Genomic DNA, 121,896 nt, shown 5'->3' with positions numbered 1-121,896 from the left:
AGTTAGTATTTTTACATCAAATTAGAAATAAATTCTACTGTGATGACCTGAAAACAATCAGCTCATCATCAGTATAGAATAAATTTCAGATTATGTATATACTGGATATGATACAGTTTGCAAGCCAAGGGCTTGTGGTTTTTACTATCAAGATGTATTTTAGAATGTTGTTGTTTAGTCATTAAGTCGTGTCTGTTTTGCGACTCCGTGGTATGTAGCCCACCAGGCTCCTCTGCCTATGGAATTCTCCAGGCAAGAATACTGGAGTGGGTTGCCATTTCCTCCTCCAGGGGATCTTTCTGACCCAGGGATTGAACCTGGGTCTCCCTCAGCTCCTGCACTGCAGGCAGATTCTTTACCACTGCACCACCTGGGAAGCTCAGGTTGGCTTTTACTGTGGATTCTAAATGAAAAGCTCTTCTCTTCCAGATGCCTAAAATTTCGCCAAGTGGGTTGCCTCTCACCCAGACAGATTGCTCCGTATTTCACACATGTCCTCAGGAAAAGACGCCTTCTCAGTGTTCTGAATGTTCCATAAATGTTCCCTGCCAGGTAACACAGGAAGGGCACAATGTACTGGACACTTGGGAGGAGCCTCTCAAAGCTGGCAGAGCTCCGCCAGACCAGACACCTGGGTGGCACCGCAACTCCTCCCAGGTCTCCCTGAAGCCTCTGGGACTCTCCCTCCCTTGGTCTCCCTCCAGCCCCCCTCTCTGCGGGCTGCTCAGCCCAGACTACTCCTTCCCCTGCTTCCAGCTGGTCCTCCTCCCTGCAGCCAGAGGGGGAATATGAAGGCCCCTGGAACATTATCCAGCATGAATGCTTAGGGCTCCCAGTCGTGTTAGCACACAAGGTTACCCTGAGCCTGGTGGTTAAGCCCTTGGTGATTTAACCCTGCACTGCTCAACTCTGGGTGTGCACTGAGCACCTGGGGCTGCCCTGAGGTGCAGGGCAGGCTCTGGGCATCAGGTGACTCGAACATGGAGCCAGGGCAAAGGAGCCCCTCACTCCAGCCCCCTGCTTCCATGCTCCAGGTATAACCCTCCACACCTCAGGATCCAGGAGGGCCACAGGTCCCTGGGTGTGGAGCCGGGTACATGTCTCTGCTAGCCAGGCACACGCCACTCCCTCCCTGCTCATCTCTCTGAACATGTGAACAGGTGGACAAGCGCACAGGCGCGCCTTCCTCTCTGGAAAAGGCCAAGTCTTTTGGATGCCCGAGCCCCGTGCTGCTTCACAGAATATACCAGCTCTGCTACACAGTGCTGGACAGGGGGCCGTTTCCTTTACAAACTTCTTGGGCACATTCAATGTCTCTGAAGTGAGATTTCATCATGTCATCATAACAGTTAATTTAAGTTGAACCAGATGTAAACTTCAGGTATTTTTGACATATAAAAACTGCAATTTCATGTGGTTTGACCTAACGCATTGCAAAAGATGACAGAAGATACTCAAAATTAAAAAAACAAACAAAACACAAACTTTGAGCAGATTTAATTTCCCTGAGGCCATATTATAAACAAACAGTGTCCATCAGACTGGTGGTGGTTTTCAAACTTCACTGTGCAAACAAAGCAGCTGGGTGTCTTGTGCAAATGACTCCCGCAGGCGTGGGGTGGGCCAGCGTCTGCATGTCCGAAGAGCTCCTGGGACAGGAAGTGGCTGGTCCCTGGCCCACACTTCGAGTAGCAACATGTTAGACTATCTAATATAAACATCTGAAAAAATCACGCGAACAAAACACTGTAATTTGTAGTAGTAGAGAATAACAAAAGTGTGTGTCTGCTCTCCATACTGAGATCAATTTTTAGGATTCTCAGTATTTCTATGTCTCTAGTTCGTTATAAAACCTCATTAAGTGTACAGGCTTTAACTTCAAAAGTAAAGTGCTACAGTTTAAAAAAAACACATGGCTAGATTTAAGAGCTTCTCAGAAACCTATTTCTGAGAGTGAAGAAAAGACAATCTTTGGAGAAATTCTTTTGAAATTCTCCTTCATCGCATAAACCCCTGATTATATATTGTTCGTTTGAGTCTAATCTCTGTGACAACTTGGTACACTTACTCAGAGCGAGGCCATTTTATATCATATTTTGGTTTCCCCAAAAGCACTTGTACAAAAGTTCACACTTAATAAGAAGCTGACGTTTTTCTTGTAGCTAAACAGGAACAAGGACAATCTTCAAACCTGAAGTTAATTCTTCATCATAAATATTTGAGTTTACTCAACACACAACGTCTGCAGCTGCAGAACAATTTTTTTCTGCTCCGCAAGTATTAAAGTTATAACAAATTAGTGTATTAAAGCATCATTTATAATTACACACATCAGGTGGAAGACTGGAATCCAACCCTAGCAGACTGATTAAAAGGACCGAAAGGAATGTGAGCTCTGGGGGTCTGTGTGGAGAGAGGAGGCCCCTAAACCGTCTGTACCAGTAACTGACGTCACCTTGGAGAGTCAGTGAGTGCTTGCAGTGTCCTGGGCATCTGTGCTCACCCTGCTTGAGGTCCCTGGAGGTGCCCAGAATGTTTCCCTGTAGGTCAACACGGCGCTTCTGTTCTCAGGGGTGATGTCAACATGAAAGTGAGGAAATGATTTTCAACAAAGACACTGTAGCACCCGTGACACGGCCTGAGGCCAGTCTCTCTCTTATCCTGAAGATGTTCATCTGAAAAGCATTTAAGTGGTTTGGTTTCTCCACCAGGTTCTTTCCCCTCTTTCAGGAGCAGATAGATCATCACGCCCAGTCTCCGGGAGATGTGGCTGCAGGCAGGCTCGGGCCTCTGCAGGGCAGGGGCCTCGGGGACCCTGGGCACAGGGGAAGGGCCCCTAGGACTGGGTTCCCCTGGTATACAGTGTGACTGCCGAGAGCCGGGGGACGTGGAACCCATTGTATATGATCACATGATTTTAACAGACAATCCAAACGCGTTAGCTATTAATAACCACCGAGTCTCTGACTTTTACTTTAATCCAAACCAGCAGGTCTCGGAATGAGCCTTTCTCTACCTCCAGGAGAAACTGGAAAGAGGATTCACTAAACACACCAGATTCCAGGGCCTCGCCTGGGTCCACGGGCTCAGATGGGCATCTCTGGTTTTGAGCCAGCTCCCCAGATGGAACGCTGTGAGGCCCTGAAGAAGGGACAGACTGGTTTCAGTAGAGCAGCTTCTTCTATCTCCGGCATTTTGGTGGCAGAAAAGCCTCCTTGGAGCTTATGGAACTTCACCTGACATCCACATCCAGCTGACCAGCATTTCATTTATGTTTCCTTATTTTTGTTCAGCAGGGAAATCCCTGCGGTCTCTCCCCTCCTGGCACGTGTCCTGCTCTGTGAGCCCACCACCATTTCCCCTTGAAAACCCCGGGCTCACCGGCCAGATGAAGAGCAGACTCTTAGGGGAACGCTGATTACCCTCCCCTCCAGCCAAGCTCAGCTCCCATCTTCATGTGTCTATGTACTGCTTTGATTCTACCTGTCCTGCAGGCCTGACGGGACACCCAGGACCAGAGCTTCTTTTTGGAGAGAAGTCATTTCTCTTCACCATCGATCCTTTCCATAGCACCCATCTTGGGGCCTCTGCCCACATCCACACACCTCTGGTATTGTTTCTTCCTGCTGTCTAAATCCACCTACTCGCTTTTTAATTGATCACCCCCTTGGCCACCAGAGTGAGGTCTGTTTCGTGACATGATGACAACAGCCACGAAGCCTAAGGCCGCCCCCAGGCCGGGAGGGCCGCAGGGGCTCACCTCCTGGGCCACCCCCGAGAGGATGGGGGCGAGGACCCGGCCCACGGCCGTCACCGACTGCCCCATGCCCAGGAGGCTGCCGCCGGCCCGCACCCCGCCCACGGTCAGCTGGAGGTCGGTGATGCAGGTCCTGCCGATGGCGGTGGAAAAGGACAGGAGCACGGAGCAGGCGACCGCGACATCCAGGCTGCGGGCCGAGGCGAAAAGCAGCAGCAGCATCGACGTGAGCACGCTGGAGTGCAGCAGGAGCCGGTAAGACTGGTGGCCGTACAGCCGCAGGAGGGGCCCCAGGGCGAAGCCGGCCAGGACGCCCAGGGCGCTGCCGCAGCTGGTGACATAGCCAGCAGCCCTGGGCCCCATGCTGAAGCGCTCCTCCAGGGCCAGGACGAAGTTACTGTAGTACAGCATGACAGCCACGGCCATCAGCAGGCGCACCAGGAACACGACCCACAGGGCGGAGAGCACCAGGCTCCTCAGGCCCCACAGGGTGGCCAGCACCTCCGCCCAGAGCAGTCTGGCCGGCCCCTTGCTCACTGGGGTCCCCTGGGGGCTGGCTGCCCTCTGCACGGCAGAGTCTGTCTGTTCCCAAAGCGCCTGGTTCCTGCCCCGTGGCAAGTCATCCTCTGGACCGCTGAGTTTTACTTCACTCCATGGAAACAGCCAAACGAGACCTGTCAACACGGCACAAGATATGTTAGAGCCTCAGAGAATCCATGCAGGGCCTCCTCGGGGGGAACCACTACTCTGTTTTCCTGTATCAGTCCACTTACTAGGTGGATTTTTGAAACCTATTTTTAACCATTCCCACAGCTACTTAGGCTCCATTTTGATATCAGAATTCTGCTATTCACCTTAAGAAAGAAAATCAACTCTGAATATTCTTTGGAAGGACTGATGCTGAAGCTGAAGTTCCAATACTTTGGCCACTTGATGCGAAGAACTGACTCACTGGAAAAGACCCTGATGCTGGAAAAGACAGAAGGCAGGAGGAGAAGGGGACACAGGATGAGATGGTTGGAAGGCGTCACCGACTCGATGGATTTGAGTTTGAGTAAGCTCTGGGAGTCGGTGATGGACAGGGAAGACTGGAGTGCCGCAGTCCACGGGGTCACAACGAGCTGGACACGACTGAGCAAATGACCCTTTCTTTCACACTCAAACCTGCCCTTCTTGGACATCTTTCTGAATTCATCCCCATGGTTTTCAGCCCTTCATCACCACGTGGACCGGTGCTGCTCAGACCTGCCTGGGGCTGTTCTCACCAACAACACTGATGCCTGTGGTTCCTCGAAACACAGTGTAAGTGGGCTGGGAGCTGAGGGACAACTGATTCATGCAGAAAACTAGCCACAGTGAACGTGGGCCTCTGAGGGCTTTTCATCTGTCCTCATCCTTGATAAAGGGCCTTGGATGTTTCACAGAATCTTGGTACAAGTGCAAAAGGACTCTTGTTGATGAACCAAGAGGAAGAGTATAATTTAAATGATGAGAAAACGATCACAATCACAGCAACTAATGCTGACTGAATGCCCCTGTCCTTGTGGACTTTTATTTTCTAACTGTGTACGTACTGGGGGGACAGAACATAAGAAAATGCTGATTTCAGAAGTGCTACCAAAAAATTGAGTTATTTTAGACAAGGATCAGGGAGGGCCAGTCTAAGGAAGTAAACATCTGAAAATTGAATGATCAGCCAAGAAACAGTCAGTATAGATACGTGAAAAGAATACTGTAGGTGGAGGAAAGACTGGATTAGAGTCCTCCTGCGAGAAGAAGCCGACATTTGTTGGGGAGGCAGAGGGTGGCCGGCCCACACCAAGTGGGCGTGAGACAGACAGACAGACCCACAGGCACACACGTGACAGGAGCCACTGAGCGGCCCCCAGCAGGGCCGATGTGACCTGACTGTCCTCTGTGACTAATGAGTCTGTCTATCCTAAGAAAGGGCTTCCCTGATGGCTTACTAGGTAAAGAATCCTCCAATGCAGGAGACACAGGAGATGCGGGTTTGATTCCTGGGTCAGGAAGATCCCCTGGAGAAAGAACGGCAACCCACTCAATATTCTTGCCTGGGAAATTCCATGGACAGAGGAGCCTGGTCCATGGAGTTGCAAAGAGTTAGATACAACTGAGCACGAACACAATACATTCTAAGGAAGACACTGTAATGAGAGAAAGTGGGTAAGACTGGTTGGGATAATCACATCAAGCAAACCACCTCCTCATGATTGATGTCAACTTACCAGCATTGAGAACGAAGACAGAAGAGCAGACGAAGGCCGTGAGATAAAACCCACCGTCCAGCTCAGCCAGATACCCGCCGACCACTGGGCCCAAGATGAAGCCCATGCTGGACGCCGTGTTGAACTGTCCCAGCACCACTGGCCGTTCCTCCTCTGTGACCAGATCAGCGAGCAGGGCCCTTGAGATGGAGAGTGTGTGCTTAAAGATACCTGCGAGGCGACAAGAAACACGTCTGTGCATTTTCCAACCAAAAGCACCTCACTTGGGATCCTGAGCTTCATCTCGTCCCTGATGCGGTTCTGATCTCAGTTTTTCGTGACCCTCTAAGGTAGCGGTCTCCACCCTCCAGGATCTAATGCCTAATGGTCTAAGGTGGAGTTGATGTAACAACAATAGAAATAAAGTACATTAGAAATGTGATGTGTTTAAATCACCCCGGATTCATCTTGTACCCCTAATGGAAAAGCTATCTTCCTGTCCCTGATGCCAGAAAGGTTGGGGACCTCTGTTGTAAGGCCTGTAGGTCCCATCCCACTGTGGCTGGACTCCTGGCCTGGCCCCAGACCCGAGTGGGCCACCTGCATCTGAACCAAGCCCTTGGAGCCCTCAGCTTGTCCACCTCCCACTAGGACATTCCAGGGTCTCCAGCCATGTCTGCGGTCCAAGTGCAGTTCATGGTGGTTTCTATGTAGAGACTGACCACTCTTTATTTGCTCCGTAAATGAACAATTCCCACATGCCTTCTGAAAGCCTAGCACTCACCGTGACCCTGAGGATAACGGAAAGAACAGAGGGCAAGAAACCGAAATAAAACACACTCATCCCTGTCCTCACAGAGGCTACATATCATTTTACACACACACACAGACACGGGAGGGTGTTAAGTGCTATAAAGAGAAACAGAGCAGGGGTATGAAAGACTGAGAGCGACTAAAAGTATAAAACACTAGATATGGTCATCTAACCAATGCCAACTTTCTACCACAAGCAACTTGGGAGTCTGTTGCCAAACTGAAAGCTGTGACCTGCCTTATTGAGAGATGACAATGTATGTAACAACTTTACATCCCTCAAGCTTGAGTTGATGTAACAGATGTGTGTCTCCATCTGCTGAACACCCACACACACTCACACGTGGATGGATGCTAAAGCCACAGGCTGTCCACTGTCCTGACCAACATATGGGGTCCTGGCTGCTGCTGCTGTCTCAATTTGAGGTCAGGAAGCCCAATTTCAAAACTATAAGCTCACCGAGGGAGAGAACTGCAACTGTGCTGCTGGCCGAAGACATGTAGGGAATTCCTACTGACCGGATGCAGAGAGAGGTGGACCGCAGCAGTCAGGTCCTATGACTGAGGCATGTGTGTTCATGATGAGGGGCGAGGAGGGCTCGAAGCTCTGTGAGTGCAAGGTCTGTAATCCCAGAGCAGTCAGAAGAGCCTGGTGGTGCCGAGTACTTGATTGACAGCAGCTGCCGGTGGTACAGTCCTAACTGCTATCATCATGATAGGCTCTGCACATAAAGCCTAACCAGGGACTTCCCTGATGGTCCAGCGGTTAAGAATCCGCCTTGCAGTACAAGAGAGATGGGTTCAATCACTGGTCTGGGAAGACCCCACATGCTGCAGGGCAATTAAGCCCTAGAGCCTCAACTACTGAAGCCCACGCACTTTCGAGTCCATGCTCTGCCACAAGAGAAGCCACTGAGATCAGAAACCTGCACACCCCAGCCAGAGAAGAGCCCCCACTCTCTGCAACTAGAGAGAGCCCGTGCAGAGAAAAAAGACGCCGTGCAGCTCAAGATAAATAAATAAATATTAAAAAATAAAGTCTGATCAAAGAGGCGCTGCTAGGCAGGAACAGGCTCTCTCAATGCAGATGCATAAGTTGATTGTTTCTGGACGGACACTCAGCCACAGGGTGAGAACTCACCCGCAGGGACTCTAGCCAGGGTGAACAGGAACACGTTGGTAGATGCTCCGAGTAGAAGGTAACCCAGGGCGCTGCACAGGATGCATACCAGTAAGGAAGACCGTCTTCCAACGACATCGCTCCAGCAGCCCTGAGGAACGGGGGACAGGGGAAAGCCTCTGACTCCTCGTAAAACCTGGCCACCCCGGAAACGCCCCAACATGTGACCCCATGGAAATCACAGGGGAACCGGGTTTAAGATCCATAGATCAATTCTGTTACGCCCCTTGCCACGTTAAGTTATGTTCTCTGGCCTTTCCCATGTGGAATGGGAAAATACAACACAGTTTTGTTTTTTCAACAGCCTAAGATATCAAAGGAAGCATCTATGATGACCTAATAACAAAGAATGGCTGTGGAGATGGTGAAGGATAATTTCTAAAGCCTCATTTTGTCTTCATTCTCAATACTATGCAACTTAACTTCTTAGCAACTATATTTATGGTTTAGAAATTTAGAAAACACTGAAAAACAAAATGAATATAAAACCTCGTAATCCTGAATCTACATTTTTTTTTAACAGTCCCTTGAGACCTGATCATTTCTTCCCTTTATACTTTTTAAAAAACATTTATACATGTACTTTTGGCCGTGCTGGGTCTTCATTGCTGCACAGGCTTTTCTCCAGGTGCAGAGAGCAGGGGCTGCTCTCCAGTTGTGGTGTATGGGTTTCATACTGTGGTATCATCTCTTGTTGCAGAGCACGGGCCCGAGGGTATGGGCTTCAGTAGCTGCAGTACAAGGCTCACGATCTGTGGCTCACAGGTTCCAGAGAACAGGCTCCACAGTTGCAGTGCACAGGCTTTGTCGCTCTGCGGCATGTGGGATCTTCCCAGAACAGGGCTTGAACCTGTGTCTCCGGCATCGGCTGGTGGATTCTTCACCACTGAGCCACCAGAGAAGCCCCCTATGTTTTTAACAAAATGCTCATCCTATACATTCCATTTTGGAACATGCTTTTCCAATTAACAGTATATCTTGAACATCATTTCATGTTGTGAAAAAGTTGCTTTTATCTTTCCTCACTTTTCAACGGCTTTTTAGTAATTCTCTCCTCTTTCAACGTGGGAGAGGTCACTGGCCTCCCGTGTTCATAAAGCATGATGTAATCTGGCAGTCAGCACCGTGGGCGAGGCTGTCCGGGTTCAGCTCCCAACTCTCGTCATTCCACATATGGCCCAAGCATCAGTCAATGTAATTACACATATAGGTGTATCTCTGAGGTCGGTTTCTCTACCATAAAGTCGGAGTAATCATATCTGCCTCAGCCACTCCTCTTCCCCATCGACACTTGCTACATGCTTTGAGTTAAAATGAATCATTAAAAACACACAACTCCCAGACTGGTGGTTGAGACTCGTTATTATGAAGATTAAATGTAATAACGTGCTGAGAGTAGAGCCTGACGTATCACAGATAATAAATGCTGGTCATTTTTATTAAAATACACATATGAAAAAAATATTAAACCTCCCATGATTTAGCAAACCTTTTCTTCGAAAATATTTATTTTTAAAATTAAAATGTTTTCATAAAACTTTTAATTAAAATATGTACTTACAAAAGTAGTGGTTAAAGAGGACACTTTAAGTAGGTATTCCTTTAACTGAAGGATGTCTAAGGAAGCTAAGCTAAGTCACTTCAGTCGTGTCCGACTCTGTGCGACCCCATAGACGGCAGCCCACCAGGCTTCGCCGTCCCTGGGATTCTCCAGGCAAGAACACTGGAGTGGGTTGCCATTTCCTTCTCCAATCCATGAAAGTGAAAAGTGAAAGTGAAGTCGCTCAGTCGTGTCCGACTCCCAGCGACCCCATGGACTTCAGCCTACCAGGCTCCTCCATCCATGGGATTTTTCCAGGCAAGAGTACTGGAGTGGGGTGCCATTGCCTTCTCCAGTCTAAGGAAGGGTCTCATTAAATGACAGCTGAGATCTATGAAATGTGCTTTGTAAGCACTACTATCATAAAGCAAAGGATCAATCTGAAAAACAGGATTGGGCCGTGCCTGGCAATAAAAACTCATAAAGCGCTGCTGCGTTCCAGGTTCTCTGATAAAGGCTGCTGATAAACACACGTGAACAAATCAAGCCTGGTCTGTATCCTCAAGGAGGTCAGAGTCCAGTAGGAGAAAGGCATTTAACTGGTCTAGTATACACATGCATGTGAATGCTCAGTTGTGTATGACTCTTTGCCACCCCATGGACTGTAGCCCACCAGGCTCCTCTGTCCATGGGATTCTCCAGGCAAGAATACTGGAGTGGGTTGCCATGTCCTCCTCCAAAGGATCTTCCCGACCTAGGGATCAAAACTGTGTCTCCTACATTGGCAGGCGGATTCTTTACCAATGAACCGCCTGGGAAGCCAATATACACACACATATAAAATATTTTGGTATGGAGTTCCCAAAGACAACAGAAAAGATATTTACTAACATGTATCCCAGACTGTTCTCTAATGAGAAAGAATATGAAATATGACGTGCTGCCCTACAAGCAAATGTACTGGTTTCCTATACAGTTTGATACTTGCTATCTATTTACTTTTTAAGATCATTAAGGCAGTGGCAGATGGCATGGAGAGAAAAAGCACTGAAGAGTTTAGATGTTGAGATTAGATAACCTTGTCAAATGACTTAAACTTTTTAAGTTTTAATTTCCTCCTCAATAAAAGGCAGACTACTAACTACTTTCCTGGGTCATTTTAATTATTAAATGAGAATATGACTATTACTACTATGCCAATTTAAAGCATGAAACTGTAACTAAGATAAATCAGGGAGGAGCTGTTTAGTTATCTGAGAATTCATAATGGAATCTCACAGGATTGTTCTTTGATGTTAAAATAGATTTCACACATGAGCCACTCTGGGGAAGCACAGTGCTGTACAGCTGGTGCTCACTTGAGGTGAGACCAGTTATTTAGACCAAGGTCACAGCTGATCAGTCCCTGACTTCTCTGTTTGAACTGCATGAACCTCCGGAGGCCGAGGCCCCAGGACCAGTGTTATGTAGAGTGCAGACAGAATCAGTGAAGGATTCTGAATTTCAAGCCACTGCACGGTCAGAAGCAGGCCTGGTGGGGACTGCCATGGAGGCCCAGTGGTTAAGACTCCAAGCTTCCAACACAGGGGGCACCAGTTTGATCTCTGGTCGGGAAACTAGGACCCCACACGCCCAAACAGCATGGCCAATAATAAAAGAAGAAGTGGGTGGGGTCGGCGAGATCAGCTCTGGGTCTTTCTACTTTCTGTGGTCAATGTCCAACCCATCACTGCCAGTGGCTCCTCTGTCTATACCCTTAAGTTTTATAACTGATAAGCCATGTCATTCAAAAGGCACAACTTCACATAGAATCCTAGGATCTGAATGGATTTGATGACTGTCAGTTACTTGAAACAAACAAGACTGGTCATAACGTCTGTTTGCATCCTCTTCTCCTAGTAAAAAAGGAATCCTGGGAAGAACATGTTATGATTTAAAAAGCAGGCACTCACTCTGACTCAACCAGGTCCTTTCAGATTCAGCCATCCAACCCCTTCAGGCCTATGTCTTCTCAGAGGTTGACTAAGGGAGAGAGATGACCAACGCGTTTTTCTTGATCTAAGGACACTTAGGTCCTCGCCATCCACACACTTCCTTTTGGGTAAACCTCAATCCGTGATTTTTCTACAGCATGATGGATGGCCCTCAGAGGCATGGGGGCTTTTGGGATGTGCTGCCAGACGAAGAGAACTTACCACTAACGTGCTGGAAAAGAGTTGCAAAATGCCATAGGAGGAGCCTGCAAAAAACAAGTGACATCCGTAAAATAAGCTAGATTTGCCAAGAAGGTGGATAAAATTAATAGAAAACATTAGGAGAAAAAGACCATTTTAAAAAGGAAATGACCCCATACTTTTTTCAGATGGAAGAGTCAGGTCATACAATGTTTAGCACAGGTCTTCAGAGTAAAATTGAGGGAAAGCAGAAAAGAGACCGAAGGCCGAAGTCACCCTTAGGGATCTTGAGACAGTGCTTCTTACCCTGCGGGAGGCATGTACACAGGAGTAGAAATCTGAATCCCACAAAGTCTCGACCAAGTCTTAAAATGTTAACATTACCTCCTATGTCTCTAACATTTCAGTTTTATAAAATGCTTGCTTTGTAAAGAACTTACAAAGTTTTATGGAGTGCTTTCAGCTCCATCCTATCACAGAATACATTCCTTCTGCTCTTCAAAGACCCCTTCCCTCTGCTGGGTGGGCCAGTATAACTCAACATAAACTTTTCCAGGGAAATGCAAGCCATAGCATGGCTCAGGAGTTTCCAAATATTACGTACAAAATTCCCCCAACACGTCTACTCTTCTCATTTGTGAATGATCAAAGGCTGTGAGTTTTTATCAGTTTCTCACTAATTAGCAGAATCCTACCCCCACTGTTCCCTGGCTAAATTGACAACTTCTGAATGAAGATTCTATGCTGTACAGAGAGAGGAGCTCTCTAAGGTGTTCTGGTGGTGGTGAAGGAAGCCTGTAAGCAATCTGTTCCTCGTGGTGTGATTTCTGTAGATCATGTCTCTCTGGTCTCCCATTAGGTTACAGGTCCCTGTAGGCAGGCGTCAATACCTAACACTTATTAACAGGTATGACCAGAACCCCTGGAGAGACTCAGTAAGTTACCTGTGACGGCACTGGTGGGGCAGGTCATGGGGGTGAACTGTACCGGGAAACCTCTCTGAATATACGTAGTTCAAGAAAAGATGAATCACATTTGCTCCAGGGTCAGACTTTGAAATATTCTGAAAATTCATCTTATACCCTTTTCATTTTACCTTCATTTTACTTAGCTAAAAGACTGATTTGTTTCCAGGTACTCAGTTCAGGGGGCTTAAAATTCAGTGCTCTGAAAAGGTGCAGGATTAACCTACTCACCTACTATCCCAGCAACCGTTGGACTTGCTCCAAGAGACTTGACATGAACGCTCAGTAAAGGGACGACCATGCTCACACCAAACAAATCCTAAACAACAAATTGCTGCTTAATGCAAATTGGAAACAGAGGCCTGGGTATTTTCAAAGTGGAATCCTGATTATAAACTGATTTTTTTTTTAAGGACAATATCTAAATTTTTGAGCAAATAAGAACTCATAATTACATTCTACATTAAGATACACTCATCTGGTTAAAGGTATGGAGAAATCCATATACAGTGTGTTACAACCATTGCCATGACTCTCCAGTCTGGTGCCTGACTAAGGTTAGGGTGCTGAGCTCTCCTGAGCCAGGAGAGAAGCAGGAAGACATTCTCCTCCTCCAACCTCAATGCAAGGTGTTCAACAGTCTGTATAATGCATGCTTCTTAGCACAGTTGTATCTGACTCTTTGCGACCCCATGGAGCATAACCCTACAACGTTCTTTGTCCACGGAATTTTTCAGGCAAAAACGCTGGAATGGGCTGCCATTTCCTTCTCCAAGGGATCTTCCCCACCCAGGGATCAAACTCTAGCCTTTCAGGAATCCAAGGCGCATCTCCTGCATAGGCAGGCGGATTGTTTACCACTAGCGCCACCTGGAAAGCTCTGAAAATGTACCTAATTCTGCCCAAGCGGGGTTATCAACAGCGACTTTCCTACATGGCCTAGTAAAAAGGGCCTGTGTGTTCCTACCACACCTGTAGCCACATTGCTGGGGGACGCACCTGTCACAGCATCTACCACCCGGGGTCACCCTTGTGAGTGGCTCGATCACCGAGTCACACCTGAGCCTGGTGCTGGAGAGTCTTAAATCGCGGGGCTGGGGTGAGGGTGAGGGCGAACTGGACCCCGCGTGGGCGAGAGGGGCAAGCTTCATCTGTGGCCAGGTGCAGCGTGAAGGGGGAGTGCGGGGCAAGAAGGGACCTCAGAGGTAGGGAGGTATCATCAGGCGTATCGCAGGTTTCCAGTCCTCGAACAGCCTGGCGATCACCCAGGATGTGCAAGGAAAAGCACCTTGGTCGGGTTCCAGGTCGCCGACGCAGCCCGCTAGCCCCGCAGTTACTCACCAGGAAGCCTACCAGGTAGAGGCAGAGCAGGAAGCGGCGGGCTCGAACAGCCCCGGAGCCAGGAGCCCCTTCCTGGGTCCCTGTCCCGGGCTCCTGCCGCGGTCTCCGTGTTGCTGATACCAAACCCCGGTCCGGAGCCATGCCGCTGGTCTGGTCGCCCGGCTCCATGCGCATGCGCGCGGGGGGCTGCGCGCGGGGGGCCCGCCCTCGGCGCGTCGGCCTCTCCCCCCGCGGCAGCGAGCGGCTGCGCCTGCGCAGAGCCGCGCGCGCCGCTCACCTTCTTTCAGGGGGCGGTGTTTCCGACGCAGGCGCAGTGAGGCGGGATCCGCGTGGCCCCGCGGGTTCGCGCCCCACCCAGAGAGTGGGTGTGCGTGCTGGACGCGCCAGTTTTGTGATGGTGATGATGATGCTCTGCGCACCCTGGGGATAAAGAGCCCGCTTCCCCCCCACCATTGCCTGGCTGGAGGGGATTGCGAGGATGAGCTTTTTAGCTCAGAAGTGACGGGGTGTCCGACGGGATCGTTCTTTGGCGGGAAGAAACTCAGACTGGGCGTGCCTAGTAGTCAGTGACTGACCTGGAGAAAGAACCCTTGGCCCCTCCCAGCTTCGTTTTTCCCACTTGAAACACAGGAGGACCCAGTGTGGACCAGCCTCCTGGAGGGTGAGGAGTCTATATATTAATACAAACACCGCCCCAGCGCTTTTTCTGGGACCTGCGAGGGCGGCTCACTTGTAGAACATTCGCTGCCGTCTGTTTTGGCAACGTGGAGCCTCCTGGTTTGGAGGTTTTTTATCCCAGGAGGGCTGACCTTCCACGAGGGGTGGAGGAGGAGTTCTGCTGTGTTGGGCCGTGAGACCATCACCTGGATAGTTGGGCTTCCCGAAGCCACCAAACCGTCAGGAAGCCCAAAGGGACCTTCTCCCGGCTGAAGTGATGGAGCCGGGAGTACCGAGGGCAAGTTGGGTGATCGTTGTCCAGTGGAGTGAGGAAGGACTGCGTGGAACGTTCCAAAAACAAGGAAACGAAGATAGAACTGTGGAAGAATCAATTTCTGGACTCCTGAAGAAAGACTCATCCTTGCATGAGGTAAAGACCCCTGATCAGCTGAGGTTTAGGCTGAGGGCAAGGGAAAGAAGAAATAGGCAGAAAGCAAGCAAACAAACAAACCCAAACAAACAAACAAAACCCCACACACAAAAAAAACAAAAGCCCCAAACAAAAAAATCTCATTTATGAAATCAGTGTCTCTTGTTATTCCTGTAAGAGGTGTTTTCAGCAATAAGATGATTAAAGGACACTTAGTTGCAGACTTCTTTTAAAGACATGAAGAGTTTATATGTTAATTATCATGCTGTCCTCAGTTTGAATTAGGTCATTAACGTTACTACTATTTCTGAAATAAATCTCTAGAAAAGTTTCCTCTTTTAGATAAAGAACCTTAGCCTTAAAAAGAAAAAAGAAAGAAATAGGTAGTAAAATAAAGACAGAAGCCACAGATACCAGCTATGACTTTGGGGCTACTTCCAGGGTGAGACCTGTTGAAGTTTTGCATGTTTTCTGTTGTACATGTGGGTGTTGGCACTTGCTCACTATTTTCTTCTGTCTTCTTCCAAGTATAACTTTACAAGTCCTTAAAGTTTAATTTTAGTAAGTTTTTAAATTAATAATTTTAGTAAGTTTAGCTTAATTTAGTCTTTAGGTAACAGAAAATTCAGTAAGACTGAATTTGAGGAGTAATGTATAGAGCCAGAATGGGTACAATGACTGTTGCGACACTTTCCCTTCATGGAGTTGTTTTATGAAAATTGAAATGTGAACAGAAGGATGCACTTGGAAGCCAAGTAGCCAAAGAACGGACTGTGCCGGTGATCAGTTTATTGGTATCAGCTCCAAATACATGCATCGTTGCTCTGTTGTGTGATCCTGGCGCTGGATTCTGTAGACACATCTCCTTTGCTAGCTGGCACGATGTGAAACTCTGTCTGAGGGACGCTGCATGGGGAAGGAGCTTCTCTAACACTAAAGTGCTTTTCTCTCTTCTTGTTCCTGCAGTGTGTGGTTGACTTGTTAGACATCTAGTGGTCCCTAGCCCCTGCAAGGTTCAGTGACATGCAGCACATTCCCTGGGCATCCCAGCTGGTTTCCAGGAGAACCTCCCAGGTGTCCCAGCTAGTCATTTCCTGGCCATTTCCACAGGCACTGCTCTGGTAGCCTCCCAGTGATTTGCATCAGTTTCCCAGCTGAATGCAGTCGGTAAGCACAAGATATAAGAGACATCTGTATTTGGTAGAAAGATATAAAACTGTATTCATAAACCACATGGTCATCTATGTAGAAAACACTAAGGAAGCTACAAAAAAATTTTACTAGAACTCGTAAGGTTAATGAGGTTGCAGAATACAAGATCAATATACAGATTATAATTTTATTCCATATGCCATAAAGGAGAATGAAATGGCAACCCACTCCAGTGTTCTTGCCTGGGAATTGCCAGGGACAGAGGTGCCTGGTGGGTACAGAGTTGGACATGACTTAGCGACTAAACAATAGCAACAAATGCTACAAAAAGGAATTAGAAACTAGAGTTTAAAAATCCTTTTGAAAACATGACATGTGAAATGGGGATACATTTGACCAACAAATGTGCAAAGAGACATTCCTCTTTCTTTGGACCAGTTGGTGCCTGTCCTTCTTAGGGGTATGCCAAGAAACCTGTAACCGTTCTGTTTATACCATAGCTTTGAAAGATGTTGCATATCGCCACTGGTTAAAGATGAAGCTTACTTACAGATTATAAAATGATAGATACTCTAAGCCCAGTGTTCTCACTTGAAATGAAAATCCACTAGATGTGCAGCTGGACATCACTCTCATGGGATGTGGAGGCAAGAGAAGCAGACACAAACATGCTAATGTTTATGCTGCTCACTGTATTATGAGTAATAAAGTCTTTTGTTTCTGATGCAGGCGTCTCGTGTCTTCTGCTGGCACCTATGAAACTGTAGTAAGCTAACTTAATTTTTAAACGGGGTAAGATTAAAGACTTAACAAAAACCTGTACACTGAAACTGCAAAACATTGCTGAGAGATATGAAAAAGTACATAACTAAATGGAGAGATGTATACCATGATCATGAACTGGAAGACTGAATATTATTAAGATTAGCATTCTCATTTATAGTATGCTGCATTGGGATACAACTGTTTGTCATTTGAATATCTACAGATGAAAAGAATATACCAAGATTTGGTGGCATATGGAACAATAATGGGAATGTGTGATGCCACAACCAATTTGGAAAAGAGATTGAAAATATCTTAAAAAGTTAAATATACACCTACCAGATGACCCAGCATATGAGATATTTACCGAAGAGATAAAGGAGCATATAGCCAAACAAGATTTTGTACATAATAATTGATACAAGCTTTATTTGCAATAGCCCTAGACTAAACACAACCCAAATATCTGTCAAGTGAATTAGTGAACAAGTTGTGGTATTAATACTTAGCAATAAAAATGAACTATGAATTCATGCTACATCATGGATGAATCTCAAAATAGTTATGCTGACTGAGGAAGCCAAGTGAAGAGAATATGCTATATAATTCCATTCATGTAAAGATTTTAGAGAACTCTGCTTTCAGTTCCAATGTGTAAAGAGCTTGGCCGTTGCAGCTCCCACACTTAAAATGAAAAAAAAAAAAAAAAGATGACAGAGTGAAAACCAGTAACTTTTTAAGTCCAGAGTAGTGTGTGCTCAGTCATGTCTGACTCTGCGACCCCGTGGACTGTGGCCCTCCAGGCTCCTCTGTCCATGGGATTCTCCAGGCAGGAATCCTGGGGTGGGGTGCCATGCCCTCCTCCAGGGATCAGATCTGGGTCTCCTGCATTGCAGGCCGAGCCTTTACTGTCTGAGCCACCAGGCACCTGGGAAAAGGATAATGAGACCGCTCGAGCACCTTGCCTGTCTTTTGGTCTCACGTGGGAAGCAGGGAGAAAGCTAAGAAATGCTTCTGGAAGTCACCATCCAAGCTCACTGAAACACAGAGATTTAATCATAAGGTTATAAAAGTCCCCCCACCTTAGGAAACTATAAACAGGGCTTTGCTATAGTGACAGTAAACTACAGCTGAGAAAGATGTAAGACAGAGACCCTATTTTAAAACAAGTTTCTAGGGAAGTTCAAAGGCAACAGGGAAGGGGGGAAAAAAAGGGAACAAGAGGAAACTGAAGTCACTGGCACCTACAGTTATGAAAATATTAAACACCTAGCTCCAACGCATATTCACATAAAGCCTTATGCTAAAAGCCCAAGCACCTGAGTTTTTAGTACCTAATACATACGTTCAACTTTCAGGAAAACAATTACAATTTTATTAGAAGAAAAATAGTTTTAAGAGACAAAGCAGGCATCAGAACCAGACTCAGATATGACAAAAATCTTGTAATTATCAAACAGGGAATTCAAAATAACTAATTACTGTTAAGAACTCTCATGGAAAGTAGATAAGATATGAGGACAGGTGGGTAATATAAGCAGATACAAAATATCTGAGAATGAATCAGAAGGAAATGATAGAAAGCAAGACCATTGTGATGGAAGTTAAGATTGCTTTTGATGGGCTCATCAGTGGACTGGACTCAGCCAAGGAAAAAATCATGGAGATTGAGATAAGTCGATAGAAGATTCCCATACTGCAAAGCAAAGACAAAAAAAAAGAAAAAATTAATCAGAATGTTGAATTGTCAGTCAATTTCAAAACATATATACAAAATTGGAATACTAAGGCAGGAGGCAGATGGACCCCCCCCCACCAACCCAGGGTAAAACAACTGGAGATTCATTCTCTATTGACCGAAACTCCAAGACAGGAATAGCAGGACAATTAAAGGAGGAGGCTGAACCCTGCACAGATGGCATATTTCTTGTTCCCAAAGTCAGGAGACCTTCCCGGCCATACACACACAGAAAAGGCTTCTTGGAGGCCAAAGGGGAGTCATGTCAAGTGATGTTCTACCCATAGGCCTTTTCAGTAGGATCCATCTTGGCTGAGAGATGTGTGTGCACACATGGAAGGATGCTGCTGCTGCTGCTGCTGCTGCTAAGTCGCTTCAGTCGTGTCCGACTCTGTGCAACCCTGTAGACAGCAGCCCACCAGGCTCCCCCGTCCCTGGGATTCTCCAGGCAAGAACACTGGAGTGGGTTGCCATTTCCTTCTCCAATGCGTGAAAAGTGAAAGTGAAGTCGCTCAGTCGTGCCCTACTCTTAGCACCCTATGGACTGCAGCCTACCAGGCTCCTCCACCCATGGGATATTCCAGGCAAGAGTACTGGAGTGGGGTGCCATTGCCTTCTCCGTGGAAGGATTCTAAGATATATCAAATATGGACTGTGATGGTGGTTTAGTCACTCAGTCTCGTCCGACTCTTGGTGACCCCATGGACTGTAGCCTGCCACGCTTCTCTGTCCATGGGATTTTCTAGGCAAGAACACTGGAGTGGGTTGCCATTTCCTTCTCCAGGGGATCTTCCACACCCAGGGATCAAACCTGGGTTTCCTACATTATAGACAGATTCTTTCCAACTGAGCTACCAGGGAAGCACAATATGAACTGTGAACCAGGCAAATCAGAATGATTGGCCAAAGGAAACTGGAAGAAATGCCCCATAAAATTAATTCAGACTACCACGAGGGCACAGCTCAGGAACTCTCCCTCTGAGTGTGCCCGTGTGTCTGTCCACATGAACTGTTCTCATTTTCCTCCTAATAAATACTTTACTTGCTTCACTACTTTCCATCTTTATGGAGATTCTTTTCTGCAAAGCTGAAGCGCCAGAGACCTTGGCTCCGACTGCTGGTCTAGTGGCTAGAATTTGATGCTTTCACTGCCCCGACACAACCCCAGTCTCTGGCTGGGAACCCAAGCCCCACTCCAAGCTATTGTAGGTCTAGGCCACCTGAGATCATATCCAGTAGAAGGGAGAGAGAACAATTATTTAAAGTAAAAATAGCCTCACATTTTCCAAAGATAATGACAGGCAACTGTACACACAGGTACATCAAACTCAGAACAGCAAGCAGGATAAATACCACCCCCTGCCAACATAAGATACATCATATTCACAAATGCAGAAAACCAAAGAACAGCGTCAGCATTCCACTGGATCTAGAATTCAGCTAGATCAGCAGGATACCCGTTCATATCAAGATCACACTGACCGCCGTCTGGGCCATAAAATAGGCATTAACGATCTCAAAAAAAGAGAAACAACATAAAGTATGCTCTATACCCCCAATGGAATTAAACTAAAACTTGATATCGGAAAGTAGCTGGAACACTCAGAAATATCTTGAGATTAACAGCACAGTTCTAAATAACACATGGTCACGGCTGAAGTCTCAAGATAAAGAAGCATTTTCAACTAAATGAAAATGAAAATACAACTTGTCCAAGTTGTCAGATGCAACACAAACATGCACTTAGAGGGAAATTTGCAGCTTTGAGTGCACGCGTCAGAAACAAGAAAGATCTAAATCAGTAATAAGTGCTTCCACTGTAGGAAACCAGAGTTAGAGCAATTTTATTTTCTTCGTTTAGAACCAACTCCCTGATCTGTATAACATTCCTTCTTCCTGAAGGCTTTAACATTTCTTATCTTCTGTGCTGGCAATGAATTCTCCCTGTCTTTATAGTATGGCTAGGCTTGAGTTTCCCTTCACTTTTAAAGGATGTGGAATCTGAGATGAAATGTGGTTTTTTCTTCATTCAGTCCTTAAAAGATGTCACTCTGTTGTCTTCATATTTGTGTATTATGTGATGATGTATCTGCTGTGTTCTGTGTCTTTTTCTTCTCTGGGCTCTGCTTAGTCGCTCAGTCATGTCCGACTCTTTGCGACCCCATAGACTAGCCTGCCAGTCCCCTCTGGGATTCTCATGGCGGGGATCCCTCATGGGATTCTCCAGGCCAGAATACTGGAGTGGGTTGCCATGCCCTCCTCCAGGGGATCTTCCCAACCCAGGATTGAACCCAGGTCTCTTTCATTGCAGGTGTGTTCTTTACCAGCTGAGCCACCAGGGAAGCCCAAGAATACTGGAATGGGTAGCCTATCCCTTCTCCAGGGGAACTTCCTGATCCAGGAATTGAACCGGGGTCTCCTGCATAGCAGTGGATCCTTTACCAGCTGAGCTAGCAGGGAAACCCACTTTTTCTTCTCTGGCAGCCTCTAAAGATTTTATCTTTTTCTTTGATACCCAGCAGTTTGAATATGATTGGCCTACTTGTATATTTTTTCTTTCTTGGTTTTAATCCTGCTTTATTTGCACTGAGCTTCTTTGATCTGTTCTTAGATGTGTCTCTAGTTTAGGAACACTTTCAGCCATTATTTCTTCAAATATTTCTTCTGCCCCATTTTCTGTCTTGTACTTCCGGGATTTCAGTGATATGATCACATGATCTAATGCTATTGCCCATTAGACCTTGAATGATGTGTTCTGTTTATTTTTTTCTTTCACCTTTTTTTTTTCTTTTTTGCATTTTAGCTAGGATAATTTCTGTTGATTTGTCTTCAAGTTCACTGGTTTGTCCCTTGGCTGTCTTTAGCCTGCTGGTGAAATTGTCAAAGACATTCTCCACCTCTGTTACTATGTTTTGGCATCTAGAATTTGCATTTGATATTTTACTTATAGTTTACATCTCTGCTAAAGATGCCTGTCTTATCTTACACATTGTCTATCTTTTCCAGTATAATTTTTAACATATTTATCAAAATTATTTTAATTCCATTGTGGTATAGTTTCAGCATCTCTGTCAAATCTGGGTTTAATTGTGATGATTGCTTTGTCTCTCCAGCCTGCATTTTTTCTTTTTTTCCAAAACAATATCGTTGTTTAGTGGCTTAGTCGTGTCTGGACTGTAGCCCACCAGGCTCCTTCTGTCCATGGGATTTATTATTAAGATATAATTTGCATGCTACCAAATTGGTAGTTTTGATGGACATTTGGGTTGTTCCCAGTATTTGGATATTATGACTCATTCTGCTATGGACATTTGTGTACAGGTTTTTGTATAAATACATGTTTTCTTTTCAAAGTGGGGCTTCTGGATCATTTGGTAACTCTATGTTTAAACACTAGAGGAACTGTCAAACTATTTTCTAGAGTGCCTGCACCGTTTTATATTCCTACTGGCAGTATATGCTGCTGCCGCTGCTAAGTCGCTTCAGTCGTGTCCGACTCTGTGCGACCCCATAGACGAAAGCCCACCAGGCTCCCCCGTCCCTGGGATTCTCCAGGCAAGAACATTGGAGTGGGTTGCCATTTCCTTCTCCAATGCATGAAAGTGAAAAGTGAAAGTGAAGTCGCTTAGTCATGTCTGACTCCCATCGACCCCATGGACTGCAGCCCACCAGGCCCCTCCGTCCATGGGATTTTCCAGGCAAGAGTACTGGAGTGGGGTGCCCACATCCTCTTCAACACTTATTTTCCAATGATGGTGGATTTACATTTCCTTGACGGGAAGAGTGTAGGATTTTGTGTGGCATTTCGTGATCATCTTTTCATGTGCTTATGGGTTATTTGCATATCTTCTCTGAAGAAATGTCTGTTCAGACATTTTGCCCATTTCTAAACTGGTTGTTTATCTTTTTATTATTGAGTTGTTAGAGTGCTTTGTATATTCTAGATACAAGTCCTTTATCAGATATATAATTTGCAAATATTTCTCCCACCCTGCAGGTTACCTTTTCACTTACTTGGTAGTTTCCACTGATGAACAAAAGTTCATTTCATTATTGTCCAGTTTATCTAATTTTTGTATTACTTGTGCTTTTCCTGGGTTATATAAAAAATCATTGCCTAAATCATGGTCATGAATATTTATACCCACGTTTATTTCTAAGCGTTACATGGTTTTAATTCTTACATTTAGGCCAGTAGTCTGTTGTGAATTATTATTTTTTGTGTATTTTGTGAAATAAGGAGAGAGTGGGTCATGGCTAAAACGTCAAGGACACTTGGTGTGCTTATAAAAGCTAAGTAGTCGTTTTTTTGACTAATGTTCTATTTGCCTTTAAGACAATTTCCTTAGACTTTAAATGTTCAGATGTTTGAAATAGATTTCACAAGTTACACAAGTTTCATTGGGGAATGGATCCATGGAGCTGCCCAAGCTACCATTCTGGAAATAGAGCTCAAGCTGGTTTTTCTTGCTTTTTACATGTCCCGTGATATTTTGTTGAAAGTTTGGCATGCTGTATAGGATAGTAGGTAGTGAAGTTACCCTATTAATACTACACACACACACACACACACACACACACTTTTCCTTCGGCTAGTCATTCAATGTGAGGGTATGTGTTAACCGGGTCCAGGGTAGTGTGAGGGTGGTTTGTTGTTGCCATGGTTACCCCACTGCACCATAGGACCGACGTTTCTCTAGCTCAGTGCTTCTCGCCTGAGGGTGACTTTGCCTCCTAGGGATATTTGGCACTGCCTGGGGCATGTTGGAATTCGGGGTGTGCTACTGACATCTAGTGATTGGAGACTACAGGTGCTGCTGAATATCCTGCGACTCACAGGGCAGCAACCCAGCTTCCACAACAGAGTCACCCCGTGTCTGCCGTCCGTGGTGCCGAAGGTGGGAAGCACTGCCCGAGTGCTACCTTATGCTTAAGGTGCGGGCCAGTTTGCTTCACCTTTTACTTGCAGGAAAGGTGGCAGAATGCTCTTTCCAGCTTTCTGAATTTCAAGATGGAAATTTGGAAGTCTTACTGATTTTGTCACATTGTGTTATTTATTTGTCAACTGATACTGAGCTGAGATATGCCCAGAGCATCTCACTCCTGACTTTGTTTCCCTGTTCTGGGGTGATACATTAGGGCCCCTTCCTTATGACTTCATTTAACCTCAATTACCTCTTCCACAAGTCCTAAGTCCATGGAGGGTTAATGGATCAATAAGCCCAAGGCTCCTAGAATAGTGCCTAGGACACAGTGAGTGCTCTGTGTGTGCCCGGGGTGTTACTGTTTTGTTGCTGTTGTCATTGTTGTTATCTAGCTTTTGTGCTATTTGAGTATCCTGGTGGGTTCTAACTTTATCCCTTTGTTCAGTCATGTCTAACTCAGTCTATGGCGACCCCATGGACTGTAGTCTGCCAGGCTCCTCTGTCCATGGGATTCTCCAGGCAAGAATACTGGAGTGGGTTGTTGTTTCCTCTTCCAGGGGATCTTCCTGACCCAAGGATCGAACCTGTGTCTCCTGCATTGATAGGCAGATAGACACTTTTACCACTGGGCCACATGGGAAGCCAGCTTTATCCCTTAGCACGTGTATGGTCAGATTAAACAGGGACCTGGTTGAGCAGGACGTGAAGAGAAGGCTGAAGTACCTGCAGCAGTTCTGACTGTGTTCACATCAATGCAACACCAGCTGTTTCCCCAACAGAGACCTGGGGACACTAAGGTTGCAGGGACGTGTCTCCCCGCCCCCCTACCCTTTCCTGAACTGGATTGTCTTTCCTCTGCGGGTCCACTTGAACTGGCTCACAGACCCTGGATTCATCTGAGCCTTTTATATGTCTCTTCTTGGAAAAGTCTTTGGAATGGAAATTTTAAAAGTCCATATTCATCTTGATAGGTAAAGAATGACCCAGTGACAAAGGTTTTTAAGGGGAAGGCAACATACCCCAGAGGCAAGGATAAATAAAAATGTCTTTCTCTAAGTTAAGACTCAAATTGTGTATGCAAGATTCATGCAAAGCGCTTTCATAGCCTAGGGTCCAGAGAGGGGAATCTTCTCTTTCACAAGGCTTCTGGTATAGGGAGTATAATGTATTCCTTCAGAAAGAAATACAAGGAAACAAAGGGATGAGTAAGTTAAAATTGCCATCATTAAATCTGTATTTGTTTATATAATACATGCATTCCTATAAGTTACATTTTTTCATTTCTGCTTTCATATATCAAAAAATTTCTCCTTTAGTCCCCAGTTTAGTTTCTGAAGTGGTGTGTGTGTGTGTGTGTGTGTGTGTGTGTGTGTTGATTTTAGTCAAAAGCAGGTTTAAAAAAAAATAAGTTTCAAGTTTTTTTCCCCTTTCAAGAGTTAATGCGCTTCAGCACACTAAGGGAGTTCTTTGGGGAACTGAACTTGGAGCTGGGCACAGACCCCTTTTCAGTGTGGAAGATAGTTGTGTAATATAACTCCCTTTGTGTGAGTTCCTTGTGTAAGTAGCTCTCAATTCAGTGGAGTGTAAACTGCCCACATGAATGAGTGAATGAGCCTGTGGATGGATCCTGATTCGCTTACATTCAACGTAAGCTATTTATCAGAACCTTAGTACTTGGATGATACCATCTTAGTTAAGGCTGTCAGCATCAAACTCTAAAAACAGCAAATCCTTGCACTGCAGTATTTGTGTGATAAAAATCCCAGTGGACCTTGTGTACCGTGGAATGCAAACTTTACCTGTGGCCAGCAGATGGCACTGTTCAACCCAATTTAATTCAACTCAATCAGATGGATATTTGGTCAGCCAAGTTTTTACTGGGAAAGTGAAAGTTGCTCAGTCCTGTCCGACTCTTTGGGATCCCATAGACTATACAGTCCATGGAATTCTCCAGGCCAGAATACTGGAGTGGGTAGCCATTCCCTTCTCCAGAGGATCTTCCCAACCCAGGGATTGAACCCAAGTATCCCGCATTGCAGTTGGAGTCTTTACCAGCTGAGCTACCAGGGAAGCCCAAGAATACTGGAGTGGGTAGCCTATCCCTTCTCCAACGAATCTTCCCGACCCAGGAATCGAACCAGGGTCTGCTGCATTGCAGGCAGATTCTTTACCAGCTGAGCTACCTACTGAGAACCTACGTAAAGCATTGTGCTAGGGTTAGGGATGTAGCAGTAAACAAAGACAGGACCTCTATCACCCCCGCAGGGTGTATTTGTTGTTCCTATACTATGTTCAGGATGAGAAGGCGTGTAAAAGTAATCTCATGAAATTACAGACCGTGGTCCTGTTGCCATAGTGTTGGATGGGGGAGGGAGCAGGGAGGACGACATACAAGACCCAAGAACCACAACACAAAACAGACTTAAAGAGGCCATTAGAGCCACAGAGACCTGCAGTGACGGTTCATGGGCAGTAAAAATCTGTGTCAGTAGTGATCAAAGGGGAACAATTGATTTTAGGGTCATCACTCAAGTCTATTGTCTGTGTCTAGGACTTAGGACCACAAACCGTTAAATATAACCTTTAGGGCCAGGTGTGTTTAGAACTCAGAATTTGGGGGATTTTGGAAAAGCAGCAATATGTGTGTACTGTACATTACCTGACACCCCCACCAGCACACCCCCGTGGAGCCTGGTGAGCACTGTAACCAAACGCGTTTGTGCTTGCGCAATCAAATGTGTAAGAATTCACAATAGAGTTTATTTGCATCCTCTTGCCAATCAGGGTTGGTTTGCTAAAAGCTTTTAGTTTTCAGAAATGTTGAATGTTGGAATGGCAGATAAAGATTGTGGATCTAAAACATAGTATTCCAAGACCAAAATGAATTTTCCCTCAGATCTCCACAGAACCACTTTGCTTTCTGAAAGCTTGATTTCTTTCTTTATTTACACATTTGTTCAGCACTTTTGGATGTTGAGCGTTGTCATTCCTGTATTTTTTAAGAATAAAGTAAACCAGAATTAATTTTTTTTTGTAGAATGTTTAGATAGCTTCAGTAGATATGTTGAAACAATTAAGACTATTGCAATATCAAGACTGGAAATTATGACCTTAGAAAAAACGTTTTGCTCCTTATCACTCACAAACTAAACATGACTTGGGATTTCTGCTAACTTGTAGTGTGTTTACTGGTTTTAAAAAAAACACAGTTAAGTAAATAAAAAGACACTGAATAAAAACAGGCAAAGTCTTCCAGTGTTTATGGCCATCTATCCTTTGGTTGTCAAGTTTTATTTAATTTGTAAAAAACAAGGGAGGAATTTACCACACTACCTTGGAATGCTCATGATATTTGTATCCTCAAGATTTTAAAAGATGGATTAAAAAACCATTTTAGATTGAGAAATTAATTTAAAAATAGTTTTTGCCATAATTTCTCTCAGAGATAGGAGACTCTCAGTGGGATATTATTTCCAGTAAGTCAGGAGGACCCCATGCAGAGCTCCCCTTGCTTATCTCTGGCCTTCTGTATGCCACCAGGAAGGTCCTTAACTCCCACCCAAAAGACCTTTAGAAGCTGAGATTCCTGCCCAGGAAACGGATCATTTCGTATTCTACCAACTGAAGGCTTATTGGTACTCAAGGCATCTAATATGCTTAGGATGGTGTCTGCCACAGAGCAGATGCTCATTAATGTCAGTTACTATTCACTTCCGTTTACATCTCTGACAGTCAAGGTCTCCCAAGGGATTGAACCTGAGACGCCGTGCTTGTGCCTTTGCAGGTTCACTGTGATCACCGTGTCAACGTGAAATAGGTTCAGTGTTCACCTAAGGCACGGCGCACACAGTGGTGATGGTGCTGTCCCACTATAGGACTGCTGTGAGCTGAGGTCAGTGCTAAGGTCTGTCTGTCTCCCCGCATCTCCCGGTCTTTCACTAGAAAAGAGATGCAAAGGGAGAAGATCCAGTGTCTGAATTTGTGAAGACATCACGGGAACACAGCAGCTGTTTAACAGTTACGTGGGCGCTTAAACAACGTTTTAAGCTGCTGAGAGACCTCAAGGAAGAGATAACGGAATGATCGTTGGGAATATTTTAGGAATGATGGTAAATTAGGCGTTTCAAATGAAAGGCAAATGGTCTAATTTTCTAAAATGGAAACTTTTTGACCCCTGGATGGTAAATTATATTTTATTTCTAAAGAAGAATCGATGGTGGATTTTTTAAAAGATGGTTTGTGATTATCTGCAGAGGAAGCACAGACCCTGCTAAAATCCTTCTCTACAGGTTTCACAAAGAACAGGCAAGAGGAGCGCTATTTCTTCCTGATGGATCACCAGTTAAATAGCTCAGGCTGTGTACTTACATCACAGCCAAGAGTCATAATACAAGATTTTTATTTTACTTTAGTGCTCCATGTATGTCAAGCACCATGATAAACACTGAGGGTAACGATAACTGAGCCTAAGGAGTTTTATGAAATCAGAACTAGTATTTTTCTCAAATAGTTGCCCATGAATGAATGGTTGAAAACAATTAGATTGGTTAATTAGAAGCTGCTTTGATATACATGTACACACACAAACGTGTGTGTGTGTGTGTGTGTGTGTGTGTGTATGTATATATATATATGTATATATATATATATATATATACATTTTTATAATGATGCTTATTCACTTTTGGATAAACCAAAAATGGTGAAAAAAAAATATTAGTTGATGAACCTCCTCCAGAAAGGTGATATGTCGTGTGTGACAGAGATCAAAATTGAGGTGAGTTGTAGCAATAACAAAATCCTACACTCTTTTCTACTTATTTGAAAAATCTGTTGCTGCTGCTGCTGCTAAGTCGCTTCAGTCGTGTCCGACTCTGTGCGACCCCATGGACTGCAGCCCACCAGGCTCCTCCGTCCGTGGGATTTTTCAGGCAAGAGTATTGGACTGGGGTGCCAATCTAGTTGTTTGTATATATTTGTGTGTTTGTGAATGCATATGTTAAAGATTTGGTATTAATGCATAGGTTTTTTATCATAAGCCATTACGATATAAAGTAAAATTTTCCTGTAAAGATTCCTCTTCCTTTCCAAATAACAACATTGTCACCTACAATAAAACTGCATGACCACAACTACTGTTATCTTGGGAGAGGGTTTGGGGTGACCAGAAGCTTATTACTACAGCCTCTATGTACCTCATTCCAATGAATCATTTTTTCCCTACTAGCTCATGAACTCCTCATGGTCAGGGCCTGTGTATCTAATAAAATGCCTGGACAGTCGCAAGCTCTCAGTAAGCACTTCTTGAAGATGCATTCTTCCCACCCATCCCCCAAGAAAAACCCCTTAATTTGATCTTATATTGCATTAACTATAGAACAGCATCTTTAATAGTTTCCTACTGCTGCCATAAAAACCTAGCAATACAAAGTTAGTGGCTTAAAACAATACAGATTTCCTTTTCTGCAGTTGCAGAGGTCAGAAATCCCCAAAGTCAAGGTGTTGGTAGGCATCATTCCTTCCTGAAGGCTCTTGGGGAGAATCTGGCTTTTTTTTTTTGGTTTGTTTTTTGTTTTTACCTCTTCCATGCTCTACAAGCTGCCCACATTCCTTGGCTTGTAGCCTCTCTCCTCTGTTTTTAAACTGGCAAGTCTCTGACTGTTTCTGGAGTCACATTTCTTTCTCTGACCACTGTCAGGAAGGATTCTCTATTTTTCTTTTAAGGGTTCATGTGTGTAGATTGGGCCAACCTGTATAATCTAGGTCATTGCTATGTAAAGTAACGTATTAATAGACTATGTGGTTATGTTTAGGATTAGAGTGTGGACATCTTTGGGAACCCATTATTCTGCCTATCTGGGGCTTCCAAGGTGGCTCAGTGGTAAAGAACCCACCTGCCAATGTAGGAGACACAGGAGATGCAGGTTTGATCCCTGGGCCAGGAAGATGACTAGAGGAGGAAATGGCTACCTGTTCCAATATTCATGCCTGAAAAATTCCATGGACAAAGGAGCCTGGTGGGCTATAGTCCGTGGAATCGCAAAGAGTCAGACACAGCTGAGTGACTGAATGAGCACATGAACACACACACACGCAGACACACACTCACACAATTTCGTTTCTAAGGATCCATCCCATGTCAAACAGAAGTGTTGAAGGAAGCTGATAGAGGTCAGATGCCTCTTCAGAAGATGCAGAGACCCATGTTACCACTGAATACAAAAGACAGTAATCATTAGAGACAGTGAAAGTTTTCAATATTGCACAAATACTTAAAAAATTCTCTCTGGCATATTTAGACATGGAGTGAAAACAAAGAAATGAGCTAGAGATGCTAGACATGAAGAATGTGTAGATAAATTGCTATTTGGTGACTTGTATGGGTGTCAGGTAAGACTCCCTATTTTAAGGAGGTTGAATATTTAAAATGAAAGAAAAGAACATGTGGGCTGTATTTTCTCATTTTAATCTAGAAAATAATGTACGTTTGAGACTTTTTTCATGAGTCTACTTTGGGGATGATGATTTGGAATACCTTGTACAGCATCTGGGAACTGCAATTTATGTCATAGCATGTGCTGTGTAAAAGTATTTTGTTCTACTTTAAGGGTTTATGTTACCATATTCTTGATCTTTTAAATATACTTATGAATTTCTAGGTTATGAACCTGAACTGTACTTGGTGTATGTTAGATCAGTTGACCCACTATTTTATATTCCAAGAATATCCAAAAAGAAACTAATTTCACTCTTCAGAGGACCTCACCAGGCTCCTCTGTCCATGGGATTCTCCAGGCAAGAATACTGGAGTGGGTTGCCATTTCCTTCTTCAGATCTTCCAGAGCCAGGGATCGAACCTAGGTCCTGTGCTGCTGTCAGTCTCCTGCACTGCAGGTGGATTCTTTACTGATTGAACTGCTGCTGCTGCTGCTGCTAAGTCACTTTAGTTGTGTCCGACTCTGTGCGACCCCATAGACGGCAGCCCACCAGGCTCCCCTGTCCCTGGGATTCTCCAGGCAAGAACACTGGAGTGGGTTGCCATTTCCTTCTCCAATGCATGAAAGTGAAAAGTGAAAGTGAAGTAGCTCAGTCGTGTCCAACTGTTCGCGACCCCATGGACTGCAGCCTACCAGGCTCCTCCGTCCATGGGATTTTTCAGGCAAGAGTACTGGAGTGGGTTGCCATTGCCTTCTCCACTGATTGAACTACTCATGCCTTTTTTCCAGTTATATCCAAGAGAGGTCTTTGTGGTTCTTTACACCTGTGATTCATCTACCCTTGTAGAGGGTCTTCAGTGTCTTCAGGGTTGTCATGGTCATTCTGGATCAAGAGGAGCCTGTTCAGACACTTAAGACTTTGGGCCAGTGTGGCAGTGACCTCACACCATTCTGTCATCTTCCCACTTCTCTGGATTACCCCACAGCAATAAGGATGATTCTGGCCAGTTCCTGATACTACCCCCTCCACCATCAGGGGAAGGTCAGCTATTTTTTGATCCCCTGGGGAGAGAGGCAACTCCTCAGTCAGTGTCCTAAAATAGCCTGCCATTCTCAGCTGCCGGACTGGAGGCCCTCCAGGGGAACTCAAAAGCAACACGAATCCACCACCCGTGTGAGTGGGACTCCACTGAAACACCAACTAAGAGCCGCTTCTCAAGAAGATCCTGCCTGCTCAGAAGTCTTTTTTTTTAAACTGAGGATCTGGGTGTCCGCTCTCATTTATTTTCTTATTTTATTTTAACAGAAACCAGTGAACTGAAAATGAGACTAAATATTGCCATCTTCTTTGGGGCTCTCTTTGGTGCTCTGGGGGTTTTACTCTTTCTGGTGGCTTTTGGATCAGATTACTGGCTTCTCGCGACTGAAGTGGCAAAGTGTTCGGGTGAACAAAATGTGCGTTTCATCTTCAAAATATTGTCCTACTTGGTGGTAATGAGGATAGCCTTATGTATCTTCTGAGAATCCAAAAATAGCAGTGGAATGTCTGTTTCTTCTCAGAAGAGATATGTAGAAAGCTAATGATCATCATTATTTGGGAAACAATACGTTGCTTAAAAAATTTCCCAGATGTAATTATTCAGATTGTGTTGATACCAGTTACTTTATTTGTGTTCTGTGCAGATAGAAAACGTCACTTTCCACCATGAAGGATTCTTCTGGAGATGTTGGTTTAATGGGATTGTGGAAGAGAATGATTCCAATATCTGGCAGTTCTGGTACAGTAAGTACAATTCAGCTTTGTTTTCCCCCCACCCCAACCCCTGGCTTGTCAATAAAAAAGAACAGTTTCTTATTTTGGTGCACATCACTTACAAAACAGGATTGGATTCTTAGCTGTGGAATCTCAATGGGGTATCTTTGAAAGGTTCCTGATTCCTTTTCAGTAAACAGAATTGGCTATAGAAATAACTATTTTATTTTCTAACATAAAATTGGAGTCAGTATTTGTGGCAGAATTGGACAATCCACTGTTTCCTTGCTCACATTTAAAATACATCATCCTGAGCAAAGTTGGTCGGAGAAGGCAATGGCATCTCACTCCAGTACTCTTGCTTGAAAAATCCCATGGATGGAGGAGTCTGGTAGGCTGCGGTCCATGGAGTCGCTAACAGTCGGATACAACTGAATCGACTTAGCAGCAGCAGCAGCAGCGAAGTTGTTGCCAAGTCCTGACTGCTGTGTGCTGTTCACAGTGGGGTATTGCTCCACGACCAAAAAAAATAAAAAATAAAAAATAAAATACATCATCCTTAACAAAACAAATATTATCTATAGTATGTTTTTGGAGTGTCTATTATTGCTATGTTGCAAATAAATGTTTTTATTTTGGGGGCTATAAATCCTTGAAATCACAAATTTTAAAATTCAGAATTAGAGATGTATTATTTTATAGTAACAACTTCAAAATTTTTTAAAAAATATCTTTTTTTATAACGAAACAATTATGAGCAGTGACAGATGAAGGCTTGCTCTATTAAGGCTTAAACCAAGTTTGTGGACAATATCAAGAAATGCTTTGCTTTTGATGTTTCCATTCTCTCACAGAAACTTTTAAGTTCTTTTTTGAAATAGAATAGCTCCTTAGAAATACAGTTGCATTCTTTCAACTGTATTTGCCATATTGTTGTTAATCTTTGAAAATCAATTCACTGAAAATAGCTGGCCTTTATCTTATCTCACCCAACGATGAAAGAGCTGTTTATTACCTCCTGACTTACTGTGGGTTGAAATTATTAGTCTTATCAAAATTACTCCTGTGATAAATCAAAGTATGGCACTTAAACAAGTCAAGATTATGGAGTATATCATAAAAATTTGAGATCACAGAAGACAGGCCAATAGTAAATTGGCATGTGTTAAAGGAACAAAGGTATGATGAAATGGCATTTTGAGAGAAATATTTCATAGAGTTTCTGATTGTCATTTGGGGGAGGAGAATAAGCATGCGATCTGCCGATGAAAATGATCTAGGCTTTGGTAAAGTGAAGTAAGTCAGACTTTGCAAGAGGAAGAGTTTGCCAAGACTTAGAGAAGGAAAAAATATTTTACTCCTTAAAGGGTATATGATGAAATCATCAAGATTTCAAACAACATTAAAGTTCTTTCTTGTGGTTTCTTCAAATGCTAAAAATAAACTTTAATCATTAACTTGTATGGTCTATCATCTACATCTTTTCCCTGAAAGTAGAATATAGAAGAAATTTTGCATTAGTTAGAACCAATCATAGTTAGATCTAAATTTATTAGATTTTTAAACAACAACTTTGTGTGTGTGTGTGTGCCGGTCATTATGTTAGGAACTAGAGAATACTGTTGTGAAAATGAATGAAATCCGATGATTTCAACTGTAGGTGGTGTTAAGGGCATTCTCTCCACTGGATTAGGTCATGAGTTAGATGTTTTAGATGAATCCACTTTCCAGGTCTCCTGTGCTATTATTCCGTATGAGACTTTTAAGGAGGTTCCTCCCTATTCAATAATTCTCTGAGTTTGTTGATCTGTAGTTTTATTTTGCTTGTGTACCCCCCACAGCCTGTATTTCTCTTCTACTGGGAACAAGTCTTCAGGCAGCCTCTCAATAACAAATAGCTCTGTCTTGCCTTCCTTCCCAGCCAATCAGCCCCTGTGGAAGAACTGCACCCACGCTTACCTGTCGCCATACCCCTTCCTGAGAGGCGAGCACAACTCCACCTCCTACGACTCTGCAGTCAGTAAGTACTCAGTCCTCAGGGCGCCTCCAGAAGGGTGGTCTTTCTGAAACACTCCCCCCACAGCAGCTTTGTGGGCAATCAAAAGATAATTTATAATTTCAATGTGTGTTTTTTTAATATCAGTCATGTATAAAATAATAAATAAGATGTCATTTTTATTTATTTATTTATCTTTGATGTGGACTTTTTTTGTTTGTTTTACAAGCTTTATTGAATTTGTTGCATTAGTGCTTCTGTTGTATGTTTGTTTGGCCATGGGGCGTGTGTGATCTTAGTTCCCTGACCAGGGATTGAACCTGCACCCCCTGCATTGAAAGGTGAAGTATTCTCCACTGGACTGCCAGGGAATTCCCAAGATGTCATTTTTAAAATACCATTTATAATCTTAATAAAATGCAACTGTGGTCCAAAATCAAAGCCCATTTGCTTGTTGCTTATCATGATAATTTTTTACAAGTGTGTTTGTTTTCTGATATGAAAATAATGGTATTCATCAGGAGGATGGGCTTCCCGGGTAGCTCAAATGGTAAAGAATCTGCCTGCAATGCAGGAGACCCAGGTTCAGTCCCTGGGTTGGGGAGAACCCCTGGAGAAGGGCATGGCAATCCACTTCAGTATTCTTGCCTGCGGGCTACAATCCATGGGGTCGCAAAGAGTCGGACACAGTTGAGACATATGCATCAGGAAGAACTGCTCCAGAAGAGTTTAACTGATATAAAACTAGTCCTACAATGGAAACCACTGTAATATACACCCTGATTTTAAAACATTTTTGCCATTGTCATACATAAGAATATGATTGCATGCTAAGTCATTTCAGTCATGTCCGACTTTGTGACCCTATAGACTGTGGCCCGCCAGGCTCCTCTGTCCATGGGGATTCTCCAGGCAAGAACACTGGAGTGGGTTGCCATGCCCTGCTCCAGGGGATCTTCCTGACCCAGGGATTGAACCCACGTCTCTTATGTCTCCTGCACTGGCAGGCGGGTTCTTGACCACTAGTGCTGCTGTTATGTTACTGTCTTTCTACCAAATGATGAAACTGTGTGATATTCCGCAGAAGAAGGAGAGTCCTATGCTGTTAACTGGGAATCATGATTGCCCAGCTTCTTTCATGTTTTCATACTACTTTTCCTATAGAAAGTATATAAACTTAGTTTCTGTAGAAAGTACACAATATTTAGCACATAAATCTAATTTTTAAAAGTACATAAGCTCAGTATGTCAACTTTATTCTCAGCTGGTTTCATGATGTTTTTCATAAGAGAGTGCTTATCCTAAGCTTAAAACTAAGGGTTGGTACAGAATTTAGTGGTGTCATTAACAGGGCCCCCCAAAAATCTGTTTTTCAAAGAGAATACTTAACATTTAAAATTCTGGATAAATGTGTATTAGTCAGGATTCTCCAGAGAATCAATAGGAATTGTGTGTGTGTGTGTGTGTACAGAGAGAGAGACTGAGGTTAATTGATTGATTGATTGAGGGAGAGATTTTAAGGAATTGGCTCATGCTGTTGTTTGAAAGGCTGTTAAGTTTGAAATCTGTGGGGCAAGGCTGCAGCTGGAGATTCAAATAACAGCTGATGTTGAGGTCTTGACTCTGAGTGCTGGAGACTTGGGTAGAATTTCTATGGTGCAGTCCAGAGGAGGGTGCTTTCTTCTTCAGGAAACCCTTTTTTTGTTCTTTAAGTCCTTCTGCTGATTGCATGAGGCCCACCCCCTCATACCGTGGGATCATCTACCTTACTGATAGTCTGCTGATTGTAAACACTGACACATCAAAATGCCTTTATAGCTGTTTTTAGGCTACTGTTTGATCAAGCAGCTGGGCACCATCGTCTAACTAAGCTGACACATAAAATTAACAATCACAGAACTCAATAAACTTTTACATCCATCATCCATTTTTTCATCTTTATGTAAAATGTGAATTTCCATACATTTTAATTTTGTTTTGAGTTTGTCAGAGGGTATAGCATCTGCTTATATCACACTATTGACATGATGTGTTATGGAGCAGGTGTGGATCGGGTAGGAAAAGGGTTCACCTTTTCACACCTGCTGCTGTGCTTGTCCAGCAGACTTGCCTGTGCTTAGAGGGACTGTGGCTGCTGGTCTTGATAATGAGTGTGGTGCAGATGCTCTTTCCCGTAAAAATCTGCTTGGCTGCAACCCAAAATAGATAAGTACGGTTCCCCCATCTTTTCATAATTGTTTTAAAAAACAGTCATCTCAGTCACACTTGCCAAACCTTCTCTTATATCATTTACGATGTGGACCTTCTCACTGACGACAGAGGGCGTGGCGTGGGAAAAAGGCAGATACACTGCTTTATGCTATAAAAAGTTACATTACAGAGAGTTACGGAAATGCTATCCCTTGCTTGTCATTCTTTCTAGGACATTAGCTATTTGCATAAATATTTGCATATTGCTGTTGCTGATACTCGTGTGTTGGGGTCCTGTGATAAGATAGGTGCGGTAGGCTCCATATACTTAAAAGTGAATCTGCATATTTGAAAAATTGGCACCTCGAAGAGGTAGTGCGTGTGTGCTAAGTCGCTTCAGTTGTGTCGGACTCTATGCGAGCCCATGGACGGTAGCCCGCCAGGCTCCTCTGTCCATGGGATTTCCCAGGCAAGAATACTGCAGTGGGTTGCCATTTCCTCCTCCAGGGGATCTTCCCAACCCAGGGATCGAACCCAGGTCTCTTAGTCTTCTGCATTGACAAGTGGATTCTTTACCATTAGCACCACCTGGGAAGCCCTAAGGAGATGGTGGAGAACTTGCAAAACAAGGTAACGCTATCCATGCATAATAATGATGGGGAAGGGTAGTGAGTGCATGTCAGCGAGATTGCACTGCAATTATGTTTAGAATTATGCTGCGTTACATATAATTACTATGTCACTTTTTGGATCAAGTGACAAAACTGTGTTTCATATTTTTAAGTTGTCACACTCCTCTTTGGCATACATATTGCAATTCCTTACTTCACTTTAAGCAAAAACACTAAGGAAAAATGACTGAGGTGAGAAGAGGTATGTCCTACAACAGAAATAGTATATGCAAGTTCCATTTATCTTCCTACTGCTGGTACAGTGATACCTGACATTATATCTGGGTGATTATTTTATTGTTTCTTTTATCCAAGAGAAAGATACAGACTTCATCAAAAAGATTCAATCTGGTTGAAAGTGTGTGTTTCCTAGTTGATAAAGCCACGAGATTTCACTAAACTCCAGAACTACTTGTCAACTTCATAGCTTCATAATCATCAGGCATTATACATTTGGTGGGATTTCCTGATGGTCAGATGGTAAAGAATCCACCTGCCAATGCAGGAGTCACAGGTTTGATACCTGGGTTGAGAAGATCCCCTGGAGAAGGAAATGGCACTCCTGTATTCTTCCCTGGGAAACCCCATGGACAGAGGAGCCTGGTGGGCTATAGTCCATGGGATTGCCAAGAGTGGGACATGACTTAGAAACTAAACAACAACAGTACATTTGTCAACTTATCCTGGGAAAATTCAAAGCATTGTTTGTGAAATCTGATGTATTGTGGCCAGGCAAATTATTGGCAAAATTGCCATTAGCTAGCTACAGTTAGCTAATACTGAAATCAGTGAAAATGATACAGTGGTGGATAGTTTTCTGGAAAGACTCTTTTAGAATTACTGGACATTACTGATGAAATTATTTTATTTAACGATAAGGGGGCTGAGACTCAGAGAAACCGTGTGATTTCTGTCTTCACACAGTTGATCACTGGCAGAACTAACCTAAGGTCCAAGCCTCTGGGTTTTGTTTATTGATGATCTTATCAACTACAGTGGATGAAAAGGCTGATTTTAGTTTTTACTATTAAATCTTTTAAAGTACAGTCTTTTAGTTGGATCTCAATAAAAGAACAAAGTAAACTTACGTTGGCTTTTTTTACCTTTCTGTTTGATCCTGACTTGTATGTACAGTCTGGTCTAATTCACTGTTTCCTTTATTTTTGTTTTAATCTCAAACGCATATTCTAAAATCCAGTTATGTTCAAATCTTGTTATTTGGATGGTTGCCCAAGCTTAGAGGGGTTGATCTAATTCTCAGGATTGTTTTCTGAAGTAGGACTGTGTACTTCGAAGTCCATTAAACAACTTCATTACCTCTCGATATCTGTCAGAATTCAGATTTTCTGGTTTGTTTCATGCTTAAATTTAGTCATAGTCCATTAATTTGCTAACATCGGGTGATGATGTGCTGAACGTAGATTAATTTTCAAGGTAACCCAACCCTTGAGTGAGTCAGTCATTTCTCTATGGCGTCCCCTTGGCCTTTAACCACACCCACCAAGGTGCTCCTTGTACCTAACTACAACTGTTCATAAATACTCGGTTTCTTCATTGTTTATTGCAGTTCCCCGAAGGCACAGACTGTGACCTACTCGTATTTGTATCACCAGCCCTTAGCATAGTGCCAGATACTTAGAAGATCCTTCAGCGTTTGTATGACATGACAATGCCAACTTGCAGTTTGTATTTTCAGCGATAAACTATTTTAACTTTATTACTTCCAAGGGGAAAAGGCTTCCTTATGAAGCAGAGTATATTGAACATAATTTCTGTTTTTTCCTGGTGAGTTGGAACAAACATGTGGCCGCAGGCCGGCCGCACGGCCTTCTTTGAGCTGCTCAGAAGTAGCACTTGTGATCTCACTGCTGGCCCAAGGGTGTCCACCCTTCTCCCCAGGTGCCCTCGCTCCTCCCACGCCCTCCTCCCCGTTTCCTTGATGAAGCAGGATCACCCACCGAGCCAGTTCAGACTTCAGTTCCTACGAAGACTTCCTTGCTGCCCTTGCCCCCTCTAACACGGAGGCTAGACCAGGCGCTCCTTTATAAAACCCATGCTTTCATTTGATAATTTTTATCACAGATTTTAAATATTTACTGCAGAATTATTTTGTTCATATACCCCTTCCCGATTGAACTCTAGGCTCCACAACTGTAATGCGTTTTATGTCTGACTCACCGTTGTTTCCACTGTTGACTGAATATTTTTGTACAATTAGTATTTCTTGAGAGTCTGCACTAACTAGACTGGACTGTGGTGCTGACACTGAGGCCTTGAATAGCCACTGATGTGTGTAGGAATTTTTAAACCTTTACTCAGTGGACCTCGTTTAGTCTTAAAATGGTTTTTTCATACTTCTGGTAATTTTTTTAGGTCTACAACATTGTTTTCATGTGTCAGCTCTCTTTCACCTTTATTGCCAATATTTATTTACTATTCTTTTCTGGTCTGCTCATTCTTGTCTTATAAAAAAAGGTAGGGGGATGTGAATGATATAAGACTAGAAGCAGGAAGGCAACTAGGCAAGGTGTTAGTCAGCAGCTCATGAAGCTGGAAGTAGCCAAAAACAAATAGCAACTGGAGAATGAGGGTTACTTTTGTCCCACAGTAAGAAGTTCAGTAGCAGCTGCTGTCATGACGCTGTCAGGGACCCTGGCCTTTCAAAGCCTTTTCTTCCACATCCTTGGCAGGTGGACAGCCCCTGTCATCTTCTCCTATCTTCAGGAGAACAGGCATGTCCCTGGAATTCTCCAGTAGATTTCTGCCAATGCTTCCCTTGTCACAACCAGGTCACATGGCCTTGCTGGGCTGAGGCTTGGAGTTGCTTCCTTCCCAGGCTCTGTGGCAGGGGAGGAGAGGAAGAGGAGAGCGGGAGTGGGGAGAAGAGTTCCGAGGGTTGATGGACCAACCTACAGGATCCTCCTCAAGGACCAGCATCTTGGTCCTCCCTGGACGTTATCAGGGCAGGACAAGGGCCGGGGCAACAAAGGCCAGAGGGACTGATGGGCATAAAGAATATTAAAGAGTTGACATGTAAATTAAAGAGTTAACATGTAAATTAAAGAGTTAACATGTAAATTTCGGAGCCAAACAGAGGAAATCTAGGGGCATCTAGGCTGATAAAGAAACTGCTCTCTGAATAAGATGTAATTCAGTTTATATAACATCAGTTCAGTTCAGTCCCTCAGTCATGTTTGACTCTTTGTGACGTCATGGACTGCAACACACCAGGCCTCCCTGTCCATCACCAACTCCCAGAGTTTACTCGTACTCATGCCCATTGAGTTGGTGATGCCATCCAACCATCTCATCCTCTGTCATCCCCTTCTCCTCCCACATTCAATCTTTCCCAGCATCAGGGTCTTTTCCAGTGAGTCAGTTCTTCCTATCAGGTGGCTAAAGTATTGGAGTTGCAGTTTCAGCATCTGTCCTTCCAAAGAATATTCAGGGCTAATTGCCTTTAGGATGGACTGGTTGGATCTCCTTGCAGTTCAAGAGACTCTCAAGAGTCTTCTCCAACACCACAGTTCAAAAGCATCAATTCTTCTGTGCTCAGCTTTCTTTATAGTCCAACTCTCACATCCATACATGACTACTGGGAAAACCATAGCTTTGACTAGACAGACCTTTGTTGGCAAAGTGATGTCTCTGCTTTTGAATATGCTGTTTAGGTTGGTCATAACTTTTCTTCCAAGGAGCAAGTGTCTTTTAATTTCATGGCTGCAGTCACCATCCGCAGTGATTTTGGAGTCCAAGAAAATAAAATCTGTCACTGTTTCCACTGTTTCCTCATCTATTTGCATGAAGTGATGGGACCAGATGCCATGATGTTAGTTTTCTGAATGTTAAGTTTTAAGCCAACTTTTTCAACCTCCTCTTTCACTTTTACTAAGAGGCTCTTCAGTTCCTCTTCACTTTCTGCCATAAGGGTGGTGTCATCTGCATATCTGAGGTTATTGACATTTCTCCCAGCAATCTTGATTCCAGCCTGTGCTTCATCCAGTCCAGCATTTCTCATGATGTACCCTGCATGTAAGTTAAATAAGCAGAGTGACAATATACAGCCTTGATGTACTCCTTTCCCAATTTGGAACCAGTCTATTGTTCCATGTCTGGTTCTATCTGTTGCTTCTTGATCTGCATACAGATTTCTCAGGAGGCAGGTCAGGTGGTCTGGTATTCCTATTTCTTGAAGAATTTTCCATAGTTTGTTGTGATCCATACAGTCAAAGGCTTTGGCATAGTCAATAAAGCAGAAATAGATGTTTTTCTGGAACTCTCTTGCTTTTTCAGTGATTCAGCAGATGTTGGCAATTGATCTCTGGCTCCTGTGCCTTTTCTAAATCCTGTTTGAACATCTGGAAGTTCATGGTTCACGTACTGTTGAAGCCTAGCTTGGAGAATTCTGAGAATTACTTTGCTAGCGTGTGCTGCTGCTGCTAAGTCACTTCAGTCATGTCTGACTCTGTGCAACCCCATAGATGGCAGCCCACCAGGCTCCCCCGTCCCTGGGATTCTCCAGGCAAGAACACTGGAGTGGGTTGCCATTTCCTTCTCCAGTGCATGAAAGTGAAAAGTGAAAGGGAAGTCGCTCAGTTGTGTATGGCTAGCGTTGAGATGAGTGCAATTGTGTGGTAGTTTGAGCATTTTTTGGCATTGCCTTTCTTTGGGATTTTTGGGATGAAAACTGACCTTTTCCAGTTCTGTGGCCACTGCTGAATTTTCCAAATTTGCTGGCATATTGAGTGTAGCACTTTCACAGCATCATCTTTTAGGATTTGACATAGCTTAGCTGGAATTCCATCACATCCACTAGCTTTGTTCATAAAGATGCTTCCTAAGGCCCATTTGACTTTGCATTCCAGGATGTCTGGCTCTAGTTGAGTGATCACACTATCATGATTATCTGGGTTACAAAGATCTTTTTTGTGCAGTTCTTCTGTGTGTTCTTGCCACCTCTTCTTAATATCTTCTGCTTCTGTTAGGTCCACACCATTTCTGTCCTTTATTGAGCCCATCTTTGCATGAAATGTTCCCTTGGTATCTCTAATTTTCTTGAACAGATCTCTAGTCTTTCCCATTCTATTGTTTTCCTCTATTTCTTTGCATTGATCACGAGGAAGGCTTTCTTCTCTCTCCTTTCTCTTCTTTGGAACTCTGCATTCAAATGGGTATATCTTTCCTTTCCTTTTCTCCTTCGCCTTTTGCTTTTCTTCCTTTCATAGCTATTTGTAAGGCCTCCTCAGACAACCATTTTGCCTTTTTGCATTTTTTTTCCCCTTGGGGATGGTCTTGATCACTGCCTCCTGTACAGTGTCACAAACTTCTGTCCATAGTTCTTCAGGCACTCTGTCTATCAGATCTAATCCATTGAATCTGTTTCTCACTTCCACTGTATAATCATAAGGGATTTGATTTAGGTCATGACCTAAATCAAATGGTCTAGTGGTTTTCCCCACTTTATTCAATTTCAGTCTGAATTTGGCAACAAGGAGTTCATTATCTGAGCCACAGTCAGCTCCCAGTCTTGATTTTGCTGATTGTATAGAACTTCTCCATCTTTGGCTGCAAAGAATATAATCAGTCTGATTTCGGTGTTGACCATCTGGTGATGTCCATGTATAGAGTCCTCTCTTGTGTTGTTGGAAGAGGGTGTTTGCTATGACCAGTGTGTTCTCTTGGCAAAACTCTGTTAGCCTTTGTCCTACTTCATTTTGTACTCCAAGTCCAAATTTGCTTGTTACTCCAGGTATTTCCTGACTTCCTACTTTTGCATTCCAGTCCCATGTAATGAAAAGGACATCTTTTTTGGGTGTCAGTTCTAGAAAGTCTTGTAGGTCTTCATAGAACCATTCAACTTCAGCTTCTTCAGCGTTACTGCTTGGGGAATAGACTTGGATTACTCTGATATTGAATGGTTTGCCTTGGAAACGAACAGAGATCATTCTGTCATTTTTGAGATTGCCTCCAAGTACTGCATTTAGGACTCTTTAGTTGACTATGATGGCTACTCCATTTCTTCTAAGGGATTCTTGCCCACAGTAGTAGATATAATTACTAAATAACATACAGTCAAGGTAAAACGGTCACTTTCCTCCAGACAATAAATATTATTTTAGTGTATTTCTTTCTATCCCTTTTTACATGCATATTGTACATTGTTTTGATCATTATAAACACAAACATATATCTCACTTTTTAATTTTTAAGTTAGCTAATATTTCTCCATGTTTGTGCCTAATAGTTTCTCAGATTTTAAATGTTAGTTGCCACCTCCACATTAAAAATAATTTTGTGTGTGTAACATTTGTCATAATTTGTGTTAGTTCTTTGGATTATATTTACATATATGTGAATCAAAAGATAGGAATAAAATTGCATTTTTATTATTTTACCAAGGTGCCAAATTGCTTGCCAACCAGTATTGTACCGTGAAATATTTCAACTAAGAAAATATGGTAGGAAGACAGAAATATGAGAATCAGGAGGAAAGGGCCTGTTTTGAAGTGAAGACTGGGGATTTAGTTTGGATTTAGACACATTAAGTTTGGGTTGATAGTGGAATACCAGTTTGAAATAATTCAGCAAGTAGCTTGATGTGCAGGACTGCCAACTGATTTAGAAGACTTTAATTAGCATGACAGATACCAAGAATTGCAGAGATGGTTTTTGATACAATATGGTCTTTAAGAGAGGTCATAGTAAAGAAGGTGGTAAAATATCAGTTATACTCAGGAGAAGGAAAGAAGCAAAGACGGTCCAGGAAGGAGAAAGAGAGAGAAGCAGGGAGAGTCGAGGCAATGGCTGGCTGGTGTGCTGTCAGAGGGGTCTGCACAGGCACCAGTCTTGGGAAGGACGAGGCTGACCTCAGTGCAGGCGTGGAGTGGATGAGGATAAGAGGCAAGAGGGGTTGGCAATACCCCGATGGTGCAGAGGTTCTGCTGAGCCCTGGTAGCTCCCTCGCCACCAAGGGGAGGCCCGTGAAGCCAGCTCCGTTGAAATCTAGATCCGCAGGTACTGCTGGCTTGGCCTGAGACCCCAGCCCTTCTGCTCTGTGTCCCCCTTCTGTGCACGGGCCATCCCCTGGGGCTGAGCTCAGGGCCCAGCTCTCTCTCCCTGGCAGTGCTTTTTCTCCGTCATTTTCTTGCACATTCTGACATTGGATCCTCCTGGGAGCCAAGCCCTACCCCAGGCTTCTCCTCCTCTTCTCCCGAGAGAGGTCAGAAGGCAGTGATCCTCCTCAAGGGGCAGGGCAGCAGAAGGACAGAACGTGAAACCTCACACCAGGTGTCCGGGGAGCCGGGCAGCGAGGAAGTGGAGACCTTTGCCTTTAGCCAACCCTAGGCCTTGGGAGAGCAACTCAAAGAGCACAGCCTTTTAGAAAGCTGCAGGTCCCCACAAAACAGCCCCACGCTTTACTCTGCAGGGCAAACTAAACCATAAAAATGCATGCCCTTGTACTGGACAGCTTGAAGCAGTGAACACTGAAGTAAGATTTGAGTCTAGGGTTAATATAAATGCTTAAACAATTGAGGAGACAGATCAACATGTCCTAGGAAATTAATCTCATTGGAATGTCTCCGCCCACACCCCCGCATTCTACTTGCAATTCTAGTATGCTAGTATAGCGTATCTTATTTGCCATTTCTTTTGTTTGTATACGATGATTCTGGACATTGTCATAAATTTACAAGATAGTTTTAAATACTTCTGCTCTGTGTTAGTTGTGTAGGGAAAAATAAAGCATGCTCTGCAAAGTTTAATAGAAAATACAATTCAGTCTTTCTTTTTTTTTCTTTTCTGGTCACAAATGTCAAGTACCTAGTTATTTGGAAATACCTTCTGTGCTCAGTTGCTCAGTTGTGTCTGACTCTCTGCGACCCCATGGACTGTAGCCTGCCAGGCTCCTCTGTCCATGGGATTCTCCAGGCAAGCATACTGGAGTGGGTTGCCATGCCCTCCTCCAGGGGATCTTCCCACCCCAGGGATCAAACCCAGGGATAGAATCCACATCTCCCGCATTGGCAGGTGCATTCTTCACCACTGCGCCATGTGGGAAGCCCCTATAAACAAGACTGTTTGGTCATTTACATCAGTGTACCTTGGCTTCCCTTCCCAGAGGACAGTCTGCATGCAACCTGGACAGAGGGTGTTGGTAATATCTGTGATGCTGTCAGCTACACACGCAAGTAGAAACCCCCTCTAATGAAAGGACACCTCCTGGCACCGTCGACCAGGGTTTCTCAGCCTTGGCATGTGGACACTGGGGCCAGATGACTGTGCTGGGAGGACGGTCCTGTGTGTTGTAGGACATTTAGCAGCATCTCTGGTCTGTACCCACTAGATGTCAGAGGTACCTCTTGGTGTGACCATCAAAAACATCTCCAACCATTGCCAAATGTCCTGGGGTATCTAGATGGGCACAGAACCGCCTCAGTGAGAACTTCTGGGACACTCTAGACATTCATCCCCAAGACTTCTGACCCAGGGCCCAAGCTCCTCTTGAGAATTATACCTGTATTATCCAAACTCTGTGTCCAATTCCAAGTCTGGACCCCAAATAATGCTTAGTTTCCTCTGTCTTCTTTTACATTGGATATTTAAACCAGAAAGGAGCAAGAAGACCATCTTGGCCTCGATTTTATCTTTAACTAGCATCGCTTCTGCCTCAGGCTTCAGGCTTCAGGCTTTTTTGAGAAAACAGTATAAAGTAGATTTGATGGAAAAAAAAAAATTGTTGAGTGTTTGCTGTATGTTGGGCACTGTTCTGGGTGCTCTAGAGCCAGCCCTAAATTCTTGCCCTCATGGGGCTTTCACTGCAGTGGGAAGCAAAAAATAAACCAGTCACATACTTGGAGAGAAATAAAAGGAGAAAGAGTGTGTGTGGAGGGGACCTCAGCATTAACTGCGGTGAGAGGGAGTCTGCACAGAAAAGGTGATGTCTGTTTTGAGTTGACAGCTCTGAGTTGAATGGGGCTGCCACCAGCTAAACTGTCACAGTTTCCTGACCCCTCTTTTGGGAACTAGGTAAATGCTGTTCAGAGTGCTCAGCACAGGGACTGGCTCTTGGTACAGGTTCTGTGGGCGTTACAAGCTGGGCTTTCCGTCAGCATGTCTGCGTTCACTGTCTGGAGATGTGACTTCCTATCTCTGGTCTCCCCCAGATTCACCTCACTTGTCTGTGAAAGGAAGATAAGCTTAATATCAACCTCATACAGTGGTTAAAATAGAAAGAGAGAATAGTACAAATGCTTAGCATAGTGGTTGCCATGTCTTTGGTATTCAATAAATGTCAGTCATTCTTGATATGCTATACTAACTTACAACACCCTAAAGAAGTCATCCCCAAGGCATGTCACTTCATCCTAGCTTCTCCCTAGTGGAATGCTCTCTGCTCTCTGAGTGCATGCGTGTGTGTGTATGACCACATCAAGCATTTGGTACAGTTTCTGGTCATGAATAAGGACTTCATAAATAAAGCTCATTATTAATGTCATGATCCCCATCATCCTAGTACATGAGAGTTAATATTACCACATGTACTGGCCAAGATTGGCTACTATTTATGTGACAATGTTGATGAAAATGGACTCAACAAACACTGTGTGTATTCAGTGTTCTAAGTTCTGGGAAACAACAGTGAACAAAAGAGTTGGAAATCCCTGCTCATGGGGTTGCCATTCTAGTGAGGGGAGGCAGAAAAAGTGACATAAAGGGAACCAATTTTATAGTACATTGGAAGAGGACAGGTGTCCAGAGAAACGTAAGATAGGGAAAGGACCTGGAGACTAAGGGGCCTGGGGGTGCGGAGGTGGAGGAGATATGAGCTCTGTTATGTGAGGTGTCTATCAAGGTCTTTGGACCATTTTTTTTAAGGTGTTTGTTTTCTTATTGTTGAGTTTTAACAGTGCATTATGTACTTTAGATCAGTGTTTTTATCTGTTGTCTTGTGCAAATATTTTATTCCAAGCTGTAGTTTGTCTTTTCATTCTTTTGGCATTGTCTTTTACAGATCAGATGCTTTTAATTTTAATGCAATCCAACTTATCAATTATTTCTTTCATAGATTGTTTCTTTGGTGTTGTATCTAAAAAGTCACCACTATACCCAAGGACATCTAAAAAGTCATCACCATACCCAAGGTTTTCCCTGTAATAGCTTTTAAAGATTTTATAGTTTTATACTTTACTTTTAGGTCTGTGAGTCTGTGATCCATTTTTAGTTAATTTTTGTGAAGAGTGTAAAGTCTGATTCTAGATTCCTTGTTTCCTGCATGTAGATGTCCACTTGTTTGAGCAGCATTTCTCTGCTCCATTTTATTATCTTTGCTCCTTTGTCAGATGTCAGTTGATTATACTTCTGGGGGTCTATTCCTAGGTTCTCTGTTCTGTGTCATTGATCTGGGTATGTCTATTTCTTTGCCAGTACCACACTATCTTAATTACTCTAGCTTCATGGTAAATCTTGAAGCCGGGTAGTGTCAGTCCTCCCACGGTGATTTTCTTCTTCAGTGTTTTATTATTCTAGGTCTTTTGCTTCTCTGTATAAATTTTAGAATCAATTGTCTGTATCTACAAAATAACCTGCTGGAACTTTGATTGGAGTTGTACTGAATGTCTGCTGCTGCTGGTAAGTCGCTTCAGTCATGTCCGACTCTCTGCGACCCCATAGACGGCAGCCCACCAGGCTCCCCCGTCCCTGGGATTCTCCAGGCAAGAACACTGGAGTGGGTTGTCGTTTCCTTCTCCAATGCATGAAATGAAAAGTGAAAGTGAAATCCCTCAGTCGTGTCCGACTCTTAGCGATGTCATGGACTGCAGCCTACCAGGCCCCTCCGTCCATGGGATTTTCCAGGCAAGAGTACTGGAGTGGGGTGCCTGAATGTCTAGATCGAGTTAAAAAGAACTGACAGCCTGATAATGTTATCTTACTCCTCTAGACATGGAACATCTCTCCATTTATTTAATTATTTTCTTTTGTTCATCAGATTTATAGTTTTGTTCATATAAATCTGATATATATTTTGTTAGATTTAAACCTAAATATTTATTTTGGAGGGCTCTAATTTAAATTATAAGTTTTTAATTTCAAGTTCCACTTGTGTATTGCTGGAATGAAAAAAATTTTTTTTGTATATTAACCTTGTATCTTGCAACCTTGTTATAATCACTCCAGCAATTTTTTTTTTTATGGATTCTTTCAGATTTTCTTCATAGACAATCATATCATCTACAAAGACAGCTTTATTTCTTCCTTCTCCATATGTTTACCTTTTGTTTCCTTTTCTTATCTAATAGCATAATTAGGATTTCCAGGGCAGTTGAAATGAGTGGTGAGAGGAGACATCCTTGTCTTATTTCCGAAGTTAGTGGAAAACTTTCCAGTTTCTCACCATTAAGAATGATACTAGCTGTCTGTGAGTGCTTACAGGGTTTCCTAAATATACATTATCAACTTGAGGAATTTCCCCCTCATTCCTAGTTTACTGAGAGTTTTTATCATGAACTGGTGTTGGATTTTGTCAAATATTTTTTCTACATCTACTGATACAATCATGTGATTCTTCTTTTTTAGCCTTGTTGATGTGGTGATGTGATGGGTTATATTAACTAATTTCTGTATGTTGAAGGTGCCTTGAATACCTGGGATAAAGTCTACCTGATCATCATGTATAATTACGCGTTGTTGGATTCAGTTAGCTAATATTTTGTTGATGATTTCTGCATCTATGTTCATGAGAGATTCTGAGTGTAGTTTTCTTTCCCTATAAATGTCTGGTTTTGATATTAGGATAACACTGGCCTCATAGAATGAGTTAGAAAGTATGACATCTGCTTCTTTCCCTCTGGGATATTGTAGAGAGAGAACTGGTATAATTTCTTCTTTAAATATTTGGTAGAATTTAACAGTAAACCCATATGGATTGAATCCATGGATGTGGACCTGATGGATTAGGAGGGACAACTGCATATTTATTGAAAAATTCCACGTATCAGTGGACCCATGCAGTTCCAACCCATTCCAGGGTTTCAACTGTGTATCCAGTTGATTGATGACCTTGTTGAGCCTGGCTGTGTCCTTTCTGATTTTCTGCCAGATGGATCTGTCCATTCTGATAGAGAGGTGTTTAAGTCTCCCAATTTAACAGTGTATCTTTCTTATCCTCTTCTCTTTTAAGTTCTATCAGTTTTTGCCCTGCATAGTCTAATACTCTGTTGCTATGTACATACACATTAAGGCAAAGTCCACACTTACAGTGTATGGGGCTTCCTTGGTGGCTCAGATGGTAAAGAATCTGCCTGCAACTTAGGAGACCCGGGTTTGATCCCTGGATCGGGAAGTTCCACTAGAGAAGGGAATGGCAACCCACTCCAGTATCCTTGCCTGGGGAATTCTATGAACAGAGGAGCCTGGCAGGCTAGTCCATGGGGCTGCAAGAGTTAGAATGACTGAGCGACTAACATTTCTACTGTTTTTCATACTATTTTTACTTAACGTTCTTACTGATCTTAAGCCTGTCATTTTAATTTTCATTTTCTGTTTGTTCTCTCTGTTTTTCATTTCTCTTTTCTTTACCTTGCCTTTCTAAGGGTTACTTGGATTTTTTAAAATTTCATTCCGTTAGAATTATCTGGAGTTTTTTTTAGAGCATATCTCTTCTCTGCGCCATTTGACTGTCTAGATCGTCCACTGCATTTTTATTTGGGGCTACGATGTTTTTCATTTCTAAGTTTTCCTTTTGGTTCTTTTTATATCTTTCATTTATTTGCCAGTAACTTTTGTTTTCTCTTCAATTTGGGTCAAGCATGTACATGTTTACTCTTTGAGGCATTTTTATCATGACTCGCTCAAAGTCCTTCTTAGATAATTCTAACATCTCTGTCTTCATTGCCATCTACTGAGTGATCTTTTCCATTGAAGTTGAGATTTTTCTGGTTCTTGGTAGGACCTCATTTAAAAGTGAAGCCAGATCTTTGACTTCGCCATTGAAAACCTAATAAAGTTAGAAGACTGAAAAAACACAGAGGGTGATTGCAGAGAAGAAAGCATTTAAATGAGAGATTAACATCAAAGATACTTTTAAAAAGTCCCATGTGTTTGGAAATTAAATGTCTGTTGCACCTGGTCTTAAGTCTCTGGATATATTCCAGTGTCTCCTAGTTTAAAGTCTATGGAAACTTGAGTAGAATTTGTATCCTACTGTTGTATGAAAATTGTATAAATCTTAATTATGTCAAATTGGTTCATAATGCTCTTCAGGTATACTATATTCTTCTACTTCTCTGTACATTCATTCAGTTAACTTCTGAGAGTTTGATATTGAAACTCCAACTAAGAAATCTTAATTTATCTACTTAAAACAATTGTAATATATAGTGAAACTCTATGGAACTTTGTTCTGTATTTTCCAAATCTATAAATGTGTCATCGTATTTTCACAATTTAAAAAATAAAAAAGAATTATGAAAAAAAAATGAAGCCAGGGATTTGGACATATTATGTTAGTAAATGCGAGATCGTCTGTTTTTTTTTGTTTTTTTTTTTTGGCTTTTTTGACACTGCTCCTGCAGGGGAGGGGTGGGCACTGCCTCAATAAAATCGGGTGGGATGGAATTTCAGGTTCCCCATTTAGACTGTGTTGACATAAGGAGGAGCCCTCCTTGGTACTTCTGGGGCATAGTGAAAGTTCTGGCTTCCCACTATGCTTCTGTTGATGCCATCCTGACCAGGAGGGGCAGGACTGAATCATTACAACTTTAACCATGATTTCCACTTACATGATAGGTTTGCAAAGGAGGCCTCATTACTGTGGTTGGTGGGAAAAGTCCTAAATCTCCACTGGCCTCCTCTCATATCGCCCCAGGGGGAGGGATATCTAATTTCCACCTTGCAGGGGTCCCGACGTGGTCTCCACTTTCACTGTGAATGGTGGCCCTATTTACTCCACGGAAATCAAAGTCTTGACCCCACATTCAGCTTTGTCTTCCACATCCTTGCATGTGAGTGGAAGGGAGAGGGTACCTTACTACAGCTTCTCGGGAGTCAAAAACTAGGTTCCCCTCTGGGTCTTTGCTGATCAGAGTGGGGTTGGGGCCAACATTTTATTCTGTGGTTTTTTTTTTTAAAGAAATTATTTTATTTTTGACTGCACTGGCCCTTCATTGCTGCGCTTGGGCTTTCTCTAGTTGCCTCAAGCGGACTGCTATTTTCTAGTTGTGGTGTGCAGGCTTCTCACTGTGGTGGCTTCTCTTGTTGCAGAGCACGGGCTTTAGGGTGCGTGGGCTTTAATAGTTGCAGCACATGGGGTCAGTACTTGTGGCTTGTGGGTTCTGGGGTGCAGACTCAGTAGTTGTGGTAAACGGGCGCCATGTGGAATCTTCCTGGACCAGGGATTGAACCCATGTCCCCTGCATTGGCAGGAGGATTCTTAACCACTGAACCATCAGAGAAGTCCTCTGTGGTGTTTGACTTGTGTCAAGTGGTTATTTTCCAAAAGTTTCTTGCTTTGATAGGCAGTCCCTTACCTGGTTCTTTGGTGGTGGTGGTGGTTTAGTTGCTTAGTTGTGTCCCACTCTTTTGTGACCCCATGGACTGTAGCCCACCAGGCTCCTCTGTCCATGGGATTTCCCAGGCAAGAATACTGGAGTGGATTGCCATTTCCTTCTTCAGGGGATCTTCCCGACCCAGGGATCAAAGCAAACTATTTTTGTTGGAAAGTTTTTTGACTGTGATTGTTGGCATTTCTGGGTTGCTTGCTTTTCCACATGCGGTGAATGTTACTGCCTGGTGGTGATAAAAGCCTCGCCTCCCTTCCTTCTTTGCCATGACCCTAGCAGAGGGCTGGTCTGCTGCTGTGGCCCTTGCTGTTTCCCAGTTGCTGGCTCCCTGTGCTCTAAGTATTGGATGAATGAGCGAAAAGAAAACCTGAACTCACCATCACATCATTCCTTGGACTCCAGGTTTCCCTGTCGGCCTTCTTCTTCTCTCCCATCTTTCTGCCTCTTCTGTTTGTTTCATAGATGATCACCAGGGATTTTCAGGGTGACTAAAAGAAGCAATAGGGGAAGATACGTGTGCTTCATCTTCCTGGAAGCAGAAGTTCACTTTATCTAGTTACATTCCGAAGGCACAGCTGACCGGATTCACTGATGGCCTGGTGTGAGGTGTGAGGGAAAGAGCAGAGTGAATGAGGACACTTTCTTAGCAACTGGAGGGATGAAGCTGTTATTTTTAGTGATGGGGAAGGGTGAGATAGATTGCTAAGAGGAAGCTTGGGTAGTTTTTGGACATGTTGAATTCAGGACACCTAGTGGAGATATTATGTAGGCTTTGGGGTTCCAGAGTTTGGAGTTAAAAGTGGCCCTTTGGGCAGAAAGTGTGCATTTGGGAGACATTGCTTGGGGGTGTATTTAAACCATGAAGAAAAATAAGACCATTTGGAGAGTGAGATAGAGAGAAAGGAGGTTGGTCCGAAGTCAGAGCCCTAAGATGATCTGTTGTTCAGAAGTCAGGAAGAAGAGGAGAGACCCACAGAGGAGACTGGGGATGGTCAGCAAGGGAAGAGGGAAGAAAACCAGGAGAGTGTGGTGTTCTGCAAACCAGAAAGGGAGCTTTCTAAGAGAAGAGAGTGATACGCTTGGCCAAGTGCTGCCTGAAAGTAGAGTGAGGTGTGGATGGAGGTCTGACCCTTGAATTGAGCAGGCTGTCCACAACAACTTGACCTCGTGTTTTGCAATCTAGATTTATTTCTTCTCAGGCTCACAACCCTTATATCCCCTTTAACACATACATCACATTTTGTGTAATCTCTCTTTTCTTTCTTTTACCTTTAAATGAAAGCATATGAATGATACATGTAAGTCTTGCTTGATAAATTTCAGTGCTGACATGAGGAATTAATTAGATCCAGTGAGTTTATCAATTATTGCAGCTGTTAATTGCTCAAAGACACCATCATCATTGCTTCAAAGTTGTTCACTGATATCCATATGTCTTGTTTCTGCGTATTAATACCTACTAATCTACTGACAAATATATAAGAAGAAAAATATAAAAATCTTTACTATCACAACAAAATGACTTGTTCCATTTCCTGTGACAAGCTCCTATTACGTGCAGTCATTGAACAAACCCACCTACTTTATTTTATAAATACTGCCTCCCTGGATCCTGAGACCATAAGTAAGTAGAATTCATTGCTGCCTTTTCAAAGCCAAGGAAACCGAGAGCATTTGGGTTTCTCAACTCAGAGTTCAGCTCTGCAGTGAGCTGCCTCCATTTCCATAGTCACCTTCTTGATAACACTGTAAGGGGAATTATGCCTTATTTTTCTAACAAGCAATATATAGTTTAAAACAAAATCTATTTGTTATTTAGGAGAGAATTGGTGAGTTCTACTGTATTTAGTTTTGGTATGGTGACTCAATGTGAGTTTTTTTCTTTTCTTTTTTACTCTTTATTGCTCTTTACAAACAAGTTTGGGGTTATAGAAATAAAACTCAAGTGATTTTTAAATGTAGTTATTTTAAAACATGACTGATTTTTATAAAGTGCTTTGTCTAGGACTCAGATTCATTGCTCCAAGACTGCATGTGGCCATGATAGAGCATTGATCTAGTGTTGTTAAGGGAAGTGACACATCTTATGGAAAGCAAAGTGTTCACTTGTTCCCAAAGCAACAGCTGTTGCAACACAATATGAAGGGCATTTGCTCTCATCGCTTGCTGCGTTGAGGAGCTCCAGAGGGAAGTCTTCCAAAGATGTATCTTATCACTGAAAATAAATAAATAAGACCAGATCCCCCACTACACCATGTACAAAGTAGCTATGGGAATGCTGTGTTTGATCTTTTCAATGGTTTTCTGCCTAACATGTGCAGTTTCAGAAGGCTGGTCTTCTCTAGTGAAGAGTTGGAAGTTCGGTCTATGCAGCTCATTATCAAACGGAAATATTGACTATTCACATGTTGAAACTCTAACCAGGGAAGTTGGAAGTGACTCCTGAGACTGCTGGTCTACCTTTTTTTATCATCAGGAAACAAACAGAAAACCAGGGAGGCTGGATAGTGATCACTTCTCAAAGCACGTAGCAAATAGATGATAAGTCGGAGAAGACTCAGGGGAGCCAATAGGCATTTCTGCCCCGTTCCTTCAGACTGAACCCTAGAAGAGGCCTAGTCACTGAGAGATGGGGAGAGGGGTTTAGATCCTTGGTGAATGCTGACTTTGAACAGTGAAGACCAGTGGAGAAATTGTGACTCTCAGTCTGTTGGTGAATAAGCAAAGTGTGAGAGTTTGTTTTGGAGTGAATGAGGCAGGCTTCCCCTGCCAGGGACACAAGCCATCTTGTCTGTCCCCAGGAGATAGTCATTTCACACCTGCGAGCTAGCACTCCTCCCTTGCGGGTTCACATCCCAAACCGTGCAGGTCTGGGTTCCAAGTTGGCCAGCTACTCTTCCAAGGTGTTCGCTGACGGGGACCGGCCCCTGCTTGCTTTCAGGGCCCTCCCACCGCAGTAGCCAACGGGCGCTCTCAACTCTATTCCTTTATTTTCTTCCTAGAAACTTTTAAACTCCCTTTTGTTATTACAGGTGCTTGATAAGGGCTCTCGCCATTACATTTTACTCATAAGACAGGCTAGTTTCCATGAAGTATTGTTAGACCTTTTGGGGTGCCTTAATCTCTAAGTATTTTACCCTTTTAAAAAAATCAAGAAAATGTAAATGTATAAAATAAAGAGAAGGGAGTTTGTGTTTTACCGCCTTTGTTTCTCTTTCTCTCTGAACAACGCCCCCCCCCGCCCCGAAACCAGACTGCAAACTTTTTGCCAATGGTGTGATTATTGATAGATTAAAACTACAGAGGATGAGATGGCCGGATGGCGTCACTGACTTGATGGACGTGAGTCTCAGTGAACTCTGGGAGTTGGTGATGGACAGGGAGGCCTGGTGTGCTGTGATTCATGGGGTCGCAAAGAGTCGGACACGGCTGAGCGACTGATCTGATGGATAAAACACCTGTTTTAATTTAAGTTTGTCAATGACTTTTTGTATTGTTTGTAGGGAAAGTTTCGTGTAACGTGGGCTGAAGTGTTCTCCTGGTGAACAGCCGTGCTCTACAAGGACACTTGTGACCTCCCTCCTGCCGTCTCTCTCACCACTTCCCCAGCACTTTCCCTCTTTGTGCGCTCACACTAAGCTCCCTGCACACAGCACTTTCTTCCTTGATTTTTGTTCATGCTTTCTGCTCTCTGCCTCCATGTCTTGTATTCCTGCTCTCCCATTTAAGAGGCACTTCCTCCAAGGAACCTTCTGTCATATGCCGAGACTGGGTCACGTGCCCTTGTTTTTTCCTGGGCGGTATACCACGGGATCCTGCCTTGCACTTGGCACAGCTGCAGTCATCTGACTGTGGCTTTCACTCCCAGGAGACTGCTTGGTGGCACATGTTGGACATTTTTCATGGCACACCACCAGTATGTACTTACCTAGCACAGTGCCCGGTACACAGTAGATTTCTTAGTCTGGGTTTGAGCGTGGGTGACAGAAAAAGTGGAATTTAATTCAATTGTTAATCGCTTCTTTTGTTGGTATTTTATGATAAAAATAGAGGAGAAATATCAAATCATTTTAGTGCTGTGCAATTCCTAAACTAACTTTTCTTAGAAAGAAGTAGAGAAACTACTTTTGAGTCAACTCCCTTACAGAAAGATTCCTGGATGTACAGTTGTGACAAAAGCCCATAAAATTCCTCAGAGAAATGTGTGTCTAGGGTATTACAGATTTTTGGAGGCAAATCATCTGAAAGATATGGGCTCAGGGGTCCTAAGAAACTTGCAACAGAATATTCACCATCAAGTAAGCAAGGATTTGCTATACTTATTTTCAATTGTCTGCCCAAAGCTTTGGGTAAACAGGTTCATATTTAATGTTTTAAAAGTATGTGAATAAAGGGATCCTAAGATTGTTCCTTTTCTGGCTCAATATGAAGGACAGCAGGTCTTCTCAGGAGTAGACCTGACTTTTTAAGAGGGAATCCATTAATGAGGAAATCTGTCTCTCTGCTGGCATTGTTAGAGTTCGGCAGGGTCACCTACAGAAGTTCCCAGTGTTCTTGATCATTTCTGTGCCCTGGGTGTTGAGGAGTGTAGGAAGGACAGTGACATGGTCCTTGGGGCTCCTAGCATCTAGGTGTTCACATCTCCCCACTTGATTGCTCAGCTCTTCTCTTCCTGTGCCCACTTCTCCCTAGTAGTGATTCCAGTGATAGTGGCCCCCTCCAGTCATCGTGATCAGAGGCCAAGACCATCGAGTGGTTGCCATTGTGAATGAGTGTGCTTCATTCTTTCCCATGGTCATTAAATATCTCACCAACCTTGACTGTATATATTGAGATTTCAGTGGGGCCTGAGTGATAAGTTAGCAATCATCCGCTTATTCGCATTTTGTTGAGCGTCCATTGCGTGTCAGGTATAAAGCTTTCCCTAGAGTAGGAAAGATGGGCCAGACTGAGTCTTTGCCCTGCAGGAGGGCCCCGGCCAGCAGTGGATGTGGGACTGTAAAGAAGGACAGTGCAGAGTGCTGTCCAGTGATGGGCAGGCTTCGGGAACTCTGACAGAGTGTCAAGCCAGGCTCCTCTCCACGCTGACCTGCATTAGCTTTTTCAGTCTTCTTAAGGGCGTGGTGGGATGGCTGTCCGTGTTATCACATTATAGAGACAGAAAAGACAGATTGACAGAGGAAAGCTTGACGATTACGTGTGGGCACGGAGGCCTGCGTAGAAAGGCGAGACCTGAAGAAGCTGGTAGGCCTGGAAACTTACATATCTTTTTAGCAGAGTGATGAACGTGGAGATGTGACAAGACAAAGGAAAAAGAAATTTGAGCCTGGGTTGTAAATTGTGGGAAAGTGACCAGGAGAAGTATATGAGAGAAACTAACGGAAGAGATGGGTTGTTTTGGTAGGTTTGTCTGAAGACCCATCGTTATGCTGACTTGCATGTCTTTTTCGTGACCGTAAAACGCCTCCTCATTTCTCCGAAGTTTCTCCTTCCTCCCGTCAGAGAAGGAAAATTCCTGCAAGTGTGTGTTGATTCTGTGTGCATTGGCTCCCACTTGACCCCAGCTCACAGTAACCCTGGTACCAGCCTGGCATGTGTGGGGATGGCTTGTTCTGATGTCCTTCACCTGGCTTTTGAGAACCTTGGCTTCCTCCCTACCACCACCTTGAGGATGCCAGAAGAGCAGCCCAGACAGTGACTAGCGACCGTGGGTGTGCCCCAGCTCTCCTGGTGAGAGAAGCCACGCTCCTCAGGGTTGGTGTCGGGGCCTTTCCCAAGGTCACAGCCGCCGCCAGCGGGGTGGCAGGGGCCCCACCCTCCGAGGCACCTTCTGCCTCTCAGCTATTCCTTCGCAGCCAGGTTTACAAGAGGAAAGTAAATACACTGTCGGGCCTCTCAGTGTTCTCTTTGTCCTGAAAATCCACGGCCTGGGCAGAGCACGTGACTTGGCACGTCCTCCGCTGTGGCGCTCAGACACAGCCGCACCGGGCAGCCTGTCTTTCCACTCCTGTGCCGGCGTCTCTGTATTTTTAGACCCGCCCGACGTCGCCAAGGCAAGTGGTGTGTGGAGATGCAGGGCCGGCTTGCTGGCCTGAGCAGCAGAAGCGGCTTGCCCGAAGCTACCGCAGCATATGCCGCGGGCCCTCATTTGCCGACGAGGATGGGGAGGGGGTGGCAGTGCTTTTTTTTGGCTTGTTGAGAACGGCTTATAGCAACTTCACACTGTCTGTGCTCCAGGATGTGTCGAAACACAGGACTGGCTTTCTGAACTAGCTTCGTGAGGTGTCTGAGGCAAGACCGCAAGCTTTGGAAAATGAACACCACTAAAGTTTATGTTGAAACTGCAAAGACAATATTTACATTTTTATAGACACAACAGAATAATTAATCAAAACACTATAGATTTGGAATCCTGATCATTTGGATTGACTTTCCCCTCTCTGCACTCTGTATGCAAGAGGGTTTGTTGTGTAAATTAAAATATTACAAAACCCAGTCGAGGTGTCTTGATACCTTAACTGAACAGCCTGTGTGGGGTACAGACCACAGCCATAAAGACAGCCTTTGTCCTGCTGGACTCTCACCGCCCCAACAGCAGAATCACTAAAGCTCAGGGTACCTCTGCCGCCCTCCCCTGTCCCCACCCAGCCGCAGCCCCCACCTGGAGGCTGTAGTAACTGCTTCACTTGTTTGCCTTGGTCTGTCCTTTCTTCTGCCAGTTCATTTGCTGTCCATCTACAGGAATGATGTGTGTGTGTTAAGTTGCTCAGTCGTGTCCAACTCTTTGCGGCCCAATGGACAGTAGCCTGCCAGGCTCCTCTGTCCCTGGGATTCTCCAGGCAAGAATACTGGAGTGGGTTGCCATTTCCTTCTCCAGGGGATCTTCCCGACCCAGGGATTAAACCTGAGTCTCCTGCACTAGCAAATGGATTCTTTACCATCTGAACCACCAGGGAAGCCCGTGAAAGTAATACTGTAGTGTGAAAGTTTAATCGATTTAGGAAAATAAACTGAGTACTTCAGGAGAGCCATTTCTGTAACGTCTGTTGTTAGTTATTTAACAACAACGTCTGTTGTTAATTATTCATCCTCCTCCTCATTACAACACCCAACCAAGGACCACTTTGTTAGGTTTGTTCACCAATTCATTTAGAATTAACAGAACTTCATTTCTTTGAATATAGTAGTTAGTTCTGGCCTCTCACAGATTGATTCAGATGAGGCTTTCCTTTAATTAATCCCAATTGTGATGATGTAGATTACATGTAAATCTATTCATATTGTATATCTTGCTTCATGTTCTAAGGAATTAATAGAAATTCAATATCATTTAAGTTGAGCTTTGAATTGTGTTTAATGGTAGAAATGGATTTTTAGAGATGTTTTCACTTGGCACAGTTCAGAGCTTTCAGAGACAGAACTTGCAGTTTTTATGGGCTCATATTAAGAACAAGGAAACAGATTAAGTATTCTCAGAGATACATTCAAGATCTAGGAGTCTTAAACCGGAAAAGGCAATGACACCCCACTCCAGTACTCTTGCCTGGAAAATCCCATGGACGGAGGAGCCTGGTGGGCTGCAATCCATGGGGTTGCGAAGAGTTGGACATGACTGAAGCGATTTAGCAGCAGCAGCAGGAGTCTTAAACAATATATAAATCACTAACCAAACAAGAACATTCTTTAAACTTTTTAGTGAACTAGAACTGAAAGTTTGCCCTATCCTAGATCCATGAGGTTAATAGATATCTTTTAAATACTAACTACATTGTTGATAAGAGCATTTTATGACAAAGCATGTAAAAATAATAGTAGGAACAAATATTTTTGATTCTTTACTGCATGTAACTACTTTTCATGTATGTTTTCAATCCTCCCTATAAACTTATTTGAAGGATAGTGCTTTCTGGTTTAGAAAACTGTGTTCTATCGGAGTCACACAGCTAGTAATCGCTCAAAACACATGCAGTGTAATTCACTTCATGTTGAAAATTCTCGGATCGCCTCAGTTTTACTTCAGACAGTGAAGGAACTACACAATTCCGAGATGATTCTTCATTACAACCAAACATTTCCATTCTGGAATCAAAGTGTGCCACATATGCAAACTAGGTAATATAATTAGCTAAGAAACAGGAAGTTCCAAGAAATTCTGAAATAGGCTGAGAGTTGCGCACTTCGGAACACTGAAGCGCGGGCAGAAATAAAGGCTGTGGTGATTGCCCTAAGGAAGTTCACTTGGAAGCTGTGTCTGTATGGTCACAACTCTCTGGGCAGCCACGACCCCGTGCAAGAAGTACCAGTCTGTTGCTCCTGCATTTTCCCAGGGACTGAGAATCCAAAGTCAGGCGGTTGTGCTAGAGCAAACCAGGGCAGGAAGTAGCGGGTCTCAGGGTCAGCAGTTCCTGGGGGCATTTACCCCCCATTTCCCTCTGGCTCTCTTTTGCTCTCACCCTCACCAGATGCTTTCTCTCTCTTGCAGTCCCTCTGATATCGTTAGGAGTCATTTTAGGGGCTCCAAAGAGCTCCGGTACCCAGAGCACTCAGTCTCAGTGCAGAAAAGAGTTCAGCAAGAGGCAAAGTGACAGATAAGAAGTGATTTCTTAGAATAGGTTAGTTGTGAGCTTTATAAGCAGACAAGTGAGAAATGCAGTACCCTGGAACTTACTGGGCTACAGTTTCATAATCAAAGGAGAAGCGGGGAGGGGGAGAAGAGCTTCTTTGTTTTTCTCGAATAGATGTCATGCTTCCATCAGCAGTTCCTCCTCAAGGTTGAGCAGGCGAGTATTCTTGTCTCTGCATGGTCAAGCTAGGTCCACAAATTATTGTTTTTGTGTGTGTACAGAACGTGTCCTATGGGTCACTAACTTCCTGAGCTCACTGGACAGGATGTGGGGTGACTAACACCTAAGTTTAAGTAACTGTAAGTGGTGAATACTCAAGTCATTCTGATTCCAAAAGCTGTGTTTCTCTACTGTACTATGCTTTATAATTTGCCATGCTCCACTTTCCCCGGACCACCGCTTATCGACATTTACACCCCGCTTGCCACCGAACCACCTCCTAATAGTGCAGTAAAGGAGGTGCATGAAAGTGTAAGCTGTGAGGCTCCTCTGTTACCTAGTAACTCTGGTCGGACAGGGAAGGCAAAGGTTTGTCTCAAAGCCTTCCATCTTACTTTCTACAGTCAAGTCGACCAATAGTTTCCTGCTCTGTGCCCCGAAGAGCTGGAATACAACCACAGAGTGCCTCCTTACACAGTCAACTCAGCAGCATGCCCCACGAGACACATCGGCGTGTGAGGTGAAAGCCTGCCCTTGTGTTCTTGCCTTCAAAACCCAGTTACTCACACAAAATGTAAACTTCCTTTTCCTGTTTAACTGCAGTGGCTCCTCTCCTCAATATTCCATCTTCCCATCCTCTTTCCTCTTAAAGATTCCAGTTGACTTATATATATATATATATATATATATATATATATATATATATGTATTTTTTTTTTTTGGCCAGGTGGGCTTGTTGAGAAAAATCATTCTTTACTTTCTTATGAAGTTTCTGTATTTTCATAAAAAAAGTATAATTTCCCCAGTATGTGGTGCTACGCTTTCCCTCATTTACACATGTAGGAATTTGTTTTTGTGTTTTAGCCTTTGGGAAATGATGAATTTGTTTAGTGGATCAGTAATGATCCCACTCAAAAATGATCATTAGAATTCCTCTTTATTCGATTACTATATGTCACCAAATCTACTATTTATCACCAGCTGCATCCATTAATTCAGACTTACTGACCCTTGACTAAGAGACCATTATAACTTTTCATTTTAAATCTTTCTAAGAACAAATATTAATAGAAAGTAGTGAGTCTTAAAAATATCTTATTTTAAATCTCAGTCTATACAAACCTTTTTATTTTTTGGCTTTACTTGTCATTTTTATTACCTTAAGACTATTTTCCAATAGAGTCACAATCTAAATAAGAGCCCACTATTTTGTTAGGAAACTGGGGGGACTGTTACCAGCTTCTCAGGGATCACTGCAGTATAAGCATCATCTTGGCAGGAAGTAAGAGGCAGTGTTTGTGGATGTGAATGCGTTTTCATGTCTTTGTCCATTTGGTGTAAACTCCTGTGTGTGACCCATCTGGGAATTTGCTCAAGAGGAGTCTTTCTAGAACTCTGAGTGTTCCCATTTCTAAATGGATAAGCTGGTCAGAAAAAGAGCTCCCAGAGTATATTAAGCTTGTGCGTGGTGTAAATACCAAGCTTGTGTTGATAGAAGTCCGGCATCATTGAATCCAAAGTCATCTGGTGAGGCTTCGTTTCAAAGATAACTCAGGACCACAGCCTGGGAGGCTGCCCAGCAGTGCTGGGGCTGAAATTAGAAACACAGAGAAGAGAGAAACTTACTGTGCGACAGTCTGCCGTGTTCACGATCTAAGCGTGCCTGACTCTTCTCCTTTTCTCCTGGGACCTGCAGTTTACCGCGGCTTCTGGGCAGTCCTGATGCTTCTGGGGGTGGTCGCCGTGGTGACTGCAAGCTTTCTGATCATCTGCGCAGCACCCTTCACCAGCCACCTTCTCTACAAAGCCGGGGGAGGCGCCTACATTGCCGCAGGTACGTCCAGCGTGAAGGCTGTGATTTCTAGCCGTGGAATACGTCTTTGTATTCTCCAGTTCTGGTTTCACAGGTGAGACTTCTAGGAGTTAGTAATATGCTAATATGCACATACAATATTTCCTGAGTGCTGCCTGGACGGCACACACTTTTCCAGGGACTTTGTGTTTTCCATTTGCTCATTGTATCCAGGTTCTGTGAATGAAGACAATAGGCAGGGAAGCTCTGCTGTAAGAGTCTTTTAATCTCCCTTGTCCTGTTAAAGTTCCACCTGTAAAATGGGAGTCACAACACATCTGTGTATAACATCTGGATGTATGTGAAGCCTCTTGTGTGTGCCTAAGAAGATAGCCTGTTACGATATTACAAATCCTCATGATTTGTTTATCTCAGCTGAAAATCAATTTTTTCTACAACATCATCATTCCATTTTCATAACTGTGGTTCATATGTGTTATCTAAGCACCTTCTCTATAAAACCTGCATTTAAAATAAAATAGTTATTTTAAACTAAAATAGCTTTCCAACTAGTCCTTCTAAGGGAAGTTGCTCAGTCGTGTCCGACTCTTTGCAACCCCATGGACTGTGGCCTACCAGGTTCCTCTGTCCATGGGATTTTCCAGGTAAGAGTACTGGAATGGGTTGCCATTTCCTTCTCCAGAGCATCTTCCTGACACAGGGATCGAACCCAGGTCTCCTGCATTGTAGGCAGACACTTTACCATCTGAGCCACCAGGAAAGTCCACCAGTCCTTCTAAGTCCCACTGAAATGATCATAGTACAAATAGAAAAATAACTCTATACCTCATAATTCTATTAGACCAAATCCCTTATTCAAATCCTAAAAGATGATGCTGTGAAAGTGCTGCACTCAATATGCCAGCAAATTTGGAAAACTCAGCAGTGGCCACAGGACTGGAAAAGGTCAGTTTTCATTCCAATCCCAAAGAAAGGCAATGCCAAAGAATGCTCAAACTACCGCACAATTGCACTCATCTCACATACTGGCAAAGTAATGCTCAAAATTCTCCAAGCCAGGCTTCAACAGTACGTGAACCATGAAATTCCAGATGTTCAAGCTGGATTTAGAAAAGGTAGAAGAATCAGGGGTCAAATTGCCAACATCCACTGAATCATAGAAAAAACAAGAGAATTCCAGGAAAAAATCTACTTCTGCTTTATTGATTACGCCAAAGCCTTTGACTGTGTGAATCACAACAAACTGTGGAAAATTCTTTAAGAGATGGGAATACTAGACCACCTGACCTGAGAAATCTATATGCAGAGTTCAGTTCAGTTTAGTCGCTCAGTTGTGTCTGACTCTTTGCGACCCCATGAACTACAGTACGCCAGGCTTCCCTGTCCATCACCAACCACGTCCATCAAGTCGGTGATGCCATCCAACCATCTCATCCTCTGTCGTCGCCTTCTCCTGCCCCCAATCCCTCCCAGCATCAGAGTCTTTTCCAATGAGTCAACTCTTTGCATGAGGTGGCCAAAGTATTGGAGTTTCAGCTTTAGTATCATTCCTTCCAAAGAACACCCAGGACTGATCTTCTTTAGAATGGACCGGTTGGATCTCCTTGCAGTCCAAGGGACTCTCAAGAGTCTTCTCCAACACCACAGTTCAAAAGCATTCATTCTTCGGCGCTCAGCTTTCTTCATAGTCCAACTCTCACATCCATACATGACTACTGGAAAAACCATAGCCTTGACTAGATGGACCTTTGTTGGCAAAGTAATGTATTTGCTTTGAATATGCTATCTAGGTTGGTCATAACTTTCCTTCCAAGGAGTATGCAGAGTACATCATGTGAAATGCAGGGGTGGATGAAGCACAAGCTGGAATCAAGATTGCTGGGAGAAATATCAATAACCTCAGATATGCAGATGACACTACCCTTATGGCAGAAAGTGAAGAGGAACTAAAGAGCCTCTTGATGAAAGTGAAAGAGGAAAGTGAAAAAGTTGGCTTAAAACTCAACGTTCAAAAAACTAAGATCATGGTATCTGGTCCCATCACTTCATAGGGATGCAAATAGATGGGGAAACAATGGAAACAGTGAGAGACCTTATTTTCTTGGCTCCAAAATCACTGCAGATGGTGACTGCAGCCATGAAATTAAAAGATGCTTGCTCCTTGGAAGAAAAGCTATGACCAACCTAGACAGCATATTAAAAAGCAGAGACATTTCTTTGCTGACAAAGGTCTGTCTAGTCAAAGCTACGGAGAAGGCAATGGCACCCCACTCCAGTACTCTTGCCTGGAAAATCCCATGGATGGAGGAGCCTGGTAGGCTGCAGTCCACGTGGTCGCGAAGAGTTGGACACAACTAAGTGACTTCACTTTCACTTTTCACTTTCATGCACTGGAGAAGGAAATGGCAACCCACTCCAGTGTTCTTGCCTGGAGAATCCCAGGGACAGGGGAGCCTGGTGGGCTGCCATTTATGGGGTTGCACAGAGTTGGACATGACTGAAATGACTTAGCTTAGCTTAGCTTAGTCAAAGCTATGGTTTTTCCAGTAGTCATGTATGGATGTGAAAGTTGGAATATAAAGAAAGTTGAGTGCTGAAGAGTTGATGCTTTTGAACTGGAGAAGACTCTCGAGAGTCCCTTGGATTGCAAGAAGATCCAACCAGTTTCCTAAAGGAAATCAGTCCTGAATATTCATTGGAAGGACAAATGCTGAAGCTGAAACTCCAATACTTTGGCCATCTGATGGGAAGAACTGACTCACTGGAAAAGACTCTGATGCTGGGAAAGATTGAAGGCAGGAAGAGAAGGGGACAACAGAGGATGAGGTGGTTGGATGGCATCACTGATTCAATAGACATGAGTTTTGAGTAGTGTCAGGGAGTTGGTGATGGACAGGGAAGCCTGGCATGCTGAAGTCCATGGTGTCGCAAAGAGTCGGACATGACTGAGTGTCTGAACTAAACTGGAATCCCTTATATGCCTTAAAACGGAGATCTTCTTCATCAAATATATTTTCTCACCCAAATCACACTCTACTGTCATTTCATTCAAAGGTCTAGTTATGGTGTATATTTTCCCATGATCTTCCCAGAAATAATCTCCTTCTACTAAAATGTGTAAACCTTTCTTTCTTCTTCTTTGCTTTTCCATCTTTTTAAACCTTTCTTCATAAAGGGAATATGTACTAGCATATTCCCTAGGGAATATGTCCAGTACTTACATTATGGGCAACATGATTGTTTTAAACTCAGAGATACTGTGATCCTGAGTTTTGTCTTATTAGAGAATTGTGTGTTTGTGTGTTTGATGGTCATTTTTTTTTTCATTTTATAATTTGTTTGAGAAAATTGTGTATCTAAAGAATTAGTTTGGTTGAGGACTCTGAAGAAAGATGAAGCATCTGATTCATATTTGACCAGTAGGTTTTCTCTCTGGCTGCACTGGGTATGGGGCTGAGGTCCTCTTGGCTCAGGACTTTATGGGAAAGGGAGGAGTCAATGTGTTCCAGGAACCCGGTCCTGAAAGCCACTCAACCAGACAGTTATAAGAAAGCTTCAAATCTGACTTTTAATTTCCTTCACAGACCAATTATTTACTGTTTGTGCATGGCCATTTATTTCCTAAGAACATAAGGAGGTATTCCATTGGATGAGATTTTTTAAATTACAATTTTTTTTTATCAGTTTGGACAGTAAAAGTAACGTTCTCAGGAATACCTGAAACTTACTGTCTAGTAGCAATTTCCACCATGAGACACATCTTTTAAAGCAATTATGGGGCTTTAATAAATCATCCATAAGCCTGAGTGTTATTGAGAGACAAACTTTAAAAATCTTTCAGTTGTCTACTATTTGCACCCCCAGATATTTTAATAGGCAATGAATACTGTCAGAGTTGGAAATGGAAATTCACAGACTATTCTATAGGGACATTAGGAAAATGTGCTCTGATCACTAGGTTTTGGGGGCAGCCAGGATTTTCCTGTACTGTATTTAACATGGAACCATGCATGTAGTCATTTACTGAGTTAAACTAGATCGAATTTATCTAGCTTTCTGTGGTTAGAGATCACGTTTTCAAAACGAAGAGTTCTCATCCCAGGGGGCAAGTATTCCAAAACCTCTCCTTTTCAGGGCTTGCTGGTCACTCCAGACCTCCCTGTCTCCCCATGCCAACTCTCCATGCTGGGCCTGGCAGTCGGGAACAGGTGTGGCCCGGGCCCGCAGTTGCCGGAGCTACTTTATACTCACCACAAACAAGACACTCTCTCTTTATTTGGACAGACGGACTGGAGAGGGCGGAACCACATTCCGACTGGCCTTGCTGGTGTGTGCACGCAGGCGGACTCTGGTATCAGCACGCAGGCCGCTTGGGCACATCCCACGCACGGCCGTGGCGTGCTGACGTCACAGCTGTCCGTGTGAGCAGGGGCGGGGTCCGCGGCCTTCCTCGCGCCCTGTCAGCGGCTCAGGCAGAGTCTGAAGGCCCTGTGTCATCACTTCCCGCTCTGGGCCAGATGCCTCCTCCGGCCGGGCCATGTGTTCCCCACGGAAGTTCAGTTCCGGACCAAGTGCGAGGTGATCGTCAGGACGTGACAGCCCCCGAGTCTGTTTAAGTGAGTCTCTGCCACACCACTCCAAGGCCTGAAGAGTTGCTGAGCTTTCTTCCAATGTGAACTCCGTGGGGCAGCTATGGAGGGCTGACTCACGGCTTCTCCACACCCTGTGATACCAGATATGATAGGAAAGATGTCAGAAGGTGTGGCATTAAAAAGCATTTGAATTATGTGGAGAAAATCATTGTGTGGCTGAGTGTTCCTAACGCCGGCCAAAGCGACATCAATGCAGGAATTGCTGTGCATGAGTAAGATCTCTGAGTGTACAGGAAATAATGAGGACAGGGTTTGGGATGTTCTGGGACACTGACATTGGGTGATAATCCATCACAGCTAAAAATAGTATTTTATCAGCTTATCAGGGTATAAAGAAGGCTGAGTGCCAAAGAATTGATTGTTTTTAATTGTGGAGAGTCCCTTGGACCTCAAGGAGATCAAACCAGTCAATCCTAAAGGAGATCAATCCTAAATATTCATTAGAAGGACTGATGCTGAAGCTGAAGTTCCAATACCTTGGCCACCTGATGCGAAGAGCCACCTATTTAGATAAGACCCCAATTCTGGGAAAGATTGAGGGAAGGAGGAGAAGAGGGCAGCAGAGGAAGAAATGGCTGGATGGCGTCATCAACTCAATGGACATGAGTTTGAGCAAACTCCAGGAGACGGTGAAGGACAGGGAAGCCTGTTGTGTTGCAGTCCATGGGGTCACAAAGAGTCGGACACAACTCAGCGCCTGAACAACAGGGTAGAGAGATTTCTCTTCCATAACTGAAATCACCTTTTCCTGAATGACAACCTAGGATTATGTTTTTTTCTGCTGGATGTAGAGCTCCACAGAGTCTCACCTGTGTCGAGAGAGCTGGGAAACTTCTGAATCTTGGCTAAATGCCTTGTTAGCATCTCATGTTGGTGAGACTGCACGCTCGTCTTGTAAGTCAGAGGAACATCGAAGCCCACACTCCAGGCCCAGGGTATGCTAGCCAAAGGAAAGGACACCTTGGCAGTGCAATGAGTCCTTTGGAGGGTGATGGCGGCCAAGTTGTGGCCTGACTCCTGCCCCGTTCAGTGACCGCAGGGCACATCCTTTCCTTGTCCAGACAGCTGTTTCACATGCTGCCCTGGCTCACCAGGGACGTGAGTGGAGTGAGTGGGGTGAGCTGTACAAACCCTCTGCCACCTGTGGCAGACACCCTAAGCATGTCCTTCCAGTCTGGAGGACAGTGCTTTCTAAGAGGGTAGGGATGGGAGCCCCTTAAAACGGGTCAGGGGGGTAAGTGGATATGAAGGGAACATGACATTCTTCTTCAAGAGGGTAAAACTGACTCAGAAGCACGTCGGATTTGTGGTGTGTTTTCTTATTTCCCTTAAAAGATCAGTGGAATTTGTAGTGGTTCATGGTGAACCACACTCATTTCTAGAGAAAACCCAGATGTGATGGATGCATACTGCAGAAGACATTTTTTTACTCTAATGCCAGAAAAAGTAGCTCCTAGAATCCCAGGGATGTATGTTGGATATTCACTCTCCTTTGGCTGCGACCAAACACGTGGCTCATAGGAGGCTCAGGGATCATGCCCGGCTCCTCCCATCTTCCTCCAGATAAAGCCAAATAGTCAGAGCGGAGGAGAGTGTGGAGAACACAGACCAAGAGCAGGAGGGATCAGGGAAGAACTGCTGATGGCCTGGAGGCAGGCGTTCTCCACTTACAGGCACACACACCTCTCTGAGTGCCCCTGCCCTCTCCAGTCCCTGTAGCGAGACCCAGACTATAAATAGCTGCTGACCCGGGGAGCTGAGGGGACCTCCCCGTGAGGGAAACTGGCCTGGAGGGCCTGCAAGGGCTTGCCCATGGCTTTGCTAAAGCTTCTATCTTCTTAGCAGGCAAGAAGTGGGCTTTCAGAGGAAATCAAAAGCATAACTTCTCAGTATGGAACCAAATATACACCAAAGTACAGGACTTGAGCATTTTATTCAGGGCTCTGGTCTGTTGGAGGTGGGCGGTGGAGGGAAATAGTGATGAATAATAACTAGGCATTGCTGATCTGTCAGGCGGATGTACTGTTGAAGGAGAATTAGTGTCTCGGATTTTCCGGAAATGCAGAATGGCTGCTCAGCTTTTCCTTGTGCTCAGTCCAGAGTCTCAGGTGTACAGTTCACCTTCTAATTAGGAACAGAGGAACCAGTGACTCTTATGTTTCTAAAAGTACCCGTTTTTGTACACTTGCTTTGCAGCTTCAGTTGTCACATTTGGGGATTTGTCTAGGAAAATCATCGTGTTGGATTCTGATACTGTTCTCATGGGGAATTTTAATGTCCTCAATCTGACTTTTTTTTTTAATATAAATATCAAGTACCAGAGTAAGTCAACCTTGGCTGGTATTAAATAGGGAAGAGCTTAGAAGAGTTGTTATTTACAAAAGTACTTTAAAGTCAGAATACTTTTCTTTCTCAGAAGCATCTTGGAAAGTTTCCTTTTTCTCCACATTGCTTCTCAGCTGAGATTTGTGGCACAGACTGTTAGAATCAGACTTGCCCTGTCTTGGTTTTGAATGGGAGTCAACGTGGTAGACACAGGCACACGTCGAAGAGATGATGGGTTTGCTTCCAGACCCTTCTCTGCTGTAATCCATTAGTGTGCAATACCGTTATGTCTAAAACACGGTTGAAATAGCGTGAGGACGGCCATGATGTGACGCAGAAACACAAAGCGAGCCAAAGGTATGTGGAAAAACGGCGCTGACAGACTCGCTCGGTGCGGGTTGCCACAGACCTTCACTTCACTACAAAATGCAGTACCTGAGACGCACAGTCAAGTGAAAGGCAGTAAAACAAGGTCTGCCTGTACGTGACACTAAAGCGAAGGGACAAGTCCCCGGAGGAGGAATTCAAAAAGGACACATCACAGTCAGCTTAACCTCTGAGCCAGATGATGGCTGCAGAGGGGAGGCGGGTGTGAGGGGGAGAGAGGAGTCACCCCCGCCCCCACCACCCCAACCTTGGCGGGTTGCACCATCCTTGCTGGGGACCATCTGGACTGTGGTCAGCTCCTGCCCAGGTGAATCGAGGATGTGATAAGCCTGCTCAGTAATAGCTTTGGTGGAACATTTTTGAAAAAAAGCTTCAATTTGAAACTTGGAGAAGTAAATGCTCCCCACCCCCTTTTAAAAGATGTATCTGAGCTGAGACCTAGAGTAACAAGCCTGCAAATGAATGCACTGAATAATTAACCTCCAGCCTGAGGAGTCTTAAACATGTCAGGTGACAAGACTTTTTGGCCTACAAATAGGATCTCTGGTTTGGAGTGAATTCTGCCAAGGTGGATGGGCAGAGTGTGTTTCCATCTGCCTCGTTTTCCTCTTCCAAAGTACGTGCATCATTAACGTCTACTGTTTACTCGGTACTGTGAGGGGTTTAATTTGTTTGCGAATATTCTGTTTGATTCCACACCCTTTCCCCAAACTGTCATTTGCTGGAAAATAACTAGCAATGAGTAGGCAAGGCATATTGCTTTCTTCACTAGATTATGTTATGTTTTCTGAGGCCTTTTTCCCTTCACACATGCTTTCTTATGTAGAAGAGAAGCACATGAGGTAAGATGTGTCTGAATAATCAGATCAACAGGGGTTGGATTTTCCTAGGAAGAATCTCTGCTTCCTATGACCAAGGGGCTGCTGTGGAGGGGAGGGAGGCTTGCTTGACTGGACAGTGGAAACAGAAAACGTCCTTAACACGACTAAGCTCTGGTCTGGATTCTCCTGATGCGCTTTCTGAAATATCCCCTAGACAGGGGCTGTGAGGTGACGGGCGCCACCTGGTGGAGGATTCCAGCAAGGCCCGGGCAAACACGTGAAACCACCTTTTCCCTCTCTGCTTCCATGAAGTCTCCGAAAGGAGAATCTATGGCAAGCTGCTTCTCGTGCCTCTTGGCCCGTCCTGAAATAGTCCTGTCACATGAGAAGCTCTGACCCTTCAGAAGGTTTCGGAGGATGATATTTCTAGCCACAGCAAGAGCGTACGCCAAAGCTCAGTGTTGGCTATGTGCTCGTCCTGTCTGGGGCATCTTGCTCCTGGAGTGCTTTCCTCTGTTCATTTCTCTTATTGCTCTCTTCGGTGGGCACCTTGCGTCATCTGTATTTTACTAGTGATGAATCGGAGACACAGAGACGTTAGAACCATGCTCAGTGTTACTCAGCTACTAAAGTTTAAACTTTCTAAACAGTGAACCTGAACCAGGGTAGACAGATTGCAGCCCTGTGCTCTTCAACCACCATATACTTTCTGAAACTCAGTTACCATCAGCAGACCCTTCCTTGGCCTTAAATGAAACTGCTTCTCAGATCAAACCCCTCACTACTTATGAGTAGATATGGATATACATGCACAATCATTCTCTATCAATCATTGTTTCACAAGAAAGTACAGAGTATTGACACTTCCCTGGTGGTCTAGTGGTTAAGACTCTGTGCTTCCAATGCAGGAGATGAGGGTTCAATCCCTAGTTAGGGAGCTAAGGTTCTGCATGCCATGGGGAATGGCCAAAAAGTTAAAAAAAAAAAAAAAAAGAGTACAGAGTATTGAATATAAAGGATGTTTAGTGTCGGAAGTTATCATGCCAATCTAAAAAAGTAGTAAGTATTTGAAAAATCTGATAGATAACACCCAATACATAGGATTCATTGACTAAAGACATTAGACCAGAAAATGACCTTTGTACAAAAAAAATGCTCTTCTCACCACACGGCCAATAAGAAACCCACCTTGTTCTTGATATGCCATAATTATTTGTCCGTTTATTTGTTTTATTATGATCACAAAGCTTCATGGGCTTTGGGACCATATTTTGATTATGCCTCCAGTAAGCTATTTTAACCTAACAGAAGCAGAGGATATCAAGAAGAGGTGGCAAGAATACACAGAAGAACTGTACAAAAAAGATCATGTCCCAGATAATCACGATGGTGTGATCACTAACCTAGAGCCAGACATCCTGGAATGTGAAGTCAAGTGGGCCTTAGAAAGCATCACTACAAACAAAGCTAGTGGAGGTGATGGAATTCCAGTTGAGCTATTTCAAATCCTCAAAGATGATGCTGTGAAAGTGCTGCACTCAATATGCCAGCAAATTTGGAAAACTCAGCAGTGGCCACAGGACTGGAAAAGGTCAGTTTTCATTCCAGTCCCAAAGAAAGTCAATGCCAAAGAATGCTCAAACTACCGCACAATTGTACTCATCTCACACGCTAGTAAAGTAATGCTCAAAATTCTCCAAGCCAGGCTTCAGCAATACATGAACCGTGAACTTCCTGATGTTCAAGCTGGTTTTAGAAAAGGCAGAGGAACCAGAGATCAAATTGCCGACATCCATTGGATCACGGGAAAAGCAAGAGAGTTCCAGAAAAACATCTATTTCTACTTTATTGACTATGCCAAAGCCTTTGACTATGTGGATCACAATAAACTGTGGGAAATTCTGAGAGATGGGAATACCAGACCACTTGACCTGCCTCTTGAGAAATCTGTGTACAGGTCAGGAAGCAACAGTTAGAACTGAACATGGAACAACAGACTGGTTCCAAATAGGAAAAGGAGTACATCAAGGCTGTATATTGTCACCCTGCTTATTTAACTTCTATGCAGAGTACATCATGAGAAACGCTGGGCTGGAAGAAACACAAGCTGGAATCAAGATTGCTGGGAGAAATACCAATAACATCAGATATGCAGATGACACCACCCTTATGGCAGAAAGTGAAGAGGAACTAAAAAGCCTCTTGATGAAGGTCAAAGTGAGGAGTGAAAAAGTTGGCTTAAAGCTCAACATTCAGAAAACAAAGATCATAGCATCCAGTCCCATCACTTCATGGGAAATAGATGGGGAAACAGTGGAAACAGTGTCAGACTTTATTTTTCTGGGCTCCAAAATCACTGCAGATGGTGACTGCAGCCATTAAATTAAAAGACGCTTACTCCTTGGAAGGAAAGTTATGTCTAACCTAGATAGCATATTCAAAAGCAGAGACATTACTTTGCCAACAAAGATCCGTCTAGTCAAGGCTATGGTTTTTCCTGTGCTCATGTATGGATGTGAGAATTGGACTGTGAAGAAGGCTGAGCGCTGAAGAATTGACGCTCTTGAACTGTGGTGTTGGAGAAGACTCTTGAGAGTCCCTTGGACTGCAAGGAGATCCAACCAGTCCATTCTGAAGGAGATCAGCCCTGGGATTTCTTTGGAAGGAATGATGCTAAAGCTGAAACTCTAGTACTTTGGCCACCTCATGCGAAGAGTTGACTCATTGGAAAAGACTCTGATGCTGGGAAGGATTGGGGGCAGGAGGAGAAGGGGACGACAGAGGATGAGATGGCTGGATGGCATCACTGACTCAATGGACGTGAGTCTGAGTGAACTCCGGGAGATGGTGATGGACAGGGAGGCCTGGCGTGCTGCGATTCATGGAGTTGCAAAGAGTCGGACACGACTGAGTGACTGAACTGAACTGAAGCTATTTTATGAATTTTTGTTAGACTTCAAAAAATAGAAATTATAAAATTCAATTGGAGATAAGTTATGCTTTCAAAATGTATGACCTAATTTAAATATAACTTCATTTAAAACAATTATTACCTGAATATTGGCAATACTTTCTATGCCTGCTAAAATGACTGTGGCAAGTGGGTTTGAAATATAATACACTTGTCTCTCAAGACAGCTATTGCTTATGTTTTTATGAATTTCTTTTTGTAGTTAAGATTTTTCCGTAGTGTTAGTGCTTCACGTGGTGTGTGGACCAAATCAATAATTGTTGTTGTTCAATCCCTAAATCGTGTCTGACTCTTTGTGACCCTATGGACTGCAGCACGCCAGGCTTCCCTGTCTTTTCACTATGTCCCAGAATTTACTAAAACTCATGTCCACTGAGTAGGTGATGCCATCCAACTATCTCATTCTCTGTTGCCCTCTTCTCCTGCTGCCCCCAGTCGTTTCCAGCATCAGGGTCTTTCCCAAGTGTTGGCTCTTTGCATCAGGTGGCCAGAGTATTGGAGCTTCAGCTTCTGCAGCAGTCCTTCCAATGAGTATTTTGGGTTGATTTCCTTTAGGATTGACTGGTTTGATCTCCTTTCCGTCCAAGGGACTCTCAAGAATCTTCTCGAGCACCAGTTTGAAAGCATCAATTCTTCGTTGCTCAGCCTTCTTTATGGTCCACCTCTCACATCCATACATTATTGATCCATACATCAATAATATTGCTGATATCCCATCAATAGGAGATGCATCTCTCTGGGTGTGAACACACGTCCTCTCCTCCCACCCCACCCCCACCACATTCACTTCCCAGCACAGGTAGCCACACGTTTCCACCACACTTTTTTTTTTCTTTTTTCATACATTTTGTTTCTTGTTTTGATATATTTTCAAACTTACAGAGAAATGGTAAGCCCCTTCACCCAGAGACTGCCTTCATATATTTCTGATTTTCCCAACGTCTATTAAAGAAAGCAAAAGAATCGAGTCCTGGAACAGGCCCTGTGTTTAGATGTGTCATCTGAGTATCCATCAGACCAGAGTAAATCCTTCTTTGACCTTCATGAGCTGGGCTCTTTCGAGGAGTACAGGCCTGTGGTTTTCTGGAACGTTCCTGAGTTGGTCTGCCTGATGCTTCCTCAGTACTGGGTTTCGGTTCTTCCCTCCCGCTGCAGCAGCACAGCCGTTACATTGTGTTCTCACTGAATCTCTTGAAGTGGTAAGTGACACCAGTCTCTCATGTCCCTGGTTTTACCAACTTTGATCCCTTGAGTAAAGTGGGATTTGCCAGGTTTCTTCAGTGTAAAGTTGCTGTTTTTTCTTTACGACTAATACGCGTTTTTGTGGGAAGAGACTCTGAGCCGGTGTAAACATTTATTTCCCATCTAAATTTCATCCACTAGTTTTAGTATCCATTTTTGTTTCTTGCCTGAATTAATTCTGACTTAAATGATCACCTAGCAGTGATTTCTGATTCAGCTCTTCCTTCTGTATTTATGTCAGCATTCTGAATGAAAGGCATTCCCTTCTCCCTACTTATTTATTTACTTGCTTATTTATATCTCTCTGGGCTCTTGGATCCCTCTCTTGTTTGATGGGATGTAATGGGCTTCTATCATTATTTGTTTAATAGTCAAATGTTCTTAGAACTGGCTAGGAGAAGCCCCAAGATGTGTTTTCTGAACACCCTCACTGCTCTCTGAGCACACCTGTACTTTTTTGGTATAACATGATGTTCCAGATTCGTCTTGTACTTTCTGTCCCAGCCTGGACTCAGCTGTTTGTCAGAGATGCCCCGAACCCTGGGTTTAGAAGCTGAGTTGTGGATGCCCGGTGTGCTCCATGGAACTGGGGTGGTGTTGCTGCCAGACTTTCACAGGGAACAGCCAGGAAGTGTAGCTAGGCACACACACGCACAAAGGTGTGTGCACACATTTGCCTCCGTATCCATTCATTTATCCATCTATCTAAAACCGCAGATTTGCACCAACACATTCAATTCTAAAAAATCACCATAGAGTTCATTCTAGCTTTCCCCCCTTTTCAAATTTGTGACTCCCTTTTCAGGAGTGAAGAACTTGACTCCAGTTCACCTCAATATATGTATGTGGATGATCAGTCCCGCTGTAAGCAATGGTCTCCTGACTCTTCTTTTGGCTACTTACTTCATGCAGCCCCCGTCATAAATTTTTGCTGCCATATTAGCTAATTTGTTGGCCTTTGGTGTAAATACTGATAGTTCCCCCAGGTTTGTTTGTTCATTTTACTTCTGTTTGTCTGCACACACACACACACACACACACACACACACACGACACGGGCGATGTAGTGGGCTTTGAAGAGTAGGGAAGCACTGTTCTACCCCAGGGGTATAATCATAAGCTGGTCTGTTGTGAAGTAAATGGACTATGTCTCCAACCAGTGAACAAGACTGCATTGATAGAAACCACTATTATTCGTTGCTTTCAGGGTGTAATTGCTCTTTAAAGAACAGCAGTGATTAAATGTAACTGAATTCTTCCTTATTATGGATCGTCTGCATGATGTCCTACAATACTTTTTAATAATTTTATTTATTTATTTATTATTCTTGGCCGTGCTGGGTCTTTACTGCCGCCTAGACTTTTTCTCTAGTTGGCGGCAAGCGGGAGCTACTCTCCAGTAACGTGCAAGACCTTCTCATTGCTAGTGTCCTCTCTGGTTGCAGAGCACGGGCTCTGGAGCACGTGGGCTTCCGTAGTTGCAGCTCCCAGGCTCTAAAGCACAGGCTCAGTAGCTGTGGCGCACGGGCTGCGCTGCTTCACAGCGTGTGGAGACCACCCGGCCCAGGGGTCGAACCCATGTCTCCTGCATTGGCAGACGGGTTCTTTACCACTGAGCCACCTGGAAGGCCCTACAATACTTTAAAAAATATAGTCTAAATTCAGTAATTTACAATTCTTCAAGAAAAGATGTATAAAGCTACTAATTTTTCATGAAGGAAACTTTTTAAAATTAAAATACCTGAAAACAAAAGAGATTCACGTGATGCAAGGAAGATTTTATATATACATATATATATAAACAAATAATAAAAAATGGTTTGCAATGTGTTTGCATAAGGCAAAGGGTATGCAGATGACCAAGCCACACCTTTACCTTAGCAGAGCACACTGTCTGTGTATTTGCTGAAAAAAAAATGCAACGAGGGGCTCAGACTTGCTAGACAACACATGGCCTCACCATATTGTTGTCACAGTCTGGGGCATGGCTCTGCGAGGAGCTTGCTGGCCGGACCCGGCTTCACTGTCTCTTTGTGATCCAGTTGTCGTGCAGTGATTAGACTGCTCTATTCTGTGCTGCAATATTTACATTCACGTGCAGAAGGCAGAGTGAAGGATGGTTCTTATTAGTGAAGCCATTGTGTTGACTCTTCACAACTCTGTAGCTTGTATCATGATCAGGGTGAAGTTTCAGCTCTGATGATGACATACTTTGACATAACGTGTGGGCCCTTCTCAAGATTCTTTATGAAATTGATGACCCAGGAGGGCGAGGACACCTAAATACTTCAGGAACATGGTTAACTCCACAAGAGCGATGGATGGCTAGGCTTGTAACCCACGTTAAATTTTCTCTCCATGTTTCCCAGCCTCTGCTCCTGATCACAGGGTGGTGCTTACCTTCCAGACAGACTAGCAATTAGAATGTGGAGCTTTTATACCCGATAGTTCAGTTCATTCATTCAAAGAGTACAGTAGATCCTTAACAAGTTTGGATTGAACTTTTGGACAAATAACAAGTGACCTCAGGTATATTTTTGTTGTTCTGTTGCTAAGTCATATCTGACTGCAACCCCATGAACTGCAGCATGTCATGATTCCCTGTCCTTCACTATCTCCCAGAGTTTGCTCAAACTCATGTCCTTTGAGTCAGTGATGCCATCCAACCATCTCATCCTTTGCCACCACCTTCTCCTCTTGCCCTTAATCTTTCCCAGCATGAGGGTCTTTTACAATGAGCCAGCTTTTTGCATCAGGTGGGCAAAGGATTAGAGCTTCAGCATCAGCCCTTCCAGTGAATATTCAGAATTGATTTCCTTTAGGATTGACTGGTTTGATCTCCTTGCTGTCCAAGGGACTCTCAAGAGTCTTTTCCAGCACACGATTCGAAAGCATCAATTCTTAGCACTCAGCCTTGTTTATGGTCCAGCTCTCAATATCCATACATGACTACTGGAAGTATATTTTGCTTTGGGACAAATTCGTGTATGGGGACCTGTCCCTCATTCAGTAGTGAATCAACTTAGCGGCTCTCGAGACTGCAGCTCAGTGCAGCGGTTGTACCTCCTTGCTGTCACGGTAACAGTCACATGGAAAAGCATGTGCCTAGTAGTAGTCTCAGATTTCCGCATTCATACAGCTCTTCTGTCGTGTTATTTGATAAAGTCAAGCGTCCAACACTATGCTACTTCTCTGCCCTTATAATCCCAACGGTATTTTTGAATAGGTGGATTGCAGTTTTATATTGAAATGGTTCATAAATTATATTGAAGGTTTAGTAATTTCCCTCCCTCCTTTCTTTCTTTCTTCCTTTCTTTTATTTAATAAGGCTCTTGATCGCAAATCCACAGAAAGTTTGTTAAAGAGTCACGTATGTTCTTTTATATTAGTTCAGTGCTCCCATCTCTGTTTTTTTTTTTCTGGTACTTACTTACTTGGCTTCTGTTTTCACTGTCACATTTACAGCACCAGTTAGCTGTAATTATAAATGTTACATTGTTATAACAATAGTCAGAAAGACTTTGAACTAAAAATCAGCTAGGAAAGCTACCAGCTGAGTTTGCATAAACTTGAAACTGGGGGTTCAGAGTACCTGTTTCATGAGTATGTTGTACATGTTGAAAGAAATAACGTATAACAATGCTCATCACAAACGAGACATACAATAAAGATGAATAAATGTTGGAAAGTAAATTCTGCTAGGCAGGGCTTCCCTGGTGGCTCAGACGGTAAAGAATCTGCCAGCATTTGAGGAGACCTGGGTTCAATCCCTGAAGATCTCCTGGAGAAGGGAATGGCAACTCACTCCAGTTTTTTTGCCTGGAGAATCCCATGGACAGAGGGATTCTTGCCTGGCGGGCTACAGTCCATGGGCTCCCACAGAGTCAGAGACGACTAAGCGGCTTCCACAATAGCACAAGGGATCTTTGACTCTTAGGTTCGCAAGCACCTGATGCGGCCCCTGGCACACGGTGAACGCTCAGTCAGCACAGGTCAGCCACCGTCCTTGTTCTTCTGCAGCTCCCACTCTCAGTGCCCTGATCACTGAAGATAAGTGATGTGCCTAGGAAGCGTTCAATAGCAGGTCTGACACCAAGCAGGCGATTTAGCTAGAGTTGCATTCTCACAGTTTTATCGTCAGGCGTGTGACTGGTCTGCTAGCACGCTCGGGCAGACATCTTCAGAAAGGCTAAAGGTGTCTTGTTCTGTCCCCTCAGGCGTCCTGTTTGCCCTGGTGGTGATGCTGTACGTCATCTGGGTGCAGGCGGTGGCCGACTTGGAAAGCTACAGACACAGGAAAATGAGAGACTGCTTGGATTTCAGCCCCTCTGTGCTGTACGGCTGGTCGTTCTTCCTGGCCCCGGCGGGAATTTTTTTCTCCCTGCTAGCTGGATTACTGTTTCTGATTGTTGGACGGCACATTCAGATACATCACTAGTCAGACTGCTGCCTCCAGTGTCTCCCTGAATGATTTAAAACAGAGCTTTTTTTTTTTTTTTTCATTTTGTCTCCATGATCCCGGCATAGAATGAGTTGATGTAACTTGTTAGTTGCTATTTGAGTTAGCCATTGTGATTTTCTCTCATAAGAGGGTCCTAGAATCTCTCCAGGTGCTTCGGTCTTGTCTAAGTGCCCTCAGGAACCTAGTTTGCAGGTAACAGGGGCCTCATCCCTTTCACCATACTTGGAGTTTGCAGGTAGCAAAGGCCTGAACCATCATCAGGGGCAGATCATGATTTGATCTAAGCCTCCTTCACATTCACTTCCGCTACTGTTAAGAATAATTCTTGGGAGAGTAATTATGAACAACAAACAAATGTTGTCAGAGAATTAACTCTGCTTCTTTTCTCTGTACGTCAATACCCACGTACACAGGTACCAGCTCCTGTGAGCAGATTACTCACCACTAAAAAATAGATCAAAGTTGCTCCCTTAGCAGGAGCCACACAAACTCATCAGTCAGAATGGGCCCCCACAAAACCAACCTGTATTTATTCTTCTTTCTTAACCAAAATTAAGTTTGGTTATGTTAAGTTATTTACTTAATTGTGCATGCTTATATAAATCTTAGGCTATATTTAAAAGAAGCAAATCTTTATACCAAATCACAGATAACGCAGATTGGATTTTTCATGAACTGAAAGTGGCTTAATTGTGTATGGAATATGGTTGAAAGTATGTAAAAACCAAGCGCCTGTGCTTTGTACATAATTCTATTTGATATTTTAAAATTCCCAGCTAAAAATTATATTGATAATCTGTCCAGCATGTGAAGATTTACTGATGAAATGTGTTTTTAATATGCACTCACTATAAACGCCCAAAATGCTTCCAGATGAGGGTGATAATAGTCTTGCTTTATTAAAGACTATGAAATGTTAACTTTCCCCAAGATCCTATGGATTGTAGCTCTTCCCGTCATTTGATGCCCTTCCCTGTTGTCCCTCCCTGACATCAGCTTTACAGCAAGTACATTAGCATTTACGGATCTGCAGTTTGCTTTAACCTCTTGGAGGAAAACCTGAGGGGGTGGGCATGTAGGAATGATTATATTCACTAGAGTAGACATTTTGCATATCAAAGATGTTTGTTTGGCACTGGTTTTGATGGAAATCGCATCCATCTGAGAAGCCTAGGTCTAATTTGCATTTTGGAAGCCCCCTGGCAGAGGACTCGCCTAGTGAAGGCACAGAGGCTCTGTGTGGTGTGCGGACTGACGTGTTCCAGACACAGCACTTTACTCTGCAGCTGCTGCGGACACCAAGGGCTTGAGTCGGAGGCGGCTGGAAGGGTGACCCCTTAGAAGCCGAGCCTGGGGTGGGGCAGAGGCGCTGCTCCCCCGGCGCCTCACCCCCTGGTCCCCAGGTTGTCTCTTCTGTGCACACCTTGTACTTTCCTTTAGACCTGGTTTACTGGGAGGGTGCTCTTGGGGTGGGAAATGAAGGTCTGAGGTGTGTGCGGATCACGGGGCGTTTTAGGGGTTACGTACGGACCGGGCTTTCCTGTTAAAAAAAAAAAGAAAGAAAAGACTTCAGGTCCTTAACTGGTTTCTCAGGAGGTTTCATCACACGCGTTTTCCTGGTACTTTCCTTTGTGTTCTTCTGTTTCATTTTATATCGCTTCATTTATTTCTTTGCTTTTGGCCTGATTATTACAAAAAATAATTATGGGTTCTGTTATGCATGTTGACTGTGATATTAAGTTGTGGCATGCTATTAAGTTTTCCAGACGATGCTAGATGTATTTGATTAACTCATGGCATCTGTAAAAACAATTCCTTTTGGTAGAACTTTGGAATGGAGACTTTTTTTAGTGTATTATACGTCATTCAAATTTCATGTGCAAGCTGTTTTTTTTTTTTTTTTTTAGTAAAGGTTTGAATATTTGTAGTTTTCAGATGATTAGTCTTACTTTCTAATATTTGTGTGACTACCATATATTTATCTTAGGGTAACTGGCTGAATATCTGATGTACATGAGACTTTTACTCAGATCCACACTTTGGAAGTAATAGTTGTAATGCACTGATCACATTAATTCAAGTATATTGCCTGATCTATTTCAGCAACAATCCATGGAGGAAAGGTGAGTTGTATTTACTATGTCAACGAGTAAAATGCACTTATATATTCTTGTAACAGTCTTATATCTGATTTGGGATAGTATGCTTCATTTTATTTCTCTATTTAGTGTATTGATTTATTTCCAAATCTTTCAAAGTTTTGAAAATCTTTTTTTAAGAGAATTGAATTTGCATCTTGAAGTTTCAGTTCAATGAATAAGATAGCTTCTCAGTGACACTTGCAGAAAGAGTGAGGTAAGAGGAAAGTGAGGTGTGATCTTGGACTCTGGTGGAGACTGTTCTCTCCTTCTCCTCTTTGCCCAAGCGGTTTAGTTCAGTCCTGTGACAGGGAACACAGGAAACTGCTGGGAAAACCCTACAAAGATGCTGAATGAAGATGTTTAATTTGGGATTGAAGGTATGCTGTTAGCTAATACTGTTAAGTGTACTGTTACTGGACACTGACTGCTTTTATGATTAATCTATGAAATGTATTGACTGCATTTGAAGATTAAATCCACTTATAAGAGTATATTTATGTGATGGAAGAGGTGTCAGTGCTTGGTAATTATCGATTATCAACGTGTGTGTGTGTGTGTGTGTGTGTGTGTTACGTCTGTAAGTTTGTTTTTGTGGGTTTTTTTCCTACTGCTCTCTCTCCACTTGACCTGACTGACTATTGTGTTACGTCTGTAAGTTTGTTTTTGTGGTTTTTTTTTTTTTTCTCCTACTATTCTCTCTCCACTTGACCTGACTGACTGCTAGCATAATCAGCAGACCATCTCAAGGCTGCTGGGAATAGGGGCCGCATCATACGCTTGTAGATACTTAGTTTTTGATCGATTGATCAATACAGCATCATTAGTACAGTTTATGATTTCTAATACTTTTGCCTGTCCACATGATAGCATGACATTTCTAATTAATGCAGTTGCTTCATAATGTTGCTGTCTTAGTCATAAGATGGTGAACCCTGAAGCCTACCATTTTACCACTTACCCAGCTTCCAGAAAAATATGATTTCCAAGGTCTGTTACTTCCTATTCACAGACACAATAAGACAGAAAGAAAAGACATTAAAATTTGTTTACTTCTCTAAATTGTTTTTCTTTGCAAAAGTTATGCATATTCATTAAACCATTAAGAAAGTATAAATGAGTAGAAAGAAAGAAATTTCATCCATAACTCCACCAGTAGAGTCAAGCAGTACATCAGTAGTTCTAGTAGGTCACTTAAAGTTCTCAGTTGCTCAGTCACGTCCAGCTCTTTGTGACCCCATGGACTGTAAACCCACCAGGTTCCTCTGTCCAGGGGATTCTCCAGGCAAGAACACGGGAGTGAGTTGCCATGCCCTCCTCCAGGGCATCTTCCCCACCCAGGGATCGAACCCACCCACCTCTCTTCTGTCTGCTCCATTTGCAGGTGGGTTCTTTACCACGAGGGCCACCTGGGGACATTAGATAACTTAAAGGGTCATATAGAAAAGTGCTTTGTAAACTTAGATTTTTAGTTAATATGACAGCTTGAACAGTTTTGTTCATTAGATATTTCAGAGATTATCTGCACTCTCAATAGCAGCCAAGCCCATGCATCTCAGACATGGGCCTGCCTGGCCTATGTTAGAGTCTCTGATTCTGGAGATCCTGCTGTTTCTGAGTCACTTTGCTGTTCTTCGTGTGGACATACTTTAAAATGGAGAAATAACAAGGAACGTCCACCCTAGGTTATGGGCTTCCCAGGTGGCTCAGTGGTAAAGAATCCGCCTGCCAATGTAGGAGATGCAAGAGGTGAGTTTGATCCCTGGGTCAGGAAGATGCCCTGGAGGAGGAAATGACAACTCACTCCAGTATTCTTGCAGGGAAAATTCCGTGGACAGAGGAGCCTGGTGGGCTACAGTCCATGGGGTTGCAGAGAGTTGGACACAGCTGAGTGACTGAGCACATACTCTAGGTTATTGAGTTAAATAATTGTGGACAATTGCAAATCATATTGATACTTTCTAGACTTCCACTGGATGACAGTCAGACAAGACTAAGAACAGGCTGACTCTGATTCTTGAGCACTTCCTGGGGGCCACTACCCATTCCCACGCCATTTGGTGGTATCACTCCCTTGAGAGCTGAGGGACTGAAATTGAGAAGGTGTGGAAGTCGCCCAAGGCCACACAGTGAGGAAGGATTGGACATGGTTCTCTAGGTGTTTGAACTCCATGCTCTTTCTATGACACCTCTTGGCTGCTCCCTAATAGGGGAAGGGAAATACTTTGGACATATTTGAATGAAAACAGAAAGATTTCTGTGAATGATTAGGGTTGCATGTTGGTTTGTTGCATGAATGAAGAAGCTCGAAGTAAGCTACTTCCAAGTCCTCCACTGACCAGCCCCTCTGCTGCAGGCTTTGGGCTCCAGGCATTAAATGGAGTGGTTCAGAGGTCAAGGATCTCAGGGCATACTCAGTGACATCAGTGACCTAAAATATGTGTGAGGCTGTAGGAGTCTGAAGCCACTTGAATGGCTTATACCGCCCTGAGTGCAAACTAGAAAGCCCAGTATCAGAAAGCAGATGCCACCTTGCAGAAGTGTCCTTCTGGCCTTAACTTTAGTGGCCATTGCTCATGGTGGGGCTTCCCCGGTGGCTCAGCTGGTAAAGAATCAGCCTGCCACTGCAGGAGACACAAGAGATACAGGTTTGATCCCTGGATCAGGAAGGTCCCCTGGAGTAGGAAGTGGCAACCCACTCCAGTATTCTTACCTGGACAATTCCATGGGCAGAAGAGCCTGGCGGGCTACTGTCCATGGGGTTGCAGAAGATTCGGACGTAGCTTAGTGACTAAACAACAGCAACAGAGAAAACAGGACTGCCAAAGAAGAGAAGTTTTCTCAGAAGTTCCTGGGGTGGATTTCCGTATCTGGTTGGCTAACCAAAGGAGAAAAAAATACACACACACGCACACACACACACACACACACAAACACATATATATACAAATTGAATTAGTGCCCTTATATATATATATTATTTATATATTATATATATTATATTTATATATATTATATATAATATATATTTATTATATATTATAAATATATATTTATAAATATATATATAAAGGAAAGCACAGAATGATAATGAAAAATGGCTCTCCTGCACATCAGCCCTACTTGCCCCCTTGTTATGTGACTTCACTTTGAATCAGATCCGTCTCCTCGCAACCCTAGCCTGCTGCCAACCCCCACATGGCTATTTGGCAGCTATTTAAAGCATAGCTCATGTTACTGCACTGCAGGTCTGGGCACCCATGTTCCAACTGGGGCACAACTGATCTAAACGAACATCAACTTCAGGTCTTCTTCTCTGAAATTAAATGTGAAGGTGTGATCTCTATGATCCCCTTTTTCCTTTCTTTTGCATTATTTCTTTTTCAAACCATGTCTTACTTGCACCACAGGGGAACTTCTGTTTGATTGTCAGTCTGATAAACTATCATCAGAAAGGTTAGCTTTCCTCCCTTCTCCATTTGCTTAAGAGCTTTGGAACTCAAAGATAAAAAGTGCTAAATGGGATGAAGTGACCTGTCAAGGGTAGAAACAGCATCTGTGAATGATTTCAGAGAATCCCCCAGCTTCAAGACTTTCCAGCCTGAGCCCTTTTTATTTGGCTTTCCTCTCCTCTTCACTTTTCAAACTGAAGTGCTTTGTGTATTATGGGATCTTGGAAGCTTGTTTCTTGAAAAGAAACCATTTTCCCCCAGCCTGAGAAGCCTCATGCAAGACTTGGAAGTATGTGGTGGAGTGCTGAGCATTAAAGGAGCAGGGTAAAGCCTCACCTTCATTATCATACCGTGTATTTCACAGAATGGTCAAGAAAGACAAGCAACTTCCAAAAGATTTGGCTGATACATACACAGGGTAGCAGTGACCTGTGGTTTTAGGATGAGACAAATAAAAATATTTTGGAATGTGACTTGGTTAGGAGACAGCACTCTGCACAGCTGTTAATCAGAAAGGAGAAATCCAGTCCCCGCCCAAAGTTGATCAAAGGGTGTCAGCCTCTCAGGTCACTCATGATAAAAGCTACCCCTAGTGGAAAGAAATGGTAAAACTGCTAGTGAAATGGGCAGGGCATAACCTTTAAAAGGGTGACACAGCCCGAGGACATGACAGAAATTGATTCGAACCAAATATGTCCAATATGGCAGACAAGTCAACTGCCACTAGACCTTGAGCCTCAGTTTAGCTCATTGCAACACATCAGCAAGCTGAACGACACGCCCATAGACTCCATGACACTTCCAAGTTGGTTGGTTAGTAGTCCCTCAGTCGTGTCTGACTCTTTGCAACCCCAGGGACTGTACCCCACCAGGCTCCTCTGTCCATGGGATTTCCAAGGCAAGCATACTTGAATGGGTTGCCATTTCCTTCTCCATGGAATCTTCCTGACCCAGGGATTGAACCCAGGTTTCCTGCATTGCAGGTGGATTTTTTACCATCTGAGCCACTGGGGAAGCTCTAAAAAAAGAGTGGTGAAGAATTTCAAACACAGAACTATGGTTCTTTGGATATACTTCATTTTTTTTTCTTTAAGACTTAAAAAATAATTAATTTTGTCTGTGCCGGATCTTCACTGCTGCGCTTGGGCTCTCTCTAGTTGTGGTGAGTGGGGGCTGCTCTCCACTTGCAGGGCCCGAACTTCTCATTGCAGTGGCTTCTCCTGTTGCGGGGCACAGGCTCTAGCTGTGCAGGCTTCAGCAGTTGCAGGGCAGGGGCCCAGCAGTTGTGGCACAGGAGCTTAGTTGCCCTGCACCATGTGGAATCTTCCCAGACCAGGGATGGAACCTGTGTCCCCTGAATTGGCAGGCAGATTCTTATCCACTGGGCCACCAGGGAAGTCCCTTGGGATTGGCCTCTTATGTAAGTTTCCACCGTGACTTATGACAGACACGATGTGCCCAACTCACACGGTACTGGTAACGAAAGGCCAGGGGTGGGTTTTGCTATGGGTATCTTTTTCCCATAGGCTTCACACCTACATTTCCTTATGTATTGTATGTATAAAGGTGAATGTATGTGCCAAGTAGAGAACACTCAAGAAAAATGGAAAATGTGGACGTGTTTAGTGTTTGCGTGCTCCCGTTTCCCTGTGCCCAGCGTGGAAGAGTGATTGGGCCAGACACAGCGGTCACAGTTTTCAGCGGACTTCACCTGCCTTCGTCGTTTACGCCGCCAGGTTTCCGCTTTGTACGTAATCAAGACATCTTCCAAGGATCTATTTCTGAATTAACTCTTCTGTTTAACCGTTCTCCTCAATCTTCCTCCAAGTTCTATCCCCTGGAAATACTTCCTGTTTTCATTGACATCATAGTTGTTACCCTTTTCTGCTGAATTTATATGCCCGTGAGTACATTTCACAATTTTCACTGGAAAAGGCCCCACTCAACGTGATAACATACAGTCACTTGAGCAAGTGGTGGCCCTTATCGGGTTTTGTTGTAGCATTCATTCCTAGGCAACGTTGACGCTGTTGCTAAGGTGTCTGAGCCAATGGCAGCCTCATACACAACTGTGTTCAAGTCCAGCACTTCAGTATAAGCCAGAAGAAGTTGGAACTAGGACAGACGCATTTATAATATCGTTTGAGGGACAGCTGGGGGTCAGTGCTAGATTTTAATTTATCTGATGCAGAGGCAACTCTTGCATAACAATAAGCCCTGGCTATCACACTGAATGGAAAATAACCACATTTTCACCTTGGAAAATAAACTCCAAATAGAATAGCATTTGTTTTCAGGGAGCTATTCATGCCTTACTCCCCCTGCCCCCAGCCCCTTCCCTCTAGAATCATCCAGGAAGAAGGTAAACTTTTTAATCATCATTTGTACACGGTGGTAATTTCTTGACTAGTTTAGAATTTTTACAGCCTGGGGACAGATCTGCCAAATCCTGCACAGCCCTTAGGCACTGGCAGGGAGATGGGCTTGGATGACCTGCTGGGTCCTCCTTGAGTCTTTGAAATCCATCCCAGAGCTTAATTATGACAGCAGTCGTCATTATTCCAAGCCCCTCGTGGCATCCTTCATGAGAAAGATGTAAGGAGAGTACAGTCAACATGAGAATCGGAACAGATGATGATCTCACGGAGGATTTTTCTCTTTTCTAGGCAGGTGGGAGATGGGAAGAGGGGTGGTGTGTTAGTAAATAAGAGGGCTGCTGGCAGGAGCTTATCAAATAAACCCTCAGTTATTTGTTCACAGTCTGGCATAAACTGGTTATGAATATACTCTTTGTATTAACTGAGATAACAGCCATGTTCATCTTGACCCTTTGCATCAAGCTAAGCCGGGTAGCTATCTTTCCCTTCCCCCACCACAGGCAATCCAGGCTCCAGAACCTCCTAGGAGTTGTCATGCACAGGGCCTGGGATACCGAGCACTGGAATATTTTCAGAACTTTTTATTTGTAAATAAATTTGAACTTACAGAGCAGTTTTAACTGTAGACAGAGAAAGCACAGGGCCACTCTTGAGAAATTAGCTGTGCTATAAAAAGCAGAGATACCGCGTTGCCAACAAAGGTCTTTATAGTCAAAGCTATGGTTTTTCCAGTAGTCATGTACAGATGTGAGAGTTGGACCATAAAGAAGGCTGAGTGCTAAAGAGTTGATGCTTTTGAACTGTGGTGTTGGAGAAGACTCCTGAGAGTCCCTTGGACAGCAAGGAGATCAAACAAATTAATCCTAAAGGAAACCAACCCTAAATATTCATTGCAAGGACTGATGCTGAAGCTGAAACTCCAAAACCTGGGCCACCTGAGGCAAAGACCCAATTCACTGGAAAAGACCCTGATGCCAGAAAAGATTGAGGGCAGGAGGAGAAGGGGACAACAGAGGATGTGATGGTTGGATGGCATCAATGACTTGATGGACATGAGTTTGAACAAACTCTGGGAGATAGTAAAGGACAGGGAAGCCTGGTGTGCTGCAGTCCAAGGGGGTGCAAAGAGTCAGACATGACTGAGTGACTGAACAATAGCAGCAACAATGAGACCTCCAAGACTGCACGCCCTTTCGGATTCACCAGCCTTTCCTCCGGTGTCTGTGTCCCAGGATCCGGGGCAGCAGCCCACACTGCATTTAGTTGCAGGGTCTCCTGGGCCTCCTCCCATCTGTGACCTTTCCTCAGTCTTTCCCTGTCGGTCGCGATCTTGACAGTTTTGAAGTGTACCTACCAGTAACCTTTTCAGGTGTCCGTTATTTTGATTTTGTCTGATATCTTGATGAATTGGAGCCAGGGCTTTGGGGAAAGAATGTCACAGGGATGATGGAATCTTCTCGGTACCTTGTATCCTGAGGTGCAGGACATTAATGTCCCATTAGGTGATGTAACTTAATCAGAGTGGGATCTGCTAAGTCAGCAGCACATAACCTATTCCACTTCTGTGACTGGGTCCTGAGTTAGCAAAGGCGCTCAGCTAATCTTGTGTACACTGCGTGTGTGTGCTGTGAGAAGTGTTTGGTGCCTTGAATCATTGGCTGGGCCTCTGTTTTACATGTCAGGGCTCTGTGACTTGTGGCCAGCATGATGGATAGACATCTAAACACATCTCTGATGAGGCTATGGCTCTTTGCGGCCGCTGGCGAGTCAAGCCCTGACCCCACTTTGCTGTGGTCTTAACTCTGGGGCCGAAGGGTCATCCGTTGATGAGCTTTAGGCACAACAGCCTGCTTGAGGGAAGAAGCACTGCCCCAGTTACACCTCAGGAGTTGTCTCTCTTATCTGCATGTGTTAACATTTGTCTTTTTTCTTCTCAACCCAGTGAGGTGTAAAAATCAGTCTTATCATCACTCCACAAATTAAAAAAAGAAAAAAACCAAAACACTGATGAACTGATGCTGAGGAAATTTCAGGTACTTGCAGGGTTATAGCGCTGTGGCAATGCCGAATCACTGATGGGACCCAGGTTCTCTGGTGCTTAGTCCACTGACCTGCCTGGACACTGCAGCCGAAGAGCCTGGGGCTGCCGCCAGTCCAAAACAGTCCAGCCCGTAAGCAGGTGGCTTCTATTCCGAATCTGTTACCAAGTAATTGTGAAAGCCGAGTAACGTTAGTTAATCACACTGGCTTTTCCGCTTGGTCGTTGTTATTTCAGGAATAAAATATTCCTGGGGTTTACTTCTAATTTAATGCCAAGATGCAAATTGTGCCCCACCTGTTTCACCTGAGGTGTTATTTATGCCCAAATAACACCTCCTAGATGAGGACCTATTGCGCATGTTTCCTCCTTCGGAAATTAAAGATAATAATAGTCATCAGCAGCACACAAAGAAATTGTAGGGGGTGGGAAAGGCGCAAAAAATTGTAACAGCTCAGGAAAAACCAACATCAGGGCAAAGTGCTGTGGAAACGCTCACTGCAGAAGTCAAAAATTCTGACATCTCTGCAAATTCACCACCAGAAGCCAGGATAACACAAGTACTCCATAAACATGAACTTCTTCCTACAAATACATACTGGCTACATAGAAGGCCAGAATCTAAAGCTAGAGGCAATTTTATATAACAGTAACCACAGCTAAAAAATATTTGTAGTAGATTAATTTGTTAAGAACAGTTTTAGGTTCATAGCAAGACTGAACAACGGGTGCCGAAATTTCCCATAGAACCTCTGCTTGCACCCTGATCCCCACAGGGTCCCCCCCACTGAAAAGGTACACTTGGTATGATTAATGAAGCTGCACTGACATGTCATTATTGCCTGTGATTACACTCGAGTTCACACTTCATGCTGTGCGTTCTGTGAGTGTGGATGCACGTATAATGACGTGTACCCACCACTACGGTACCATACAGAGTAGGGTCACTGCCCTGAATATCCTGTGTTCTGCCCACTCATCCTTGTCTCCCCTTAACTCCCGGCAGTCACCCATCTTCTTCCTGTCTCCTTAGTTTTACCTTTTCCAGAGTGTCATATTGTTGCATAGTTGCAGTTACACAGTGTGCAGACTTTTATGCTGAAGCTAAAGCTCCAATCCTTTAGCCACCTGATGCGAAGACCCTGATGCTGGCAAAGACTGAAGGCAGGAGGAGAAGGGGACGACAGAGGAGGAGATGGTTGGATGGCATCACCGACTCAATGGACATGAATTTGAGCAAGCTCCGGGAGATAGTGAAGGACAGGGAAGCCTGCGGTCCATGGGGTTGCAGAGTCGGACATGACTGAGTGAACAAGCCTTTTCAGATTGGCTTCTTTCACTTAGCAATACCCATTTAAGTTTCTTCTACATCTTTTCTTGATAGCTAATTTCTTTTTAGCACTGAATAATATTCTGTTGTGTGACTCTACCACAGGTTTTTTTTTTTTAAGTCTACTCACCTTGATTTGTTGTTGCTTAGTTGATTTGTTGTTGCTCAGTCATGTCTGACTCTTAGGAGCCCCACAGATTATAGCCCACCAGGCTCCTCTGCCCATGGCATTCTCCAGGCAAGAATACTGGAGTGGGTTGCCATGCCCTTCTCCAGAGGATCTTCCCGACCCAGGCATTGAACCTGGGTCTCCTGCACTGCAGGGAGATTCCTTATTGTCTGAGCCACCAGGGAGGCCCAGGTCCTCATTATTTACTATAAATTTTCAACTCCTTTGGGTAAATACCCAGGAATGCCATTGCTGGATGGTATGGTAAGAGAATGTTCACCTTTGAAGAAACAGCCATAGTATCATCCACAGTGTCTCCTACTTTGCATTGTTTTTGTTTAGTCACTAAGTTATGTCTGACTCTTTTGTGACCCCATGGACTGTAGCCCCCCCAGGCTCCTCTCTCCATGGGAAGAATACTGGAGTGGGTTGCTGTTCCCTTCTCCAAGGGATCTTCCCAACCCAGGCATTGAACCCGCGGCTCCTGCATTCTCAGGCGGATTCTTTACCACTAAGCCGCCGGGGAAGCCTCTCTACCCTCTACTTTGCATATCTCCCCCAACAATAAAGAGGGTTCCCATTGCTCTCATCCTCTCCAGCACCTGGTGGTGTCCATGCTCTGGATTTTGGACTTTCAAACGTGTGCAGTGGTGTCTCAATCTGCCGGAAGCTTCTGAGGACTGACTGCGGCAGACACTGGACTAAGCACTGTAGATGAGGCTCTCATTTCATCCTTACAAAAATCCTATTAAGTAGGTGCTATGATTTCATCTTCCCACCTCACAGAGAGGGAAGCAGTGGCTCAGAGAAGATAACATCACTTGCCCACGGCCCTGTAAATGATGAGCGTGTTCCAAGGAGCTCCCTGGGAATGTGAAACAGTTCATCTTGTGAGTGCTGCTGCATGCCTCCACCACCCCTTTTACAAGGATGTGGACTCCAGATCTCTGAAGGGCCACCTGGATGTCATGGCCGTTTAGGGACAGTAAGAGAACTGGCCCTTACAGGCCTCACCCTCTACACCACCCTCCAACTTCTCAGCCATCAGTCATGCCGGGACTAGCTTCCAAGATAATGTATGCAGTCCTTGGCTTTATGCTTCCTTGGTGGCCCAGTGCTAAAAGAATTTGCTTGCCAATGCAGGAGATGCAGGTTCGATTCCTGGGCACAGAAGATCCCCTGGAGGAGGAAATGGCAGCCTGCTCCAGTATTCTTGCCTGGGAAATCCCATGGACAGAGGAGCCTGGCGGGCTACAGTCCATGGGGTCACAAAGAGTTGGACACAACTGAGCACGCGTGCATACAGGCCTCGGTTTTATATAGAAGAATCCTGATATATGCAGGCTATGCCAAGCTTCTCAAATCCAGTGCTTATTTTGAATGTACTTAACGCTGAGATTAGAGATGGAAAACCTCTCTTGAGCGCAACACATGAACTTACTGTCGCCTTGCTATCTGCTTGAAATATACTCCCCGCCCTGTGCAGGCACTTTAGGCCCAGATGAGCACCCTGTGTTATTACGGGACCTCCCTCCAAGGCTAATTGTCTTCTCAGGTGGTTTCCATCCCCAGCTCTATGCTACCCCGTGGTGTTTCTGATTTTTTCATATGTAATAGAGAATTCTTAGAACATTAGTTCCAACCCAATTCAATTTTAAAAAACAAATGTTAGACACAGAGTGACGTTTGTGGATTTATTTTCAATTTAGGTGGCTGTAATTCCCCAAATGTCAAGAATTATACAGTTGCTCATTCAAATAAGAAAAATCATAAAGCACTAACTGACTTTTTTACAGATTTCTTGTGAATGCTTTGCTGTGGTTGACAGGATGGAGATGCTGTTCTTGCATATATGAGAGCATGTAAAACTATGACAGAGTTAGGGTGAAAGAGGCTAGCGTGGGCCTTGGGAGCGTTACGTGCTGTGATGGTGATGCTGGGAGCGGGCTCTGTGGGACCCCGGGGCCCTGGAGGCCAACTCGAGGGACCCAGGAACCCGCCTGAGTCATGGGGTTCCCGGAGCAGCAGGGGAGCTGAGCAGAGGGTGGGGGTGTGCTGGTGCCGGGCTGGGGGGTGGAGGCCCGAGTCATCTCCACACTAGGACTTGCTTTAGCTGCAGTCTCCTGCTTGCTATTCATGGGTACAAATTCCTTCACAGTGAGATCAGTAGTAAGAAATGCTGATTCATATGCAGAGATGCTCAGTTGCTCTGTTGTGTCCAACTCTTTGCAACCCCATGCACTGCGGCCCACCAGGCTCCACTGTCCGTGGGATTCTCCAGGCAAGAAGACTGGAGTGGCTTGACATTTCTTCCTCCAGGAGATCTTCCTGACCCAGGGATCGAACCCATGTCTCTTACGACTCCTGCCCTGGCAGGCGGGCTCTTTACCCCTCAGCCATCAGGGAAGCCCTGGCAGCAATGTCTTGAGGTGTCAGAATCCTGAGCGCACTCTGGAAACTGGTGCAGAGGATGAGGAGGTCCCTGATGGGGTCTGCAGGAGAATTGGATCTGCAGGGGAATTTTAGAATCAGGGATCTGTGGAGAATGGGGAGCCTGGGGCAAAATGACTATGGGAAATTGAGCCCAGAAGAGTGTCTCAGCTCTTCAGGCAGACTCTGAGAGCCCAGCTAAGTCACTGGCACATGAAGGACAGCAAAGGATGGATTCAGATACGTCGTAGGTGAGAGAAGTGAAGGGAGAGGAGTCCAGGATGGCTCATCCTCTCAAAAGTGGGTGAACCAAGCCCTGGATTCCATCTGGGGGGGGCGGGAACAGAACTTACTGTTGGGAGAACTCCATAGAAACTCAAAGAACCTGAAGTGACGGTGCTTTTGTTTCATATTTCTGATGGGCTCGGCTTCTCAGTTGATTTTCACCTGTTTATCTTTCTCTCTTCTTTATTTGACCATGAGCACTTTGGTCACCAGTTTTCTTTTTGCCTTTGTATTTAATGTTTGTTTCACATGGCATAAAACGTGGGTGCTAAATACATGCCGTTTTCTGACTGATTAGGATCCCAAAAAAGACCCCAGAGCTGTTTAAGAGGCTGCATGGATCCACTCTGTTGACTTAAATGGTTTGGAGCGACCTGCAGCCCACCTGAGTCAGGACTGATATCTGATTTCTTTGCTCCTGGCAGATTCACGTCATCCCCAGCATCCTGTCCTAAACAGTCAAAATGCTCCTTTTCAGTTTGTTTAGAGCGCTACGAAAGGAGAAGTGTTACATATGACCAGCATGGCAAACAGTGTGACTTGGGGGGTAAATATTGGAACACCTTGAAACTGAAATGCATGGTAGCTGTAGCTCATGGCCAAACTAGTCAAAGAAGGGCTTGCTAGTCCGGCTGCCTGTGTGGTGTCGCTGTTCTCAGCACGCGGCTTGTGCAGTCAGAACACCAGCGATTCTCCAGCAGAGAAAGGCACAGGGACGGAGGACCCGAGACTGATGGGTGAGAGTGAGTTGCAGGGATTACAACGGACAAAAAGATCTCAGGGATGCTGCACACTGGGGAAAGGAGAGTAGAATTGTTTGGGGGAAGGAAAGGAGTAAAAAGGAATGGAATTCCATCCATTCACAGTGAGAACTAACTCTGGGTGCTTCTTTAGAAGAAAAAAGAAATTGAACTCACCCCCTTGAAATCTTAAAATAGAGGCTGTAACTTGCGAAATCGCCACTAGAGGGCTCGCTTCATCTATAATGAAAATTTTCCTTCGGAAACCCGGTATCTTTCCAAAAGGGTGTTGAGCCTGTCTGGAAGGGTGGTGGGAACTGGCGTGGGGGCGGGGAGGACCAGGGCAGCCTGAGACAGCAGAGTTCTGTCCTTGTGTGTGCCTCAACGTGAAGTCCCCGAGGCTTAAGAGGCTAGTGTTTCCTGATTGTTGTAGCCTCAGTACTCACAGCACAAATTCCAGGGACGAACTGCTGCTGGTGCTGCTGCTAAGTCGCATCGGTCGTGTCCGACTCTGTGCCACCCCATAGACGGCAGCCCACCAGGGTCCCCTGTCCCTGGGATTCTCCAGGCAAGAACACTGGAGTGGGTTGTCATTTCCTTCTCCAGTGCATGAAAGTGAAAAGTGAAAGTGAAGTTGCTCAGTCTTGTCCGACTCCTAGCAACCTCATGGACTGCAGCCTTCCAGGCTCCTCTGTCCATGGGATTTCCCAGGCAAGAGTACTGGAGTGGGGTGCCATTGCCTTCTCCGCAGGGACGAACTAAAGGCTGTTTATTCCAACATAACTCTTATGTCTGTGTGTGTTGGCAGGGGGGAAGGGGGGCAGTCCAGACCTGGTGACTGCTCCTGTCCCCCTAAGATGGGGCAGGGACCAAGTTGGACACAAGCATCTTTCTCAATCTTTCTAAGTTGTGTTTAGTTACTCAGTCATGTACGACTCTTTGTGACCCAGTGGACTGTAGCCTGCCAGGCTCCTCTGTCCATGGGCTTTCCCAGGCAATAATACTGGAGTGGATTGCCATTTCCTTCTCCAGGAGATCTTCCCAACCCAGGGTTTGAACCCAGGTCTCCTGCATTACAGGTAGATTCCTGACCGTCTGAGCCACCTGGGAAGCCCGCTTTCTGAGTTGGGAAGATGCTATTTGGGCACAAAGAATAGGGTTAGTGTCCGGGCCATCTCAGCATCACACAGAGGCTGACATAGAGACCTGAAGGATAAAAGCAAAGGTGGGAGAGAGGTGATTTAAAAAAAGAATGTTTGACAGACAAGGTAAAATTCCAGTTTCTTTCACAGAAAGCAAACTATTCCCAGAAAGAAGTGAATTCCCGACAACAGGGGGAGTCAGAGTCCAAATAAGAGCTCCAGCTGTAGGCACACTCTGTGGGTAATCGCTCAGTCCTTCTAACATTTTCCAGATCTGCCACCACAGGAACTGCGTAACTGACAAATCTTCAACTCACATGAAATTTAAGTGGTTTCCCCCATCACCTCTCACAGTTAAAAATACATCACATAAATTACGATCCTGCCTGGTGAAATATGCAGCGACTCTGTTGTCTGCTGTGTATTTCTAAAACATTTTGGCACTTTCCGCGGAAGTCATCTTCTCAGTTACGCCAAGGGACTTCTTTTTTCCAATTCCACTTTGTTGTTAAGTACAGTATCCCGGGAACCCCAGGATGGTGTGACGGCTGGGGTGTGACGGAGGGGACTGGTGTCTGCACACAGGGGCCGGGGAGAGAGCTGTCCAAGGACACAGCTGTGTCCCCTCCAGTTGCCAGTCCTGGGGCGGGGGCGGGGCGGGTGGTGATCCTGCCGGTTTGGGACCGGGCTGGAACCCGCCCAGCTCAGAGGGCACCAGAATGTGGGTGTGAATCTGCGTCCTGAAGAACCTCACCCTCACCTGATGAGCAGCAGCCTCTGGAGGAGCGGGGAGACCCCCACCCCCACCCCACTTTCCTGCCCCCACCAAGGCCCAGCAGGAGCTCTCATGGGAGGAGGGTGGGACTGAGCCATGATTTCTTCCCAGCAGGGGTCATTGTGGAATTATTGAACTAGGGAGAGGAAAAGCAGCTGCACGTTAGCTGAGCCGCCAACCAAAGACCTTGAGCCACAACCGTACCCAGGCCACGCCAGTGACTCGGAGGAATTAGAAACACTGCCTCCGCTGACTCTGAGGCTGGGAATCTGCAGAGACTGCTGTCTTTGATCTCTTTAGTTCACCTGGATTTTTAAGTTTTAAGAAACTTAGTTGCCCACAGGGACACTAACAAGGGAGATGCTCACATTTCCCAGTGTCTGTAACTGTGTTCCTCCTATTTGCTGATTGTCCATATACATATTTTGTTTGTTTCTTAATGGGAAGGAGTGATGATGTTATGGGCTTCCCAGATAGCACTAGTGGTAAAGAACTTGCCTGCCAGTGCAGGAGATGCCGGTTCGATTCCTGGGTCAGGAAGATCCCCTGGAAGAGGGCATAGCAACCCATTCCAGTATTCTTGCCTAGACAATACCATGGATGGACGAGGCTGGTGAGCTGGAGTCCACAGGGTCCCAAAGAGTCAGACATGACTGAAACGACTTAGCACACACGCACAAAGATGTTACAGAGAGAACTCAGGAATTCAAACGCTGGGTTCAGATTCTTGCTTCTCCACCCGACATGTGTGTTACTTTGGACAATTTACATAATTTAGAGTTTTGAAGCGCAGTTCCATGACAGGGTAATTGTGAAGGTTAAATAAGATAATATTCATGAAGGCACCTCGTATGGTTAGTTACATCTGAATCCAGATGCATTGCTGAGATACTGTTTAGATTTCATTATTATCTTAAAACTTTAATTTCATTTTGAATAGATTCTGTTCATACGTTATTACCCATGTATAAATTACAACCTCTAGGATGATAACATGCTTTGCTCATCTGGGTCCAAATGCCTACTGACGGTCTCTGCTCTGAAGTCCTGCTCGACACCAATGCAAGCTCATTATCTCTCTGGATCAGTGTCCTTTCTGCTCTCTTTGTTCCGTGTGATGGTGATGTCCCCTTTCCCTGACCTTGAACTGTGGGAATCACCTCAACTTCTTAGCCACGGTCCTCCATTTCCAAACACATCCCTGAAGTGTCAGTGTCATTTTCAAAGCCTGCACCGTCTCTTTTGTCTGCTGCTTTTTTTTGCATTGCTTGTTGGCAGGGTGACTGGTCTGGCTTCCTGCCTCAGAGACTCCTGAGTTGCTGGGGAGCACGCCCCAAACCCCAGTTCCAGCTCCCCGTGCCCGATCCATGCCTTCAGAGTTGTCGAGTATGGGGGTCCAGGAGGACGTGATGGTGACATACACTCCGGATTTTGTTGGGGACCATTGTCACATACATCTCTGACCTCGAGTCTGTCCTGCCTTTAAATCCAAAGGGTGCATCACCCATAGCATGTTCTTCTTAAAGACGTATTTTTATCTTGCCCCTTCCCTGCTGTGCATCTGTGTGTTTCTTAGAGAATGGACTTAACGTCATAGTCAGGTGACGTCATCATGTAGCGAAACACCTGGTACCTGGTCCTCACTTACTTACAATAGATACCTCTCCATGGTCCCCTGAGTCACAACCATTTCCGGGGACGATCCCGATACACAGGAGGGCCACTGGCAATGACCCTTGGCCGCAGCTGCTGATGCAGAGAGCAGGTTTCTGGTTCACTGGGTGCAGAAAGATGCTACTGCCAAGAAGAGGAGATCTGAAACACAGAGACATTGCTGTCTGATGCCATGGCCTCTGAGTCCTATGAACAGCAGCCCATCCCTTAAGATGCTGAGGCTTCCAGACACAGCTGGGTTCTGTCCCCCTGAGCCTCAGTTGCTCAGGTCAGCCCCTTATGGGATACCCTGGCATCCCCCAATCATGCTTCGTCATGTCCGACTCTTTGCAACCCCATGGATTGTAGCCAACCAGGCTCCTAGGTCCATGGGATTCTCCAGGCAGGAATACTCAGAGTGGAGTGCCATTTCCTCCTCCAGGGGATCTTCCAACCCAGGGATGGAACCCTAGTCTCCTGTGGCCCCTGAACCGGCAGGCAGATTCTTTACTACTGAGCCACCTGGAAACTCCCCCAGTAACTAGTCTTTTTTCTCCTTCTTATTCAAGTCATTCAATCTCTCTTGTTAGCAAATTGACAGAGCATAATCTGATATGTTATTGGAGATTTAATCTGTTAATGATACAGTTCCAATCACACTATTTCTCACAAGCCCTTGAGAAATTTCTTCTCTAAAATTAAACAGTTCTCCTAATAAATTCCGCTCTTTATGTGGAATTTCCAGTTACTGTCTCTCGAAGCCTTTCTGTCCCAGTCCCTCCTGAATCTTCTTCAGTAGTCGATGGTAACCACTCTCCACTCTCTTCCACCATCGCTGGTATAAACCAGCACTGAACGACATTGCCTTGGGGTGTAATGGCCATTTATCACTTCATTGGTCAATAATGCTCCTTCCCAGTTAGTTGCAAGTCACTTGAAGTGTGTGTGCTAAGTGCTAAGTTGCTTCAGTCATGTCCAGCTCTTTGGGACCCTACAGACTGTAACCCTCCAGGCTGCTCTGTCCATGGGATTCTCCAGGCAAGAATATGGGAGTGGGTTGCCATTTCCTTCAGCAGAGAACAAATCTTGAATTTGTTTTAAACTGTTTTTCTCTTTAATGCCTAAATGCTTCCCTATCACTTTTATTCCTAATGCTTATTGTTCAACTGTTTCTCCCGTACCATATCATGTCTTATAAATGTTTCTTGAATGAATGGAGGAAATGCATACCTGCTTATACATATAATTAAAGGGAGCTGGGGATTATAGTATTTGTTTTTCCAAAAATGCTTCCAATTATCCACTCCCTCAACAGTTCACATGCAGCAGGGAAATGCAACGTTCCCTCTGCAGCACGTCCGCTTTGTAATTGCTCCTGTCAGGGTGATTAATGGATGGCGCTTTGTGACCAGAAACCTCCATGCTGACCCAGTGGTCAGCAGAGGCCACTGGTCTCAGATATTTCTATCCATACATGAGGTTGTTTTTTTTTTCTTTAAAAAAAAAAAAAAAGAAGAAGAAAAGAAAAAGAAATGACAGCTTTAGAAAATAAGGAAGGTTGCATTACGGCACATTTGCATACCAATTCCCGGAGCCTGTCCCAAGCTAATTGTATCCAGGCGGGAGCCTCCAGACTGAAACCAGGCCACTGCTCCGGGCCAAAGGTGCTTTCTAACCAGGGCTGCCTTTTGCTGACATCTCAGGCTAAGGCTCTGCCCTGGTCCAGCCATGGCCAGGAATGGGAAGCTGCAGAGCGTGAGGGGAATAGGGGTCCCCCACTCCTCTGGCATTGACTTGGTGTCCAGTTGTCCAATGTGAGGGGCTTCAATGGTGGCTCAGCGGTAAACAATTTGCCTGCAATTTGGGAGACCTGGGTTCAATCCCTGGGTCAGGAAGATCCCTGGAGAAATGGCAACCTACTCCAGTGTTCTTGCCTGGAAAATCCCAAGGACAGAGGAGCCTGATGGCCTACAATCCATGGGGTCACAAAGAGTCGGACACGAGTGAAGTGAGTAAACAACACCCCCCAACGTGAAAGGGCACTTCACCCAGACATGTACACTCTTCATGCTGCTGCTGTGAGTGGCCTTGTTCCCCTTCTTCCCAAACCCCAAAGCTGCCCCCTGGTCACTTGGTGGAGAGTGACAACTCTACCCCCAGGGGGTAAACAGAAGTGGCTGGAGCAAAGGGCCGAAGCTGCCTAGGTCCCGGGAGCAGAGAAGCTGTGGTTTTAGAGGGTGATACTCAGAGACCATGCTCCCTGGGAAGGTCTGAGGGCTGTCATCCCATGCTGTCCCATCTTCCTGCTGGTCAGGGTTCCTGGTCCCTGGGAGCTGCTCGTCCTAGTGAAGCCATACGAGTGTCCCAGGGTATGCAACTCAGTGATGGTGTGTGGGATTATGCATGTATAGTGGATGTTCCCACTTACCCCTCAGGACAACCATACAAGGGACTCATATCAATCCCATTTTGCAGTCATGGAAACTCAGGCACAGAGAAGTTAAGTAACTTGTCCAAAGTTGCACAGCTTCTAGTTTTATAAGAATAATAAGTACTCCTGCAAGTACTCTTCCTAGTTAATTCTTTCCTTGTAATCATAGAGGGCTTCCCTGGCTCAGTGGTAAAGAATCTACCTGCAATGCAGGATATGCAAGAGACCCAGGTTTGATCCCTGGGTCGGGAAGAATCCCCTGGAGAAGGAAATGGGAACCCACTCCAGTATTCTTGCCTGGGAAATCCCATGGACAGAGGAGCCTGGTGGGCTACAGTCCACGGGGTCACAAAGAGTCGGACACGACTGAGAGACTTAGCACGCCACTTGTACAATGTGCAAGCGCATAGGAGGAGAGCTGAACAAAAGGGCAAGACTTCTCAGTTGGAACTGAGCCTAGGAGGAGTGGCATTTATTTGTGAAATCACCAATAAATGTCGAAAACCCAAGAACACTGGAGATGGTTGTGGGACTTCACCTTCTCAGAAGCAAAGGTCAACTACAGGTACAGAGACACTTCCGGAGGCGCTGACGGTGCAGCTGAGACCCAAAGAAGACGCGCGAGCTGGCACAGGGCGCCGAGCAGGAAGTGGATGTTCAGGCAGAGGGGCGGGAAGGTGCAGAGCCTGGAATCAGGAGGACCCGGCGGTGGGGAGGGGAGGGTCAGGGCCCTGCTGGGGCGGAGTGAGCACGTGGGCGGAGCCCTGGGCCAGTGGGTGGGTACTCAACCTTCTTTCTCCCTGAGCACCGGGTGGTGTGGACTTGCCCGGATCCTCCCAGCAAAGGCACAATTTCTGCCCATTTTAAGACCGAGGAAACCAAGAGATGAAATCCATTGCTCTGCTCAGCATCTTGGTAATAGCCAGCCTGGCACCTGCCCTCTGGGTGCTCACAAGACTATCCTGTTTTGTTTTGTTTTTTTTTGGCTACGCTGGGTCTTCATTGCTGCGTGGCTTAGTTGCTTCCACCATATGGGATCTTCTCAGACCAGGGATTGAACCCGTGTCCCCTGCATTGGCAGGCCAGTTCTTTACCACTGATCCACCAGAGGCGCTCCATCGGGCAAGTTTATGGTCAGAGGCAGAGACTTTTCTGAAAGCTGTGAAGCAAAACCAATCTCCTCTCTTAAATTGAGGGAAATCACCATTTAGGGGAAATTGAAATGTACCCAATGATTTTTGGCATCTTTTAATCACTGGAAGTGATATTGATTCAGAAACATAAAATACTTTATTAATACTTTATTAATAAGGAGAGTTACTATGACACTGGTTATATTTGGTATGTTTATACTTTATTTATAAAGAGATTAATAAGGAGATACTTATTAAGGAGAGTTACTATGACACTGGTTATATTTGGTATTGTTTACTTATGTTCCACCCACTGCCAACCTCAAGAAAAATAAAGCACCCACACTAAGAAATGTTTTTGGAGAAAATTATTTTTGTAGCTATTTTTTAAGTGAAATTTAAAAGGAAAGAAATCAGTGTAAAAAAATACCTTTGTTATCTTTCTACCTGTTTGGAAAATTTTCCTTCTCCTTCAAACCTCTTACCTTTTGTAAACCAATGGTTGCTCTGTGTTATAGTCCTTGTTCTTATGAAATTTAAACCAGAAAAAAATCAAAACTGACCTGACGCCCAGTGTAGTTGGAATGCTCTGGTTTGTTGTAATTCCTGTAGGAGTAGCCGAGGCCTTATTGTGAGGGCACAGCAATACAAAAGTTGAATGCAAAATGGAATTTGAGTACAAATTTGACTAATTTGACTTTGAGTTCGGATACTATGCTGTAGGGCTTCCCAGGTGGCTCAAGTAGTAAAGAACCTGCCTGCCAATGAAGGAGACACGGGTTCAGTCCCTGGGTTGGGAAGATCCTTTGGAGGAGGGGATGGCAACCCACTCTAGTATTCTTGCCTGGAGAATTCCATGGACAGAGGAGCCTGGCGGGCAGTCCATGGGGTTGCAAAGGGTTGGACACGACTGAAGTGATTTAACACACATAACATATACGTATATAACTCAAAGTTATTGATATTTTTCCTGTAAATTAGCAGGTTTTTGAAATGAATTTTTATTGAAGTTACTTTCAAACGTATAAACATAAGGAACATAAGGGAATAACTCTGGATTCTAGGCACCAACTTTCTCCCAATCTCCTTTCATCTACTCCCAACCCTGCTTTTTCTCTGAACTATTTTAAAACAAATCCTCCATACTGTATTAAGTCACTGATGGATACTGCCTATCTATAAGTTAAAGCACCCCTCTTTTACAAATAAACCTCAATATTACTATCAGCAAAATGAGTCATGATTCTTTAATATCATCTGACAAACAGGCTGTAACCAGTTTTCCCCATTTGGCTCAGAAAATGTCTTGTTACAGTTGATCTGTTTGACTCAGGATTCGATGTGCCTATCCAGTGCATTTCATAGGTGTGTGTGTGGCGGGTGGATCTTAGTTCCCTGACCAGGAATTGAACCTGTGCCCCCTGCAATGGAAGCCTGGAGTCTTACCCACTGGACCACCAGGGAAGTCCTCATCAGTATATCTCTTGCTGCTGCTGCTGCTAAGTCACTTCAGTCGTGTCCAACTCTGTGCGGCCCCATAGGCGGCAGCCCACCAGGCTCCCCCGTCCCTGGGATTCTCCAGGCAAGAACACTGGAGTGGGTTGCCATTTCCTTCTCCAATGCATGAAAGTGAAAAGTGAAAGTGAAATTGCTCAGTCGTGTCTGACTCCTAGCGACCCCATGGACTGCAGCCTACCAGGCTGGGATTTTCCAGGCAAGGGAAATCATCAGAGGGTTTTTAATTTTTTTATTTAAGTAAGTCCCAGGAATGACCACCTGGTGGCAGTGTTGGGAACATCTCCTAGGGCACTTCTCCACATTGTTAAAGTGACCTTGCCCTGCCCTGGTCTTGATTTTCTGCATTTTCCGGGTGCCCACCAGACACAGTACCACGTGCATGAGCAAAATGAATAGCTCTAGGCCAGCTGGCAGCTCCTTGTGCAAAACCCGTTTCCTTGGGGTCCACTCAGTGCCAGTGCCTATCGTAAGGGTGACCAACAAGATCTGACCAGCCTGGTTTGCCTGCCTTGTCATAGAAATCACCAGTGCTCCTCCTGATTAGTTCAAAGTGTAAGGAAGTTTTTTTGGTTGGAGGCTGAAGGTTTTTAATTTGAGTTAAAAGAAGGAGTAAGACATTCAGGATGTTTTAGCTAATTTGATAGGAAATTAAGGCAGCCACTTCCCTGGTGGTTCAGACAGTAAAGAATCTGCCTGCTAATGCAGGAGACACAGGAGATGTGGGTTTGATCCCTGGGTCGGGAAGATCCCCCGGAGGAGGGCATGGCAATCCACTCCAGTGTTCTTGCCTGGAGAATCCCTTGGACAGAGGAACCTGGCAGGCTACAGTCCATGGGGTCGCAAAGAATAGAGCATGACTGAAGCTCTAACACACACACACAAAGGCAGCTCAAGGTGTTCATTTCAGCCACCATCACCTTACCCAACTTCCCATTTTCCCAGAAAGAGAAAAACGGACTTTGTTGGTTTCACCTTCAGTTACCAGATGGCTTCAGGGAAGCAAGACGTGCTTAGTTTTTCATGCTAATGTTAGGTGCCTCCTGGATAGGTCAACATCTTTCCGAAATTGCTTCATCAGAGACCAGGAACAGAAACAGGCACAGCACAGGGAATGACAGTGTGCACCTGGAGGGGCTCTCCGTTAAGGCTCCGGCATCAGATTACTGACGTGTGCTTTGTCGTTGCTGTTCAGCTGCTAAGCGTGTCTGACTCTTTGTGACCCCGTGAACTGCAGCATGCCAGGCTTCCCTGTCCTTCACTATCTACTGGAGTTTGCTCAAACTCATGTCCATTGAGTTGGTGACGCTATCCAACCATCTCATCCTCTGCTGTCCCCTTCTCCTCCTGCCCTCAGTCTTTCCCAGCATCAGGGTCTTTTCCAATGAGTGACCAAGTATTGGAGCTTCAGCTTCAGTGTTAGTCCTTCCAATGAATATTCAGGGTTGGTTTCCTTTAGGATTGACTGGTTTGATCTTGCTGCAGTCCAAGGGACTCTCAATAGTGTTCTCCAGCACCACAGTTGGAAAACATTAATACTTAACCTCAGTTTATTCACCAATAGAGTGTGATCCCCTATCTGTAAGTGACAGTTTGAGGATGAAAGGAATAGTCAGTGTACCTGTTAATTTACAATAACACACAAGCAAACAAACTCAATTCCACTGGATCTTCAGAGTGGGAGTTTGGTGAATTTGGGGCCCTTTACAAATCTGAATGACCACACTGAATGAGCTGCCTGGCATTCAAATGGTAGCATGGGGCAGTATTGGAACTATTGCAAAATAAATAAATGAGAAGGTAATTCACAAATAGTGATGGCACACACTCAGCTTCTGGACCGGATATCTACAATTGATTTGTTAGATACAATTGGCTAAGAGCTGTTTTACCTGGAATATTTCCTTCCTTGTAATTTAAAAGCAAACCTTCAGCCAAGGCAAGTAACTTAAATGGCAAAGGATTTTTGATTCCTGAGGTTCTGACTTCTCTCTGCGTCTTTCTGGCTGCATATTCACTGTGCTTTCGAGCATCTTTGCTGCCGAGGTCAGCTCGCTACGGCGATTTATTTTCTTAATGATTTTGAGTGTATTATTTAGAGCATTTAAACTGCTTTTAGGGAAATTACTGACAAGCCTATATAAACTCAGACCCAGGTCACGGTGAAGAAGAGAAAGAGAGAGAAGAAAAACACTCTTGTTGGATATCCAAAAACCATAATTATGGTCATAAATAATCATATGCTCCTCTAATAAATTGTTGGATGTGAAGCCAATATAACTTGTATGAGATCATTTAAAACATTTCCTGAAGTTAAAAAAAAAAGTAATCATATGGTTCTTTCTGTCACATCTTGGGTTTGAACTGATTTATTTGATGATATACCGATGATGAGAAGAAAACAGGAATATTTAAGGAATTAATGATAGAGTGCCATGAGAACTCTGCCAACCACATGCAAAACGAAGCCAAAATATTAGCTGTATAAAATATGTTTATATACATTCAGAATTTTAATGAGATTCCTCTGATATGTTATAAATTAAATGCCAAATTGATCTGTGCTTAAGCACAGATCACACAGGTATTAAAAAGAATTTAGGTAATATGTGTAGGTGCAGATTTAAAAGTTCATATTTAGAGAATTTTAGGAAAAATGGCTTCCTCAGTTTGAGCAGGTAAAAAATCCTTAGAGATTAATCTGTTTGTATCCACTGAAAAACAAAAGCTGAGAAATTTTATGGTTAGCTGAGATAAGCTGTGGTAGTTTTTTCCATAGATCCCTTGGCCCCATTTAGAGTATTGCTGGATGACTCTCATTTCTACACTGTAATTTCCAGCTTATCCTAAATATAGACGCTGGATTTGAGCCATCCTAATTAAACTGTGAAATTCTTTTGTCGTGAGGGCTGATGCTTCTGAAATCAATTTCAAGGCTTACACAAGCAGTGTGTGTCACCTTCCTGGTTTTCTTTCACTTTATAAATTTATCTAGAAATAATAAACTGCAAATAATATTTTAGTGGCAAATCTATGCCATCTTTTTGGTCCAGGATGTATTTTTTTTTTTTAATATCGTTATCAACTTGCTTCTGTGTAATAGAGATTGAATTCCTTTTTTCCAGTTTCCCACACTAAAGTAACTGCCCTCTTTCTACACAAAGTTTAAGTCTTTATGTAATAAGCCAAGAAAGTGAGCTAAAATGGTTTTGCCTAAGGCTACCTAGAAAAACAAGTATGGTATCCTTCTGTTGTTACACAAAATCCATGTCTTTTCTTGACACACAGCTGTTAGAGATAATGGGATTTTCACTAAGGGAATAGAGGTGAGAATCAAACACAAAATTTCAGCTCAAATCAACTCATGGGATAAGGCAGCAGGCCTGGTATAGAATCTGGCTCAGGAGGGCCAGTGGTTTCCAAGCCTTCCTGGGAGCTGGCCCCCAGCCTAGAGCTGCACCCGGGAACTGTCTGGAGCTGTACAGTTCACCTTCTGGGCTAGCGTGTAGACCCCTCCCTCAGGGAGGGCACCCTCAGCCACGCCCCAACTCCTACCTTGGCGAGCTCCAGGCTGCAGTCAGTGGGCTGGGATTGTTGGAGACCAGGTTTCCTCAGCTACAGCATGGAGCAAAGCCGGAAATACAAGAGGCAGTCACAGTTCTATAAGATTTCAAACCATTTGTTTTAATTTGCCTGCACTGGTTCTTAGGGGCTTCTTGGGGGGCTCAGTGTCAAAGGTGCCGCCGAGAGTCCAATGCGACTGGGCACACGTGCGTGCCAAGCCTTCGTTGTGGCCTGTGGGAAGCTAGTTCCCTGACCGCGGATTGCACCCAGGTCCCCTGCGTTTCGAGTGTGGACTTAGCCACTGGACCACCAGGGAAGTCCCGCAAATCATTTTAAATGTCTCTGGGGGTGTAAATGTCTCTGGGGGTGTAAATGTCTCTGGGGGTGTAAATGTCTCTGGGGGTGTAAATGTCTCTGGGGGTGCAGTCTGAGTGTAATTTTAAATGGACTCAGATTTGTTCTTGGACTTCAGCTTCCAGAATGTCATTTTACTAGAAGAAGTCTTCCTGATGGTTCTGAGGTACTGATAGTGTGTTTGTTGTTTAAATTGCCTTTGAAAGGCAGAAATACTTGGAATCGTGTGCTTGTTCTAGGCTTCTGGGGTCAGAGAGCAAAAAACAAGCACTCTGTGAGCTGAAGGGGGCCTCACAGTGTTTCTCAACCCTAGAAACCACCTCAGGGCTTTTGAAATAGTCAGAACCTAGTCCCACCTCAGATCAATTGAGTCGTTTTCTTTGGGGAGGGAAGCAACGTATGCTGCTGCTGCTGCTAAGTCACTTCAGTCGTGTTCAACTTTTTGCGACCCCATGGACTGCAGCCTACCAGGCTCCTCCGTCCGTGGGATTTTCCAGACAAGAGTACTGGAGGGGGTTGCCATTGCCTTCTCCAGCAATGTATGCTGCTGCTGCTGCTAAATCACGTCAGTCGTGTCCAACTCTGTGAACCCCATAGACGGCAGCCCAACGTATGAGTCTGTTTTAAAAGCTCCCAGGGCACTCTAAGGGCTTCCCACGTGGTGCTAGTGGTAAAGAATCTGCCTCCTAAAGCAGGAGATGCAAGAGATGTGTGTTCATTCCCTGGAGAAGGAAATGGCAAGCCACTCCAGTATTCTTGCCTGGAGAATCTCATGGACACAGGAGCCTGGTGGGCTACAGTCCCTGGGATCACAAAGAGTCAGACACAACTGAGCGTGCACTCACACACACACACACACACACACAGGACTCTAACTTGTCCCCAGGTACTGAGCAGAGTGGAGATTCCAAATCCTGATATTGTCAGCAGACCATGGAGGTGTCCTGGGGATTTCCTGGAGAGTTGCAAAAATTTAAATATTAGTGTTAATATGCTTTATTTAAAACAAAGTTATAATTCTAGATAGCTATCTTAGAAGGTAGAGGAAGCCAGAAGGATGCAATGAGAGGTAAAATAAATAAATTACACAATAGGATGGTCCCAAATTTAGTTTTCTCTGTGTTGGTCTAAGTTATGAAGAACCAAAATAAAGGGAAATGGGGGTTAAGATATAGAAATCATGACAAATTTTGGTATGTAGCATTGTTTTCAATTGTAGTAGTAGTACTGTCAGTCACTCAGTTGTGTCCGACTCTTTTTGAGCCCATGGACTGTAGCCCTCCAAGTTCCTCTGTCCATTGGATTCTCCAGGCAAGAATACTGGAGTGGCTTACCATTCCATTCTCCAGGGGATCTTCCTGGCCCAGGGATCGAACCCAGGTCTCCTGCACTGCAGGCAGATTCTTTACCATCTGAGCCACTAGGGAAGCCCGTAAGAATACTGGAATGGGCTTCCATGCCCTCTTCTACTTCTGGGTCATGTCATTTTCTGGACCACTGGAGCAGCCACCCTCCATGGACCTAAGCCTGCCAGAGGACAGATATGGCAGCTGGCACCACACACAGGCTCCTAGATCCAAAGGCTCCCAGCATGAGGGACCCATTCCAAGGTCCAGTCCAAGGTTTAGCTGTTGCTAGGGTAACTTCCATCGGGGGAAGGCAGGGGCGCCAATCCAGAGTAGCACATGAGTGGACACTGCCAGTAATCAGTGCTTCTCAGATTATTTGCCGTGAATGACGTGTTTTAAAAATTTTCATTGACTCCTGGGCTCCTGTCTCAATAAGTCCTGCTGTGCCAGGCTGGCACGAGCCTGGTCACATGTAACTCATGCCTGAGCTCAGCAACTCCAGATTTGGCTAAACCCCGTCCAGCTGAGGAGACCCTGACCACACAGCTGGAGCTCGTGGAGATGCCAGATTGCCCCACAGGTCTCCGGATGCTGGCTTTCAACTTTCTGTCCTTCTCTCCCTGTGAACTGGTGACAGATAGCAGACCAGGATGCCTGCAGACAACTCTGAGTAGCGTGAGTATAGCCTACTCTAGATCAGATCCTACTGTTATGGCTTCACACTTCCCTTTATTATGCATGTCATATATCATAAGAAGCAGAGATAGCAGTTTATCAGAGGCTCAGCAAAACCAGAATAGTATCTAACGTTCAGTTCAGTTCAGTCGCTCAGTCGTGTCCGACTCTTTGTGACCCCATGAACCACAGCAGGCTAGGCCTCCCTATCCATCACCAACTCCCGGAGTTCACCCAAACTCATGTCCATTGAGTCGGTGATGCCTTCCAACCATCTCATCCTCTGTCGTCCACTTCTCTCCCACCTTCAATCTTTCCCAGCATCAGGGTCTTTGCAAATGAGTCAGCTCTTCACATCAGGTGGCCAAAGTATTGGCGTTTCAACTTCAGCATCAGTCCTGGGTGTTCATTGAAAGGAACTGTAATTCTAAGCAAATCGTAACTATGAATCTTGTGTTTCTGTATCAATATGTAGAAATAGGGACAGAAGAATTACCACTTTTAAAGTGAGTCATAAATGCAATGACATATAATAAACATGTGCATTTAGAAGTTACTCACAAATGTTAGCCCTGGTCCCTTTGTCTCTGTACAATCCAGTGAGCTTCCTACTGATGTTTTAGTAATGACATCAGCATCTATTTTGTGTTTTGAGATTAAAGGAAGGGGCAGAATTCCCAAAAAATTGGCATTGGCTTTTGGCCATCTTTTCTCCAAAGGATAACTAACGGTTCATAAGGCAGAAGCTGAAAACGGGAGAGACTGAACATTGCTTCTGCCAATATCGAAGACCTAAGATACCAAGATTGGCATCCAGTACCTGTTAAAAGAGGGCTTGCTCTGATGAACCACCTCAGCCTCGGGTTGGAGCTCCCGAGTGTTGCATTGCATGCATGCACTCTCAGTCGTGTCTGACTCTTTGGGATCCCGTGGACTGTAGCCCACCAGGCTCCTCTGTCCATGGCATTCTTCAGGCAAGAATACTGGAGTGGGTTGCCATGCTCTCCTCCAGGGGATTTTCCCAACCCAGGGATCGAACCTGAGTCTCTTGTGTCTCCTACATTGGCAAGTAGATTCTTTAGCACTGAGCCATCTGTTCTACCCAGAAGTGGCACTAACTTGGAGGTATCTTGCACTCTTCCCTCTGGCTCCTAGTGATTTCTGTCTCTTTAACCTATGAAACACATCGGCACTCTCCAAGGCCCACAACAGTTTCATCGCGCTCTAAACTCAGCTCAAAGTTCAGGATGCCATTATTTAACTCAGGTTCAGGTGTGGAGGAGCTGCCTCAGGAATAGTTCTTAAGTGCAACTCTGATGGGGAGCTCATTTCTATCTGTAAGTCTAAAAAGAGAAGTTATGTGTCCTCTACATGTACGTACAGTGGTGGGTCAGGCACAGGATAATCACTATAAATATTCTTGTTTAAAAATGAAAAAAGTGCAGGCCAAAAAATAAGTCACTGGCCCATAGCAGTTTTGAAATCTTGTTGGGAAAAAAATCTTGGAAGTTCTGGGATTAGATATGAAGGCCCGGAAAAAAGTCTCCTTAACTCTTGACTCCATCCCCCAAGCCATCCTCCTTTTTCAAGAAATGTAGCACTTGTTTGCAGCTGAGTAGTTTTCTTGACCTGCCTCCTGCCAGTGGAATTTCAGGAGTCCAAATGCCTCTTTTCATTTTGTACTTTCTTAATATTCATTCCAGCCCGATTATATTTCTTCTAACAAAACCCTCTCAAATTTTGTGGGCTGCCTTAGAATCTCTTTGTGGTTCATTCCATTAAACAAAAGCCATGCCTCCAAACCCCTTTCTAATGAGACCTTAGGCTTTTCAGGGTCTGGTTGTTCAACAGAGAGGATCTGTCACATATACCCTTACTCTTTTAAAGGGCCGCCTGGGTGACTAAATAGTACTCGGGGGCATCGACTCTGATGTTCTGTAGATGTAACAGAAGACTTTATACTCCTACCTTCAGCTTTGTCTCTGGGCCATATTTTGCTGAGAGTGCCCTAGATTTGACTTTTACCTGGAAACCATGTTTAACTTTGAAAAAGAGAGTGAAAGTGCTAGTCACTTAGTCGTGTCCAACTCTTTATGACCTCATGGACAGAGGAGGCTGGTGGGCTACAAGAATACTGCTGCAAGAAATACAAGAATTCTGGCAGGCTGCAAGAATACTGGCGTGGGTTGCCATTCCCTTCTCCAGGAGATCTCCCCAACCCAGGGATTGAACCTGGGTCTCCTACATTGCAGGCAGATTCTTTACTGTCTGAGCCACCGGGAAGCCCTTTTAGCTTTAGCAATAGCTATTTGTTATCTTGAGGGTCTGAGAACTTTCAAATCCAGTAAGCCCTGGCTCCTTTGTGACGAACAGTCCTTCCCACAATTTATGTCTTTTCTCTCGCATGTACTATAAACAGCAAAAAGAAACCATTTGGTACCTTCAACAACTTGCTTGGAAACCTCCTTAGTTCATCTGACATATGTTCTACTTTCCACGTTTCTGCAGGTGATAATGTTGCAAACCTTTCCACCGCTATTTAACCAAAATCCCCTTCCTCCGGTTTCCAGAAATACATTTGTGATTTCCTTGTAAGTCCTAACTCAGAGTCCTCAAAACCTATGGTGCTACTAACAGTCTGTGCAAGGAAATGTATCCTTCTCTAACATTTCCCAAAAGTCCAGCTTCCACCAACCATCTTATTCCAAAGCTACTCCCATATTTTAAGGTATTTTTTCATCATGACACCAGACAGTAAAGAATCTGCCTGCAAATGCAGGGGACCCGGGTTCACTCCCTGGGTCAGGAAGATCACCTAGAAAAGGGAATGGCTACCCACTCCAGTACCCTTGCCTGGAGAAGTCCAGGGACAGAGGAGTCTGGTGGGCTATAGTCCTTGGGGTAGCAAAGAGTCAGTCATGACTGAGTAACTAACACTTTCACCCCATTTCCAGGTATCAAAGTATATGTTTTTTAGCTATTGCTACATCACTTAGTCAGGAAGATGCCCTGGAGGAGGAAATGGCAAAGCACTCCAGTATTCTTGCCTGGAAAATCCCGTGGACAGCGGAGCCTGGTGAGTTACAGTCCATGGAGCATGCACCCATGCAAATTTCCACAAACTGTTACCTTAAAACTTAGTATCTTAGATCAAAAAACATTTCTTATTTCATAGTTTCTGTGGGTCAAGGGTCTAGGAGTGGCCAGGCAGGAGGGTTCTTGCTCAGGGAATCTCATGAGGCTACAGTCAAAATATTTTCTGAGGCTGCAGTCATCTCAAGTGTCAACTGGGACTGCAGAACCCACTTCTTAGCTCACTTCCGTGCCTGCCTTAGAAGATCTGCTTCCAAGCTCACTTATGTAGTTGCTGGCAGGCCTCAGGTCCTTGCCATATGGGTCTCTGTATAGGCTGCCTGGGTGTTGTCATGATGTGGTGGGTGCTGATGAGAGAGAGAGAGAAAGAATCAGAGGCTAGGAGAAGGTGGCCACCATGGAAGCCACGGTTGTTTTGTAACCTAATCTTGGAAGTGATAGCCCATCACATTCACTGCATTCTGTTCCAGGAAACGAGTCTGTAAATTCTCAAGGTGAAGGATTACGTCAGGGCATGGATTCCAGGAGGCACAGGTCCTGGAGGGCTGTCCTTACATCCCACCACCCAAGATTGTGCTTCGGTCACAAATGACCCCAAATAGCATTAAGAATGCTCTGGTTCTTCCCCATGTCTTCATTATATGACCTGATGTAGCAGAATGATTGAAATTGTGAAAGACAGATAATGTGTCCCAGGAAAAGGAAGGAATATTAATACTTTTACATTGCTAACAATGGCAAATCTTAGTAGAATCACTTTGGAAAATAGTTTATAATTATCTAATAAAATTGAAAATTATCTAATAAAATTATAAAATTTTATAATTATCTAATAAAATTTCTGACTCAGAAATGACATACCTAAAAATATGCCCCTGAAATGAATGCATATGTGCACAAAGAAATATCTATATCTCTCTGTATCCATCTCTTTACCTACACATACAAGAATATTTTAACAGCTTTATGAATATTATCTCAAGCAGGAAAAAAAGTTACATGATCAATAAAATGGATAAATAAATTGTTTATCTACACAGTGGCATGATACACAGTACATTAACAAATTTACGGCTGGACAAAAAAGCAGGTGAAGCTCACAAACATAATGTTGAACAAATGTTCCCACACAGATGAAACTAAGCCTTAGTGTTTAGGAAAATACATCTTCATACAAGACCCTGATGCCGGGAAACATCGAAGGCAAAAGAAGAAGAGGGCAACAGAGGATGAGATGTGCAAACTATGGGAGATGGTGAAGGACAGGGAGACCTGGCGTGCTGCAGTCCACGGGGTTGCAAAGAGTCAGACATGACTGAGTGAACAACAACAGTTCTACAAGCACAAAGAAAAACAAAAATGTGACTTCCATGAAAGTCAGGACAGTGGTCACTTTTGATGAGGGCAGGGAGGGGGCTTCCAAGGAGATGTAGCATCCTGTTTCGTCATCAGGCTGCAGTAAACATATTTAAATTTATTAAACTCTCATGTTTAGTTCATTGAACCCCAGAGTGTGGAGATGACGTCACAATTTCTCCTTCTAAACCTTTCACATCCCCCCTTAGAGAAAACAGAAACCAGAGGGAAAGAGGCTGATACAATATGGACGTTAAAATCTGGCTGTCGTTCGCCTGGAGGCCCTTCCTCTCTGAGTGCATCTGGGTCCCTGGAGCTTTCTTACAGCTGATGTTGCCACACTCACTGTCATCTCCACCATGGTCATTGTCACAATGGAGTTATTCTAATGCCCTGTGACCTAAAAGAGCTGATGCTTCCTAGTCTTTCATCACTAGCATAGAACATAGTTGGAATTGTTGTTGTTCAGTCGCTAAGTAGTTTCTGACTCTTTGTGACCCCATGGACTGCAGCACGCCAGGCTTCCCTGTCCTTCACTGTCTCCCACAGTTTGCTCCAACTCATATCTGTTGAGTCAGTGATGCCATCCAACCATTTTGACCTCTGTCGCCCCCTTCTCCTCCTGCCTCAATCTTTCCCAGCATCAGGGTCTTTTTATAAGAAAGTAAATATTTTATGTTCAGCTACCTAGTAATTGGAGAAGGAAATGGTAACCCACTCCAGTACTCTTGCCTGGAAAATCCCATGGATGGAGGAGCATGGTAGGCTATAGCCCACGGGGTTGCAAAGAGTCAGACATGACTGAGCAGCTTCACTCACTCACTCACCTAGTAATAATACATGGCTATAACTGAAGTCTTCAACTTCCAGATGGATAACTTCACAACCCATTTTTAGATGTGAAGGCTTTAAACTTAAATGCTTAATTTAGGGTTTCCCTGGTGGCTCAGCAGTAAAGAACCTGTTTGCCGATGCAGGGGACACGAGTTTGATCCCTGGGTCAGGAAAATCCCCTGGAGAAGGAAATGGCAACCCACTCCAGTATTCTTGCCTGGGAAACCCCTTGGACAGAGGAGACTGGCAGGCTGCAATCCATGAGGTCACAAAAGAATCAGACACAACCTAGTGAGTAAAGGATAAGAAACCACAATGTATACTTTTCACTCAGGAGTGAGACTGGCACTCTGTGTAATAAAACCACGTGAGTTTTAAGGAATGCAACTAAAGAATTTGCCCTCACTGTGTAACTCTTGTGCATTGACTGGTTCCCTCATCTGTTAAAAAGAAAAGTTTTCCCTCGATCTCCAGGCACTGAACACTGTGCTTTTGGCAGGAGGAAGCCATGGTGCTGGATGCTCAGGTGGAGAGGAACAGGGCAAGATGGTTCCTACTTGCTCAGGGAGCCTCCAGTTAAGGAAACAGGAGAAGCGCAAATGAGGCTGGATCAGAGCAAGGCTGTGATGGCCTTAAAACCCTGTTTGGAAATAATCGAAGTACTTGGATGTCCACCAGTGTGATCAGAGAAGCTTAGCTGGCCTTCACGGGCACAGTGACTGGCTTGCTCGGCACTGAGCCACGAGCTTAGGAATGCCGAAGCATCGTTCTTCATGGTCGCGATGCTCCTCTCCATGTTAGAAATTCTGATTCCATAACTACACGAGGGGGCATTTTCTTTAATGATAGCCTGAGTGCGATGCCCTCATTTACACTGTGCAAATAAATGAACTTACTCTACAGGGACAAGTTGCCACCGCGAATGTCACATGACACCGGTTTAATCTAATATTTCAAATAAATATTTGCAACACTCTGACAGGTGCTGTCAGGCTCTAACGCCTCCTTTTTTGTCACAGTGCTCTAACAGACTAAAAATGACGTCACATTCACGTGACGGTAGATGACAGGGGGCTGAGGAGGTGAGGCACTGGTCCCTCGATCCATGTGACAAAAGCTGGGTGCAGGGAGGAAGTGCCGCACAGACACTCAGCCTCCCAGGCCGCCCATCCCACTGGAGTGCAAGTGCGGGCGCAGTCCCGTCACTGGTGTACCTGCTGCGGCTGAGAAGGAAGAAGCACAGGGCCCACAGGGAAGCTGCAGATACAGACAGAGTGGTTCCCCAGGGCGTATTTTCCCCAGGGTGACTCAAAAGGGATTGTCCTTGCTGCTGTTTAGTCACACAGGGCAACTCTTTGCGACCCCATGGACTGTAGCCTGCCAGGCTCCTCTGTCCATGGGGATTCTCCAGGCAAGAACACTGGAGTGGGTTGCCATTTCCTTCTCCAGGGGATCTTCCTGATCCAGGGATCGAACCCATGTCTCCTGCATTGGCAGGTGGGTTTTTTTTTTTTTAGCCACTGAGCCAACAGGGAAGCCCAATTAATTACTTTGTTAAAGAAATCCTCATCACCACATGTTTAATTTTGGTATTAGAGTGTTTAGGTCATTTTCCATGTTCACATAAAGTGATTTTCTAATAGACATTTTCAGGAGTCACAAACTTAAGTTTTTCTTCTGTGTTTTCAAAAGACACAGTGTCAGGAAGACGGAGGAGAAAACAGCAGAAAACAGAAGCTGTCTGCGCCTGTCTGAGTAAAGAAGAGCAGTGGGTATTGTCTCCCAAACGTGATGTGTCTTCTGAATCCAATGGACTGGAGAGCTTTGAGAGCAGCCTCGGGCTAAAGCTTAGCAGCTCCCATTCCAGAATAAGCAGACTTTTTTTTACAAACCTGAGTTAGGATAGATTCAGAGGTTAATTTGTCTTCAAAATCATTGCATTAAGGTCCTGTCTATGGGGTGCTGAAAATACTGGAAGTGGGTAGATTTTATCAGTAAAATATGAAATGAGTGTTTGATGTCCTATAGACAACCTATCTTGGGGATTCTCTGGTGGTACCAATGGTAAAGAGTCCACCTGCCAAGGCAGGAGACACAAGAGACGGGTTGGATCCCTGGGTCAAAAAGATTTCCAGGAGAAGGGTATGGCAACTGACTCCAGTTTTCTTGCTTGGAAAATCCTGTGGACAGAGGAACCTGGGGGGCTACAGTCCATAGCTGGGCTACAGTCCATAGGGTCATTGGAGATGACTGAGGGGACTTGGCACAAGCATCTACATAGGATCTCGGTTACCATGAAGAGCCCCAACGCTGTGTCACTGATCAGCTCCCAGCATCCAGAGTTCAGCCCTGACTCCCTGTAACTGTGAGACCAGCCAAGTCCCTGGTCCTCTTGAGAGCTTACCTCTTTTTCCTCTAGAAAGATAGCAAATTAAGTCATTAGTAAGACCACTTCCTCACCTAAAATTCTGTGATTCTTCTGTCAAATCGCAAATTACAGTGAGTGAAGACTCAAGATATCATTTCTGGAAGGTTGCTGACCTCTAGTGTCAGCACAGATCCGGAAAGGAAATTCAGACCTCAGTGTTAATTTCCTGTTCCCCGGTGGCTCAGAGGTAAAGAATCTGCCTGCCAATGCAGGGGACCTGTGTTTGATCCCTGGGTCAGGAAGATCCCCTGGAGAAAGAAATGGCAACCCACTCCAGTAATCTTGCCTGGGAAATCCCATGGACCAAGGATCCTGGAGGGCTACAGTCCTCGGGGTTGCAAAGAGTCAGACGCGACTTAGTGACGGAGCACGCTGCATGTGTTAATTTCACATTCCTATCAAGACTTCCCCACCCCTTTTCCAGTTTCCTTATGGAGGAGAAGAAAATGTAAAATACTTCAAATTAAAGTTCTATTAACTAAAGCTTCATTTACAGAATAAATATTTCTGCTGACATTTGACAGATTATATCAATTTTGAACCTCAAATTTTAATAAGGTATTACCAAGCCCAAGAATAAACAAGCTAATCAGGCCCACTTTCCTATTTCCTCCTTTGTATTAAATGATAAGTGAATTTAAAGCTATGCTTTGTCTTATTAATATCTGCTAAATATGGATGATATACTGAATATATATTTATTCTTAAACTCATTTGGAGGCAAATATTTACAAGGCTTTTCTGTTATAATCTGATTTTAATATCTCAACTGAAACTGATTTATGGCATGTGACTTCAAATGTGGTGTTGGTTAAAGAGGCCAAGAATTAATTAGCTGATTCTATCAAGGGTTTTTTGAAACTGATTTTTAAAGGGGGGGGCAAACTTCTTTTTTTTAAGTCAAATTTTAATTGTAGGAATTTTCATGGCAAATATCAGAGTTCCAAGTAAACAAATCTTTAATAATTTGCCTGTGCATATTTGGTTTTACATAACGTTAACTGAGTGAGCACCTCACTTAAAGAGCCTCTGCATCCCGTGAACACCATTTCTAGCAAGCAAGCGGATGTTGTGTGTGCTGGAATTAGCTCCTGAGGAAGTTAGTCAGTTCTGTTTCTTGGAGTTCTTTAAAACTTGCTGGATATGAAACACGGGTGGGTGGAAGCTGGTGAAAGCCAGTCAAATGTCTCTCCTCTTCTGGCTATCAGCTAAGGAATGCTGTCCACCTGCCATATTGTATTTAGAGACCTCACATCTTGTCTTGTGATGCATAGAGAGGATACAGACCTCTTTGTCTAAACAGATTAGTTACATGGTTTGTGTGTGTGTGATCAGTCGTGTCCAACTCTTTGCGACCCCATGCTTTGTAGCCCGCCAGGCTCCTCTGTCCATGGGATTTCTCATGCAAGAATACTGGAGTGGGTGGCCGTTTCCTTCTCCAGGGGATCTTCACGACCCAGGGATCGAATCCACATCTCCTACATTGGCAGGCAGATGCTTTACAACTGCGTCACCTGGGAAACCATATCCTTGTAATGCGGGAAGATTAATTGGTAAACCTGAGCCACTCAAAGAGTGCTTGCTGTGTGCAAGGCACTAAACAGATTGCAAGGCAATCTTAGTTTCTTCTTCCGAGAGTTTTCTGCTGGTCAATTATGAATTTAACACAGAAAGTGAGTTTATGAATATAAAACAGAAGTGTTAAAGTTTGTAACAAAGTTAAAGAAGAGTTAATATATACATTAAAAATAATATATAAGGATTCTTTATGGAACAGCACACCTATTTTAGAAGAGAAGTGTTTCAGATACTGGGCCCATTCATGCCGTAAAGCTCTCCACCACTGTATTAGTCATGGTCCTCCAGAAAAATAGAACCAATAGGATGTGTACACACATACACACACACACACACACACACACACACATCCTATTGGGCTTCCCTGGTGGCTCAGATGGTAAGGAATTTACCTGCAATGCAGGAGACCCAGGTTCAGTCTCTGGATTGGGAATATCCCCGAGAGAATGGGAATGGCAATCCACTCCAGTGTTCTTGCCTGGAGAATTCCATGACAGAGGAGCCTGGGGGGCTACACAGTCCATGGGGTCATGTAGAGTCTCACACGACTGAGTGCCTAACATTAACACACACACACACATAGAGAGAATGAGTGAGAAAGAGAGGGTGAGAGACAGAGACAGAAAGATTTGCAAAGATGGGCTTGTGTGAATATGGGAGCTGGTAAATTTGACTTATGTATGGCAGGTGGGCGGGTTGGACATTTTAGTAGAAGTCACAGTTTCGAGTCTAAAGCAGTCTGGAGGCAGAATTTTCTCTTTCTCAAAGGACCTAAGACTTTTCTCTGAAGTCCTCCAACTTAATGAATGAGGCCCACCCACATTATGAAGAATCACCTGCTTTACTCGGCGTCTACTGATGTAAGCGTTAGTCAGATCTAAAAATACCTTTGCAGCCTTATCTGGACAGGTGTTTGACCAAACAGTTGAGCACTAGAGCATAACTAAGTTTACACATACAATTAACCATCACACCCTGTAACACTACTATACATGGGCTTGATTTAATATTTTATTAAATGATCTTTTACTTTTCTCATAGAATTATTCACTTGACCTAATTTGAGAGAAGCTGAAATGTTGAAATGATTTTACTATGTGAAGAAATCGTTCATCATGATTAGTCCCACCGTGGCTTTTTTTCTCTTCTTCATGTCTGGGACTTGGAAGAGTCCATTTTTATCTGCAGATTTATTTCTTTTATCTTTTCCCTATAAATGATGCTGTGGCTCCTTGCTCAGATAGTCAGTCAACTGGGTCTTAAGTATCGAATCCATTTAGAAACCTTGAAGGTTGATTCTGCGCGTTAACTTGGCTAGGCCACTGGGGACAAATACTTAGTCCCACGTACTGGGTGTTCCTGTGAAGGTGGGTTCTGGATGAGATTAACATCTAAATAAGGGCTTCCCTGGGACCTCAGATGGTAAAGCATTCACCTCCAATGTGGGAGACCTGGGTTCTCTTCCTGGGTTGGGAAGATCCCCTGGAGGAGGGCATGGCAACCCACTCCAGTATTCTTACCTGGAGAATCCCATGGACAGAGGAGCCTGGTGGGCTATAGTCCATAGCGTTGAGAAGAGTCGGACAGGACTGAGTGACTCAGCACAGCACACACAGCAATGTCTAAATAGGGCTTCCTAGGGGGCACTGGTGGTAAAGAATCTGCCTACCAATGCAGGAGAGGAAAGAGACAAGCAGATTCAATCCCTGGGTTGGGACGATCCCTTGGAGAAGGAAATGGCAACCCACTCCAGTATTCTTGCCTGGAGAATCCCATGGACAGAGGAGCCTGGAGGGCTACAGTTGGACTGTAAAGAGTCGGACTTGACTAAGCAACTGAGTACAAACCAAAAGGAAACAGACAAAAGTCTAAATGAGTGGACTCTGAGTAAAGCAGATGGCTCTGCAATGAAGGTGGGATTCTAACAGTCAGTCGAAGGCCTGAGTAGGATGAAGACTGACTTCCACCCAGCAAGAAAGAATTCTGACAGCTGTGAGGCCCTTGGACTTCTCCCCATCTCCTCCTCCCCCCTGCCCTCCTCCATTGCAAGCCCTTGGAAATTCAGCGTAACTACTGATTGATTTCCTGTTGCTTCCTTACCCTCCAGACCTGCTTTGCTTGAAGAAGTCTATATTCTTTTGTTCTTTGGTATGTCTGTTTCATCGTTCATAGTCTTTATCACATAAGCTTTTTGGGAATCTAAGGACTTAAATTAACCTGTGCATGAAAGCTTGCTTCCCAGGAGAATGCCAATAACCTCCAGAGAGGGCTTCGAAGACATTTTCCCACCAAATCTTTTTTCTTTATAAATTAAAAAAATATTAATAAAGATGCTTGCTCCTTGGAAGGAAACCTATGATAAACCTAGACAGTGTATTAAAAAGCAGAGACATCACTTCGCTGACAAAGGTCCACATAGTCAAAGCTGTGGTTTTTCCAGTAGTCATGTAAGGATGTGCGAGTCGGACCATAAAGAAGGCCAAGCACTGAAAAATTGATGCTTTCAAATTGTGTTGCTGGAGAAGATTCTTGTGAGTCCCTTGGACTGCAAGAAGATCAAACCTAATTCTAAAGGAAATCAATTCTGAATATTCATTGGAAGAACTGATGCTGAAGCTGAAGCTCTAATACTTTGGCCACCTGATGTGAAGAGCCAACTCACTGGAAAAGAACCTAATGCTGGGAAAGATTGAAGGCAACAGGAGAAGGGGGCAGCGGAGGATGAGATGGTTAGATAGCATCACTGACACAATGGACATGAATCTGAGCAAACCCCAGGAGATAGTGAAGGACAGTGAATCCTGGCATACTGCAGTCTGTGAGGTCGCAAAGAGTGGGACAGAACTGAGCGACTGAACAACAAAAATAACAATATTTTTTATATGTTTATTTGGCTGCATATGTCTTACTGACAAGGGATAAAACCTGGACCCCCTGTATTGGAAGCACAGAGTCTTAGCCACTGGGTCACCAGGAAAGTTCCTCCCTCCCACTTTTGTAACTTTAGTCTTTCTGGTCTCCGACAGTCTTCTCCAATGTCTGCATCTATTTGAAGTTTTTTGAAGAGCAAGTTTAGGAATTAAAGACAGCTGTTGTTGAGGCCATTGGAAAGGACCATGTGAATGACTGGATGATCCTGGAGACATAATTGAGACCTTGGCAGGCCTTGGTCTGTGAACACTCAGCCAGGAGGTGCTAGTACCTGCAGCTAGTACCTGCAGTCCTAGCAGCTCCAGTACCAAGCTCAGAGATCATGCCTCCAGGGTCTGTGATGGACACAATCCAATTCTAATACCTTGTGTCAGGCATTCCAGCTGCCCTCTAACCATTCTTAATAATAAGACAAAAGTGATATTTTAGGGTAACAGTTAATAAATAATGTGACTTATCCAATCACACCTTTCACTAAAATATTATTATCTTTTGGCAGATTCATTACTGTAGAGACATCAGGACCTGATGAAACATCCTCTAATTCTACCACTAGTACATTTTCCAGAGTTGTCTTTCTTTTAATTTAATTCTCCCACTCTGAAAGCATACTGTCCGCTGCAATTACTGACTGTGCATTTAATCTCACATAACTAAGGCATTTTAATCTTTTCTTATGGAGAGATAATTAAAAGGTCCTAATATTGCTATGATATGGATACGTTTCATCCCAACCAAGTGAATCAAAGTTTCCTTTGTTCTCATAACTGTGAGTGAGGACAAATGAAATCTCCAGACACTTTGTTGCAGAGGTGAAGCCACCTCTCAAGGTGTGATAAATAACTATTTGTAGACAGAGTCTATTGAATAGAAGGTTTCCAGAGCTTCCTTGGGCAGAGGTGAGCCTAGAGGTGTAGAATGGTAAGAGAGATTTTCATAGTTGTTATTGTAGCTTGATTTATAGTCTATTGTATTTTCCCAAAGCAATAAATCTCGGCACTTTTTGAAGGCTGTGTTGCACAAGAGAGCTATTGGATCACATTAAAACTTCAAGGGGATTATTTTGTTATACCATGAGGTCGCAAAGAGTCAGACACGACTGAGCGGCTTTCACTTTCTTTCTTTCTCTTCCAATCCTAAAGGAAATCAACCCTGAATATTCACTGAAAGGACTGATGCTAAAGCTGAAGCTCCCATACTTTGGCCATCTGATGTGAAGAACCAACTCATGGAAAAAGACCCTGATGCTGGGAAAGACTGAGGACAGGAAAAGAAGGGGCAGACAGGATGAGACAGTTGGATGACATCATTAACTCAATGGACATGAGTTTGAGCCAACTCCAGGAGAGAGTAAAGACAGGGAAGCCTGGTGGGCTGCAGTCCATGGGGTGACAAAGAGTCG

General features: G+C 44.3%; 2 protein-coding genes and 1 long non-coding RNA gene across 12 annotated transcripts; 2 read left to right on the top strand and 1 right to left on the bottom strand.

Annotated features, from left to right (window-relative positions):
* Positions 1 to 1,482: 1,482 nt before the first annotated feature.
* Positions 1,483 to 14,175, bottom strand: SLC67A2 (solute carrier family 67 member 2). 3 transcript variants are annotated; one of them, XM_086327891.1, is made up of 7 exons: positions 13,996 to 14,175; positions 12,886 to 12,973; positions 11,869 to 11,996; positions 11,711 to 11,754; positions 7,937 to 8,066; positions 6,004 to 6,213; positions 1,483 to 4,431 (listed from the first exon to the last, which is right to left on the bottom strand). In XM_086327891.1, the coding sequence occupies exons 6-7, from the start codon at positions 6,107 to 6,109 to the stop codon at positions 3,641 to 3,643; spliced, it is 897 nt and encodes a 298-aa protein (XP_086184017.1). In that variant the 5' UTR covers positions 6,110 to 6,213; positions 7,937 to 8,066; positions 11,711 to 11,754; positions 11,869 to 11,996; positions 12,886 to 12,973; positions 13,996 to 14,175; the 3' UTR covers positions 1,483 to 3,640. The 3 variants fall into 3 exon arrangements, with proteins under 3 accessions (XP_086184017.1, XP_086184018.1, XP_086184016.1); XM_086327892.1 differs by lacking the exon at positions 7,937 to 8,066; XM_086327890.1 differs by lacking the exon at positions 11,869 to 11,996.
* A 32-nt stretch (positions 14,176 to 14,207) lies between these two features.
* On the top strand, positions 14,208 to 81,355 carry TMEM182 (transmembrane protein 182). 8 transcript variants are annotated; one of them, XM_086327897.1, is made up of 5 exons: positions 14,208 to 15,082; positions 31,783 to 31,882; positions 33,774 to 33,872; positions 61,747 to 61,884; positions 78,479 to 81,355. In XM_086327897.1, the coding sequence occupies exons 1-5, from the start codon at positions 14,930 to 14,932 to the stop codon at positions 78,697 to 78,699; spliced, it is 711 nt and encodes a 236-aa protein (XP_086184023.1). In that variant the 5' UTR covers positions 14,208 to 14,929; the 3' UTR covers positions 78,700 to 81,355. The 8 variants fall into 8 exon arrangements, with proteins under 8 accessions (XP_086184023.1, XP_086184020.1, XP_086184019.1 ...); XM_086327894.1 differs by having other exon boundaries at positions 61,747 to 61,957; XM_086327893.1 differs by lacking the exon at positions 78,479 to 81,355 and adding an exon at positions 66,148 to 66,660.
* Positions 81,356 to 111,228: 29,873 nt separating this feature from the next.
* Positions 111,229 to 114,536, top strand: LOC147363667 (uncharacterized). Its single transcript, XR_015137357.1, has 2 exons — positions 111,229 to 111,350; positions 111,838 to 114,536. It is a non-coding gene; the product is annotated as an uncharacterized LOC147363667 (long non-coding RNA).
* Positions 114,537 to 121,896: the final 7,360 nt, after the last annotated feature.

The sequence above is a fragment of the Bos grunniens genome, chromosome 11, assembly GCF_055505025.1.
Source record: "Bos grunniens cultivar Pamir isolate PY7600 chromosome 11, Bosgru_T2T1.0, whole genome shotgun sequence".
Classification (NCBI taxonomy): domain Eukaryota; kingdom Metazoa; phylum Chordata; class Mammalia; order Artiodactyla; family Bovidae; genus Bos; species Bos grunniens.
This window is presented reverse-complemented; position numbering and strand designations above follow the sequence as displayed.

Bases quoted from the DNA above. Each gene is read 5' to 3' on its own strand.
- SLC67A2 (XM_086327890.1), bottom strand. From the start codon at position 14,169: ATGCGCATGGAGCCGGGCGACCAGACCAGCGGCATGGCTCCGGACCGG. The intron at 8,067-11,710 runs GTAAGTTCTCTT...CCCGTTCCTCAG, and splicing joins TCTTTTCCAGCACGTTAGTG to GGCTGCTGGAGCGATGTCGT. The intron at 6,214-7,936 runs GTGAGTTCTCAC...GTCGCCTCGCAG, and splicing joins CCTGGCTAGAGTCCCTGCGG to GTATCTTTAAGCACACACTC.
- TMEM182 (XM_086327893.1), top strand. From the start codon at position 14,930: ATGGAGCCGGGAGTACCGAGGGCAAGTTGGGTGATCGTTGTCCAGTGG. The intron at 15,083-31,782 runs GTAAAGACCCCT...TGTTCTGTGCAG, and splicing joins AAGACTCATCCTTGCATGAG to ATAGAAAACGTCACTTTCCA. The intron at 33,873-61,746 runs GTAAGTACTCAG...TGGGACCTGCAG, and splicing joins CTCCTACGACTCTGCAGTCA to TTTACCGCGGCTTCTGGGCA.